This window comes from Melanotaenia boesemani, chromosome 4 (assembly GCF_017639745.1).
Source record: "Melanotaenia boesemani isolate fMelBoe1 chromosome 4, fMelBoe1.pri, whole genome shotgun sequence".
In the NCBI taxonomy this organism is placed as follows: domain Eukaryota; kingdom Metazoa; phylum Chordata; class Actinopteri; order Atheriniformes; family Melanotaeniidae; genus Melanotaenia; species Melanotaenia boesemani.
The window spans coordinates 38,714,008-38,856,707 of record NC_055685.1 but is presented as its reverse complement, the minus strand read 5'-3'; the positions used below and the strand labels follow the sequence as shown (position 1 = coordinate 38,856,707).

The window sequence follows — 142,700 nt, the reverse complement described above, 5'->3', positions numbered from 1 at the left end:
GGGGCTCCAAAACAAATCCCCATAGACTCCCCTGTTAAAAAGACCAACTTCACAGCAGAAATAACATGTTTAAAGCCTGGTACAAAAATCCATTTTAGGATTAAAAGGTCAAGTTTACCTTCATGACGACTGTGAGGGGGGTGAATTTTTCTCTAACTCATCCATTTGGATGTTATTTAATCTTGAAATTCGGCATAATTAGGGGCATGTCCGTTGGACTGACAGGTATCTAATATCCGCGGCAAGAAGGGAGAGTGTAGCACAAACATGGTTTTTAGACGGTTAACAGCGCGCCTTAGCTTTAGTCCACCTACCTCCGTTAGCTTGTTAGCTACCGTTGCTCGGGTTAGCTCAGTTAGCTCTTAGCTACAGGCAGCTCGGAGTTTGATAAGCTTCAGTTAAACATCTTCACGAGACATATTTTTCCTGTCTGAAATTATATACCAAAAATAAATCTATCTGAATATTTCCTGGACTACATTTTCACAACTACAAGGGCTGTATGTATAATCTCAGTCCCTACAGAGATTATTACAGAAGAGTCTGAATCAAGAAACATGTTACTGTGTCAGAGTAAATTCATCTGGAGCACAGTAGGAAATGTAAATGTTATCTCTGCCTGAAAGAAAACCACATAACTTTCAGTGGAAACCAGAGAACAGCAGCCCAGTTCACCTAGGATCTGCTGAGGAACTGTGCTGCAGTAGAAGGTAAAAGTGAACCTGAGCAGGTTTCCAGGTATTTAATGGAGGTGTTATGCAGGTAAATATCTCATAGGAAGAGTGAATCCCTCACTATAAACCTCCTTCATCTCCATGGAAACCAGCAGGACCTTCATGGTTCATGTCAATCAAAGGCAGAGTCATTAGTCGGCACTAAATGAACCAGGACCAGTTTGGTTGAGTTCTAGTTTCTCTAAGACCAGCTTATATAAACTTGTGCAGGTTAGTAGCTTCTGGATTTTTCCACCACGGTTCGTCTCTGGCTGGGATGTGGACGTTTGTTGAGCGGCCTGAACCTGATGCAAACATCTGTGCTGAGCGTTTGTGTCCTGTGGAAGATCTGATGCATGGATCCGAACGTCTCTCATGTTGCTGTTTAGGTTTTTTATTAACGGATCTCAACCTCTGACAGTCTGTCATTTAATTCTAAGTCTGGTTGTTGGTTGAAATGACTTGATTGACTTTATCCATATTAAATGTTCTATTTTCTATTAAATCTGTTCTGTTACCTGAATCTGCTGAATCCGATTTTACGTGTTTGCAAAAGTTTTTTTTTTTTTTTTTTTTATAGATTTTTTTAACTGATTTTTAATATACCTAATCTGCTGCAACATGGGTCAAATATTAAATTATTAAAGTGGAATTTTTCCCCTTACAAAGTCAACATTCATTTGATAAATTGGATAAAACTGCTGGGGACTCTTGTCTGGACGAGGTGAAAGTAGCGCTGCGTAGTTTTACAACTTTAAACTGCATTTCTGACTTGTGCTGGCTCACTGACATTTATGTGTGTTCTTGAAGATGTAGTTTCCCAGCGGCATCCCAAAGCGGAAAATATCCACTTCACAACTTTTTTCTGTCCTGGTTCATCGCTTTACGGCACTGTATCACACGCTAGCAACTGGATATCAACATGCTAGCTGATTTTAATGCACATCACGGCTTATTTGTCAAAAAAAACCCAAAGAAAACATCATTTGAGAAGGTGAGGAAAAAAATAATAAAGGAATGGAGTAAGAGATGAGTAGATTAAGACTGACCTTTACTGTCTGGAGAGATCTCAGAGAGGAGACGAGATGAAGATGACGCTGGATTAGCCGTCGTTGGGGGGGGGGGGGGGGGGGGGGGGGGTCAGTAAGGAAATCTGCCAGAGTTCAGCAGTGGAGCAGATAAAACGTGAATCAAACTGTCGGCATCGTGTTGATGATGAGTCTGCAGGAGGAAAGACAAACTCCAGAGAGAAGTTGTTTGGTTTCAGATGTCAGTTTGGTTTGTTGTTTTGGTCAGTAAGAAGTAAAATCTAACGATTACAGAGGAATGAAGTCATTGAAGCTGAAGTCAGTGTGTACGGGTGGATGTGTGTGTGTGTGTGTGTGTGTGTGTGTTGCCAACAGAGCACGAGGCAGATGTTCAGCTCTGTTAACTCTGATTTCTGAGGTAACGCAATCCAGCTGCTTTCCTCCATCTTCCTCTGAACTGAAACCAAACGAAGCCAGATGTTTCCTGCCCAGCTTCAAGCACACTGCTCTGTGTGTGTGTGTGTGTGTGTGTGTGTGTGTGTGCGGTAACTGCAGTAAGCACACACTGACCTTTTTTATTACAAGCTTTGTTTTGTTCTTTGTGTGTTCATCTTTTCCAGCGAGAACTTGCGTTGTTCAGAGAAAGTTTTATGAAGAAGCTACGGTGGCCCTCAGGTCCAAAACTTTGGTCCAAAATAAAGATATTAATAAAAAATATGCTAGTTTTTATTTTATGTGTTTGTTGTTGGTTTTTTGTTTATGTCATGTTTTTATCTTCAAGGCCACCGTAGATCGAAGTATAGACAGAAACAGGAAGTAAACTGTTGGCTGTTAAGCTGTAAAACAAGCTGAATGCAGAAGATGATTCATGTGTTGGAGAGTCTGAAATGTGTGTTAACAGCATCTTCCAGTGTTCTTTGTCAGGGGTTGTCAGCCTTCATGTAGATACTTACAAGCCGTGGACCTCCCCGCTGAAACCATGCTGTTTTTATACTTTCAAAAGTGACATTTTCAACATGAATAACGTAATCTGGTCCCGTCCTTCCATAAAGCCAAAGTTAAATTATCAACATGTAGCCTTAAGTTTTGTCTTAAAGTGTGTGTGGACATTAATCACAATGGCTCTGAATGTTCAAAGTCTGGGGGGGCCCCCTGTGCTCTTTGGGGGGTTTCGGACCTTAGATTAGGAACCACTGATCTATGCTCGCTTTTATTCTCACCGTCCTCTTCATCAGGACCACCTTCTGGTACCCTGTTTTTCATCCTTGGTGTGATAGATTGTTGGAACCTTCCTCAGAGGTTTTGCTCCGTATTGACATGCCGGCGTCACACAGTCGCTGCAGGTTCGTCACACCTGCCTCACAGATGTTTGTTTCTGCGTAAACTCACGTCGCAGGAGGTCGTAAATGATTTCAGGGAGTTTTTTGTTCATTTATTTGTGTTTTCAATCTGAAAATGAGAAGCAGGAGTTTGGGAGCAGAGGACAAACTCTTGTTCACCTGCTTCCTGAGGGGAGTGTGGTGGAAATGGACGAACAGAACGAGGACGTTTCCTTTTACTGATGCTGTGCTCGTTCTTCCAGCCCTTTACCTCCTGCTCTGGATTTTAATTATATAACAAGTGGGTGAAAATCTCACACATTTACATTTTATTTAGCAGGTTTCCTGAAAACATTTTATACATTCTTTTGAAAATGCATTTAGTCTGAATTATTACGATTATTCAGGTATTTATTTATAGAACTGTTTTCTGTGTAGCATCTTTTTATTTCTGATTTACAGCACAAACCTGCTGCTGTTGGGTTTTATGTTTCCATGGATGCGGTTCTGCATCTTCACCACCTTTTTATCTCAGGAACAGAAAGGAAGCAGCTGATGAATAAACCAGAAGAAAGGGAGGAAGCTGCCGGCTCGTGGACACGATGGAGCTCGTTTTCTAAACATACTAAAAAACATGTTTGTAGAGAAAAATCATCAGAAATGGCTTCCAGGTTTGAGGATGGAGAGCTGAAGGAGGGAACACTGCTGAAGTGAAACAGGAATATTTCTGGCTGACAGGTGGTGAAGAATTTGGATGTTTCAGCATCTATGGACGTTGGGAAATTTCAGGGACAGGAACCACGAGCCACATCTGCAGACCTGGAACCTGGACTGGATCACACCAGGCGGAGGCCATACACGTTCCTCAGATGATGCCCTGGAATATTTTACAAAAGAATTCTTATTATGCATTTAAACCAGGAGTGTCAAACATACGGCCCAGGGGCCAAAACCGGCCCACCAGAAGGTCCAATCTGGCCCAAAGGATGAATCTGTAAATGCTAAAAAGAGATTTACTATCATTTTTAACGTGTAATGCCTAATTTTCTACACGAGAGCTTTGATTTTGTTTTCCTGTTTAAATGTAAACCATGTCCAAGAACTTGTTCCATCTTTTCTTTCTGTCTTGTTAAAAATCCATTGATCTTTCTCCAGAAATTTCCTTTTTTTTCCCAAGTTGTTGTCCATGGAGCAGCAGCGTTTAGCTGCCAGTGGAGTAGGGGTGTAGAGTTTAACCGTTTCTACGATGCATCGTGATGCGGACGTGGACGATTGCGGCTGATCAAGCTGCTGCAACAGCTCAGCTGATCCAAGGCTGAATCTGTTATTAAACCTTCCTTTTAAAAACTGTAAAACTAAAACGGAAAATACGTCAGTACCTCACTGGAAATACGTTCACAGCCTCGGGGAAATCACGTAAGATTACACATGAAAATGCATTAAGATGAAGTTAGCTTAAGGCTAACGTCTATTGAGGATATAATTGTCAAGCTAGCAGTTAGCATGCACGAGCAGACTAAAGGGATTTAAACAACTTTGTCCAACAAATGTTTACCTCAAAATATTCTGTGTTCAATTACAAATTTGCTAGAATACTTACAGGCAAATGTTTTCTGACCATGAATGAGAACATGAAAAACGTCATCTTAACTTTGTTTGAACTGACTACGGAAAGACTGAAGGGACAAAACACTGCAGGAAACAACGTCACATTATCACAATGTTTGTTGATTTTCCAGCAACGTAACAGTAAAGTTCAATAATGAAGTCGAAAATAACAATTGGTGTTTTAATTATGTGTTAATATGATTTTTTTCTTCATATTTATGTACTTTTAAATACTTCTACACCCCGCCGTAAGGCTTTGTGGTATGTAAAGCAACTTGAGTTGTCTTGTACATGAAATGTGGCGTACGAAGAAACTTACCTTGTCTCTCTTCTCTGAAATGAGTTTATTAAATATAAATATCTTGATAATTTCCTTGAACTTCTTTGCAGTAAAATAAGGAGAAAAAGGGAAGTGTTTGTTATGTAAAGGCTGTTATGGTGGCATTTTACTGGTCTGGAGTGAGGCTCTCTGGTGGGTTTTAAACTGTCAGAACAAAATGTTTTTTCCACGTTGGTGAAAACGTTTCATCACAGCGTCCATTAACATCCGATGGTCAGTTTTATTCTTTCATATCCAGTCTGGCATCCTGAGCACCTCAGCGTATCATGACCTGGTCTGGTGTGAGGAAGAGGAGGAGGGTGGAGGTGTGGTTCTCAGGGATTTTTCTGATTTGGTCTTTTTGGAAAGAATGTGTGATTCAAGCCACAAAAATGATGAGTGACGCACTGCTTTGCATTTCTGACTGTAGAACATGACTTTCCTCGTGGATCTTTTCCGCCTTCTGTTACAGGAACATTCTGGTTTCCTTTTTCTCAACTTTAAACACAAACCAGTCCCTATTTTATCACCGAGATCCTGACCTATATGTGATAAACACATTATGTACGTTACGTTTTAGCTGCTGAGGTCAAATATTCTGTACATCTGTGGTTCTGCTGCAGCTTGAAAAGAGGCCGAACGAGCAGATGCTTCAGATGTTTGAGATTTTTGTTGCTGTTAGTGTGAACAGATGTTTCAGGAGTGTTGGCTTCTTGTTACAGCGGAAGTTGAAGACTTGTTTAAAGATGATGTGAAGCAAGGTTCTGTTAGAAATGGGTTTAAAGCAGCAGAAGCAGCAGCTTCCTGGTAAATCTTTTAACTGTTTATTTAAACCAGAATTAACAGGACAAACCTGGAAAAGTTCCGTGTTGCTCATGTTTCCCTCCAAGCTGCCGTTTTCATGTGTTCTACTTATTTCAATCTTCAGGAACGCTCATAGACTGTTCTGTGTCCCAGGTATCCCCAAACTTTGCACCCCTGCAGAGCGATCTTCCACGCTCTGTGCTCAGAGTCCTGCAGCATCCGTGGTCAAACCAGCAGCCAATCAGCAGTCAGGAGCGGGGTCAGCTGGGCGACCTGCTGCCTCCACCACCTCCAAACTTCCTGTGAAAGGTTTAAACTCGAGTCTGAGCTCCTCATCACTGGGAAGCAACGAGAACGATGCAGCAACGAGCAAAGGTGAGACACGCACACACAGCATGCAGCGAGGTGTGTTTCCTTCCCGTGTGTGTGTTTCTGCTTCAGCTTGAACGCAACCAGCTGCTGAGGGTTTGTGTTCTTTTAATGGACTTCGTGTGTTTGCTCTGATCAGGTTTGAGAAGTTTGTTGTTGCAACGTGACGGCGGCTCAGAGTTTTCTTTCATTTCCTCAGATATTTCTACAGAATCTGTTGGCAGGTTCACAACAGGGACGAATGACGCTGGAGCCAAATGAAATCTAAAACTCTGAAATAGCAACCGGGGGAAATGCCGGATCAGCTGACAGTTTGCTGCCATTTGACAGACGTGCATCAGTCTCTGAATAAAACTACATTTAGTGGCTGGATTGTAAACCTCCTGGACGGGATAGAAATGCCTGGAAAACTTTATAGATCAGCTAAAGGGTAAAATATCCATCACATTTACCCCACAGAGATACACACCACCGCTCCTGATGGTGGAGGAGGTGGAGCTTGGGGGCATCCAGGTTTAAGGGTTAAAGTTGTACAAAAAGGTGTTAATCAGGACTGAATGTCCGATCGTTCCAGCCAGAATGAAATAAAATAGAAATAAAATTAAATTTAAGTGGCTGATTCTTAATTAAACTTTGGCAGCAGGAACAAGGATCTCTGTTTCTGGTTTCTCTTCAACCAGCCAGACTTTATGACCGACAGCTCCGAGGAAAACATGCAGGAAGTCCGTCACCGGTCTGAGAGTGGGAAGGAAATATTCCACAGCTCTGCAGCCGTTCCGGGAAGACGGAGGGAAGAGCCTAAATCTGGGACTAGTGGAGGAGAGGAAGGCTAATGAAACAGATCCAGAGTCTTCTCAATGTCCTGCTCTGTTTTACGTCCTCAGTATCAGAACATTTCTGGATCTTTCCAGAATATTTCCGGGTATTTGTGTGTAAAAAAAAAAAAAAAAGGGATTTATTTTGTTATCAGACATCCTCAAACTCTGAATGTGTGACTTCAGTCGACTTTCACACTCACACAGCAACACGACATGTTATAAGATAACTGGGTTGTTATGGCAACCAGATTATGTTTGAGACGACCGGTTCCCATGGCAACACCTGTCAGAAAGCAGCGTAGGTTTTGTCAAACCTCCTCTGAGATTTCTGTTGATGATTCACACCTGATTCAACATCAAAGCTGAGGAAGGAAGAGGGGTCCTTCCTCCTCCTCATCACCTCCATGCAGCAAAGCCTCATTATGGACGCCCTGCAGGTCGTATGTTGGATCAGCTTCCCAACAGACGCGCGACTGGACCACCGTCCCATCAGACCAACATCCAGTGTGTCCGCCATGTTTTTTCTCCTGCTTCTTCCTGTCTGACCACTTCTGTCACCAGACAGACGCTTTTAAACCCGTTCAAAACTTCTTTTCTCATGCGCCTTTGCATGAGATCTGATCTGTAACTTTTAACTTATAGACTATTTGCTTTAGGCATTTTTTAATTTGGTTATCTTACATGATTTTATTATGATTTAAATACTTTTGGACACCTTTTTAGTTACATCTTAATATTATTTTGTTTCTTTTACTTTTAACGTAGTTTTAAATATTTCTGCGCCCCGCTGTAAAGTTTTAAAGTTTTATTTAAAGCACAAATAAACCTGCCTTGCATTTTTATGAATGCAGTTGTACCTGCGGACAGATCAGTTTCTTTAACTTTCCTTGATCACCAGTTACACAGAAATGCATATTTGATAAAGTATACTAAAGTAAAATACTTATTTTGTGTGGTAGAATGTCTGATTTAATGATGTATATATAAAGCATCATTTTACATAATTTTACAGAGTTTTTAGTGAAAATCTATTTTTTAAGCTGATGAATTATGTTTATAATGATTGAGCATTTCCACAGTCCATGCATCCTTATGTCCATCCACTCAAAGACCCTGCTCTCCACCTGCTACCGTAGCCTCTACAGGACATTTATGATGTTTATCTCCCACATGGTCCGTCCTGCAGCCTCTTCATCAGCTCCAGCGGGGACCAAGCCAGATGAGCGGCCCAGCAGAAGCACGCCTTTTTCAGGCAGCCAGAATGCAGCGAAGCCTCAAAGCTCTGGGACAGGAGCTCCCGGCACCAGCGCTCCCAGCGATGCTGCTCCGAAGCCGCCCGCCATGAGGAGCCGACCGCCGTCTCTGCAGGCCCGGACGTCGGCTACAGGTCAGCAGCCTGAAATGTTTTCAAACTGCAGCATGTTAAACCTGAACTGCTCTGGACTTCAGCTGTAGAATGAGGGTAGGAGGTGGTGCGTTCAAAGACCGTTAGTCTTTTAAGTTTGTTTGATTAGCAGCACAATAATCACCTCGGCTGGTTTGAGATGGTTTCACATGACAGGACTCAGGATGCTGCAGAGGCAACACAGGGATGAAAAACGTAACCGAACCCAAAGAAACTTCTTAAATGTGAGAATTTTCAAGATGGAGTTGCAGGACATAGAAATAAAGGTTTTATTAGACTCATGTCTAGTTTCCACCATCAGCAACTGCTTTGTCGGGAGTTTTAATGGTTTTTATCTGGATGTTACAGATAAATTTAAAGTGAAATAACAGCTATTCTGTGAAGATGCAGCACTGTGATGGTGTTTTTACTGGAGACTGCAGTTACTGGCCTCCTGTGTGTGTGTGTGTGTGTGTGTGTGTGTGTGTGTGTGTGTGTGTGTGTGTGTGTGTGTGTGTGTGTGTGTGTGTGTGTGTGTGTGTTGTAATCAGAGTTGCTCTGTCCTGCATTGATTCAGCTGGTTCGACTAAACATACATTTTAGTGCATGAGTTCCTGCTCTACTTCCTGGGTTTTCTTTAGCTAAAAAGTCCATCAAAGACCAGAATCCATGCTAATTTTCCAAAGAGAAAAGGCCTTAAAGTCTCCATCAGGCCGAGCAGGAAAAGTGTTTGCAGAGGAAGTGATGGTCTTCACCTGTCCTGCATCCTGCCCACAGCTCTGAAGACCCCGACTGTCACAAGCCACAGTGTGACCAAGATGGCCGCCGGTCAAGGGCTGATGAAGCCGCCGCCACTGCTGCAGCGAGGCGGCTCAGCCAGACTCAGCCGAATGAGCAGCGCAGGTAGGCTGTTTGCCTGTTATCTGACTGTTACATGTCTGCTGCCTCACTGCTTCCTGACTGTTACATGTCTGCTGCCTCACTGCTTCCTGACTGTTACATGTCTGCTGCCTCACTGCTTCTTGACTGTTACCTGGCTGCTTCCTGACTGCTTCCTGACTGTTACCTGGCTGCTACTTGACTGCTACCTGAGTGTTACCTGAGTGTTACCTGACTGTTATATGGCTGCTACCTGACTGTTATCCGACTGTTACCTGGCTGCTGCCTCACTGCTTCCTGACTGGTGCCTCACTGCTACCTGACTGCTACCTGGCTGCTTCCTGACTGCTACCTGGCTGCTGCCTCACTGTTACCTGGCTGCTACCTGATTGCTACCTGGCTGCTACCTGACTGTTACCTGACTGTTACCTGACTGTTACCTGACTGCTACCTGACTGCTACCTGGCTGCTACCTGACTGTTACCTGACTGCTACCTGACTGCTACCTGACTGCTGCCTCACTGCTTCCTGACTGTTACCTGGCTGCTTCTTGACTGTTACCTGGCTGCTACTTGACTGCTACCTGAGTGTTACCTGACTGTTATATGGCTGCTACCTGACTGTTATCCGACTGTTACCTGGCTGCTGCCTCACTGCTTCCTGACTGGTGCCTCACTGCTACCTGACTGTTACCTGACTGCTACCTGGCTGCTTCCTGATTGCTACCTGACTGCTTCCTGATTGCTACCTGGCTGCTACCTGACTGCTACCTGGCTGCTTCCTGATTGCTACCTGGCTGCTACCTGACTGTTACCTGGCTGCTACCTGACTGTTACCTGGCTGCTACCTGGCTGCTACCTGGCTGCTACCTGACTGTTACCTGACTGCTACCTGGCTGCTACCTGACTGTTACCTGACTGCTACCTGACTGCTTCCTGATTGCTACCTGGCTGCTACCTGACTGTTACCTGGCTGCTACTTGACTGTTACCTGACTGCTACCTGGCTGCTACCTGACTGTTACCTGATTGCTACCTGGCTGCTTCCTGACTGTTACCTGGCTGCTACTTGACTGCTACCTGAGTGTTACCTGACTGTTATATGGCTGCTACCTGACTGTTATCCGACTGTTACCTGACTGCTACCTGACTGCTACCTGACTGCTGCCTCACTGCTTCCTGACTGTTACCTGGCTGCTTCTTGACTGTTACCTGGCTGCTACTTGACTGCTACCTGAGTGTTACCTGACTGTTATATGGCTGCTACCTGACTGTTATCCGACTGTTACCTGGCTGCTGCCTCACTGCTTCCTGACTGGTGCCTCACTGCTACCTGGCTGCTACCTGACTGTTACCTGACTGCTACCTGGCTGCTTCCTGATTGCTACCTGGCTGCTACCTGACTGTTACCTGACTGTTACCTGACTGCTACCTGACTGCTACCTGGCTGCTACCTGACTGTTACCTGACTGCTACCTGACTGCTACCTGACTGCTGCCTCACTGCTTCCTGACTGTTACCTGGCTGCTTCTTGACTGTTACCTGGCTGCTACTTGACTGCTACCTGAGTGTTACCTGACTGTTATATGGCTGCTACCTGACTGTTATCCGACTGTTACCTGGCTGCTGCCTCACTGCTTCCTGACTGGTGCCTCACTGCTACCTGGCTGCTACCTGACTGTTACCTGACTGCTAACTGGCTGCTTCCTGATTGCTACCTGGCTGCTACCTGACTGTTACCTGGCTGCTACCTGACTGTTACCTGGCTGCTACCTGGCTGCTTCCTGATTGCTACCTGGCTGCTACCTGACTGTTACCTGGCTGCTACCTGGCTGCTACCTGACTGTTACCTGGCTGCTACCTGGCTGCTACCTGACTGTTACCTGACTGCTACCTGGCTGCTACCTGACTGTTACCTGACTGCTACCTGACTGCTTCCTGATTGCTACCTGGCTGCTACCTGACTGTTACCTGGCTGCTACTTGACTGTTACCTGACTGCTACCTGGCTGCTACCTGACTGTTACCTGACTGCTACCTGACTGCTTCCTGATTGCTACCTGGCTGCTTCCTGACTGTTACCTGGCTGCTACTTGACTGCTACCTGAGTGTTACCTGACTGTTATATGGCTGCTACCTGACTGTTATCCGACTGTTACCTGACTGTTACGTGGCTGCTTGCTGGTGTTTGTGTGAAATGCAGCAGGTGTGTTGGCATCTTAAACCTCATTAATCCAAAGATTGTTGGCTCAGATCCAGCATCATCACAGCTACTGTGTGTGTGTGTGTGTGTGTGTGTGTGTGTGTGTGTGTGTGTGTGTGTGTGTGTGTGTGTGTGAGATGTGTGGGCTTGACTATATTTTTTAGTTTAACTCTTTGGTGCCTGGACAGTTAACATTTTTACTCTGTGTGGGCCCATTTTCTCTGATGGAAATGGAACAAGCAGAACTAGAACCAAACATTAAAGAACCTGGAACGTAATGGTACATTTTTTACCATGAAGACTTTGTCAGTGTGTGAAACATTTCTGGTCAAAACTGTCCTGCTGTGGCCTTTGAGTTTTGTTGTTTACTTTTCCACATCTGGATTTGAAGCCACAGGGATGCAGGTGTGTATGACAGGTATCTGTTCGAAGGATGACGGTATAATGGAGAAGTGGTCTGAAAGAGGATGGAAATGGATTCTGAGTCATTTTCATATATAAATAAGTGAATATGTTTCTATTATGTGCGTCTGGATCACCTTCTTGAATATTCTCAGTAGCAGAGTCACCTGCGTTCCATTTGTCTTCCGAGTTAGTTTTTTGAAGGAATTTTTGCCAGACATGATGAAGTTAACATATTTTTCCAAGCAGAGAACTCATAATTGTAGAGAACCCCGAGATTTCAGATTTAACCCTTTTAATGGCAAAAGTCACACGGGGTGACATGGCTCAGTAGGTAGAGTGGTCGTCCTGTAGCCCAAGGGTTGCCGGTTCGATCCCGGCCTGGAGAGCTCATGTTGGGGTGTCCCTGAGCAAGACACCGAACCCCTACCTGCTCCTGATGGGTCGTGGTTAGCGCCTTGCATGGCAGCTTCCGCCATCAGTGTGTGAATGTGACGTACATGTAAAGCGCTCTGGATATTTTGCACTACAATAATTTTGACGTCACATGGTGCTAAACGATAAATATACAAAAATTCAAAAGTTATTTTTGATAAATATTTGTTTAAATTTTGTTAAATGTCCAAATAAATACTTCAGATTAAAAATAGAATTTTCTCTCTTTTTTTTTTTTTTTCCTTGGGTCGGGCTTTGAGGGGTTAAAGATGGCTGCATCCAGTACCAGCTGTTATTATGAGCTAAATGCATGCTAGGTGCATGTTTTTACAATAGCTTTGTGATTTCTTTTAGATGCTCGTAAACTGGCTGTTTTGGAGGCATCCATTTTTCCGAGTAGGTGAGGCGGAAACGCCGACTTCCTGGTAGTGACATCACCTACTCTTGGGTGCTCAGAATTACGAGAGAACTGGAACTCGCTATCAGATAGGGAACATTATCTATAAATATTATCATACAGTATAATAATACTAACGAAATTCACTGGTGATGTTTGATCCGCTTTAAATAAACCCTGGTCAACTTCCACGGATGCTGCGGTCCACTTGAAGCAGTGTAAAAAAACACTGGAACTGCGGGGGTCTCGGTTCACGTGCAAGTGAACCCCGGTGCAGTTCGCTTGCAGTGTGAAAGCAAACAGAGCATCAGTGAAGTGACAAGAGGAAGTGATGTCGGACATGCTGGCTGTCTCTGCCTCTCCTGATGCTCATACTGGACAGATTCTGGTGGAAACTGGATAAAGTTTGTGTATTAATGGAGAAATGTGTGGCAGTAGAACAGAATTCCATTGCAGAGCTTCACTTGGAAAACTGGTTTTGATTGAACTTTATTAGTGCTTAATTCTGAGCCAGACACACGTGTGGGCTTCCTGCCTACAGCTCATACCCTGCGAGCTGAAGCAAACCGAATTATCGTCCCTCTGCAGCCTCTCTGTAATTATTCCTCTGCTCATGTGACACGCTGAGTGGAAACACATTTGTGTTGCAGCAGCACTTAAAGTTGTTTTGAATCTTGAAATGTTTGCTGTCCTGAAACCAGTAAAGCCCGTTTTTAAACTGGTTTAATTACACGTGATGAGGAGTCAGCTGCTGCAGTCACAGATGTCGTCTTCCTGCTGGAGGACGAGACGTTCTGTTTCTTCCTCCTCTGAGCGGCTGCTTTCCTCCACGCGGGCCCTCTGAAGCCGGGGCCTGTGGTTGGAGCCTCCTCCATCGTGCGGTGGCTCTCGTCTGGGCCGGGGCGCCTGCCTGCCTCCTCTCTGCGGCTGGACCTGGAAGCCTCTCTGGGCCTGTGGGAAGACGTGCTGTCACCATCGTGATTGCTTAAATGCTCACACACAGTGAGGCCGGCAGCACACGTTTGCCTCCCACGCCAGCAGCCTTCAGGCGACACTGGTTTGATATGTGAGCTTTTAAAGCTCTCTGAGGTTTTTGTCTCGATTAAAGATGGACTTTATGGATTCTGACACACTATGGTTTTATTGTTCCTGTCCTGTCTTCTGCTGTCTGGGGATTAATTATATTTAACAGCTGTCTGAAGTCTGACTTCACATTTGTGTTTCTCTCAGATCTTTTTTCTTGCAAAGTGCAAATTAAACAGGTCATTTTTCTTTGTGCAGAAATGTTCTCAGACTCATCGCGCTGCATTTAAAGTGCATGTTTTCCACCAGCTCAGTCAAACGGAGCTCTGAAACTGAGTTTCCTCCTGCGGCCATGTGGGGATGTCAGTGTGCAGATTTAAACTTTCTCTCATCTGTTTGAGGCTCATTTTACTGGAGCAGAACTGCGGTCTGTCAGAGTAACATGTACAGTAGATTTAGTCAAATTACTCAAAAGACAGTAATAAATAAAACTTAACCCTTAAAACTCTGTTAGATCTCCCTGAGCGCCATCACTTCTATCATCTGTTTCTCAGGAACGGCAGTATGTAACTCTGTGGGGTAATATGTGATGGATAGCTTTCACTTACTTTTTTAGGCCCAGGAGCTTAGATTGACGGTAACGTCCAATCAGGAGCAGCCAAAGATCAACCAGTAAGCAGAAAGTTCTATGTGTGTGTGAAAAGAAGAAAAATAATGCTCCTCTATGGCTGGAATAAAGCCAAGAAGACGTTTCTGATGCACGGTGGCGCCACAAAGCAGCTGCAGACTGGTTTATACTGGGATTAAAAGCTGTTACAGACTGGTTAATACTGGGATTAAAAGCTGTTACAGACTGCTTTATACTGGGATTAAAAGCTGTTACAGACTGGTTAATACTGGGATTAAAAGCTGTTACAGACTGGTTTATACTGGGATTAAAAGCTGTTACAGACTGGTTTATACTGGGATTAAAAGCTGTTACAGACTGGTTTATACTGGGATTAAAAGCTGCTACAGACTGGTTTATACTGGGATTAAAAGCTGCTACAGACTGGTTTATACTGGGATTAAAAGCTGTTACAGACTGGTTTATACTGGGATTAAAAGCTGCTACAGACTGGTTTATACTGGGATTAAAAGCTGCTACAGACTGGTTTATACTGGGATTAAAAGCTGCTACAGACTGGTTTATACTGGGATTAAAAGCTGCTACAGACTGGTTTATACTGGGATTAAAAGCTGCTACAGACTTGTTTATACTGGGATTAAAAGCTGCTACAGACTTGTTTATACTGGGATTAAAAGATGCTACAGGCTGGTTTATACTGGGATTAAAAGCTGCTACAGACTGGTTTATACTGGGATTAAAAGCTGCTACAGACTGGTTTATACTGGGATTAAAAGCTGCTACAGACTGGTTTATACTGGGATTAAAAGCTGCTACAGACTGGTTTATACTGGGATTAAAAGCTGCTACAGACTGGTTTATACTGGGATTAAAAGATGCTACAGACTGGTTTATACTGGGATTAAAAGCTGTTACAGACTGGTTTATACTGGGATTAAAAGATGCTACAGACTGGTTTATACTGGGATTAAAAACTGTTACAGACTGGTTTATACTGGGATTAAAAGCTGTTACAGGCTGGTTTATACTGGGATTAAAAGCTGTTACAGACTGGTTTATACTGGGATTAAAAGCTGTTACAGACTGGTTTATGCTGGGATTAAAAGCTGTTACAGACTGGTTTATACTGGGATTAAAAGCTGTTACAGACTGGTTTATACTGGGATTAAAAGCCGTTACAGACTGGTTTATACTGGGATTAAAAGATGCTACAGACTGGTTTATACTGGGATTAAAAGCTGTTACAGACTGGTTTATACTGGGATTAAAAGCTGTTACAGGCTGGTTTATACTGGGATTAAAAGCTGCTACAGACTGGTTTATACTGGGATTAAAAGCTGCTACAGACTGGTTTATACTGGGATTAAAAGCTGTTACAGACTGGTTTATACTGGGATTAAAAGCTGTTACAGACTGGTTTATACTGGGATTAAAAGCTGTTACAGACTGGTTTATACTGGGATTAAAAGCTGCTACAGACTGGTTTATACTGGGATTAAAAGATGCTACAGACTGGTTTATACTGGGATTAAAAGCTGTTACAGACTGGTTTATACTGGGATTAAAAGATGCTACAGACTGGTTTATACTGGGATTAAAAGCTGTTACAGACTGGTTTATACTGGGATTAAAAGCTGTTACAGGCTGGTTTATACTGGGATTAAAAGCTGCTACAGACTGGTTTATACTGGGATTAAAAGCTGCTACAGACTGGTTTATACTGGGATTAAAAGCTGTTACAGACTGGTTTATACTGGGATTAAAAGCTGTTACAGACTGGTTTATACTGGGATTAAAAGCTGTTACAGACTGGTTTATACTGGGATTAAAAGCTGCTACAGACTGTTTATACTGGGATTAAAAGCTGCTACAGACTGGTTTATACTGGGATTAAAAGCTGCTACAGACTGGTTTATACTGGGATTAAAAGATGCTACAGGCTGGTTTATACTGGGATTAAAAGCTGCTACACACTGGTTTATACTGGGATTAAAAGCTGCTACAGACTGGTTTATACTGGGATTAAAAGCTGTTACAGGCTGGTTTATACTGGGATTAAAAGATGTTACAGACTGGTTTATACTGGGATTAAAAGATGCTACAGACTGGTTTATACTGGGATTAAAAGCTGTTACAGACTGGTTTATACTGGGATTAAAAGCTGTTACAGGCTGGTTTATACTGGGATTAAAAGCTGCTACAGACTGGTTTATACTGGGATTAAAAGCTGCTACAGACTGGTTTATACTGGGATTAAAAGCTGTTACAGACTGGTTTATACTGGGATTAAAAGCTGTTACAGACTGGTTTATACTGGGATTAAAAGCTGTTACAGACTGGTTTATACTGGGATTAAAAGCTGCTACAGACTGTTTATACTGGGATTAAAAGCTGCTACAGACTGGTTTATACTGGGATTAAAAGCTGCTACAGACTGGTTTATACTGGGATTAAAAGATGCTACAGGCTGGTTTATACTGGGATTAAAAGCTGCTACACACTGGTTTATACTGGGATTAAAAGCTGCTACAGACTGGTTTATACTGGGATTAAAAGCTGTTACAGGCTGGTTTATACTGGGATTAAAAGATGCTACAGACTGGTTTATACTGGGATTAAAAGCTGTTACAGACTGGTTTATACTGGGATTAAAAGCTGTTACAGACTGGTTTATACTGGGATTAAAAGCTGTTACAGACTGGTTTATACTGGGATTAAAAGCTGTTACAGACTGGTTTATACTGGGATTAAAAGATGCTACAGGCTGGTTTATACTGGGATTAAAAGCTGTTAAAGACTGGTTTATACTGGGATTAAAAGCTGTTACAGGCTGGTTTATACTGGGATTAAAAGCTGCTACAGACTGGTTTATACTGGGATTAAAAGATGCTACAGGCTGGTTTATACTGAGATCAAAAGATGCTACAGACTGGTTTATACTGGGATTAAAAGCTGTTACAGACTGGTTTATACTGGGATTAAAAGATGCTACAGACTGGTTTATACTGGGATTAAAAGCTGTTACAGACTGGTTTATACTGGGATTAAAAGATGCTACAGACTGGTTTATACTGGGATTAAAAGCTGTTACAGACTGGTTTATACTGGGATTAAAAGATGCTACAGGCTGGTTTATACTGAGATTAAAAGATGCTACAGGCTGGTTTATACTGAGATTAAAAGCTGCTACACGCTGGTTCATACTGGGATTAAAAGCTGCTACAGACTGGTTTATACTGGGATTAAAAGCTGCTACAGACTGGTTAATACTGGGATTAAAAGCTGTTACAGACTGGTTTATACTGGGATTAAAAGCTGTTACAGACTGGTTAATACTGGGATTAAAAGCTGTTACAGACTGGTTTATACTGGGATTAAAAGCTGTTACAGACTGGTTTATACTGGGATTAAAAGCTGTTACAGACTGGTTTATACTGGGATTAAAAGCTGTTACAGACTGGTTAATACTGGGATTAAAAGCTGTTACAGACTGGTTTATACTGGGATGAAAAGCTGTTACAGACTGGTTTATACTGGGATTAAAAGCTGTTACAGACTGGTTTATACTGGGATTAAAAGCTGTTACAGACTGGTTTATACTGGGATTAAAAGCTGCTACAGACTGGTTTATACTGGGATTAAAAGCTGCTACAGACTGGTTTATACTGGGATTAAAAGCTGTTACAGACTGGTTTATACTGGGATTAAAAGCTGCTACAGACTGGTTTATACTGGGATTAAAAGCTGCTACAGACTGGTTTATACTGGGATTAAAAGCTGCTACAGACTGGTTTATACTGGGATTAAAAGCTGCTACAGACTGGTTTATACTGGGATTAAAAGCTGCTACAGACTGGTTTATACTGGGATTAAAAGCTGCTACAGACTTGTTTATACTGGGATTAAAAGCTGCTACAGACTTGTTTATACTGGGATTAAAAGATGCTACAGGCTGGTTTATACTGGGATTAAAAGCTGCTACACACTGGTTTATACTGGGATTAAAAGCTGTTACAGACTGGTTTATACAGGGATTAAAAGCTGTTACAGGCTGGTTTATACTGGGATTGAAAGATGCTACAGACTTGTTTATACTGGGATTAAAAGCTGTTACAGACTGGTTTATACTGGGATTAAAAGCTGTTACAGACTGGTTTATACTGGGATTAAAAGCTGTTACAGGCTGGTTTATACTGGGATTAAAAGATGCTACAGGCTGGTTTATACTGGGATTAAAAGCTGTTACAGACTGGTTTATACTGAGATTAAAAGATGCTACAGGCTGGTTTATACTGAGATTAAAAGCTGCTACACGCTGGTTTATACTGGGATTAAAAGCTGCTACAGACTGGTTTATACTGGGATTAAAAGCTGTTACAGACTGGTTTATACTGGGATTAAAAGATGCTACAGACTGGTTTATACTGGGATTAAAAACTGTTACAGACTGGTTTATACTGGGATTAAAAGCTGTTACAGGCTGGTTTATACTGGGATTAAAAGCTGTTACAGACTGGTTTATACTGGGATTAAAAGCTGTTACAGACTGGTTTATACTGGGATTAAAAGCTGTTACAGACTGGTTTATACTGGGATTAAAAGATGCTACAGGCTGGTTTATACTGAGATCAAAAGATGCTACAGGCTGGTTTATACTGAGATTAAAAGCTGCTACACGCTGGTTTATACTGGGATTAAAAGATGCTACAGACTGGTTTATACTGGGATTAAAAGCTGTTACAGACTGGTTTATACTGGGATTAAAAGATGCTACAGACTGGTTTATACTGGGATTAAAAGCTGTTACAGACTGGTTTATACTGGGATTAAAAGATGCTACAGGCTGGTTTATACTGAGATTAAAAGATGCTACAGACTGGTTTATACTGGGATTAAAAGCTGTTAAAGACTGGTTTATACTGGGATTAAAAGCTGTTACAGGCTGGTTTATATTGGGATTAAAAGATGCTACAGACTGGTTTATACTGGGATTAAAAGCTGTTACAGACTGGTTTATACTGGGATTAAAAGCTGCTACAGACTGGTTTATACTGAGATTAAAAGCTGCTACATGCTGGTTCATACTGGGATTAAAAGATGCTACAGACTGGTTTATACTGGGATTAAAAGATGCTACAGGCTGGTTTATACTGGGATTAAAAGCTGTTAAAGACTGGTTTATACTGGGATTAAAAGCTGTTACAGGCTGGTTTATATTGGGATTAAAAGCTGTTACAGGCTGGTTTATACTGGGATTAAAAGATGCTACAGGCTGGTTTATACTGAGATTAAAAGATGCTACAGGCTGGTTTATACTGGGATTAAAAGCTGTTACAGGCTGGTTTATATTGGGATTAAAAGCTGTTACAGGCTGGTTTATACTGGGATTAAAAGTTGCTACAGACTGGTTTATACTGAGATTAAAAACTGCTACACGCTGGTTTATACTGGGATTAAAAGCTGCTACAGACTGGTTTATACTGGGATTAAAAGCTGTTACAGACTGGTTTATACTGGGATTAAAAGATGCTACAGACTGGTTTATACTGGGATTAAAAGCTGTTACAGACTGGTTTATACTGGGATTAAAAGATGCTACAGGCTGGTTTATACTGGGATTAAAAGCTGTTAAAGAATGGTTTATACTGGGATTAAAAGCTGTTACAGGCTGGTTTATACTGGGATTAAAAGCTGCTACAGACTGGTTTATACTGGGATTAAAAGCTGCTACAGACTGGTTTATACTGGGATTAAAAGATGCTACAGGCTGGTTCATACTGGGATTAAAAGCTGCTACAGACTGGTTTATACTGGGATTAAAAGCTGTTACAGACTGGTTTATACTGGGATTAAAGGCTGCTACAGACTGGTTTATACTGGGATTAAAAGCTGCTACAGACTGGTTTATACTGGGATCAAAGCTGTTACAGACTGGTTTATACTGGGATTAAAAGCTGCTACAGACTTGTTTATACTGGGATTAAAAGCTGCTACAGACTGGTTTATACTGGGATTAAAAGCTGCTACAGACTGGTTCATACTGGGATTAAAAGCTGCTACAGACTGGTTTATACTGGGATTAAAAGCTGTTACAGACTGGTTTATACTGGGATTAAAAGCTGTTACAGGCTGGTTTATACTGGGATTAAAAGCTTCTACAGACTGGTTTATACTGGGATTAAAAGCTGCTATAGACTGGTTTATACTGGGATTAAAAGCTGCTACAGACTGGTTTATACTGGGATTAAAAGCTGTTACAGGCTGGTTTATACTGGGATTAAAAGCTGCTACACACTGGTTTATACTGGGATTAAAAGCTGTTACAGACTGGTTTATACTGGGATTAAAAGATGCTACAGGCTGGTTCATACTGGGATTAAAAGCTGCTACAGACTGGTTTATACTGGGATTAAAAGCTGTTACAGACTGGTTTTTACTGGGATTAAAGGCTGCTACAGACTGGTTTATACTGGGATTAAAAGCTGCTACAGGCTGGTTTATACTGGGATTAAATCTGCTACAGACTGGTTTATACTGGGATTAAAAGCTGCTACAGACTGGTTTATACTGGGATTAAAAGCTGCTACAGACTGGTTTATACTAGGATTAAAAGCTGCTACAGACTGGTTCATACTGGGATTAAAAGCTGCTACAGACTGGTTTATACTGGGATTAAAAGCTGTTACAGACTGGTTTATACTGGGATTAAAGGCTGCTACAGACTGGTTTATACTGGGATTAAAGCTGCTACAGACTGGTTTATACTGGGATTAAAAGCTGCTACACACTGGTTTATACTGGGATTAAAAGCTGCTACAGACTGGTTTATACTGGGATTAAAAACTGCTACAGACTGGTTTATACTGGGATTAAAAGCTGCTACAGACTGGTTTATACTGGGATTAAAAGCTGCTACAGACTGGTTTATACTGGGATTAAAAGCTGCTACAGACTGGTTTATACTGGGATTAAAGCTGCTACAGACTGGTTTATACTGGGATTAAAAGCTGCTACACACTGGTTTATACTGGGATTAAAAGCTGCTACAGACTGGTTTATACTGGGATTAAAAGCTGCTACAGACTGGTTTATACTGGGATTAAAAGCTGTTACAGACTGGTTTATACTGGGATTAAAAGCTGCTACAGACTGGTTTATACTGGGATTAAAGCTGCTACAGACTGGTTTATACTGGGATTAAAAGCTGCTACACACTGGTTTATACTGGGATTAAAAGCTGCTACAGACTGGTTTATACTGGGATTAAAAACTGCTACAGACTGGTTTATACTGGGATTAAAAGCTGCTACAGACTGGTTTATACTGGGATTAAAGCTGCTACAGACTGGTTTATACTGGGATTAAAAGCTGCTACACACTGGTTTATACTGGGATTAAAAGCTGCTACAGACTGGTTTATACTGGGATTAAAAGCTGCTACAGACTGGTTTATACTGGGATTAAAAGCTGTTACAGACTGGTTTATACTGGGATTAAAAGCTGCTACAGACTGGTTTATACTGGGATTAAAAGCTGCTACAGACTGGTTTATACTGGGATTAAAAGCTGCTACAGACTGGTTTATACTGGGATTAAAAGCTGCTACAGACTGGTTTATACTGGGATTAAAAGCTGCTACACACTGGTTTATACTGGGATTAAAACCTGCTACAGACTGGTTTATACTGGGATTAAAAGCTGTTACAGACTGGTTTATGTTAGATAAAACTAGGTATGACGAATAAATAACAGAAATGTCCTGGAGTTTTAAGGGTTAAAAGACCTTTTAAACGAGTGTTTTATGTGATTTTTCGACATTTGTAGTGTTAAATTAATTAATGTTGTGATTATGTTAAACAATAATCGCACCAAGAAACTCTTATTGATGAGTTCAGGTTGTGTTAATGACAAAGTGTGAGAAAGTCTTTGAGGAAGCTTCTGTTCAAAAAGTTAATTCCTCCACTTGTTTTAAAATTTCCTCCAAACAGTCTGGACTTTGAATGGATGGGTTTAAAACAAAGGCGTCTTTTCAATGTGACACCTGCCTCGGGCAGATGAGGAGCCAGAGTGTGTGTGTGTGTGTGTGTGTGTGTTAACATGATTTATCTGCAGCTCTTTCTCTGGTTTAAATGGAGGGAAGAGGAGAGCTCAGAGAATCAGGAAGGAGGGAGGGAGCGAGGGAACAGCAGAGGGAGATTATTCAGACCCCGCCTCCTCCCCTCCCCCCTGCAGCATCCCTCCCCCTGCATGTGTGTGTGAGCTCTGTGGGACACATCATGGTGTGTTTGTTCATGCAGCAGCTCAGACGGACGACTGCTCGTCAGTGGCGATGAGGACTTTGTCTCCTCCCTCCCTCCTCACACTCACTCCTCATCTTTCGCCACCTCCATCGCTTTCTCACCTTCTGCTGTTGGCTGTTTCTCCACCTGGACGACAGTGAAGCACGCGGCTATTTTTGGCGCCATTTTCTCCTCTTCTTCTATTGGTGTCACCGCGGCAACGAGCTGCTCTTCGGTTTGGATGTTTTCAGCTTCGATTCGATGAAGGATTAACGGATTCCCTTTTTTCTCTCGGCCTTTTCAGCCCTTTGTGGACACAGCGAAGGTTTTGCTTTTAAAAATTTTAAATTTTAAATTAAAAATTTGACTTTAATTAAATTAAAGCTGAATCTTCTACTTTTTGTGGAATCAGAGAAGAAAAGAGTGTGTTTCCTTCATCTGTAGATCCAGTTTTTATGAGGACAGTAAAAACTGGAAACTTGGACCAGAAGAACTAAAACTGGGTCAGCTCAGGACTCGCTGAGGCCTTGACAGAGCAGGAAAAACAGCGATCTGTTGATCTGAAAGCAAGTCTCAGAGACGATGTTATGGTCTCCCAGACTATCGCTGTCCAACTTCCACGTGAAGCTGACAGCTAAAGGACTTTTCCGAAACCTTCAGCTCCTGTCGGGATGCAGGAAGAACACGGTGGTCTTCCACGCAGGTCTGGATCTGTCCTTCATGTCACATCACCCTCCATCCTTCCACCCATCACATCCTCAGTAGCTGCTGTTAGATGCCTCAGAGAAACGGGTGACCTTGTCTGTCCCAGCATCCTCCTCTTCCTCCTCATGCTCTGAGAGTGAAGGCCTGAAACGGAGGCGAAGCACCTTCGTACGTGCACGCATGGCTGGGTGGGGCTGACGTGAGCAGCTGCCACACCCAAAGCAGCTACTCCAGTCATTTTGGTTTAGCGTTGGACACGCTACCTTCAAAATTATATCTGAAAGATAAAATGGCGTCACGTGGTTTGTTTAAAAGAAAAAAAAAACTTTATTTAATGAAATTCTTCTGTTTCCTCCGTCTGATGGCTGAAGTTGCCTTTTAATGGTCTGTCAGCCTTTTCTTCTTAGCTCAGTCACAGGATGCCAAACCTGACTCTAAATCAGCCTCAGAGGCCTTTCACTCTTCCTCACCTCCTCCTCTTCCTCCTCCCTCTGCTCCTCTGCATCAGCAGCCATTGTTGCCTCTGCCTCTCCTCCTCTGTGGAAGCTTTTCATGGATGTGCAGGGTTACAATAGGAGCTGTTGGTGTGTATGTGTGTGTGTGGACTTTTCATGCACGAGTGCTTGAGCGGTGGCGTGATGAATATCCACGGCTGCTGGCTGCTGTTGGCTCTGATGCCCACGCCTGGAGGGGCGCCGACCACGTGACTCGCACACAGACCAGAAATAGCCGAGGACGAGTCTGGTTTTACCGATTCAGGCTCGCATCTTTGAGGTCAGGGTTCTGGTGTGCTCAGAGCATCTTTCTGATCCTACATGAGGAGAAAAAACAAGAACTGAGAGGTTGTTGGTGGAAATAAAGCCTCATTCAGAGGTTGTTGTCTGTACACAGAACCATCAGTTTCTCTTCATGGCTTGAATCTGGCAGGATAAATCTAAAAACATAACATAGCCATGGTTATCGCCCCTACTTTCTTCCTGGTTTATTTGGCTCTGATTGGCTGTTAGTCATTGATGACCCTAAACAAGCAGAGGATCATTCAAGCTTTCACTCTGCCCCAGATCTGCATCATTTTTCTGTTTGGCTATTTAGTGGAAAAATGGGGTTAAAATCTTAATGGGCTTTAGGCTCAGCAGCCATGTCAGGCAGACTGTTTTTCAAGGAATCTGACAGGTTGTGTTAAACAAATAACGGCAAATTCTAAGCTAAAGGAGATGGAGCCTCTTGTCTCTGTGACAGAAAAACTACACTTACACTACACACTACACAGCTGGACGACCTCATCACAGCAACTGTTCAGTAGACTTCAACATGTGGAAGTGATGTTCCTGCAAGCAAAGTCTACCTTATAAAAACTTTATGTAGAAGCTTTTAATCCCAGTCGGCATCATGATGTTTCTCATCTGTCAGATTGGGAGGTAAAATGATGTTCTTGGCTTTATTCCAGCCATAGAGGAGCATTATTTTTCTTCTTTTCACACACACACAGAACTTTCTGCTCACTGGTTGATCTTTGGCTGCTCCTGATTGGACGTTACCGTCAATCTAAGCTCTCTGATTGGTGGAAAGTCTGACAGGAAGTGTCTTCATCGTCATGTCCAGGTCTAAATAGAGGTCTCTTAGCAACATAGTAGTGATGGTGATGTTTTTATGGTGAAATGTGATAAATAAAGCTGTTATCATGGATCATTGTGGATTTACCAGATAGAGTCTCTGAATAAAACTACATTTAGTGGCTGGATTGTAAACCTCCTGGACGGGATAGAAATATCGGAAAAACTTCCGTAGATCAGCTAAAGGGTAAAATATCCATCACATTTACCCCTCAGAGCTACACACCACCGCTCCTGGTGGAGGAGGAGGTGGAGCTCAGGGAGACCTGATGGAGGTTTAAAGTTTAACTACAATTTGCAGTTTAAATGACTAGATGCTTCTACAACACACTGGTCCTTTAACTCCTACAGCGATTAACCTGCCTCTTGGTTGGATTTTTAATGTTTGCACTAGAAAACAGCGTCAGCAACCCTGACCTCAACATCCATCAAGGTCAAGGTCAAATTGGTTTATATATCCTCTTTCCCACCACTCATGCTGCCCAAAGTGCTTCACCAACTAAAATAAACACAATGTTTGACAGTCTTGTAAGAAACAATGAAAATACTTCAAGATCTTTGTCATTATGTAATCATAACGACATCATGAGGAATCAATACAATAGAATAATTTAAAATGACTAAAAACAATTAAATGTTTAGAAGTGAGTCTTCAGTAGAGATCTAAAAAGATCTTTGAGCGGTTCACACTGGCGCTGCTTGGTCCGCTTTAAGCAAACCCTGGTCCACTTCCACAGAAAGTCTGGTTCATTTGAAGCAGTATGAACGCGCGTTCGGACTCTGGTGTGATTGAGAACCGCGGGTCTGCCTGCAGGTGATGGTTGGAAAGCAAACGGAGCAACAAGAGGAAGACGATGGCTTGCTGGACGGGCAATGGACCGATTAATGTAGACGCCGATCTTTGGAATATGGTTTTTCAGAAGTGCTTGTAGAGATCTGATGTCGGATCATTACAGTAATCTGATTACTCCCAGATGATTTGATGCTCATGTAAACTGGCTCAGTGTTTTATAAAAAAAAAGTTATGAGAATGTTTAAATATGCAAGAAAAACTAGTGTTACATAAATATCAGTAAATGAAGCCATACTGAATCAGATTTAATCGAACTGATTGAGGAAATGATGGATCCCCAACCCGATGTGAGCTCTGACTGCAGACTGAAGTTTAAATGTGTGCGTGTCATTTATCAGAGTCTAAACAAAAAAAAAGACGATTCACTTCCAGGTTTTTGGATGATTGCTGTATTTTTCTGTAGTTTGGATGAACGTGTTTATCTGGGATGCACCTCAGGTTGATAAAACAAGAGAAGCTGAAGCGTTTTACTCCAGTTTGGCTCAAACGTCTCCAGCCTCATCAGGCCGCCCAGCTGACTCTGGAGCTGAAAACGTTTCCATGTGGATTTACCTGAACCAGAGATGGGGACTCGAGTTTGCGACTCGGACTCGAGTCGCACTTAAGTCGCACCTAAATTGACTTCAGACTCGACTCGGACTCGCGGCTTGGGACTCGTGAACAATCTTTATTTTCTGGGCGTATTTTCATTGGCAAAATTGAAATGTCAGAGAAGCTTAATATCATTTCCTCCTTTTGCCACATGGTAACCATGGTAACCAGATGATACAACCCCAGGTGCGCGGCTTGCAGCCCCGCGCATTGATACTTTGTTCAAATGACACTATGGCGACCGACAGAGCAGATGCTGGCGCTGCCGCAGCAGTACCGTTCATTATTACGTTTGGCTTTAAAAACTTCAAACAAGAGAACAATAAAAGAAGCGCCGACTGCAAAGTCTGCAATACAAAGATTAAAGATGCAGGGTCAACCACATCTAATTTCATCAGGCACCTAAAAACTCACCCGGACAGGTGGGTCACGTTAGCCTATATGCACGGTTAGCAAACATGTTTAGTACAGCTGCAGCTATGTTTAGCTTACCAGTTTCGTAACTGAACATTTGAATGCATCAGTGAATGTCAGTTTGCTTGTCACACTAATTTGAACGGAGCAACGTTAACGTGGCGTTTATTATCATTAGTTTATCGTTACTGGAATATTAATTGTTTTCTGGTACTTTAGTCTGTCATTTTTAGCATTCCTCTTAATATTAAGAAATAGAATACATTTTCCTTTTAAAGGAAATCATTCATTGTGTGTTTTCATTTATATTGCACTGCAGTACTCTTTTAAAGTGATCATATAACAACTAATCAGTACTGATATTTTATGAAAGTAGATGAAGGAGGGATAATAATACAGTTGATGCTTTAAATATATAAAATATAGCTGGACAGCGTTCTTATTTCTTAGTTGACCGAATAGCAGCAGATAAGAAGGTTCATTAAAAAAGAAAAGACATGGGAAATTATTTTATCGAGACTTGAGACTTGACTTGGACTCGTGACCAAAGACTTGAGACTTGATCAAGTCTTACCCCCCAAAGACTTCAGACTTGACTTGGACTTGCAAAAAATGACTTGTGAACATCTCTGACCTGAACCTCTTCCAAATTTCAGCCTGGACATGGATCTGGATCTATGAACCAACGTTTCTCGTCAGCTCATCCAGAAATCGGCTCGCGCTCTGAACTGGCCTCCCTGCTGCTCCATCTGAGCTCTGCAGCACGTGCTTGGCTACTGTGTTTCTGGGTCTCAGCGCCACAGACCCACTTCCCTGCTGCCGCCTGCCATCACCCTGAAATGTAGGTTAGAGCAGGCTTTAGTCGCCACGCGTACGGCTCGTGCACGCTGCAGAGGTTCAGCTGAGGCTGGCCACTCACGCGGACGTTAATCTGATGTGGAGCAGATGCGCGCGCTAGCTGCATGAATAGCATCCAGCAGAAGATTCCAGCTGCAGGATTTTTGACTGATTATAAAACTAGGCAGAGATGTTCTCTGTGGAGACGAGGTCAGGTTATCTTTTGGACACGATGCATCAGTAACAGCTGTTTAAGAGGTTTGCATCAGCTGAAGCTCGCGAGGATTTTCCAACTTAGTTTGTGTTTCTAAAGCTGTGCATCTTCATTGGTCTCACGATTTGATTCCATGATGCATGACTGTGTTGCACAATTTTCTTTATTGCTGCACATCGTCACTTTCTTCTTCAATAAATTCAAGCACTGAGATGCTTTGAACTCCCTGAATGTCAGATACTGACAAACATCATTAACATGTAAACAATGATTTATTTTTGTCTTCTTTACTGAACGTATTTGTTCCATTGCCGGAAAATCCAGAAACATCATACTGTGACGTTCTGTTACCAAAAGTAGAGATTTCTTTCAGTAAAACAGTGTTTTGTCCCTTCAGATTTTCCGTAGTCGGTCCAGACAGAATATGGAAGTTAAGAAGAAGCTTTATATCTCTCCTTTATGGCCAGAAAACATTAGCCTGTAAGTATTCTAGTTGTAGTTGAACACAGAAATTTTTGTTGAGGTAAACATTTGCTGATAAACTTGTTTTAGTCCATGCTAACGGCTAGCTTGCCAATTGTATTTTCCATAGATGTTAGCTTTAAGCTAACTTATCGGTTTTTATAACTTTTTGTGGGATTTCACGGAGACAATTAATGTATTTCCAAAGAGATACTGATTTACTGTATGTTTACTTAAGAAAAATGGAGAACTAAGCAAAGGTTTCGAAACGGATTCAGACTCGGATCTTTCTTGGGAGACTGTTATCCATCTTCCCATCCAGTTGCTTTCATCTCTCATCAGCCAGGAGTAAAAATGTGGTTGCTAGGAAACCACATGATCTGGCTGAAAGCAAGCAGGTCAGAAACAGGACACGTTTACCTCCTGCTCTGCATGCTTGTTTCCACGGTAACGGGCGTGTGTAGGAGGTGTTTTCTGCTCCTGTGGTCTGTTTCTGCTTCATCATGTGAGACGGACCCTTTCCAACATGTAGAACCTCCATCTGCTTCTCGTGTTTATAAAATCCTAGTTTCACCGTTCGAGTCCCAGAATCCAGCAGGTGGAGGTTTGGACCGCCTGCGGTGACGTGGCCTCTCGTGCCCCCGCTCTGCTGGTACACTTTCCCTCCTGTAAACACAGATCCAGAGTAATCCAGCAGTAATCGTCCTCAGGGTTGGTGTTTAAACCTGACATGGCTGCACCGTAATCTGCCAGTTTTTTCTGTTTGCGGAGGATTTGAGTCTCTGAGTGTTAATGTGGCAGCTTATTAAAGACAAACCCACAACAAGCTGTGATCTGCTTAAGGCCCGATGCTGCAGGGTGATGGTAGCAACCAGGTTTCAGCCTGTTGGAGAGCTTGGGGGGAAGTCTGACACGAGCAGGAATGTCGGGTTAATCTCTGCACGTACATTTAATTACGTTTTATATAAAGTTTTGTTTATTGTGGAAGCAGAAAATGGAGTTATCCAGGCTTTTTGTCTTTTTTTTCATCTGATTTTACATCAAGTACAGCAAAGAAATGGAAATAGCACATGACATGAAGCCTTCATCCCTCCTCTTCCTCCTCATCCCCAGCTTCCTCCTCTGCACTGGTTTCCCCTGAAATACATAAAACACACAGCGGACCTTCCCACCGGTCAGGAAGCAGCTTAATTCGTTTTCAGAATAAATGGATTAAATTAAATGAAAATGTGCTGGTCCGCCTTCAGCTGGGTCACATGGTTCCTCGTGATGTCATGCAGGTGATCTGACCCGAGCAGATCCTCCTGACGCAGCAGGAAGTGTCCTCTGTGTGTTTCCTCTGTACAGCGAATAGCATGCTAACCGTCTGGTTTCTCTCTCAGTCTGGGCTCAGCAGCTCTGCATGCCAGCCTGGCAGCCTCCAGGTACACACCGCCGTCACACACACACACACACACACCGAACGGCTCCTTAAAGCAGGACACACTCCTCACACACACTCACCCCTCACACACACTCATCTCACATACACTTATCTCACACACAGAACGGCATGTTATAGCAGGTCACACTCTTCTCACACACACACTCATCAGGCAGAAACTTTCTCCGTTAAACTGATTTGCATCATGTAAACGTCTTAGTCTGATTACTGAGAACATCACTGCTGCTCTTCATGTTTACCGTGTAACCAGCGTTCCTTGCTGAGCCGGTTTCACAGAAAAGGAAATAATCCTGTCGGGTCTGAATATTTTCCACTTGCTGGTGTTCAGAATGAAAGTTTTCAGTTTTTTTAATTTATTTTTTCATGTGCTGATGGATTCATTGTTTAAAAAAAAGGAAGTGAAGTATCCTTCTTACATCTTCCCACCAGTACGTTTACTACAACATAAAACAGAAAATTAATCAAGAATCAGGTTTTAATTAAAACACAGAAACGGGGCTGAAATCTCTGAACTCGACCTTGGTCTTCTGTACAGGCTCCTTGTGTTCCACTGATGTGTTTTTATTGTTGTTATGAAGCCGAGCTGCACACAGGAAGTGATTTCTGTTGGTTTTTGTTGGTTTCTGTTAGTTTTTGTTGGTTTGGTGCCTCTTCCAGATGATTTTCTCCTCCTGCTGCCACTAAAGTGTTGTTGTTCTGCTCGGTGTTTGCCACCAGGGGGCGGTGTCTCCCAGCCTCTGGGCCAAGCACCAGCACAGATTTACACAACACACACCTCGCTGAGTTCGCAAAATATACACTCGATAGTTATTTATTTATTTTGGGTTTGAGTGGAGTTTTAAATGTTAATATTTAGTCTCACCCCACAGAAAGAATCACAAACCACACGAGTACCGGTCCTGCAGAGTTGGAGGTTTTTACACCTCACATGTGATTCTCCAGGAATCCTGAGTGTGTGCGCCTCATCAAACATCTTTCAGGTCATAACATTATTCATACGTGCAGATATCAGCAGTTTCGTGTTTCCAGTCAGGGAGAATCTGGACGACGAGGAGCTGACTGGAGGAGGAGGAGGAGGAGAGCTGATGTGTCTCTAATTGCTTTGCTCTAGTAATGCACTCCTTAATGTACACTCAGGACACACACACACACACACACACCAAGTGGCCATCATTACCTCACATTCCCATGATGCATCTGTCTCATCCTGGAGCAGTGGGTAGGGCGTATTCTCCTGGACCAGATGCGTGTTTTTCTGTGTTTGATGTGGAGGATGAAGGAGCGTTTGTAGGTTGGGAGTGCACGTTGTGCTGCAGTGTGTGTGCGTGGACATCATGTTGAATGTTGCACCTGCCGGCCACACACTCAGAGGTCGCCGCTGTCTTGCAGTGGAGAAAAGCAAACCCCGGGAGGCGGCGGTGAGACCGGGGACCACCAGCGGCGGCTCCCAGATCGCAGCGTCTGCAGCAGGAAACCAGCAGCTTCCTCCACCAGAACCAGTACGTCCTCCTCTTTACGTTCCTCAGCTCAGACATGGAGGAAACTTCTGTAGACTCTTACTGAACAGCATCTGATGATGTAAAGGATTTAAAAATGAAGGAGTTTCCTTTTTACTGAGCTGGGTCAGTCTAAAGAAATTTACTCACTAAATTAACTTTTGTTAAAGTGAAATGAAATTTTATCCCCCAAACGTAGGATTTTTTTCTGTTTGTGGTCCAACGTGGGGTTTTTCTGTTCGTATGATCAGGTTCCAGATGAGGTGAATGCAAACACGCCGGCGACGCCAGCTCTCCCAGCTCCTCCCACTGAAGCTGCCTCCACCACATCAGGCTCTGCTGGACCTGCTGGGCATGGGTTCAAAGCAAGAACTGGGTCACGGTCCAGCCCTAAAACTGGACCCCGCCTTCAGAACTCATCCAGACCCGGAGCAGGCGGGGCTACAGTGGCGGAGGGGTCGACCACAGCCAAACAGAACCTGAACAAAGAGCAGGCAGAGAGGAAGAAGCAGGCCATCAGTCAGCTGAAGAAGCTGCTCCTGCAGGGCAATCGGAGGGTGGAGGCCCTGGCTACAGTCATCCAGCATCTCTTCTCTGAGGTACTCTCCTCTCGTTTCTCTGTATGTGAGCTAAAGACCTAAATCCAAAAAAGTTGGGACTTTGTGCAAAATGTAAATAAAAGCAGAATCCCTTAAACCCATCTTTTCTTCCCAGTAGAAGATAAACAACATCTCAGATGTTGAAACTGAGACGTCTTAGCATCTGATGGAAAATACGAGTTTATAGTGAATCTGATTTATTTTATTTTATTTAGGACAATTCACATTAACAAACACTTTGTACATTTTTATCACATTGTGTAAATATGCCAGATTTAGCTGGAAGCTGCTTTCCATCCGTAGTCCTCAAATATGACAAACAAGAACAAACAGCTTTTACAATATATACACAACAATGGACATACAACACAAACCTCACCTGTGTGACACGACTAGTTGCTTTTGAGTCGTTTTTATTGGAAGATGTTCCAACTTCATGGATGTTCAGCACGGTGTAAAAAGTAGTTCCAGGGTGATGTTCAGCACGGTGTAAAAAGTAGTTCCAGGGTGATGTTCAGCACGGTGTAAAAAGTAGTTCCAGGGTGATGTTCAGCACGGTGTAAAAAGTAGTTCCAGGGTGATGTTCAGCACGGTGTAAAAAGTAGTTCCAGGGTGATGTTTAGCATGGTGTAAAAAGTAGTTCCAGGGTGATGTTAGGCATGGTGTAAAAAGTAGTTCCAGGGTGATGTTTAGCACGGTGTAAAAAGTAGTTCCAGGGTGATGTTCGGCACGGTGTAAAAAGTAGTTCCAGGGTGATGTTCAGCACGGTGTAAAAAGTAGTTCCAGGGTGATGTTAGGCATGGTGTAAAAAGTAGTTCCAGGGTGATGTTTAGCACGGTGTAAAAAGTAGTTCCAGGGTGATGTTCGGCACGGTGTAAAAAGTAGTTCCAGGGTGATGTTCAGCACGGTGTAAAAAGTAGTTCCAGGGTGATGTTCGTATGGTGTAAAAAGTAGTTCCAGGGTGATGTTCGTATGGTGTAAAAAGTAGTTCCAGGGTGATGTTCGTATGGTGTAAAAAGTAGTTCCAGGGTGATGGTCAGCACTGTGTAAAAAGTAGTTCCAGGGTGATGTTCGGCACGGTGTAAAAAGTAGTTCCAGGGTGATGTTCGGCATGGTGTAAAAAGTAGTTCCAGGGTGATGTTCGGCACGGTGTAAAAAGTAGTTCCAGGGTGATGTTCGTATGGTGTAAAAAGTAGTTCCAGGGTGATGGTCAGCACGGTGTAAAAAGTAGTTCCAGGGTGATGTTCGGCACGGTGTAAAAAGTAGTTCCAGGGTGATGTTCAGCACGGTGTAAAAAGTAGTTCCAGGGTGATGTTCAGCACGGTGTAAAAAGTAGTTCCAGGGTGATGTTCAGCACGGTGTAAAAAGTAGTTCCAGGGTGATGTTCAGCACGGTGTAAAAAGTAGTTCCAGGGTGATGTTTAGCATGGTGTAAAAAGTAGTTCCAGGGTGATGTTCGGCATGGTGTAAAAAGTAGTTCCAGGGTGATGTTTAGCACGGTGTAAAAAGTAGTTCCAGGGTGATGTTCGGCATGGTGTAAAAAGTAGTTCCAGGGTGATGTTCAGCACGGTGTAAAAAGTAGTTCCAGGGTGATGTTAGGCATGGTGTAAAAAGTAGTTCCAGGGTGATGTTTAGCACGGTGTAAAAAGTAGTTCCAGGGTGATGTTCGGCACGGTGTAAAAAGTAGTTCCAGGGTGATGTTCAGCACGGTGTAAAAAGTAGTTCCAGGGTGATGTTCGTATGGTGTAAAAAGTAGTTCCAGGGTGATGTTCGTATGGTGTAAAAAGTAGTTCCAGGGTGATGGTCAGCACTGTGTAAAAAGTAGTTCCAGGGTGATGTTCGGCACGGTGTAAAAAGTAGTTCCAGGGTGATGTTCGGCATGGTGTAAAAAGTAGTTCCAGGGTGATGTTCGGCACGGTGTAAAAAGTAGTTCCAGGGTGATGTTCGTATGGTGTAAAAAGTAGTTCCAGGGTGATGGTCGGCACGGTGTAAAAAGTAGTTCCAGGGTGATGTTCGGCACGGTGTAAAAAGTAGTTCCAGGGTGATGTTCGGCACGGTGTAAAAAGTAGTTCCAGGGTGATGTTCGGCACGGGGTAAAAAGTAGTTCCAGGGTGATGGTCGGCACGGTGTAAAAAGTAGTTCCAGGGTGACGTTCGGCACGGTGTAAAAAGTAGTTCCAGGGTGATGTTCGGCACGGTGTAAAAAGTAGTTCCAGGGTGGTGTTCGACTTGGTGTAAAAAGTAGTTCCAGGCTGATGTTCAGCACGGTGTAAAAAGTAGTTCCAGGGTGATGTTCGGCACGGTGTAAAAAGTAGTTCCAGGGTGATGTTCGGCTTGGTGTAAAAAGTAGTTCCAGGGTGATGTTCGGCTTGGTGTAAAAAGTAGTTCCAGGATGACGTTCGGCACGGTGTAAAAAGTAGTTCCAGGATGACGTTCGGCACGGTGTAAAAAGTAGTTCCAGGGTGGCGTTCGGCTTGGTGTAAAAAGTAGTTCCAGGGTGATGTTCGGCACGGTGTAAAAAGTAGTTCCAGGGTGATGTTCGGCACGGTGTAAAAAGTAGTTCCAGGGTGATGTTCGGCACGGTGTAAAAAGTAGTTCCAGGGTGATGTTCGGCACGGTGGAAAAAGTAGTTCCAGGGTGATGTTCGGTACGGTGTAAAAAGTAGTTCCAGGGTGATGTTCGGCACGGTGTAAAAAGTAGTTCCAGGGTGGTGTTCGGCTTGGTGTAAAAAGTAGTTCCAGGGTGATGTTTAGCACGGTGTAAAAAGTAGTTCCAGGGTGATGTTCGGCACGGTGTAAAAAGTAGTTCCAGGGTGATGTTCGGCACGGTGTAAAAAGTAGTTCCAGGGTGATGTTCGGCATGGTGTAAAAAGTAGTTCCAGGGTGATGTTTAGCACGGTGTAAAAAGTAGTTCCAGGGTGATGTTCGGCATGGTGTAAAAAGTAGTTCCAGGGTGGTGTTCAGCATGGTGTAGCATCTCTTCTTCTAACATGTCTGGAAACGTCTGGGAAGTGAGGAGACCAGTTGCTGGAGTTTTAGGAGAGGATTGTTGTCCCATTCTGGTCTGATGCAGGATTCTAGTTGCTCTACAGTCCTGGACGTTGGTTGCTGGATTTCTGCTTCCATGACTGGACTGCAGGCAGGCCAGTTCAGCAGCTGGACTCTTCTCCTGTGAAGCCATGCTGCTGTGCTGGATGCAGGATGTGGTTCAGCATCGTCTTGCTGAAATCTGCAAGACCTTCCCTGAAAGAGATGTTGTCTGGATGGGAGCAGATGTTGCTCTAAAACCTCCATGTGCTTTTCAGCATTGATGGAGCTTCACAGATGTGGAAGCTGCCCACGCCATAGGCACTAATGCAGCCCCATCCCATCAGAGATGCAGCTTTTCACCTGTCCACTGATAACAAGCTGGATGCTCCCTCTCCTCTTTAGTCTGCAGGACACGCCGTCCATGCTTTACACAAACTAGTTCACATCTTCATCCAGGTTTCCACTTTGCCTCAGACCATTTTAAATGAGCTTTGGTCCAGAGAAGATGGAAGAAGCTGGTTCTGGATCTTGTTCACATCTGGCTTCTTCTCTGCATGATGGAGCTTGAACCTGCATTAGTGGGCTTCCCAGTGAACAGACAGGCTTCTTCATAGTCGATGTTTAGATCCAGTTTGTCTCAGATTGGTGAAGCTCTGTCCATCTTTCCCTCTGAGAGACTCTGCCTCTCTGAAATGCTCCTTTTATACCAAGTCATGTTACTGACCTGTTGCCAGGTAACCTGATTAGTTGTCTAATGCTCCTCCAGGTGTTTCTGGTTTGTACCAGGTACTTTTCCAGCCTTTTGTTGCTCCTTTTTCAACTTTTTCCAGACGTGTTGCTGCATCAGATTCACTGTCAGCTGTTGGGAATGAAATATGTGTTGATGAGGCTTGGAAATGAATTTTCATTTTTTTTTTTTTATTTTTTTTTTATTTATTTTTATTTATTTTTATTTTTTTTCATTTATTTGCATACACAGCATCACAAATCTTTTGAAACAGGGTTTGGGCATCCTCTCCGCCTCTTATGTCTAAGATCTGTGAGTGGTGGAGGAAACAAATAGAGGCGTCCTTCTCTCTGAGCAATATTTTAGACTGACTTCATTTTAATCTGCGGCTGCATCTTTAAATTTAAAACGGGAATGAGCACAGTGCTGGGCTTTGATGAAGTTAAACGTCTTGTTACGTCAGGCCAGAATGTTTGGAGCCTGAAAACAGCAGGAAACCTTTAAAGACCCCAACATTATGTTAACAAATTGATAAAAATGTTCTTCCTCTGAGGACTGACGTGAATCCCAAACCTCAGAGAAGTCATGTCAACATTAGCTGGAATTTAAATCTGTTTTTAGCACACAAAGCAGCTTTTTAAGCACATTGTCGCTTTTTATTAGACTGTTTAAATAATAATAATAGAAATAATTCTAGTAGATATGGAGGCTTCACCGTCTCCTTCTGCTGCAGCTCCCCGTCTCTGAAGGCAGCTAGATGGATGTTCATGTACGTGCAGGTTGGTCTCGCTGCACTTCAGGAGGATGGATGAGGGGAAACGTTCATCTTCCTCCCAGCCTGTAATTACAGCATCAGCTAGAGATAAGATGTGTTTCTGTTTGCAGCTGCAGGAGGAGGAGTGGAGCAAAATGTTGTGGCTGTTTTTAGCAGGAAGCATTGACGAGAGGCCCGACCACACCCAGCTGCCATTAGCGCGCGCACACACACACACACACACACACACACACACAGACATGCTGCTGATAGACGTGAATGTGTGTATAAACGCTGTGTGGAAGATGTGTAACTGGAGGTTCTGCAAGCTGCTGAACAAACTCCTTCCTGTTGTTTGTCCCGATCCCACAGTTGTGTTAAAACCAGGGACGTCTCTAGGAATTAAAGACGGGGGGGCTTAGCCCTCAGGAAATGGCATGCAAAGATGATGAGTTCACCCAGTTGTGAAATCATTGATGTCGAATGTTGAGGAGCAGCTATTGTAATGATCTCCAGTTACTGTGGTGTTATTTTACATGCATGCACAGGGAGAACCAACCATCAGGAATCTAACCAGCGATCAGCCTGAGCAGCTCTGAGGAAAGTTCGTTCCTCCATCGCTGCTCTGATTCAGCTCTCATATACAACACAGTAGAATAAGCCACGAGAGTTTTACAATTTAAACAAATAATTGAAATAAAGAAAAAAATCTAATCTAAAAACAAAGACAAAATAAAATATGAGATAAATTAACAATAAATACATTAATAAATAATAAATAATATATACAGAAATAAGAGTGAATAAAAGCAAATAAATAAAACTCAATAATTTTCAAATAAGCGTAATTATAACTAAATGAATATAAATATATAATAAAATAATTATACATATAAATGAATAATAATAAATATAAAATAGTGTTTTGGATCATTTGTTTGCTATAAGCTGTTTTTTTGTGTATAAAATTAAATGAGGTTCAGAGTTATTTAAAACATTCTTGTTGCTTTTTATTTCTTTTTCGAGACATTTCATAAGGTTTCAGTTCAGAAAGGGAATTTAGAAGCTTTTAGAACATTTAGGTTCGTCTGCATGAAATCTTCCAAGATGATGGAAAGCTGGATTCTGTGAGGACACCATCCGATACGGACTTCATGTCTGAGCAGAACACGAACGGAAACTAGTTTCTCTGTCAGACTGGCAGCAGAAAACAAACAGAAAACGTTTGTTTAGAATCTTTTAGCTTTTAGAAGATCTGTGGTAGAAACCTCCATCACTTTGTTGGGAAGGATTTTATCCGCCTTTATTCTGCCACAGATCGGCTGCAGGTAGCAGCAGGTCTTTGTTTCTGGTCTCTGATTGGTCCAGAGCAGCAGGATGTCCTGCAGCATCCTGGATGTGGGTGTAAATATTTGCTCTGCTTAGTGGATCATGCAGCATTAAAGTTCCTGCAGCTTCCTCTGTTAAAACTGGCTCTGCTCAGATTTGTCAGCAGCCTGAAGAAAGACCTGCTCGCTGCGCCGGCTGGTTTTCTGGCTAACTCGCTCTCAGACCTGCAGGTTTCATAATTTGACCTGTGATGTGAACTAATCTGCATTAGCAGCTTGTAAAAAGCGTCTGTAGGACACACACATCAACTCTGCACCACAGCTGCAAATCTGAGGTTAAAGCAGAAATAAATCGGCTGTTATCTTCGTGTCTGAGTGAAAGTCGATGATTATCTGTCCTGTAAACTGTTATCAGCTGTTTACGAGTGTCGGGCTGTTGTGTAACTCCCAGCACCGGCTGCTGGTTGGAACACCTTCACGTATTAGCAGAAAAAAACAGAAAACAGCAGAAACGTCCCACTTCTGCAGCTGTTTACAGCAGCTCCCCCCCACCTGACTCGTATTGATCGGAGCTGCAGCGGGTGGATGGAGAGGAATGAGACCGTGTGTGTCTTATCTGCCCTGCATTCTTAAACTGAAGACTCCATGTGGAGCTGCTCCGCCCCGAGGGGTGGGGGGGCTAACCCTGCCCGGCTCCAGGGAAGGAGGAGGAGGGTGTAGTTTTTGTGGGACTGGTGTGACTCCTGCTGTAAAACTGGACTCGATTCACGACCTGGATTCAGTTTGGAAGCTGAACTCCTGCTGGGAATAAAAAAGTGCTTTTGAAGCGGGAAGCGGGGGGTTTAGGGGTTTAGGGAGGAGTAAAAGTAAAGCGGTGAAGGTTGGAATGATTTCAGTGGTTGTAAAGAGGAGATAAGAGAAATAACCAGTAGAAGGTGGTGCAGAAATAACTGGCATTCCTTCGCTGTGCTGCGGGGGAGGGGCGGGGGAGGTGAACAGGTACGGAGGGGGAGGAGTGGAAACTGAGCGACTCATTCAGGGCCAGTTTGTGTCAGACGAGGAGAAGCAGCTGTCTGGTGTGTGTGTTCGGTGAAACATGGGCTCCGCGGAGAGTAAAGCCCCCCCGAAGCCCAGGAACCCCCCCCATCATCGGCGCAGGAAGAAGCGAAAGGTGGGTTTTCTTTCTGCTGCTCTTTTCACCCCAAGCTGAACTCTCTGGAGTTGGGAAGAATTTTCCAGAGTTGTCGCACTGCCGACTGTTTCTCTCTAACTGACCCCGGACCAGACGTACGCCGGGGCACCAGACGTACGCCGGGGCACCAGACGTACGCCGGGGCACCAGACACACGCCGGGGCACCAGACACACGCCGGGGCAGGCCGTGGGTCTGATTCCTGCCTCTGTGGGATCATAACGTTCTGCTCTGGACAGCAGCTGTGCTCTTTGGACGCCCGTCACCGTGTGTGAGGAAGTCCACGTGTTTATGAGTGTGTGCTGCTTTCATAGCGTCACCCTCTCCGTGTGTGTGTTGTGAAATGATAAACGATAACAGAGAGGAGGTCTGAGGCTGACGAAGCTCCCGTCCTGGTTCCAGGTGATATTTCAGGTTCCTTCGTAATTACAGGTCTTTGTTTTCTGTCTCAGCTGTTGCTGAACTGGATCTTTTATTTTGTCTTTTTGTTTTTCTTCATCTTTAAAAGAAAAAAGAAACTGGCTCCAGGGAAGCTGACATTTATTAACTTGAATTTCTCTGAAGAATGAAGCCCTTCAGCTAGAATAAATCCTGCAGCATGCTGGTGTGGAGATGTTGTGTAAACAGTCTTCCCTGCAGAGGTGGAAGAAACCATTCGACCATTTTCTCTGCAGAGAGGAAGAACTGGAGAAGGTCTCAGATAGTTTGACCTCTCAGTAACCAGAGACCAGTCCTCCACACTGTCCTTATCTGAGTTTCTGAAGAAAATCAGCTCTGCACACTTCATATCATTAGTGATTTATAAGTGTTTTTAACCCTTGTGGCGTTTTAAGGGTTAATGAAGCAGCTGTGGTCAGAGTTTAATCAGAAATGAAAGTAAGCAGCTGCTTACATTCAGCCCAGAATCCACAAACCAGGTTTTACAGGAAGGAAGAAAAACACCTGGAGCTGGAACCCAGAGTGTGCCTCGGTGGGCCAGGACCTCCAGGGACACCGCGGAGATTCAGGACTGAAGCCTGGCCTGAAACTCCTCATACAGGCCGCGTGTCTCATCCTAACCCTCCTCTGATCAGCTGTTACCGACTGAACCGGTTTTTCAGACAGAAATCAAAACAAATCAGAAAACAACAAACTACTGAGTTATTTATTGATTGAAAGCTTAATGAGTGATGGATGAAAACATCTTCCTGTAAAAGGATGAAAAGGAATTCTCTGTGAATGATTTCCATTTCTGCAGATGTTTTTATTAAAACCATCAGGAGCTGTTTTGCTTTTGGACATTTTTAGACAGAAATTAGTGAAAATCAGGTTGTTTCATATAAACATGAAGAAGGAACTAATCCTGTTTAGGTCCATTTAACACCTGAAATGTTTAAAGTCTGTTCGTCATAAACTGAAAGAAAAGTTCAGTCTGAGGCGTCGAGTTTAACCTCCTCTTCATCTTCTTCTTCGTCACTCTGCAGCGCGAAGAAACACTGAAGCAGAAGAAGGAGCTGTCGCTGGAGCTGTCCAGACTCCGGGATGAGATGGGTAAGAAGATCTGTCTGTCTGTCTGTCTGTCTGTCTGTCTGTCTGTCTGTCTGTCTGTCTGTCTGTCTGTCTGTCTGTCTGTCCGTCAATCTGTCTGTCAGTCTGTCTGTCTGTCCGTTAATCTGTCTGTCCGTCCGTCCGTCTGAAAACAAGAATAGGACGGAGCAGAAAGAAGAAAATCTTTTATAAACGTCCTTTTTTACATGACTATTTCATCTGAAAACATTTAGAAAATTTCAAATTAAACACAAAGATCCAAACAAGCCTAAAGTAATTATTCTTTTTTTATTCCATAAACACAGTTTAAGTTCAGGAGAAACTTTTTAATTTCTTTGTACTTAATTTTAAAGATTTATTTGAAGCTAAAAAGAGAATTATGCAGCTTCGGCTTCTGGAGGATCCACAGCGTCTGAGAGGATTGATGAGGAAGAGGAAGATCTGTAAGATGAACGCAGCGTCTGATTGGTCGTCCAGAACACCAGCATGAAGATGATGAAACCAGAAAAAAATTTTATTCTTAAACCAAACAAAACAGTTGATACAAACATGAATCTCAATCAAGAAGAAAAACCCTAAAATATATAATCTGCCCTCAAACAAACATATAATCATATGAAACTGAAAACAGATATTTTATTTCCATCATTACAGAGTAAAACTGGTGGAGATTTAATGTGTTATTAGAGCTCAGAGTGAATGTTTAAAGATCAGGACTAAAACGGTTCAGCTCTCTGTGTTTTAAACTTTTCATGGAGTTAAAGAAGCTTCATCTTCATCAGAAGTCGCCTCCATTAGTACCTGCATGTCGGGGTGTGTCGTAGCTCCGCGGGGGTTGGCACGTCTCCACCAGATTAAACCTGGTGGTTAAAAACAAGCATCCGCCTCACGGAAGGAGATCTGCACGCACACACACACACACAGATCCTCATGTGTCCTCATGTTTCTTCTCGCCTCACTTCAACCCCTTTCTCTGCTGCTCTGACCTCCATCTCCTCGCACGCTGAGCCGAGGAATGTCAGCAATGCGTGGACCCGCTGTTGCTGCCGTCTCCCGGTGGAGGCCAACCTGGCCGTCCGCCGGTGGAGGCTAACCCGGCCGTCTGATGGTGGAGGCCAACCCGGCCGTCCGCCGGTGGAGGCTAACCCGGCCGTCTGATGGTGGAGGCCAACCCGGCCGTCCGCCGGTGGAGGCTAACCCGGCCGTCTGATGGTGGAGGCCAACCCGGCCGTCCGCCGGTGGAGGCCAACCCGGCCGTCTGATGGTGGAGGCCAACCCGGTCACGCCCACTTGTTTTTTGGTGCCGGCAACTTTTAACGTCCCACTGAGAAGTAAATAAGGAACCTGGAGAGTCCTGGAAAACCTGAATTCTGATCCAAACCTAAGTTCTTTTGAATCGGGTCTTAACATTTTTTATTTGCAACTGCTTTTAATTAAGATAGTTTTTCTTTTTTAATTAATTTTCTTGCATCTGTGCAATGATGATGATGATGATGGTGGTGATGATGATGACGATGATGATGGTGGTGATGATGATGACGATGATGATGGTGGTGATGATGATGACGATGATGATGGTGGTGATGATGATGACGATGACGATGGTGGTGATGATGATGACGATGATGATGGTGCTGATGATGATGACGATGATGATGGTGCTGATGATGATGATGGTGGTGATGATGATGATGACGATGATTAGGTGCTGATGATGATGACGATGATGATGATGGTGGTGATGATGATGACGATGATGATGGTGGTGATGATGATGACGGTGATGATGGTGGTGGTGATGATGATGACGATGGTGGTGATGATGATGACGATGACGATGGTGGTGATGATGATGGTGCTGATGATGATGATGATGACGATGATGATGGTGCTGATGATGATGACGATGATGATGGTGGTGATGATGATGATGATGGTGGTGATGATGATGATGATGATGATGATGGTGGTTGTATCATATATAACTCACTCGTCTGTTGTATGTACAGCACATTGGGTTGAATATGTATGATATATGATGTATAGATAAATGTGGTTCACCTTGGATCAGCCAGGTCACCTGACTCCACCTGGTCTGACCCAGAAGCCGAGCTCTGATCTGTGGTTTTCCTCCATAATCTGGTTAAAATGAAGGATTTTTCTGCTTCTGGTTGTTTTATGCTCTTAAACTGAGTGTTTTATTCTGAGCTTCTTTCTTGTTTTCTTTTTTTCTCTTTTTCATTTGAATTTCTTTCATTCCTTGTTTTTGTTTCCAGGTCTGCTTACAGTTTGTTCATTTAGTCTAATTCCCATTAATCCTCCATCTCCTGGTTGGTGGTGTGTGGTGGTGTCTATGAACCGTCTACAGTACAAACTGTAACTATTCCTGGTGCCTGCAAACATCCTCTGGACTGTAGGAACTTCTCTACTTGCTAGTTAAGAGCATAACCGAGTTTTGTGTTATTTCGCTGCAGATTTTCTGAGCTCTGGTTGGCTCTTAGTTTGTTTCTGGTCATTTTGTTGAAATTCGTTTTCATTACTTTTTAAAACAAATCTTTTATTTGTGTTGTTTTAAAAGGCTGTCATATTATAAAAAATTTTATCAGATTAATCACCATTCGCGACTATGCCTGAAATCTGCCCGTTTCTACTGCATCGTATCAACAGAACGAGCCGATGCTACGACCGATCAGCTGATCACCGACAGCCGCCATGATTCACGGAGGAGGAAGCAGCTGCTGCACAAACAGAGAGGACAGAGATCCTCTAGATCAGCCATGTTGCTGCAGAACGCAGGAGGAGTTTATAAAAACCAAATACGGGATCTTTTCCATCTCTACGTCCCGCCGTCATAACAGAGAAATGACGGATTTATGGGGCTCGTCATGCCTCAAACATATTAACACAGTTAGTTACATAAATGAGTTACCGCCGTTAACGGCGTACTTCTAACAGCCCGCGTCTTTTCACTGTTTGTCTACTTACCATTAATCTCCGTGTTAGTGTGTGTTAAACACAGATTTAGCTCTGAGTGATGTTTTGGTGTTTATTTCTGATAGAATTAAGAATGAAAGCAGAGTAGAAGCAGGATTAGCTTCTGGCTGACAGAAAGAATGCAGATCAGCCGGAGTTTGCAGGTGTTTGCAGCCAACGTTCCGACTTCAAGACGCTTCAGGTGTTTTTTCTTGATCACAGTCGTTCACACTGAGACGGACATGACGTCTCTGTTTGCACCTGCTGCACACACACGCCATGCACGTGTGTGTGTTGTCCGGTCTGTGATAAAGACTTGTTTGAGCTGCCGTCAGCTGCTGCTGGCTCTGTGTCTCCATCGCCACGGCGACAGGCGCACACAGAGCTCCATTCAGAGCAGAGGGCAACTGTCCCGGCTGCAGACGGCTGTCGGCGTGGCAATGGCGAGCGGCCTGCTCTGCCTGATGTGTGAAGCAGCGTGAAGCGGTCCAGGTGTTCCGCTCCGTTTCTGGAACTTGTCCCAGAAATTTCAGATCAGAAACAGGCGGTAAATGGAAGCGGTGCGGTGGGTGGAGAAGAGGGGGAGGCGTGCATGTGCTTGTAGCTGAGGGGAAAGAGGGGGGCTGCATGCCTCTGCGCTGACTTGCAGATGTTTCTGGCTTGATTTGCTGGGACTAATGAAGCTGGAATGTGACTGAGGAACAGAAACGGCTCTTCGGTACCTGCGAGTGCTGCTGCAGGCACATCCTCGTCTGAAGTAACGATGGAAGCTGGAGCAGGTTTATTCATTCAGCTTTTTCTCATCTAGTGGCATCGTCTCAGTGCTGCGAGCGCCTGCAGAGGGAGAAGGAGGAGGCTCGCGTCAGTCTGGAGGAGGCCCTGAAGAGGCTGGAGGAGCAGCACCAGGAGGAGCTGGTGCAGCTGGAGGACAGGTGAGGACTACACCTTTGCTGCACCCAGAGCACCAGCGCCTCTGTTTCTATCGGCCTCATTTTAAATGTTTGTCTCAGGTTGAGAAGTTTTTACCAGACGGAGTGGGACAAAGTCCACCTGGTGTACCAGGAGGAGGCTGATAAATACCGCATGCTGATGACGCAACAGGTTAGCACACATGCACACACACCCCAACACGCGTACACACAGCCTTGTTTGTCAAAATTTTTTTTTTGGATGCTCATTAGCTTGCAGCAGCCAGCTGCAGCTGTTCTCCCTGGAGGTCTTTTATAAATACAAAATCTATAAAGATGTTCATGCAATAAGCTTACAGAAACACGGAAACACGGAAACATGGAAACATGGAAACACAGAAACATGGAAACACGGAAACACAGAAACACGGAAACACGGAAACATGGAAACACAGAAACACGGAAACACCAAAACACGGAAACACGGAAACACAGAAACACGGAAACACGGAAACACAGAAACACGGAAACACGGAAACGCGGAAACGTGGAAACATGGAAACACGGAAACGTGGAAACACCAAAACACGGAAACGCGGAAACGCGGAAACACGGAAACGTGGAAACACGGAAACGTGGAAACACCGAAACACAGAAACACGGAAACACGGAAACACAGAAACGCGTCCCTACGTGCAAAGTCCACAAACCGTCAACAAGCAGGTGCATCTTCGTCTTGTAAGATCTTAATGAGATGATTTAAAGCAACATCCATCTGGGATGTGATGCGTTGCCATGGCGTCAGCATGATGCACAACAGTCGGTTAGTGGATGGAGCAGTGTCTGGACCCCATCTGTAGACCAGAATAAGAGGACCCCATCTGTAGACCACAATGAGAGGACCCCCATCTGTAGACCAGAATGAGAGGACCCCCATCTGTAGACCAGAATGAGAGGACCCCCATCTGTAGACCAGAATGAGAGGACCCCCATCTGTAGACTACAATGAGAGGACCCCATCTGTAGACCACAATGAGAGGACCCCCATCTGTAGACCAGAATGAGAGGACCCCATCTGTAGACCACAATGAGAGGACCCCATCTGTAGACCACAATGAGAGGACCAGCATCTGTAGACCAGAATGAGAGGCCCCCCATCTGTAGACCAGAATGAGAGCGGGAAAGTCCAGCCACATGGAAGTTCAGCAGAATAGTTGATGTAACTTTACAACTTTACTTTGTGGACGCAGGTCACATTTAAGAACATTTCTAAGTAGAACGTACAGTAGACGTTCTACACTTCGCACGAAAATGTTCTCACACTCAAAATATGCAAAAAATGTGTATAAACGGTTGATAAATGAGGAACCTGGAGAGTCCTGGAGAGTCCTGGAGAGTCCTGGAAAACCTGAATTCTGATCCAAACCTAAGTTCTTTTGAATCGAGTCCTAACATTTTTTATTTGCAACTGCTTTTAATTAAGATAGTTTTTCTTTTTTAAATAATTTTCTTGCATCTGTGCAATGATGATGATGGTGGTGGTGGTGATGATGATGATGATGGTGATGATGATGATGGTGGTTGTATCATATATAACTCACTCGTCTGTTGTATGTACAGCACATTGGGTTGAATATGTATGATATGTGATGTATAGATAAATGTGGTTCACCTTGGATCAGCCAGGTCACCTGACTCCACCTGGTCTGACCCAGAAGCCGAGCTCTGATCTGTGGTTGCATTCCTCAGGTGGAGGAGCTGAGGAGCCGTCAGGAAGCAGAGCGGAAGAACCAGGAAGTGAGTCACAGCCAGAAGATGGAGTCTCTCAAACAGGAGTACGAGGCGTCCATACAAGGTGTGTGCGGTTCTCACCTGTCTCAGGTAAACCGGTAAAGATGTTCAGAGTCATGAAAGGCTTGTTGTTTCAGAGCTGAAGAGGATCCAGCAGACGGAGCTGGAGGATCTGCAGAAAACCCTGAAGGAGACGGAAACTTCTCTCTCTGTAAGAACAACATCACAGACTACTGCTGTTTGCTTGGTTTCCATGGTGACCACATTATGTTTTATTACTTAAACTTCAGAGTTGTTTTCATGGAGATATTTCCAGAAACCGTTCCGTAGGAGTGCAGAGGAAAGAGTGCATGTCTGTTTGCTGCAGCTTTAAACGTTCAGCTTCGTCTCTGTTGCAGGAGAAGATATCCGAGCTGTCGGCAGAGAAGGACGATCTGAGTGAGAAGCTGCAAGCTGAAGAGGAGAGGAGGCGGATACTCAGCGACAAAACCCTGGTAAACGCCACCGACGCTGCGCTGCACGCAGGCCACCTCTTCATCCGGTCAGAGGAGTTTAGAACAGCTCTGGAAAGTAATGAGAGACCACTGCAGTTATTCTTAGATCAGCATCTCTGGGTTTTACCACCAAAACATCATCACCCAAGAACCATCTGCTGAGATCAAGTGACCGAACTGAGACTGGGGTGAAGTCCAGGAACAGGACCCTGCAGCCAGGACTGCAGTCATGCACAACCCACCTTCATCGGTGAGAAGCAAAGACCTCGGGCCGAGGTTTGAAGGAGAACTGGAGTAAGGTCATCTCTGAGTCCAACACCTGGTGCTTTTATGGTTACATGGAGACCTGGAGAGGCCAACAAGCCACAGTGTTTCGCACTGACTGTTAAATATGGAGGAGGACCGGTGACGATCAGGGGGTTCAGCTGGAATCAGGCAGATGTTTCTTTGTGAAGGATGCATTAAAAAAGCCACATACAAGATTATCCTAGAAGAACATTTACTTATGCTGAGCCTCTCCACCTCAGAGGATTCCAGCAGGACACACAGCCAGGGGAGCCCACTCTGGATTGAGGACCACCACATCAAGATCCTGTCATGGCCAGCTCCACCTCCAGGTCTGAACCCTGTTTGGACCCTCTGGGTCCTCTGGAAGGACCTCAAAAGGAAGATGAATGGTCACAAACCATCAAGCAAAGCTGAGCAGACGGATTTTTCCCAGAAAGAGGCAGAACGTTTAAGCAGTGGTCTCTTATTATTTTCTAATCTTCCAGCGAAATGTTCAGCAGGTGGCGCTGTTGGTTAGTTATCCCATAAATCTGTTGTATCAAAGCTTCTCCTCTGGCTTTCTGTCCTTGCAGACATGCAGGTTCTTGTTAGCAGTTTTCATTCAAATATGATAAAATAGCCAAACGTCTGTTTCTGTCCGAGCTTCATTTTCTTCGTCTGAAGTTGATTTAATGTAAAATGTGGTGACTTTTTAAGGATAAATCGTTTGCTGATGGATTGTTCTCCCATCTCTCACCCTCTGCGTCTCTGCTGCACGTAGACCAGAAAGTGGAAATTAATCATCAGGTTTATTAATTACAGGATTAGTTCACTGTGGTGTTTCTTTCCTAAATGGTCCAAACTGTTTTCATCCCAACAGAAAAGTTTCTAAAACATCATCTTGACTTTATATTCTTTAAACTTTGTGTGTGTGTGTGTGTGTGTGTGTGTGTGCAGAAGGATTCACACACCGTGTACCTGGAGCAGGAGCTGGAGAGTCTGAAGGTGGTGCTGGAGATCAAGAACAACCAGCTGCACCAGAAGGAGAAGAAGCTGATGGAGATGGACAAACTGGTTGGTGTCTCTGTGGGTGTAGCTTGTTTGTGTGGGTGATGATGGGTGTGGTCATGTCTGAATGTCTGAGGCTCACCTTGTTGTTAATGTGAGCTCATCATGTGACGGCGTGCTGCAGGTGGAGACCAACGTGAAGCTGGAGGAGTTACTGAAGAAGGTCCAGCAGGAGAACGAGGACTACAAGGCCAGGATGGACAAACATGCAGCCCTCTCTAAGTATGTACCCCCCACCCTGTTCCCCACCCCGTTCTCCACCCCGTTCTCCACCCCCGCTGTGTGAATGTGAGACAGATGTGAGTCATTTCTCTGCACAACCATCTTTATAACTTTATTTAAAACTAGCTGAAGATGCAGGAACAATAAACAGACACAAGAGCAGCTGGGTTTCACTTCCTGTCTATCTGCTTCCTGTCTGTCTGTTTGCTTCCCGTCTGTCTGCTTCCTGTCTATCTGTCTGCTTCCTGTCTGTCTGCTTCCCGTCTGTCTGCTTCTGCTTCCTGTCTGTCTGCTTCCTGTCTATCTGTTTGCTTCCCGTCTGTCTGCTTCTGCTTCCTGTCTGTCTGCTTCCTGTCTGTCAGCTTCCTGTCTATCTGCTTCCCGTCTGTCTACTTCCTGTCTGTCTGCTTCCCATCTATCTGCTTCCTGTCTGTCAGCTTCCTGTCTATCTGCTTCCTGTCTGTCTGTTTCCCATCTATCTGCCTCCTGTCTGCTTCCCGCCTGTCTGCTTCCAGTCTATCTGTTTTCTGTCTGTCTGCTTCCCGTCTGTCTGCTTCCAGTCTATCTGTTTTCTGTCTGTCTGCTTCCCGTCTGTCTGCTTCCAGTCTATCTGTTTTCTGTCTGTCTGCTTCCCGTCTGTCTGCTTCCTGTCTATCTGTTTGCTTCCTGTCTGTCTGCTTCCCGTCTGTCTGCTTCTGCTTCCTGTCTGTCTGCTTCCTGTCTATCTGTTTGCTTCCCGTCTGTCTGCTTCTGCTTCCTGTCTGTCTGCTTCCTGTCTGTCAGCTTCCTGTCTATCTGCTTCCCGTCTGTCTACTTCCTGTCTGTCTGCTTCCCATCTATCTGCTTCCTGTCTGTCAGCTTCCTGTCTATCTGCTTCCTGTCTGTCTGTTTCCCATCTATCTGCCTCCTGTCTGCTTCCCGCCTGTCTGCTTCCAGTCTATCTGTTTTCTGTCTGTCTGCTTCCCGTCTGTCTGCTTCCAGTCTATCTGTTTTCTGTCTGTCTGCTTCCCGTCTGTCTGCTTCCAGTCTATCTGTTTTCTGTCTGTCTGCTTCCCGCCTGTCTGCTTCCCGCCTGTCTGCTTCCCGTCTATCTGCTTCCTGTCTGTCTGCTTCCCGTCTGTCTGCTTCGGGTCTCCCTGACAGCTCTCTGCCTCCCCCTGCAGGCAGCTGTCCAGCGAGCAGGCCATCCTCCAGCAGACGCTGCAGAAGGAGTCCAAGGTCAACAAGCGTCTGTCCATGGAGAACGAGGAGCTGCTGTGGAAGCTGCACAACGGCGACCTGCTGGCGAGCCCCCGCCGCCTCTCGCCCACCTCACCGTTCAGCTCGCCGCAGAACTCCGCCTCCTTCCCCACAGCTGCGCCGTTATCACCCAGATAACCCGACCACACACCTGCCCAGCAGAATAAGGGCCTTTACGTTCTGAGGGCAGCACATGGAAGTTGGAAGCGAGGACGCTGTGGCGGCACCGTGCACTTAAACCAGAGCGTGGGACTGTCCTCGCTCCCGTCTCTACCAAATGCCTGCTCAGACAAACTTGTCCTTGTTTCTTTGAAGGAAACTGAACAGCGGGCACACCTCAGGGTCTGTACAGAACCTCCACGTCGGCGCCACGCTCCTGTTGTTTTCTGTACAGCTGAAGTTCCTCTCGTCCTGTGTGCCCTCTTCAGAAGATGCAGATGAGGAAGAAACTGTGTGCTGGATGGAGATTTGTGGAGGCGATAAAATGACGGGTATTTGATGGATTCTGAGATTATTTTGCCTTTTTTTTAAGAGGTTGATGTTTTCCCAAAGAGCGAAGCTCAATCACTGATCCGTTGCGGACGTCTGGAAGAATGGATGAACTTGATGTGTGTTTGTGGACAAACTGGAACAATCTGACCTGAATCATTCACACCAACCTCTGAAGTGGTGGATGTGTGTGTTCCTCTGTGTAAACTCCTCACTTCTACCTTAATCTACTTTGTGGAATGTAATCACCCTTGGATGTAAAACATGGACGAATATGCAGTTTCTTTACATAAAACAAGTCCCTGAAATCACCTCGTGCCCTAAACGATCCCAAACGATGGCTCACTTTTCCACACTGGCCTGTTTTCCTGATTGAAAACGTGTCACTTTGTTTGTCCTGAACCTCAGATTTTACCCAGAATGCCTCAGTGTGCAGTGTTCTGTTGTATTTTGGACACAGAATAAAATCATGCGATATTAAATGGAGCAACTCTTTTATTTGAGGTGAAGCAGATGCACACAGACAGCAGGTGTGTGTACCTGAGCCTCTTCAGGCTTCCAGCCTACTGATGGTAATTACGATTCTTTTTTCCATCGTACTCTACAAACTGCTCCGGCCACCGCGCGATGATGGGCGGCGGCTGTTTGAGGTCGGCGGCCCGCAGCATCATCACCACGGACTTGATGGCGTACGACCAGCCGTGCCATATGTACCACACCACGCCGTCGTCCGTCATAGCTTTGAAGGGTCCGTTGTAGTAATGATCATTCAGGTTACCGGAGTCACACCTGTGGTGATGAAGAAAAGGAAACTTGGTGATGTGTTCGTCCTCGCTGAGCTACCACAACCTAAAGTGTGTGTGTGTGTGTGTGTGTGTGTTACCGGCAGAACCACCAGCCTGACTTGCTGAGTCTGACGCAGCGGCCGTTGTCTCTGTCGGCGTTGACGTAGTTGGGGTGGTCGTAGGTGCTGAACTTGATTCCGTCCTCACACGGACTGTTCATGTTCATCATCCGGGCGTCGGCCAGAGAGTCGCCTGCATCGCCGGTGTACTCCCCCACATGCAGCTGGTACTGGTCCTTCACACCACAGAGCAGAGTTGAAGCATTTCTGCAGACATTTTCTTTCCTCTTTAGGATGATTTCATGTGATTCTCGTCACATTTACTGTCTGACATCTGTGGACATGAAGAACTGGCCCAGTTCTGGCCCAGTTCTGAACATGGTCTGTTCAGGTCAGGCTGCATCAGTTTGGTGCCTTCTGGCTACTTAAGTCATGTGTTTTCTTCCAGCTGCATTAGAAAAGGCCGTGTGGACATAACCTGACTAGATCTATTTTTTCAGCCCAAAATAACTCAAGTTTATCTTCACAACTACCAGGGCCGTACGTCTGATCCTGGTCTCTACAGAAAACTGAGACAGGTGAGGTTACTGCAGAAGAGTCAGAATCAAGATGTGTGTTAGCGTGTCAGTAAATTCACGTGGAACACAGTAGAAAATGTTAATGTTATCTCCTAAAATAAAACCACATTTCTTTCAGTGGAAACCAGAGAATAGCAGCCCAGGAACGAGCAGAGTAGTCGACCCTGCTCCTCAACCCCTCCTTCTCTACATAGTGACTCATTCTCTTGGCGATTCGGACACGAAGCTGCTTATTTTTTCCTCGCCGCAAACCACGTGACTACCAGCCGTCACCACGGCAACCACAACACGTCAAGATGTCGCTAACGTTTTAAGCAAAATTTTTAGCTTCTTTTAGTTCGAGCTGCAGCAATATTCTTAAAAAGTTAAAATAAAAGTTGCAGCTGTAAAGTTAGATGTCGGGTGCACATTCGGATGCGGCCTCAGACCCGGTTTCTGGTTCTGGCTGCTAGCTCCAGAGTTTCTGTCCCACCGTGATGAGACGGACGTCTCTGGAACCAGCAGAGTCTCTGCTGTCATGGGACCCCTGGTTTGTGTGGAGAAACTAGAAGAAGCTCTAAAGTGGACAGAGCTGTTCTCATGGTTTCTACATTCACATAGAACTGTTTGGTTTGGAGTTTCTCTCGTCATGTTGCTATGCTACATGTTAGCATCGCTGCTTCCTGCATCTGCTGGACTCGAGGAGGCTCTGGTGAAGAAGGTGTAGAAATAAAAATCAAAACTCAAATACACACAACCCGAGGAGAGGAAAGATGGAAGAATCAGCAGAAAAGATGAAGTGGAACAGAGAGAAATTATTTTTCTGATCAGACTTTTCCGGCCACTGACAGTTCATCAGAACTACTTCTGCTTCTGTTAAAAATAAATTAAAAGGGGGGAAATTGCAAAATTCCTTTTGGAATTAAAAAAAATAAAAGGTTGGCTTCATATCATAAATATTTTTATTTTTATTCACTTAAATCTGCAAAATAAGTAGACTAAACTCAGAGGTGAATATAAAGAAGCTCATACGACACTTTAACCCAAAATACAAAGAAAATCCTGCCAACACACGTTTAAATTTGGATTTAATTTATTTTTTGAAAATCTTAAATTTGATTAAGTCAGTATTATCAAAGCTAATCCTGTTTGTAAAGACCGGATGGAGAGTTTATAAAATGCTGGGACAGCATGGAAAATGTAAATAAATGTACATAAAGTTTTTTCTTTACTCCATTAGTTCATTAACAAAGATCCATTTTTCCATTTCAGGTCTGCAACACATTAAAAAATCATCTTTCACCACTTTTTAATGTTTTCATTCCTTCTTACATGTGTGAAATTTCTCCGTCTGCAGTTCAGAAAATCATAAACGCATCCAAGGAAACTGGAGGAATTTCAGTAAAGAGAAGACTAAACATCCCGCTGAAAGCCGGGCTGGGTGATTAGGACGTGTCTGCAGGCAAGGCCGCGGCCGCCACTGAGGACACCGAGGTCTGTGTTTCTGCTGTGTTTGTAATAAAATAGACAGAAGAAATGCTTTTCAGCTGCGTGGTTTTCTAAGAGGACTAATTATTGGTGATGTGCGGATTGATACTGAAATATCGATTCATCCCATATTTCCATTCTCAAACTTATTGTCAAACTAAATCTCATCCTCATATTAATAATTATCATTAACATCAACACAGTGGAAAGTAACTAAACCATCAGGATCAGTAGGAACAACTACTTCTGCCTGCCATTGTCGTGCAGAATAAGGCGCAGTGTGTGTGTATAAATATTAGTGCTGGGCAACAATTAAAATTTTTAATCACGATTAATCGCATGGAATGTTGTGATTAATCACATTGTTGCACACAAAATGTCCTTTTCCGTTAGAAGAAGGCTTACTGGCTCTCTGGACCTTCCACAATGGCTCTTAATACACAGCTAAACATCCTAAAGAGCTAACTCATGTTGTTAAATACAGATATAATAACTGCAGGTTTTAGCAATTTTTCAGGTTTTTTCATGGAATAATTGCATTGAATTTCCACAACATAATGACACTGAAAGTACCAGTAATATTTTTTCATCTATTTTTCTTGTCATTAGGTTGGAAACCAGGCTTTTTTTTTTTTTTTTTTTTACATTATTTTCTATAATCATCTACATCCCATAGAAGAACGTCTGTCTATACTTTTTGTTACAAAAGGACACGCCCCTAATTATGCCGAATTTTAAATAACATCCAAATAGATGAGTTAGAAAAAAAATTCACCCCCCTCACAGATGTCATGAAGGTAAACTTAATCCTAAAATGTTTTTTTTTTTACCAGGCTTTAAACATGTTTATTTCTGCTGTGAAGTTGGTCTTTTTAACATGGGAGTCTATGGGGATTTACTCTGTGTTGGAGCCCCTAGTGGATGAGGGGGGAACTGCAATTTCTTGCACTTCCACACAGGCTTCACATTTCACCGCCGGAGGTTGCTGCTTGGTTCAGAGCCAAGGAGTAAAAATGTGTTTTAAGATGCAGTTTAAACATTTTCAGAGCCCAGCCTAGTCCAAGCCAGATGTAATAAAATCATGACATACTTCTTTTATAAAGTTGTAAATGAATCAGATGTTGAGGTTAATCTCAGGGTCTATATTTTATATTTTGGTAGCAGCTGGAATCAGAGTTGTGAACAAAGATGTGTTAAATGAATATCATAGATAACTGTTATGTAATTATTGTAAAACGGGCAGGAAAAACTCAGATTCTTTACTTATACTCCTTTTCAGATGCTTTGTCTTGTTCATGTATGTCTGTTTTAAGTTGTGTTCAAAACAAAAACCAAACATAAGTTACCAAACTGGACCACTGATGCAGGAGCATGTTAGGATGATGAAGGAAACCTTCATCATCTTCTGGAGCTGCTCGTAACTGGATGTTATTTAGATTCTTTATAAATCAACCTTCTTCTTTTTATTTTCCTGTTTTTTTTGTTTTATTTTTGCCTTGTAAGCTTCATAAACCAGGACATGTTTGTATCACGCTTATCATGACGTGCACATCTTCCAGGCTAAAGGATGATGTCACTGCAGGAGCTTCATCATAGTGGAAGCCCAAATAATCACCATGCTTCATAAACATCTCCCCCGTCTACAACTGCAGCCAGAAAGAAAATGAGAGAAAAGAACAGCCAGATGACCTTGCTTCTGTTTCCATAGCAACGCAAAAAGTGGCATAGTCTAAATAATAAAATGTTATGGGAACTGGAGGGGGCAAGGTTAGGATGGAGGGGGAGGGTTAGGAGAACCAGGGCAGCGAGTTTACAGTTAGATCCATTTATTTAATCCTAAATAACGATTTCCAGAAGTTTCCTAAAAGCGTGATGAACTCAAGGAAACACTGACCCTGTACCTTCACCGGGGATGTTTTTACTTTGCAGCTGTGTGTTTTTCACCTTTTCGTCGTCCACTCTGAAGTTCTTGTACTCTGCAAAGCGTCTGTTCCCCTTAAAGTCCTCCATGTCGATGCGCAGGTCGTATTTCCCTACGAGACAGCCCCGTTAGACGGATCACGGCATCTGAGGTGTCTCAGGATGACACACAGGTATACACACCTTGTGAGGTGAGGTGGTGCAGAGGCTCGTTTCCCAGCCAGAACTCTCCTTTTGGAGAGTAAAGGTCTCCAAACCCGTGCTTGTACTCCACCCAGGCTCTGCATAAACACACAAACACAGAGCTGATGTGTGTGTGTTCACATGTACGAGTAAAGTCTTGTTTTATGTGTGTGTGCCACACACCTGTCGAAATTCTCTTTTCCATCTGTCCTCCTCTGGAAGACCGTCCATCCTCCTCCGTTGGTCATGTCGCAGTAGACACTGAATGCCGTGGGAGAGCCGTCGGGTCGGACCACGTACAGCCCGCTGGCCACGTTCCCGTCTTCAAACACCTCCGAGCAGTCTGACACACAAGCAGAAACCAGGGACATTCACACGAGATGGAACATATGTCAGTCAAGAACGCGTCATGTATGTTCTTCAGCCAACACTCAGAAGCACCAGGAGCCTCCGGAGAAACCTGCATCATTACACCGAATATGGAAGTCCTTCTGGAGTTACAGCCTTCATTTTGCCTTGAGATTCTTTTAAAATAAAAACAAACGTGGAGAATTGTGTTAAAATGGTGGTGGTTCAAACACTTAACTGATCAGATTTCTCTGAACTCAACTTTATGAGCAGATAATATTTTTAGATACTTTAATTATTTCAATATCAGTTCTTTGAATTTGGCCTAAAATAGCTAAGCTACACAAAAACTTACACATTTCATCCTAAAGACAAAAGTGTTCCTTCGAAAACCATCATAAATGCCATTTTTGATGACACATTTATCTGAATGTAAACAAACGTATATCTTTAAATTACAATTTTAATTTCGACTACTAGCCTTGGACTTCCTTTGTAAATTTATCCATCAGATAAAATCAATGTTTTGAAATTCAAAGCATGCAAAGCATTTTACGGGAATTTGTTAGGTTATTTTAGTTTTTTGTTCCTTAAAAAATGTCTATTGTAAACAAACTGACCTTGAATGGGTTAAAAACTACAAATTATCATTATTTTTTATATTTATATTTCAGGCTTCAGTTGTTTTAAAAGATGGACTCAAACTGGAAAAAATATTCACATTTATTTTACAGACTTCATTTTTGTGAATATGACATTTCTTTTGTCCTTAGGTTCAAATGTGTACGTTTTTTAAGTCTCTCAAGGATTAAATATGATTAAAAATAATTCACACATTCAGCTGCCACCAGATTTATGGAGAGAAATGAATGAATGCGAAATAATCTTTACTACTGATGGAAAAATGTTAAACTGGAGTCATTTTCATTGGAAGTTATCTGCTGCATTTTGAGCAAAACTGGACTTAAAGTTTCAGTAAGAGCTGTTTTGACTCAGAAACCTGACACATGGAGTCATGTTTCACTCTGCATGAATTTAACTTTACAGCTGCAACTTTTATTTTAACTTTTTGTTTAAGAATATTGCTGCAGCTCGAACTAAAAGAAGCTAAAAATTTTGCTTAAAACATTAACGACCATTTAAACTAGTCACTGCTGATAAGGACAAACATGTATATCAACACCTGCACAAAGGACTCTGCCAGGACAGAAAGTTTTATTGGTGTAAATGATATCCAACAAGTTAAAAATTGATAATTCACCCATATTTACATGTTAAATACAAAAGAAATACAAACTCCTCCTGAACCCCTGGCATGAAATGTGGACATTATCTAACTTCCATACCATTTCTGTTTTATTTCAGCTCAGTATTCCTCATCCGCCCGTCTAAAACTGTCCGTTAAAGCAGTAAAACACTGTTAATAAAATGGTTACTTGGATGATTTTGATCAGGTTGCTTTTGGTTTAAAACCTGGGTAAATAAATGATCTTCCATGTGGGAGGAGCTGTGATTAGGACCGATCTGCATCATGATGCGTTTCATGGGAACCAACCTCTGTACATGTTCTCGGGGCCCAGGTGTGCGTTGGGCAGGTGCTGCAGCTGCAGCGACTGGGTGTTGTGGAGCTCCAGGATGTAGCGGTGCTGGTCGTTGATCACGTTCATCAGACCTCTGATCTCTGCTTCCAGACGGATAACCCTCTCCTCACACGGGATAGGAGCCTGGACACGAACAGAAATTCATGCTGGACCTTATAAACAACAAAAATCCTCCATAAAGCTGCAGCTGCTCCCTGTTTATTGTTCATAGAAGAGAACAGAGCATTCCTGCTCAGTACTGATGATATTTACAGCTATCAGGAAAAGAAAGTGAGGATTTGGTAATGAGGTTCTGCAGGGCTCCATCCTTGGACTGATTGTTTTTACTTTTATTAAACAGCTTAACTTTTGTTTTACTTTGCCAGTAATACCAGAGCAGATTAAAAAGTCAGTTAATTAGAAAACAAAAACCTAGACTTTTCTGCTTCTAAATTAAAAAACAATTTTAATTCTTTTTAGGATCTGTAAAATTAAGGCTTTATTATAAAAAAACATCCTGAAAAATATTTTTATAATAAAAACCACAACAATCTCCTGGAGAATGTTGAAGAATTGATCCATAAATCCATATCATGACCGGTTTCAGTTACCAGCTGAGATGCACGGTGGTGGAGTTTTATGGTTTGGAGGCTCGGCTGACTTGCAGCCTGTAGTTGCTGATTCAAGTATGAATTCTGCATCTTTATTAACTGTAACAGCAGATAATGTGAATTTTTACCTCAGTTACACATTTATTTAAATGATTTACTTGTTTTATTTATGTTTATTTTATTTTATATATTTCATTTATATATAATTATTTTAAATGTATTTTTAGATTTCTATAAAAAATGTATATTTTTTTATTTTAAATATATTTATATATTTATATTAATACATTTTTTTAAATAAATTTTATTAACTTCATATTTATTAAATTTATTTTATATTTTATTATTATATACATTGTATTATATGTATTTTTTAGCTATAGTAATTTTATGTCCTGTTGTATTTACATATTGAGTTTATTTAACATATTTACACATTCATTACAAACTGCAGATCACAGTGGGTCTATAAAGTCACCAAAGGTTTAATCCCAGGTATCTGGAAGTGAAAAATCTCGTATTTAACATGATTTCCAGAAGTTGTCTAGAAGTATTTTTAAATGTGCACATTTCCACAAGTGTGTAGAAATCCTGATCCCCTGAACTGAGTCACGTCTGTTTAGTGAGAACAATATGAAAGACTTAACAAGCTGTTGCTTTTTTATTGTGTCATACACCAGCCGAAGTATCTCCAGCTACCCCGACGGTTACGTGCCCCCCATCTGAGACACGTTTATTTAACCAAAGCTGCAAACCAAAATGAACCGAAGCAACGTTTTGAAAGACGAGAAAATTGCTCCACAACCACGAGAGAGACTGAGATCATCACCCAGAAAACTGCTGCTGTTGTCCAAATGTTTCAGAAATGAACACGTTATTTACTTACTTATACTTTTACATGACTGTATGAGGATGTGATGTCATAAACCTGCTTTACTGCATTAAGTCCCACAGTAGCTTTGTTCTAAAGCTTTATCTGAAAAGTGGAACAAGTACAAATAAAAAAGTTTTCAGTATAACTGAAAACAGCTCGTCTGGTTCAGATAAAAGACTAAAGTTGTTTTGTAAAAAAGATACTCTAATCATGCTTTCGTTTCATTATCATAAATATTATGACATTCATAATCACTCCATATTCCATGCAGATAGTTTTGGTTTTACAGTAGCTCACCGTCAGAGAGGAAGCCAGATGAAGGAGAAAGGCCAGGAAAGCCGTCAGCACTGCCATGATGGATGATCTGATGGGACTGAATCTACCTGCAGCTCCGACGTGCTCGGTGTGTTGAGTCCCGGCAGCCTCTCTTCTCTCCTTATGTCTGCTGCTGCAGCATCGCTGATCTCAGAACAGCTGGAGGCTGCACACACTCTGCAGCCTCCACCTAGTGGCTGAAACAGCCAGAACGCAGGCCTCAGAAGATGTCTGAGCTTTCATCTACCAGCACAAACTCTGGTTACTGGGCTGTATGAAAAATCAATGAAGACACAAATAAGTCTGAATGAAAATTTAAAAGAACCACAAACATAAAACAATGCAGAAATACAAGAGCTAGAAAAATGAGGTTAAACTAATATATTATCTAGTTTTAGACCTTGAATAGACCTAGATTCAGACTGGTTTTAGACCTAGATTCAGACTGGTTTTAGACCTTGTTTAGATCTAGATTCAGACTGGTTTTAGACCTAGATTCAGACTGGTTTTAGACCTTGAATAGACCTAGATTCAGACTGGTTTTAGACCTAGATTCAGACTGGTTTTAGACCTTGTTTAGATCTAGATTCAGACTGGTTTTAGACCTAGATTCAGACTGGTTTTAGACCTAGATTCAGACTGGTTTTAGACCTTGTTTAGATCTAGATTCAGACTGGTTTTAGACCTTGTTTAGATCTAGTTTTGGACTGGTTTTAGACCTTGTCTAGATCTAGTTTTGGACTGGTTTTAGACCTTGTTTAGATCTAGTTTTGGACTGGTTTTAGACCTTGTCTAGATCTAGTTTTGGACTGGTTTTAGACCTTGTTTAGATCTAGTTTTGGACTGGTTTTAGACCTTGTTTAGACCTAGATTCAGACTGGTTTTAGACCTTGTCTAGATCTAGTTTTGGACTGGTTTTAGACCTTGTTTAGATCTAGTTTTGGACTGGTTTTAGACCTTGTTTAGATCCAGTTTTGGACTGGTTTTAGACCTTGTTTAGACCTAGATTCAGACTGGTTTTAGACCTTGTTTAGATCTAGTTTTGGACTGGTTTTAGACCTTGTTTAGATCTAGCTTTGGACTGGTTTTAGACCTTGTTTAGATCTAGCTTTGGACTGGTTTTAGACCTTGTTTAGATCTAGTTTTGGACTGGTTTTAGACCTTGTTTAGATCTAGCTTTGGACTGGTTTTAGACCTTGTTTAGATCTAGTTTTGGAGTTGCTTATTTCATCTTGTTTTAGAATCTTTTTGGAGCTAATTGTAGACTGGTTGTACACATATTAAAACAAGTTTTAGATTGGTTTGTTACCTTGTTTAGACCTAGTTTAAAATAGTTTTAGACCTTGTACTAGATCTAGTTTAAGTCTGTTTTAGACCTTGTTTTGGGCTGATCTTGTACTAGTTTTAGATAGGTTGTAGACCTCATATTAGGCCTAATATTAGAACATATTTAGATCCAATTTTAGACAATGATTAAGCCTAGTTTTAAACCTTGTTTAGATCTAGTTTTACAACATATTTAGTGACAGTTCTGGACTAAAGGACTTAGTTTTAAATGTTGATTAGATTGAGTTTTAGACTGGTTTTCAACCTTGTTCAGATCTAGTTTAAAACTGTTTTAATACATTTAGACATAGTTTTAGACAATGATTATACCTACTTTTGATTAGACCTAACTTTAAACTGCTTTTATACCTTGATTAAACAGAGTTTTAGACTAGTTTTAGACCTATTTAAACCAAGTTTTAGACCATGATTAGACTAGATCTAGCTTTAATTTGGTTTAAGACCTTGTTTAGAGAAATTTTTAGACTGCTGTAGACCTTGTTTTGGACTTCAATTAAATTACTTTCAGACTGGTTTCACTCTTATATTAGGACTACATGGCACTCTTGATAAATACATATAAATATGTTATACAAGAAGTGAAATTATATTAAAATGACGAGTATCTTGTGAGAAAAATGCGACTCCGGTGGGACTCGAACCCACAACCTTTGAATCACTCCTCAAGTGTTTGACTAGAAGTCCAATGCGCTATCCATTGCGCCACGGAGCCACCTGTTGCTAGTTCATACACATGACATCATAACCTTTGTATGACGACATGCAGGTCATATAAAAATGCACAACTAAAATTAAAAATTGCGCTATTTCAACGTTGCAAACCGTTACTGTAATAGGGCAGATGCTAGGCTAACGTTAGCATCCGTGCCGTTGACCGCAGCAGGCCACATCCTTCCTCCTCTCTACCGTCAATTTTAAGATCGGTTCTAAGGGAAAAACCCAAACTGTGCTCTTCTCCCAGGTTTACAACTGAAGCTACCTGTTTGGGGGGTTCTAAGAACAGCAGGCGCACATAGGCAACATAACGCAGCCCGGTTATTAAGTGTGGTTCTGAACGACATTCTTTCACGTCCGTCTCCAAAACACCAGAAAAAGTCGCTGGATTTGTCGCTAGAGGGGTGTGAAAACTCGGTAATATAGCGACAAAGTCGTTACTCGGCAACACCGAAGCTGATTGAAAAATCCGTACAGACCAGGAACCGTGCCGTCCTGGAATGTATCTACCAAATATGGTGGCGTCGACGTCATCATTCAGAGCCCGGATAGCTCAGTCGGTAGAGCATCAGACTTTTAATCTGAGGGTCCAGGGTTCAAGTCCCTGTTCGGGCGACTCTTTTATTCTTAATTCCACACAGGTTCAGTTACTTTTTTTGACAAGTATACACATTATTTACAAAACTGACCAATAAACACAGTACCTGAGGGGTATTGCACGAAACCAAGATAAGCGATTAAGCCGGGATATGTTGGTTATCCTGGCTGAATTTAGCCCTAAGTCGGTTGCATGAAAGCAGCTCAAACTAAACCTGGCCAAGTTACTGTGGTGATTTACCAGGCTAACTGCTCAGGCTAAGATTAATCCTAGCGAGTCACCTGCATGTCCAACGTCAATTCTATGAGGAATTAATGTGTTTTACAGCATGTCCATGGTCTTCCTAAGTATGGCGCGTCATTTTAATCATCCAGTATTAAAATAGTACATATACAGTCACTGTACATTTAATCCAAATCTGTTCGTAATCGCAGCAGCCTTTTTATATGGATTCCAGTTGCAGTATTATTACTCAGGCCAAGTGTTATATTGCTATGCTAATGAAGACTGCTCGTCAAATTGCTGTCAGAGGTTTTATAAATATGTGTTTTATTGCATTAATTGAGATTACAAAACACAGCGGATGAGGTTACAAAGGTGTATTCAAAGAAATCTGTGACGAGGGCAATGTAGAATATTCAGGTCCAACTCCCCTCCACCTGTTCCCTCTTCATAATGGCTTGCCCTTTTTCGGAGGATGTGCTGGACGAGGAAGCCCGCATCCTCAGAAGAGCATTCAGACGTGAACGAGTCTTCAGGGACAGCTCACATCCCCTGGCCTTTGGAGATGACTATGTCATTGAGAGATACAGATTTTCGGTTACTGGATTTCCAGGTCCAGTTTTCTGAGTGTCTGGTGTTTAATCTCAAGATCCAGCTCCATTCCTTGGAGCTTTCTCTTTTTGAGTCTGATTTTAACATCTGCCAGCTCTCTCTCTCTCTCCAGGTGCCCTGAATAAAGCGTTCTGACAGTTTGTGAGGTCTGTAAAGGAAATGTCAGTTAGCACAGCAGGATTTGTGCATAACGTAGATTTACTTTAGCCAATACTCACAATGTTACCAGGCCGCTTAGGAGACTGTGCAGCATCCGGGTCCTGCTACACATTTTCTATTAGCACCACATCACTGACTTCATATCCTTCATGGAATAAATAAGCAGGCCAATCCCATAAAACTGACATGCCTCAAGCCTTCTGGACTCCACCGACACAGTCTCCTCATCTGCAGACGTGCATTCTGCAGCTGCAGATGTGCCTTCCCCCTGCCGTATACATGCAGCGAGAGGACTCGGATTAAGATTTCACAGAACATACCAAGCCTGTGATTTGGAGACACTGTACTAACCGGATCATCTTCTGGTGGCTCCAAAAGCGTAATTGTGTTCCCAGACACTGCAAGGTTATCCAAAGTCAGACACTATATTATATTTGATTGTGTTCCATGTGCAGTAGAATTGCAGTACTTTGTGTACCTTGTATGAAGCGGACAGTTTCTGTGGCTGGGACAGAGTCAGTTATTGTCCCTCCCTGGATCCCCTCCATCACTGGCCTCCCTTTATTTAAATGGAGGCCAGTTCCTCTGCTGGAGTCACATCCTGGCTTGGTGGGCCGCCCCCTGTGCCAGTTTATAGGCCTTTTTTTAACTGCTACAATCATACAGACATTGAACATGTCAGCAGACACCTCATCTATTCACCTCATTTGTTCACGGTTTTCTACTTTGGAGTCACTTACCAGACAGCAAAATGTTCTTATATTTAATTTTTTCTTGCTGCAGGTCCTTTTATGGCCAGACAGGTTTGTCCTTTATGAAGGACAGAAAGATAAAATAGATAAAAACGTTACATGAGGAAAATAGATTAAATGACACATTGTGGATAATTGTTTGAACCTAATCATACTCTACATTTCCTGAGTAACATGCACCTGCTTGTCACTCTTAAAGTATACAACAGTTAGTGGATTTGAAAAGTAATCCTTTAATTGTAGCCTAATTATGACAGTTCCAGTGGAGCACTGTTTATTAATTGTACAGTTTTTGACTACTTACGCATTGAGCCGGTCGGCTATTGTTTGCCAGGCTCTCTCGCGTTCTTTACTTATGGCATTGGTTTTGCCTTTTTTCCTTATAATATCCTTAACTTCGTCAGAGAACTCCGTCAGGAGCTGTTGTTCAGCGGCCGTGACGTAGGACGCGCGACTTTTATCCATTTCCCCATCGGTGATTCTGTGAGCGATCGCGAGGTCTGCTTCAGTATGCCGTGCACACGCACTTATCCCAACTATCTTCACCTGGCTTAACCTAGCCGCACCTTCTCATCCTGGCTCAGCAAACGTGCAACCAGTTAAGCCAGGATAGGCCGCGCAAGCTAGGTCAAGCTGGGCTTTAATTATCCTGGATTTCTTTATTCTGGTTTCGTGCAATACCCCTCAGTACTGAAGCAGCCAATCATCATCATCATCATTATTATTATTATTATTATTATTATTATTATTATTATTATTATTATTATTATTATTATTTTATTGTTATTATTATTATTATTATTATGATTATTATATTATTATTTATTATTATTATTATTATTATTATTATTATTATTATTATTATTTTATTGTTATTATTATTATTATGATTATGATTATTATATTATTATTTATTATTATTATTATTATTATTATTATTATGATTATTATATTATTATTTTATTATTATTATTATTATTATTATTATTATTATTATTATTATTATTATTATCATTATTCATTTATTCATTCTTAATCTACCGCTCTGTTCATCACAGGTTGCAGGTAGACACAGATAGAGACAAACAACCATTCACACACACACACACACACACACACACACACACACACACACACACACACACACACACACACACACACACACACACACACACACACACACACACTCCTAGGGTGAATGTAGAGTGACCTAACATGCATGTCTTTGGGCAAGTATCAAAGAATTCAACATAAAAACCTTTTCCAAATAAAACCTCATATGATGCAGAAAGAAAAGAAATGATAAAATCAGAAGCAGTTTTATCAAATATAAATATAATAAGTAAGGGATAATGCTTCCGAGGTGGCCATTAGGTTCACGCCTCCGCTTCGTCCATTAATTTATGATTACTGCCACCTCGGAGGACATTATCCCGCTTATACCATGGTCCATTAAGAAAGAAAAAAATATTAAATAACTGATTAATGCGTTAATGTTGTTTTTAGCTGTAAAATCGTAACATTTTCACAAGAAGCGGCTGAGTGGACTAGTTTGTTATGACGCGTTGCCAAGGTAACCGGCTCTGACACAGAACCTGCAGCTCGGTCGGCTGCAGACGTGACAAACATTTCAGAGGGCGGGTGCAGCTCTTACAGCTGGTGTGTGTCCAGAGGATGATGAGACATTTAGTTTCAGTCAAAGTCCACAGACAGTTTCCTACATGTTAAATAAGCCTGCAGGCGTCTCTGATCTGGCATGTCTGCAGTCCGGCGTCTGAGTTTCTGTTGCCACGGTTACCAACTACTGTTTAGTCAGCGCAATAATTTACAGCAATAAGGCTATTTGGCCGGAACTTCTTTTATAGGTGTCCATTAACACTTTTTAATGGACACCCTCCAGCCAATCAGAAACGAGTCTTCACCCAGACCATAGTATAAATAAAAATAATTAGTGTGTAAAGACAAGTAAGTGCTGAATGTGTATGAATTTGTGGTACTCAAGTCATCTTGTAGCGTAAACAAGGCAACAAGAACAGCAAAGCAAACAGGAAAAAGTGCTGCAAATATAAAAGAAATAGTTAAAAAAATTAGGATCTTATAAAATAAAATTGACTTTTTTTTTTTTATATAAATGTATATTTAGGAGAAAACATCCTTATGGTAAAGTGTAATTCACCATGTTGTTGACTGGCCTCTATCTATCAACATCTTGAAAGAAGAGATTGCAGAGAAAGTAACCTGTTTGTACAAATAATAATAATAGTAGTAATATTATTATTATGGATCTTGTTCTGTGTATTGTTTTTTAATATTTTAACTGGAAGTACTACCTCTTTGTGTAATGTTAAGCTTGACGTTGAAGTTGTAATTACAATTCTGACCGCTAGAGGGCAATAAAAAGCAAAATCATCTAAAATGACCATACATTTATCAGAATATAAGGTGCGTTAAACTATCATATCGATCTATTTTCGGTCATTATTTGAAAATAAAATGTAATAAAAAAATAAATAATTTGTATTTTTTTAGGTTTTGGGCCATACAAAGTGTATCAGCACATATTACTAAAACAGAAGTATTTGTGTAAATAAAATTAACTTACTTTGAAGAAAATTTATTAGCTATAACACAGAATAACATAATTTATACTCTTTTCATTATACTCTATTAATCTTTATTAATACTTTATTATTATAGGATAGGATAAGGATAATTTCTGAATTATCCTTTGTTGGGGATCCAGTCAGAAGTTCAGTAGTGTGGCTTTAACAGAACTGACTGCAGGTGGATAAATACCCTCATTTCATCCCTTAGATTTCCCCAACACACGTTTTCTTTTTACTTCATGCTGCTTGTGTTAAAACTGGACAGTGGGAAATTCAACTTGAGCCATTTACACACAAACACCACACTGTTCAAAACAGAATAAAAGTTTCACAAACCAGAAACTGTTTTCATGAGTCTAGGTGCTGTCAACCCACATCTGAAGAGTCTAGTTTAGTTTTTGTTTAGGATCTGGTCTAATGTGGACCAGGTTCCCAAAGGATTCAGTGGAATCACCCTTTTCATACGGGAGGCTGGAGGTGTGTTGCTGGTGGGACTAAACGGGTTAATCCTCCTCGACGTGTCGGTCCCCCTCCATCCCAGACGCCTCAGAGTCCAGAGAAGTCGACTCTGGTCCAGGTTAACATGCAGCTTCTTCTCTGAGTGAAGTCTGAAGTCACATTTGAACAGAAGGAACCCTGTTCTCCCTGGAACCTGGTCCTAACCCACCAGGAGGAAATCTCTGGATTTTCCTGAATATTTGAAGTTTTTTTTCCATGTAAAATCAGAAAAGGTTCAACAGGAAACGTCTGACACGAAACATGTTAAACCAGCTGAGACCTGAAGTTATCAGGAATCAATAAGAAAACTTTCTTTTATATTTATTGATCGATAACGATCAGAAAGTCCGACGAGACACGAGCAGAAACAGCCACATTATATTAGAAATACTTTTAATTTTCATCACAGGCATAATCGTAAACAAGATATTTAAAAATGCAGATTCCATTTTTATTGTCATTCAGACACCTCTCACACACTCACTCACACACACACACACACACACACACACACACACCCACACACTCACACACACACACACACACACACACACACACCCAGACGAGGACAAAGAGAAATGACTGGAGGTTTTGATGCATTAAAACGATCCACCGTCGACTCTGTTGACACACTGAAGTTCTGCATGGGGGGGCGGGGCTTCTACCTGGACAGAGCAGAGATCCTGGAAGAGAAAACAGATTCATCTCAACACGACAGCAACACCTTCAACCTTAAGTCAGGATGCAGCTCTGGCCATTTCCTTCCTGGTCTTGATTCTGATGGAGGTTTTCGTTCCTAACCAAACTATAACCAGACTTTAACTGGATTATAACCGGACTATAACTGGACTATAACTGGATTATAACCGGTCTATAAATGGACTATGACCGGACTATAACTGGATTATAACCGGTCTATAATCGGACTATAACTGGATTATAACCGGACTATAACTGGACTATAACCAGATTATAACCGGACTATAACTGGACTATAACCAGATTATAACCGGACTATAACTGTATTATAACTGGATTATAACCGGTCTATAACCGGACTATAACTGGACTATAACCAGATTATAACCGGACTATAACTGGATTATAACTGTATTATAACCGGTCTATAACTGGACTATAACTGGATTATAACTGGACTATAACCAGACTATAACTGGATTATAACCGGACTATAACTGGATTATAACCGGTCTATAAATGGACTATAACCGGTCTATAAATGGACTATGACCGGACTATAACTGGACTATGACCGGACTATAACTGGACTTTAACCGGATTATAACTGGATTATAAACGGACTATAACTGGATTATAACCGGACTATAACTGGACTATAACCAGACTATAACTGGATTATAACCGGACTATAACTGGATTATAACCGGACTATAACTGGATTATAACCGGACTATAACTGGACTATAACTGGATTATAACCGGACTATAACTGGATTATAACCGGTCTATAAATGGACTATGACCGGACTATAACTGGACTATAACCGGACTATAACTGGATTATAACCGGACTATAACTGGATTATAACCGGTCTATAACCGGACTATAACTGGATTATAACTGGACTATAACCGGTCTATAACTGGACTATAACCAGACTATAACCGGTCTATAACTGGATTATAACCGGTCTATAAATGGACTATGACCGGACTATAACCGGACTATAACTGGATTATAACCGGACTATAACTGGATTATAACCGGTCTATAAATGGACTATGACCGGACTATAACTGGATTATAACCGGACTATAACTGGACTATAACCAGATTATAACCGGACTATAACTGTATTATAACTGTATTATAACCGGTCTATAACTGGACTATAACTGGATTATAACTGGACTATGACCGGACTATAACTGGATTACACTATGTGTCTATAGAAATAAATGTAGACTGACTCACTGTAGCTTGTCCTGTAACAGCTCCAGCCTCTGTCGGTCTACGTAGCGAGAGAAGAGGGAGAGGAGGTTTGGAGGGGTGAAGAGGGGAGGAGACAGTGACGAAGAGGGGACGCTGAGCAGCTCCCTCGTCACCGAAAACACCAACTCAGTCCTGGGTGGAGACAGATGGGGGGCGGGGTTGAAGAGAGGTAACAGGAAGTAGAAAACCACGGTGAAGACTAGCGTCAGAGACAGCTCACCATCGATTGTCATCCATGAGTTGACAGTTTGGGTCGGAGCTCTGCATCCTCTCTCCTTCACTCAGGATCAGGTACAGCAGTGTCACGCCAAACTGCAACATACACACACACACACACACACACGAGCACACACACACACACACGTTAGATTAAAGACGTTTTCAACCTGAAACGAGTCAAACTGACTCTCCAGCTCTGCTGCAGAGGTTCAGGAAACAGGAAGTTGAATAAATAACATGAATCCCTGTGATTCTGACCAATCAACGAACAGAGACAGGTCAGATGGAGGGAGGGAGGTGGTCCACGGGAGTCTGGGAGAGGGAAACACGCCAGGACCGAGTACATCAGGACTTCTGCGGAGCTCAGGTATCAGACTTGTGAGCTCTGTACGTCTGTTCAGATTCTGTCCATCCGACATTGAACAGCATCTTTCCAAACACAAAACCGTTTGCTGGAGTTCTGCTTCTTGGTGAAGAAGTTTCAGCTCGTCAGGTCTAACCAGGCAGGGCTGAGTTTCTGCTGGTACGAAAGTCAGAGATGGTTTAACTTCCTTCACACCCTTCCAGATGTCCAGAGGTCTACCTGTCCAGATTCAGAGGGACCTCTGAATCTGGACCTGCAGAGCTGGTTTTCTTGGGTTGTCATGTTTGCCTTTGGGTGAAGCAGCCTCTGTCTGAGGGTCTGAAACGTACCAGGATGTTGTGTTTGTTCAGACACTCCTGCCATCTATGGACTGATGACATTCCTGTGCTTGTTCTTCCAGATTTCTCAGCTGATTTGGTTTGTTTTTCTTCAGTTTGCTCCCTCTGTGTTCCGGTGGGGGGTAAAAGTACAGACCGGAACACAGATACTGTGTTAGTAAATGGAGGTTTCCAGTGAACAATCTGCATCACAGTGTCTAACAGAGGCAACATGTTGTCTTTAGCGTCCTCCTGAGTGAAGCTGATGTGGCTTCTCCACAGAGATTCATCCACATATCTGAAGCATTAACTTGGTGCTCCCTTGCTGGAGCTCAGGGCTCTGCTGGAGATCCCAAAGCTGGATGCCTGAGAATCTGCACCGACACACATGTACTCAGCTCAGGAAGGTTCCAGCTTAAAGAATCGTCCACTGATTAATCACCATCTGATATGGAAAGCAGTGGATTTAACAGCTTGCTGGGAAACTGGGACATATTTGGCTTTTTTTTTTTATTCTGCTGCTTGCAAAGAGATGACCTGACGTTCGAGTCCTGATCAGCACACACGAGCAATCATCCCGCTGATCAGTACTTACCTTGTTCTGCAGCACTTTGACCAGCTGGCCCTCGCTTCCTTGCAGCTCCTGGAGCAGATCCGTGAGGGCGGAGCTGGACAACGACTGGACGACTGCAGAGACCGGCTCCACTAACCAGCACAGCACCTGGACAGGTGGCAGACGTCAGAGGTCAACACGCAGCTTGGATGCGTTTCATTTGGCTGAAGGCTTCTTCATCTCACCTGGTCCTGCTTGTCCTTCTTGGCTAAGGCAGGAAGGTTGCGGGCGATCGCCATGACGACAGCACCAGCCTGGGTTGAGGGCAGGAATGGGAGGAGCCTGGCGATGAGCCGCTTGCCCTTCCTCACCGACATGATCATCACACACTGCTCATCGCTTACTCTGAAGGAGAGAAAAGAAAGGCTTTATGCTGGCGTCCAGCAGGAAGACGGAGCTGCAGGTCGTCTCTTTCCCGCCACCGTCTCACCGGTCGTCCCACTCCTTCTCCCGCAGAGAGCCGCACAGCTGCTCCGTGTTGGTTTTATGCTGCTCCAGCAGAGCCTCCCGGTCCTCCTCCGGGGTCTGGACAAAACGCTTCTCGAAGTCCTGAACCTCCAGGAGCAAGCTGTACATCTGCAGGAGGAAGAGGAGGGACGCGTTACTGAGGTGTGCTCAGGTGTGTCCTGCAGCTGGATTCAGCTCGTACTACCTTCTCCACTGTGTACAGGATCTGTCGCCTCTTGTTCCAAACCTGCTTCTCTCTCTTCTCCTGCAGGGAAACACAACACCAGCTTTTAAACTCTTGAGACAACAACTCTAAACTCAACGTAAACCATCTTGGAGGTTCATCAGAGGTGGAAGCTTCAGCGCTGATGTCACCTATACTTTCTTTTTGCATATTATGCCATGGATCCATCCGGTTGTGGTAAAATCTTGACACGCCCGCCAGCTGACAGGCAGAGAGTGTGTGTGGGAAGATACGAGGCGTAAATAACAGATAATAACCAGGCTTCACTGATCTACCCCCAGATAAAACTGACGTAGCGTAGGCTGGCTGAACGTGTACAGCTATGCATCATCGTCTCTGCTCTGCGTACCAGTCTGTGGTCTACGTGGATTAAACTGCAGCTGGGTCTCAACCATGTTTTCCAAGGTCCAGCTCAGCCTCTGATTGGCTGCGGCGGTCTCCCATCATTGGTAGATAAACGCAATGTGACAACAGGCCACATTAACACGGTGCAGACTCAAACCCTGGAATTAGACATCCTTTAGAAAAGCTGCTGGATAAAACTATCTTGGTAAAACACATCACATGGTCCCGAGCTTCATCTTCATCTTCATCTGCGCAGGTTTTACACGCAGACGTCGGCTGAGGTGGTGAAAGAGTTCCTGATGGCTGATCCCTTCGCTGGCTCCTCTCTTCCGTGTGGCGCGTCGTTAGCGGATGACGTCACTCACAGCATAGAATTACACAAAATAGATCTGCACCTACGGATCGGGCCCATCGTCATGGTGCCCGATCTAGAATTTTCTTCAATATGGGTCCGATAACTATATCTGGTCGGTGCATCCCTACAAATAATATGTCCAGTCCAGTATCTGGTCTGCAGGGTGAGTATGTAGAGGATATAAACATGTACATGAACATGTATGTAAACATGTAAACATGTATGTAAACATGTACATGAACATGTATGTAAACATGTATATGAACATGTACGTAAACATGTACATGAACATGTACGTAAACATGTACATAAACACGTACGTAAACATGTACATAAACACATGAACACGTACGTAAACATGTACATGAACACGTACGTAAACATGTACATGAACACGTACGTAAACATGTACATAAACACGTACGTAAACATGTACATAAACACGTACGTAAAAATGTACATGAACACGTACGTAAACATGTACATAAACATGTACGTAAACATGTACATGAACACGTATGTAAACATGTACATAAACATGTACGTAAACATGTACATGAACATGTATGTAAACATGTACATGAACATGTATGTAAACATGTACATAAACATGTAAACATGTAAAGACAGTTCCACGTGTTCATTGTAAAGTGAGACGGCAGCAGGAGGAAAGACCTGCGGTATCTCCTTCACACAGCAAACATGGATCAGTCTGTCCCTGAAGCTGCTCTCCAGACCTGACAGGGGTCCTGCAGGGGGTCAGGTCAGGTTTACCAAGATCCTTTAGTCACCTACCTCCTGCACTGAGTCCAGAGACCAGCCCAGGACAGAGCTGGACCTACTGAGGACTTAGTCCAACTTCTTCCTCTCTGTGATGCCTGCTGCTCCAGCAGACCTCAGCGTACAGGATGGCTGATCCACCACAGAGTCAGAGAAGGTCCTCAGGAGACCCCCTTCACTCCAAAAGACTGTAGTCTCCTCAGAAGATAGACCAGCTCTGACCCTTCCTGTACAGTGGTCTGTGTTGAGTCCAGTCCAGCTTATTGTTTGGTACTTAGAAGAGTTCTCTCTTAATATCGTTCCCTGGATGTTCACCGGTGAGGGGACAGCAGACCGGCGTCTGAAAGTCCACCACCATCTCCTTGGTTTTCCCTGCATTGATTAGGAGGTGGTTTTGCTGAGACCAGTCCACAAAGTTCTGTGTCAGTCCTCTGTAGTCCACGTCATGGTCCTCAGTGACAGTCGCTGTAGTTTAATGACACTTTACATCAGGTCTGTTCAGTTTAGGACAGGAATATGAGTTTATGATATTAATGTCTGTGTCTGTTATTTATTCAGTTTTCCACTAAAATCAATCTCAATTAAAACATGTTGCTTTTTGGTGCAAATATCACGTGATTAAAATACGATTGAGATTAATTCCTTACAAAGCCTCCAGTTAATTAGATAAACCTTTTAAATGAAGTCCCACCCCTACTATATTTACACAACAGGCTGTGAAGCGAACATTACCTCCATGGACCCTGGTTTGGGCTTTTCCAGACCGTAGTGAAAACAGCAAGTGTGTAAGTGAAATATGAACAGACCTCATCGTCTGAGCGAGTCGTCACCACGGCATCGATCATCTTGCGGGGGTTGTTGACGCTGGAGACCGTTAGCTTCCCCAGAGAGCCCGCAAACTGAACTGTGGACAAACATTTGAACACATTCAGAGATCTGGAGTGACAGGTGGTGAGCTGCTGTTCGGCTGGTTCTCACCTGGTCTGTAGGTGTGTTCAACCTTGGCGACCTGTGGGGTGATGAGCTTGGTGGTGTGCTCCTTCTTACTGCTGCTGTCTCGTTCTCTCTCCTGACGCTTCTCCATCTTCTCATAATAGTTCTACAAGAGAAAAACATAATACATAAACCAAGCAGCCAATCACACGGCAGCATGTAGTCATGGAGACGTGGTGAAGACGACTTCCTGAAGGTCAAACTGAGGATCAGAATGACGGAGAAAGGGGATTTAAGAGACTTTAATGTGGCATGGTTGTTGGTCTGAGTATTTACTGGGATTTTGACCCACAACCATCTCCAGGGTTTCCAGGGAACGATCTGAGGAAGAGAAAATATCCAGCGAACAGCAGCTGAGCACCAACAAAGAGTTTCAAGTCGTTTTGTTAGATCACTTTAAAATGATTTCAGTAAATAACCAGTTTATTGGCTCAGTTTGGGGTTTTTGCTACCGATGGTCCACAGGGAGCCGGACCAACGCAGTCAGCCCGTGCAGGCTGAGCCTCCAGCGAGCAGGCAGACTACATGTGTGCCTGGATCATGCTGCAATATTCAAAGTCTGACCAACACACACGTCAGACTAAAGGTCCATTTCTGCTCCTTACGTGTGTAAATATCGTTTCAGACGCTGTCATGCGTCGCCGTCCTCATACTTCCATGCATGTTGCGTGTTGCCATGGTTGTTAAGTCAGTTCCTCCACTAGGGGGCAGTGCTGAGTTCAGAGTTCACTCCCGCGAGCCGAAGTTTCAGACACCATTCAGCAGCGGTAACAAGTCGCTTTAAAGTTGTTTCCAACCACCCAACACGCCCTAAACACTCGCATACAGTCTTTATTCTAAAGCTCGCATATTTAGTACAGTTACTGTCCTCGTCTTCATTCTTCTTCTGCTTTTTTTTCCCTTTCTTGATCCTCCTCTTCTTCTCTGGTTTGTTTCTTTGGCTGGTTGCATGTCAGCTATTCTTCTCTGCAATTTCTTGTGGTATAACTTTGTCTTCTGTGTCATTCGATAGCTTAGCTCCCTGAAAACAGACCAAATTACGCGTAACCGGCAGAAGACGGATGAAACTGTCTGACTGTCTGAGTCCACTGGTGACCATTAAATAAGATGTTGCTTCATTGGCCCTGAGCGGACAGACACAAAGGAAAGCAGCTGTTTGCGTGACAGATTCTTATTCACATGCTGGGACACTGGGACAAAATCCACAAAAATCCAGTTTGAACATAAGCAGGTCTTATAAAATTAGATCACATGCATTCAAATGAGATTTGAATAACCAGGTCTTCGCATCCCACAGTCTGAAGAACCAGATCCAGAGCAGAACGAACATTTATTGATCCAACTCCTCAGAGCTTTACGTCAGGGTCCGATGCAACATTACGGAGGCCGTTAAAAAACGATGACGGCTGTTTGCAACAGTTTTAAACCATACTGGTGATATTAAGACATGAAACAGTAAAAAACAACCAATGACGGATCCGTGGTGAATATCAGCACCTGGTTTAGGTTCATTAAAAAAAGGTTTGTTTATTCTGGGCCCAGCGGACATTTTAAACTTTGGACATGTTTGTGTGGTTTCTTTGTTTGGAGGAGAAAACTAAAGTTTTAACCCTGAAGAGGAACAAGTACAGTTTTAATGTGGAAATACAGCAAGAGCCTGAATCCAGCATCATTTCTGGTTTTCAGGTAATGCGTGTTGTCACGTTACCTTTCCAACACAGCTGAGTCCAGTCTGAACGCTTCAGAACAACAAAAGCAGCCAGTAAAACCGTGTAAAACACGACAGACACGAAGCGCGAACCTGGTAGTAGTAGTCGTCCAGATACGGGTCGGTGCTCTGCAGCTGCATCATCTGGATCTTGGTGACCCACTCCTTCTCCTTCTGGGTCATCAGGTTACTGTAGGGGTCTCTGCTGCGCCGGTCCCCTCCAGTCCTGCCACGGTCCCTGTAAAGACACAACAAGGTGGTGTAAACTATGGCCGTTTCCATGGAGATCACCGGTCACTGATGCAGGACCAGCGTTCACACACACACTAGCACACACACACACACGTCCGTACCCTCCTCGGCTTTGCATGCGCTGGGTGAGCATGCGCCGGTGCTGCGGGTGGAGATGCGTGGTGTTGTGTCGGATGAGGGGGGCGTGGTTGGGGGGTCCGTGAGGCGGTGGCGGGCCCATCCTGTGGCCGTGTGATGGAGGAGGCGGGCCTCCGAAGAACGGTCTAAAGCCTCCACCTGGTAACAAAGGTGGGGCGGGACCGCCGCGAGGAAAACCTGCCACCTGCAGACAAACCGGGGGAAAGTTCAGAGATGATGGACTCCTTCTGGAGGCCATTTCTGTCCTCACGGTGGGATCGCTAATCATGCTAAATGACCAGACTTCCTCCCCCGTAAAGCAGCAGGAAAGACTCACATCCATGATCTAAATATGATTTACTTACAAAGTAATGCCAACTCAGGGAAAGTGGTACTTTGGCTCTTTTAAAGTTTTTGTCAGCTGTATAAATATGAGTGAGGAGTCATTAACTAACGAGACGACTGTGGTGAAGAAAAAACGCCGCCCACTGAATCAAAATGTTAACAACAAGCTGCATTTTCCTCTGGTATAAAAGTCCAGGTCCCATTTTTCATTGTTTGTTGTGGTTCTGCGTTCAGTTTTCATTGATAGGTTTGATTGAAAGGTTAAATAGTAACTGTATTCTCTTAAAACGGTCACACAGTCTCACACACACACACACACTGTATGTAGAGCTATATTCAGGGCTTAAAGTAAAAACATCCAGAGCCTGAACGTTTTTCTGGGGAGCGGCAGTGCAGGGATCTGATGCAAACACACTACAGGTAAACAACTTGTGGCGTTGTGCTTGGCAGGGCTTAAGATGAGCTACAGTTTAAATGTGAATTTTACAAAGTAAAGGGAATAATAATATAAGGACATGTTAAACTCAGTCAGGCTAAATAATTTAAATTATTCATTTAGCAATAATTTAATTTAGTAAAAAAAAAAAAAAACAGTTACAGAGCAACGGTGGACTTTAATAACATTTTAATTTTAAATTACAACATTTCCATCGTTTTTGTTCAAAACAATATGAAATTAGGTTATAAAAAATACAAAATAAATGCAATTTAATGCACTAAACTACAAGTCATGTGACAGTATGTGTAAATTAACAGAGAAATGCTTTAACGGATTTATTAACTGCAGATGAAGACGTGCTGTAACCAGAAACGATGTCCAGGCTTGTTGCTGCTTCACTGTTTAGGTTTCATGTTTGTCTCATGCTTGTTTATTGAAAGTGTGTAAAGTCCAGTAAAGACATGGTGTGTGTGTTGATTTACAAAGTTTAATTTCCACTGATGTTCATGACTTATTTTATTTAGTAGAGGACAGTTCTCGTTAATAAAATGCAGAATCTACATTAAAGTGGTCTGATATCAATCAAGAGTTATACTGTGCACATTACTGGCTGAGTAGCACCTTACACACACACACACACACACACACACACACACACACACACACCTCTTATTCTTTTAAGGTGGAATTTGGTCTCAGAATAATCGTTTCAATAGCTGATCATGGGCCTGTAATTGTCAATAAAAGAAAGAAATGTTGCTTGAAATGGCTCCAGTTTGTTCAGGTGGGACATATTTTACAGATGGACGGCATCTGCTTCCCTGCATCCACTCAACCCTTTAAGTGGAATTAGGCTTCAGAATAGTAGCTTTTGTCAACTTAAACTTTATTGTATTTTACTTTGAAAAGCTCTGTAATGTGATGCAGTTGAAACGGATGGAGAAAGGATCCTGGAAAAGGTTTTAGAGGTGGGGACGTCTCCTTACGGATCAAATGATATACCAACCTGAGAGCTGAGCAGCTGGGCTCGTTGGATCTGAGACAGAACTGGACCAACTCTGGGAGGGAACGGACCGCGACACAGCGGAGAGTTCTGAACAGACGACATAAAATGTTAGGAGATCAGCACCAGAGTCATGTGGGTACAAACTGGAGCAGAAATGTCCAGGAACAGCAAGTCTGCTGGACAGAGGGAGGATGGAGAGAAACTCACAGCTATGTTGAGGAGGGTGTTGGGTGACAGGCGCTCAGGGAAGGGAGTGGGGTACCGGTGCTGGACCGGGGCTCTCACATGAACCGCTGTGGGATGGTGGATCTACACACAAAGATGTACACACACCCAGAGGACAGGTGGTCACTACTGCTTCAGTTTGGACTGCTGAACACACCACAACACAGCTAAAACACCAAAAAGATCCCATCATTACATCATCATCCTTTCAGTAAGATGGCCGGACTTCAGGTCATCCCTGAGACAACCGAAGACCTCCGGACCCTCATTTATTAACCCTTCTACACACAGGTTTGTGCGTAATCGGTGAGTGAGAACACACAAAGTGTAAAATTGACCATCTTGTACTTAGAAATGTTCTTGGATCTTGAAGCAGAGCTTTTTAAAACAATTCTCAAACGGAGACGAATCGTCTTGTTTTATCATCTTTTCCTCAAAGTGAGACAGAAATAAGGCCGAAAAGAAGCATGGACAGGACTTGTTTTAAGAAGTCACTTCTCTAAAGTCTATATATTTATTCTTAATTCAGGAAATCCACCGATTCCAATACCAGTATTGGCTCGATACCATGGTGTGTACTCGTTGTCTTATTCATAAAAGTGCTGATACTACAAAACCGATACGGATGTGAAACAACTCGTTCACCTCACAGCGGTGAACAGAATCCACCAAAAACACTAACTTATGAAGACTGGGACAGTTTCTCAGCCTCCGTTTGGAGGATGCTGCAGGAAGACTCGTACTCAGTCGTCTTACCGGTGAACTGTAACGGGATTTATTAGAACTCGTATCGGTTATTGGTGAGTACTAAAATTTAGGTGTCATGGGTGCATCCCTACTTCCCGTGTTCTCATCGTTTCATGTGATTATAGACGGGATCGTCTGGATTTAAGCGTTTTACTCGTATGAAGGTGGCTCATTTCTGCAGGTCGGGGTTTTGGTCAGTGACATAAGACAGGAGACGGGTTTCCTACATTTCTATTCTTTGCTGGTTTAACTTTCTTACGCAGCGTATTGTTTCAGAGGATTGTTAAATAATATTCATCTCCTGCACTTCAACTTCTGCAACTGAGCTTTAAATATCATTTTAAAAATAAATATTAACTGAAGCTGAATGAGTGAATAAACACGTTTTGGCTTCAAACTCAGTAAAAATGAATTTTTTCTTGCTGTCCATCAGTCCGAGGAGGGACAAGTGATTACTAAAGGGACATGTCTCTATCTCTGGTTAAATGAGGACGTTTCTGTGAACGACTGATAAACGAGGGTCCTGCTTTCTACAAAACACTTCACACTGCCAGAGGTTGTTCTGCTCATTCAAACAGTGAAGGCAGCAGAGAAGAAGAGCTGTTTACCTGGTGATTCAGGGTGTGGCTCATCGGCTGCTTTGGTGGAGTCCCAATAGGCACCGCCCTCACCGGAGGGGAGCCAATCACAGGAGAGGAAGAGCGTGGAGGTGGAACCCTCTCCGACAGATCCCGTCCTTCATCGTTCCTGCCCTGAGGAGGCCGTTTAGGAAGACCCACCTCTTTGATTATCGACATTAGTGGACTATCCTGAACAGGAAGGAGGAGATAAACTACACAGATGTTTCCCAAAGTCAGCATGGTGAGCACACAGGTGGACCAGAGTTTTCCTCACCTCCATGTGTGTGGCCAGTCCAGGTGTAAGACTGACCGGCCCGAACCCCATACTGTTCTCCCAGATGCTGTGGGAGTTCATCTAAGAGGCAAAAAGAAAACGTTTTCATCGGTAAAAAACCCACAAACATCTGGTCCTGTGTCAGAGTCTGTAGCAGAAGCAGGATTCAGTCGAGAACACAAAGAACCAACACCTGGGTGTACAGGCTCGTTTCATCCAAGAACGATGCAGAAGCAGCAACAGATGGAGCAACAGATGGAGGTTTAAAACCTCCACAACTCCAGAGACAAAAAGAGATGAGACTCGAGACAACTGGGAGCCTTTTGCAGCCAAAAGTAGTAAACTAGTCTGATTCAGTCATGGTTACCATGATGGGGGTGAACAGTTCGCTGCAGGCCACAGAACCGTGATGACGAACCTGCTTCTACAGACTTCTAAAGAACGGGACCTCTGAATCATGAGGCCTAGCTTTTCTCCCTCCTGTCCAAAATAAATGAGTATATCTTCACAGCCAGAGGGCTGTATGGATTAGCTGAGACGTGTACCACAGATACTGTACCATATCCCATACCTTGCATGTCCTGCAGCCATGGACCAGTTTCTTCTGGTTTTTACTTCACTGTGACATTTGAAGACTACTCTGTGTGCCAGAAACTGTCCCCAATGACTAATAAAGTGTTTTTAATTGTTGTACAAGGGGTGTGTGTGAGGAGGTTAATCTGCTGCTACTTTGTGTAAAATGGTAGAAAAAGGTTTTGGAGCAGACCAACCGGAAGGTTCGTGCAGTTTGTGTTTTTAACAATAATAAAAATCCTACAAATCGCAGCTCCACCTGCTCATTTTTCACTAAACCGATTAAAACCCTGAACATCATTCAAGGTTCAGTCTGACAGTGAGTGTTTGGATTCATAGTTCATCAGGAAGACATAAAAAATAAACAACTCATGTTTTTATTAATATTTTACTCTTAAATGTTTATAGTACAAAAACGTATGTGTGTTATTAGTGAGGAAACATTTAGAATAAGAGAAAGCTTTTCTAACATTACACCCCACATAATCTGACACAAACATGACGTGAAGTCTCACCTGGCCCATGGGAGGCGCTCCTCTACGCAGCAGGTGCTGCTGCTGCTGGTAGCTGAGCATGGACGAGGAGGGAAGGCCTGAAACGAAGCAGTGTGTGTGTCAGCTTTCAGTAAAAACTGCTCCACAGAAACCATCCAGCCATGAACTGGATGCCATGTTTAGGTGTGTCAGCACCCACCGAGCAAGCATGCTTAGGATGCTGCAACCGTCACCATCAGTTCTACATAATTCAGTCTGACGCCAGTAATGATGAATAATATTTTGTCTCGTTATTACACTATAAATCAGTTCCAGAACACCCAAAGATAATTTCATGGGTTAAAAATGCAGAAACTTGCGTAAAAATAAGAAATTTGATTTCAGTTTTTTGGGGGATTTAGAAATCATAGCTTACTTACAGCAGAAGGAAAACTCTGTTCCCAGTAGTCCTGGTTCTAATAATCCCAAACCAGTTTGGGGATATTGGCATAGAGTCAGCCAATGATCTGATGCTCACCTGAGGCGGGGGGCCCAGCAGGCAGCTGGCTCTGGGGGTGACGGGGATGTGGGATGGAGGTGGGCTGTGGCAGGATTCTGGGTTGGTCCAACCCATGCAGGGCAGACAAGCTGGACCCTGCAGGGCCGGAGGATGGACCGGGCCTCTCAGCAGCTCCGACCCCGGCGATGGCTGGGTCAGCCTCCAGGATGAGACGGGCCAGAGACTCAGCCAGGTCACCCTCACCTGCTCGGTCGTCCACATCTGAAATGATGGTTTACTGAGTTTAAAACATTTTTTTAAAGAAGTGAATCTGTCGATCAGCTTACCTGATTCTGATTTAAAAGTTGTAGTTTAACCCTTAAAACCCTTAAACTTCCTGCCAGACTTTCCACCAATCAGAGAGCTTAGATTGACGGTAACGTCCAATCAGGAGCAGCCAAAGATCAACCAGTGAGCAGAAAGTTCTATGTGTGTGTGAAAAGAAGAAAAATAATGCTCCTCTATGGCTGGAATAAAGCCAAGAAGACGTTTCTGATGCACGGTGGCGCCACAAAGCAGCTGAGCTGGAGTTGGTTTAGTGAGGATAGCAGGTAAATAGTAGCAGGAATAACTGGAAATGAGGAAAAAGTGGAAACATGGAAATAGTTTCTGTTGTGTGTTTGTTTCAATAACAATATTTTTTCTCCTGAAAGCCAAGACTTGAGAGAACGATGAGATGAGAAAAGGTTTGGTCACTGTTGATCTGTGTGTTATTTCTACAAAGTTCTGTTAGTAATAAATTCTGCTTTCTTCTTCTGCTCGACCTTTATGCTGCTAAATCTATTCATACATTCATTTTACATCATTTTACCTCCCAATCTGACAGCTGAGGCTGGAAACATCATGGCTGATGCTGACTGGGATTGAAAGCTGGGAGTTTAAGGGTTAATCACTTACAGCAGACGGCTGAATATTGAGATCTCAGGCAGAAACAAACAGGAGTCTCTGGTGATGTTACTGACCTCGCGAAGGCAGTCCAGAGGAAGACGAGGAGAAGTTGAGCGAAGGGAGGGAAGATTGGAGGGAGAGACTGCCTGCAGAGGAAGGGAGACGCTTGGAGGACGAGTGCTCAGCTCCTCCTAAATCCAGTTCTCCTCCCATCCCCCCTCCTCCCAACCCCAGCTCTGCTCCTAAACCATCGCGCTCATCAAGCTCAGCGAGGCGTTTGTGCTCCTCCTGCCAGTCGTCATCTGGAAGAACAGAAGAGTCCAGAGGGGGGAGTTAGAAACATCAAGTCATCTACGCTGCCGTCACAACCACAGATTATTCTGGTTTGTAACGCAGACACACCGGTTGGCTCTACAAACACAGCAGTCAGGTAGCCTTTACATCAGGTTAACAACACCAGACAGAACCTACAGGGCCAACATAAAAACTCCATCCAGGCCTCTGGACCACCAACTCATCAAAATATGAAAAAGATAGATAGAAGTACTTTAGATAGAAGTACTTTAGATAGAAGTACTTTATTCATCAAATAAATTCATCAAATTTAGGAAAAATACTATTAACCGACAGAAACACACAAAAGATGTCAAGACTAATATATGTGTGTGTGTGTGGGTGGGTGGGTGGATGGATGGATGGATGGATGGATGGAAGGATGATGGATGGATGGATGGATGTATGTATGGATGGATAGACGGATGGATCTTGGTGTACAATGAAACTTAGTTCTAGTGATGCGTTTACAGCTGTATAAAAGGCTGTTATTGTTGAAGGACGTTGTCCCGTTTCCTTCCTGCCGCGGGTAGGAAGTGACGTAATGTTCAGCAGCTTACTACTTGATTAGAGCGTGCAGCAAGAGCGTGCAGCAAGAACATGCAGCGCCGCTGACAGACAGTGCTCACATTCCTGCTGACGACCCTCCTTATAGTTAATTAAACGTTGGGTCTTTTTTTCGTTCAAGTGTGCCTTTGTTTGCCTCTCCGAGTGTTCAGTGAGTGACGAGAGTGAGTACTTCTTGTTTATACATGTGTTACAGTTGTTTATACCACCACTATAGGTTTATTTCCTGAGTAAATTATTTCTGTTTGTGTTCACGTGAACGGGGTGTGACAGAGATGCCGTTAATTGCTCCGCAAGGGGAGGGGGGAGGTGAGTGCGCTGCGGGAGAGCGTTATGCTGGGAGAGACAACCAGAGTTAACCAGTAGAGGGTGTTGCACTGTGTAATTTGTTTTACTGCCAAATGGCTAGATGTTGACTGCTGGGTGATTATTATTGATGTGCTGTATGCCAAATTAGTATATATGTTCATGTGAGTCCATTCCAAACACTAATGGAGCAATATTTGTTTATAATTGTTCACAGAAAACTGTTACAACACTGAGTTGGCATAATAAAGTGCCTGGCCACTGAAGCCTGTGAAAGACCATCCCTGCCCTCTTTGTCTTTCGTCCATATGTCCTGACCGACATAGCATCTGGGTGCCTGCTATTCATACATCTGACTTAGCGCCTAGTCCTCCCCTCCTAAACATTGGTCCTTCGAGCCGGATAGCAGCATTCATGATGCAGTCTGATGAAGAGGCTTACCCTGATGCAAGACCAAAGCGTCAAAGACGTCGTCCCACCCGACTACAGGATTTTGAAGTGGACTATGTTAGTGATCCATTAGTATGGAGATCCTTACCTCCATCTCCACCGCAGAACGCATTACTTCCCCAGGAGGGTCCAGCATACACGTTTCCCTTCCATCCCTCTCAGCCTCCATTTGGTGGCTTCCATGGGAATGCTGCTCATCATGAGACACCTCAGCTAGCCCCAGGTTGCCTCCCAAGGGGCTATCCAGCCACAGACATCCCCCCTAGATCCCATGCCCCCTTCCAGTGGGACTATCACCAAAACCCTCCTCCTTATCCTAACATCAGAGCCCTTCAGGAAGAGAATGCTAGGCTGCTACAATCCCAACAAGCCTTTCAGTCCACCCTAAAGGAACTCAGTGAGGCCCGGAACGAGATGAAAGAGCTCATTGCTGTTGCTTGCTCTTTGAGAGAGGACATGGATCTCCATTCCTGTTCAGCTTCCAGTTCCAGCAGCTATAAGCCTCTTGGAGCCACTGCTGCGTCCGCTCAACACTATCAAACTCCAGGCCAGACAAATGAGGAAGATGAGGAGGCCTGGCCTGACCCTCCGCCATGGCCTGAACCAGAGGAAGACCTGCTTAGAGGTGTAAGCAGTCTCAGCTTGGTGGGACAAGACCCGAGTGCTCCACCCCATCAGAAGCCCCAGAACGAAGTCAAGGTATCCTGCGAACCTTCCAGGTCTGCTTTGCAATCTCATCAGCTCTCGTACTCTGCCCCTTACCACCAGACCCCGCCTCATCTCCCAGCTCGGCCCTATCCACCACTCTCTCATGCTCAGCCTGCCCATTCAGACTCACGGCCTCTACCAAGATCCAACAGGGTTGCATCCAGCTTGCCCCCTCCAAACCTTCCTGCCCAAGCCTCTGTGTCAGAACAAGTGTATAGAGGCCCCAAACCTACTATACCTAAGCTAAGCCATCCAGACCCAAGTGAGTTTGCCAGACTTCGCATCGCCCTGGAGAATTTGCTCCCCGTTGATTCTACAGAACTCTTTAAGTATCAGATCCTTGTGGATCATTTGAAGTTGGAGGAAGCCCGTTTAATAGCTGATGCTTATCTGAATTCCCTCACTCCCTACACAGACACCATGAGAGCCCTGTACGACAAATTCGGCCAGCCTCATCAACTAGCTCTGAGAAAGATAGCCAGTGTGTTAGAGGCCCCTGAAATAAGGCGTGGTGACTCTGCAGCATTCCAGAGGTTTTCCCTCCAGATTCAGTCCTTGGTTGGTTTGCTGCAGACCTTGGGCCCCGAGGGACAGATCGAACTTAACTGTGGCTCGCACGTAGCTCGTCTCCTGAGCAAGCTTCCTGCAGAACAGAGAGCTGATTTCCGTCGACACCGGTTTAAGCAGCCGGGGACCTCACATACACTGCACGATTTGTCAGAGTGGCTCAACCATGAGTCATGGTGCCTGAGCTTTGACAGCCATGTCAGTGGCAAGAACAGTAAGAATATACAGCCTATTAGGACGGATGGTCGACCGGCAAAACACGTGACTGTCCTGCACGGACTTAGGGAACCGCCCACAAACACCATCACACCAAACCTAAGTTCTGGGAAAAGGAAACCTGTGGGGAAAGCCTATTGTGCTTTCTGCCAGAGCACTGAACATTACTTCGGTCAATGCGAGGACGTCATCAAGCTTTCCAAGGAGCAGCTCAAAGAGTGGATTCAGGTAAACCAACGATGCTGGCGCTGTGCACGTAACCATCAAGCAGCCCAGTGCACTCTAAAGAAGCCCTGCAGTATCTGTCAACGGAAGCACCTTTTGGCTCTTCATGAGATAAATCAGCGGCCAGAGAAACCCAACAAAGAGGTGGCTGTAAAGGAAGAAAGCTGCCTAACCAACTCGGCCACTGATGCTCTTTACCTAGACCGACCTGCCACCGGTAATCGCGTCCTGCTGAAAGTCGTCCCAGTGCTAATCCACTATAGGGGACGTAGCCTGAGCACCTTTGCTCTCCTGGATGACGGGTCAGAGAGATCTATGTTGCTACCAGTGGCAGCCAAGTTGCTGGGACTACAGGGCGACCCGGAGGACCTTCCCCTGAGAACAGTCCGACAGGATATTCAGGTGCTCCATGGACACAAAGTATCCTTCCATGTTTCTCCTGCTGCTGATCCTCAGGTTAAGTACAAGATAGATGGTGCCTTCACTGCTAGTCGCCTTAGCCTAGCTCAGCACTCTTACCCCATAGAGTACCTACAGAGAAAGTACACCAACCTCCGTGGTCTTCCCATACCTGCCCTAAAGGAGGCTAGACCATGGCTCCTTCTCGGCTCAGATCAGGCACATCTCATCACACCTGTGGAGCCCGTCAGGCTTGGTCCACCGGGAGGACCTGCTGCTGTTCACACCCGGCTGGGATGGACCCTCCAAGGCCCCATCCGTGTTATGGGGCGGCCAGCTCACCCAGTGCAGTGCCTGTTCACCTCCTTCCCACCACAGATAGATGAGCTGTACCGTCATGTTGAGAGGCTCTGGCAGATCGACTCTGTACCTCACCGACCAGAGAGAGAAGTGACTCGATCAAAACAGGATCAACAGGCAGTTTCACTGCTGGAGGCCAAGACGGTGCACGTTGAGGTTGACAACGTGAAACGGTTTGCCACCCCCCTGCTACGTCATGCCGCCATGCCCCTACTACACGCGCCAAAGGAGTCAGTGATGGGTTTACTTCGAAGCACGGAGCGGCGGCTGCTCAAGGACCCTGAACGGGCCGACATCTACCGAGCCGAAATGCAAAAGCTCATTGGAGCAGGAGTGGTGAAAGAGGTCACCCCAGAAGAACCAGCAAAAGAATGTTGGTATATTCCCCATCACCTAGTCTCCCACAATGGGAAGAACAGGCTGGTCTTTAACTGCTCTCACCAATATCAGGGACAGACATTGAACCAATACCTATTGCCTGGTCCTACCCTGGGAGCCTCCCTAGTCGGGGTCCTACTGAGATTCCGAGAGCACGCCATTGCAGTCAGTGGAGACATCAAAGGGATGTTTCATCAGGTCCGCCTCCTGCCTGAAGATCGGCCCTTACTCAGATTCCTGTGGCGCGACCTGAGGGTGGATGAACCCCCAAGGGTGTTTGAATGGCAGGTTCTGCCTTTCGGCACCACTTGCAGTCCCTGCTGTGCCACCTATGCGCTTCAGCGCCATGTTACTGAGCACTGCCAGCCTGATGACATCTTGAGGTTCTCTGTTGGACATTGTTTTTATGTGGACAACTGTCTCCAGAGTGTACCCACGTCTAGGGAGGCTAAGCAGCTGGTGGATCGTCTCCGAGACCTCCTGTCCGCTGCAGGGTTTGAGTTACGGCAGTGGGCCTGCAATGAACCCAGTGTCCTGGACCACCTGCCTCAAGAGGCCAGATCTCAGAGCCTTGACCTTTGGTTAGCACAGGACCAGGTCAACCCTCAGGAACCGACACTGGGCCTAGGTTGGAACTGGGGGGAAGATTCCCTTAGTTACAAACAGAGACCTGTATCCTATGAGGCCCCAACCCTAAGAAACATTTATAGGGTCCTCGCTTCCCAGTATGACCCTTTGGGTTTCCTGTTGCCTTTCACTACTAGGGCTAAGCTCATTGTTCGACAACTGTGGGACAAACAACAAAGTTGGGATGATCCAAATTTACCTGCTGCCCTGCTCCAAGCCTGGTCCAGTTGGGAGAATGAACTACGGTTCTTACCTCTCCTTACCTTGCCCCGAGCATATGTTCCCCCCAACTTCGACCTTGAGACTGTTACCTATGAAGTGCACATCTTTGCAGATGCTTCAGAGCAAGCCTACGGAGCTGTGGCCTATTTAAGGGCGGAGAATAAGAGGGGCCAGAGACATGTCTCCTTCCTCCTAGCTCGTTCCAGAGTAGCTCCTAAACGGGTGCACTCCATTCCTCGCCTGGAACTGTGTGCAGCTCTCGTAGCTGCACAACTCGCCAGTCTCCTAAAAAGAGAACTCACCCTGGAGATAGCATGCCTTGTCCTGTGGTCAGACTCCACCACAGTGCTCACCTGGCTCCAATCCCAGTCCTGCCGCTACAAAGTCTTTGTTGGCACGAGAGTGGCAGAGATACAGGAGCTGACAGAGGATTACAGCTGGCGCTATGTGGATTCAGATCAGAATCCCGCAGACGACTTAACAAGAGGTAAAACCCTGAAAGACCTTGAGGAGCCAAACCGGTGGTCCCAGGGACCCTCCTTCCTCCTGGGAAGCCCAGACAGCTGGCCTGAGCGGCCCAGCACTGAACAGCAAGAGAACCAGGCTGAGCTCCGTAAAACCACCTTTTGTGGAGCAACAGCCACCTCCCCCATAAATGATGGCCCAGGTGCTAAGAAGTACAGTTCATGGCAGGAGCTTGTGGAAAACATGGCAAAAGAGATGAAAGGAGCTCCCTCACCTGCCCAACCACTCACAGCGGAGGACTGTAGGCAAGCTGAGCTCAAAGTCCTGCAACAGGCTCAACAGCAGTCCTTTCCTGAGGACTACAAGCTACTCGCTGCAGGGAAACCAGTGTCACCATCAAGCCGTCTGCGCACTTTAGCCCCTGTTCTTGACCAGATCTCCGGTCTAATAAGGGTTGGTGGCCGGCTCAGACGGTTGGAGGGTTTAGACCTACCCCTTCATCCTGTTGTCCTTGACTCATCCAATCCAGTTACCCATCTTCTGATCCAAAAGTATGACGGTGATCTATGTCATCCTGGCCCTGAGCGGGTATTTGCAGAGTTACGACGATCGTACTGGATCCTTCGTGGACGAGAGGCAGTCCGCAAGCATCAACGAGCCTGTGCGGCATGTCAGCGTTGGAGAGGTCAGCCTTCTATTCCCAGGATGGCAGATCTTCCTGCTGCTCGTCTTAGGTTACACAAACCAGCTTTCTACTCCACTGGCGTAGATTGTTTCGGGCCCATAATGGTGAAGGCTGGTAGGCGTCAGGAGAAACGCTGGGGTATCATTTTTAAATGTCTGACCACCAGAGCAGTTCATTTGGATCTCCTTAAGAGCATGGATTCAGACGCCTACTTGATGGCCCTGAGACGGTTCGTCGCCAGGAGAGGCTCTCCAGCAGAGCTGTGGTCAGATCAGGGCACTAACTTTAAGGGTGCTGAACGAGAACTGAAGGAGGCCTTTGAGGAAATGGTACCAGCCCTACAGCAACAGCTGGCCCGCCAGAAGATCAAGTTCAACTTCAACCCTCCAGCTGCTCCTCATTTCGGCGGTGTATGGGAGCGAGAAATCTGATCCGTCAAGTCTGCACTCTACACATGCGTTGGGGCTCAACCTGTCCCTGAGGAAGTGCTACTCACGGTGCTTGTAGAAGTGGAGGCCATCCTCAATTCAAAGCCGTTAGGCTATGTATCTTCTGACATAGCAGATCCTGACCCGGTGACCCCAAACAGTTTGCTCATGGGGCGGCCTGATGGCTCACTGCCCCCAGTGGTGTACCCAGAGACCGAGATGTTGAGTCGCCGGCGCTGGAGACACTCCCAAATCCTGGCGGATCAGTTCTGGTCCAGGTTTATTAGAGAATACCTGCCTGGATTACAGACAAGACAGAAATGGCAGTCCTCTCCTCCTAACCTACCAGATCAAGCAGTCGTTGTGTTGGTGGAACCACATCTGCCTCGAGCCCAGTGGCCAGTAGGCCGCGTCGTCAACGTTCATCGCAGCGACGATGGATGCATCCGATCAGCTGACATCAACATCAACGGCCACATCTTGACCCGACCAGTGACACGGCTGGTGATGTTACCTGCTCTTCCTTCTGGGGAGGATGTTCCCAATCCTGGACACTCTTAAGACTGATTAAGCCTTTTATTTAGTACAAACGTGCTATGCACATTTGGGGGCGGCTGTATAAAAGGCTGTTATTGTTGAAGGACGTTGTCCGTTTCCTTCCTGCCGCGGGTAGGAAGTGACGTAATGTTCAGCAGCTTACTACTTGATTAGAGCGTGCAGCAAGAACATGCAGCGCCGCTGACAGACAGTGCTCACATTCCTGCTGACGACCCTCCTTATAGTTAATTAAACGTTGGGTCTTTTTTTCGTTCAAGTGTGCCTTTGTTTGCCTCTCCGAGTGTTCAGTGAGTGACGAGAGTGAGTACTTCTTGTTTATACATGTGTTACAGTTGTTTATACCACCACTATAGGTTTATTTCCTGAGTAAATTATTTCTGTTTGTGTTCACGTGAACGGGGTGTGACAGAGATGCCGTTAATTGCTCCGCAAGGGGAGGGGGGAGGTGAGTGCGCTGCGGGAGAGCGTTATGCTGGGAGAGACAACCAGAGTTAACCAGTAGAGGGTGTTGCACTGTGTAATTTGTTTTACTGCCAAATGGCTAGATGTTGACTGCTGGGTGATTATTATTGATGTGCTGTATGCCAAATTAGTATATATGTTCATGTGAGTCCATTCCAAACACTAATGGAGCAATATTTGTTTATAATTGTTCACAGAAAACTGTTACAACACTGAGTTGGCATAATAAAGTGCCTGGCCACTGAAGCCTGTGAAAGACCATCCCTGCCCTCTTTGTCTTTCGTCCATATGTCCTGACCGACATAGCATCTGGGTGCCTGCTATTCATACATCTGACTTAGCGCCTAGTCCTCCCCTCCTAAACAACAGCTCATAGAAACAGATTTACCTCTGATAGAGTTTAATAACAGCAGTAGAAAACTGGAAAACTGTACTTAGTGGTACAAAGTGAAAGCAAAGATCACATTTACGTCATGAAGATTGCTTCTGTCTGCATCCTTCTGTCGCCCCCTTTAAACCGAGCTGGTTCCAGTCTTGGTTCAGAGGCAGAACCTGCCTAAGCACTGGTTCTTTGACTTTCCATCACCCAGGCACCAGCTCCTGGCTCTCTAAACTGGTTCTAAGCTGGCACCAACTCTTTGCTGGGCCGGAGCTTATAGGTTGCGTCAGCGGTTGTGGGCGGGGTTAGCTGGCCAACAGAAAAGCGTTGAAACACTGAACCGCCATCTTCAAACCAGAAAGGCATGGAGTGCAAAAACAAAGTTGGTCCAAAGGAGACCCAGTGTTTCCTGGCATTGTGGTCACCCTCTGAAATTCAACATAACTGGAGGGGGCCAATGAGACAAAGGTTGCTTTGGGACATCTACAGAAAGAGATGCTGTAGCAGGCTACGACAGGACCGGCGACCAGCTGGTGAATGACTTAATAAGCCTGAAAAAAGATTTCAGGAATCATAATATGGAACTGGAATGCAGCAGCTATGGACCTCCTCCTCCTCCTCCTCAAAAAAATGTCCGGGAAACCAATCAACCGAGGTTTGATGTCCCCCACAGCCACGTCCATCCTCCTTCACCTGGTGGACGAGTCACTGAATCTGGTAAGTGTAAGGGCTTTCTAGGTAGATATGTTATGGATATCTCATCTGTTAGCCATGCTAACCCGCTAACAGCTGTTAACAATAGCCAAAGCAACGTATCACGTGAGTTTTGACCTTTTAGCCATGTAAGCGCAGCTCTTCTGTTATCTACTGTGGGGTGAACACAAACTGAGGTTCTTCTTGTTTTTAACAGAGTTAAAGTAGTTATAACCAAATATGACTGAATAGAAATTAACAGCTTTGTCAAAATTTTGAAAAATTTTTAAACCCACTTTTTATCATTATAACCAGATTAGTGTTTTATATTCGAGTCAGGTATTAAAATCAGTTTATCAGATGAGTCAGAGTTTACATTGATGCTCTGACATCTGACTGATATGAAAAACATAATAACTTGTCAATAACTTATCAATAACTGTCGACCTCTGTCTAACGTTGTCAGTGCAAATTTTCCCACCCTCTGAAGGAACAACCAAGTAAAAAGCTTTTAGCCGTTTTAGCTCCTTAAACGCAGACAACCACGGTTGGTTAAGGATAACGTGGAACTGGGGTGGGGTTGTCTGGTGTATGTGCTGGATGATATGTTAATAAAAATGGTGTGTAGACTCCGCCCACTCGGCGTGCTGTTTGCATGCACCAGTGTGGGTGGTCAAAATGTCAGAGGTGTTCACTTTATAAAATGAACCAATGAGCAAACTAGACAGCTTGTGATGTCATTAAGGTAAAAAGCCTGAACCGCACAGCTGTGATGTTTGCAGCTTACAGGTCTCTGCAGCTGATCAACAAACCTCTCAGCAGGACTCACCGATGGCTCCAGCTCCAAAGGTGTCATCATTAAACTGATCGATTTCATCCTCCTCCTCTATCAGTCCATCGTCTTCCTCCTCCAACGTACAGTCATCATCCAGGGACTGAAAGGAGAGCAGACACGGTGTTAAAGTTCACGTGTAGTCTTAGTTCAACAAGCCGAAAAGGATTTAACCAGAAATGATAGGGAGGGTGTAACACCAGGTTTTTAAACCTGCCAACTTCCATCTCTCCATCCACTTCCTGTATGTTCATGTCAGTGATATTTTTCTCCACAGATTTCCCCAGTGGGACAAAGGGGGTATTTCCCAAACCAGCAGATGGATATAATCTCTCCAGGTTTTAGGTTTTTCTTGAAGCCCCCTCAGGCTGGTTCCAGACACCATGACCACAGATAAGTCCAGGAATCATCTTAAATCAGATGCCTGACGCATCTCATTTGACTTCTTTAAATGCAGAGAAGCATTTCCAAACATTTATGGTTCCACATTCAGACTTCATACAACTCTTTTAATCCCTTTGGGAGGCTCCCCCAGGGAAACTGAAGTTCCAATACACCCTGCACTGTTATACTTTCAGGAAAAAAACATTTCTACAAGCTTAAGTCCTTAAAATGACAGATATCTCAGGTCCAACTGCAGACACAAAGATTGAAATGAGTTATTTTATTAAGAAATATTTGTCCTAAATTCTTGACAAAACCAGACGGCGCACAGAAACTTCCAGATGTATGAAAGTGCATGCACGTCCTTCTCCTGTTTCCGCTTATAAATCAGAACCAACTCTAAAGTTGGTGCACGTGAGGGAGCGCCTTGCTCCGCCTACATGGCAGCTTTAAAATGTCAGGTGAACGCCTTAATAAATATTCATCATATCATTTCCATGATGGCTCAGGAGGGAAAAAGAGGGAAGAAACTGATTTCTTTCAGGATGCAAGACTGAGATCCTGATGGACCACGTTGGAAAACTAGAACAGTTTTATCTGGTGGGGACGGCGTGGTCATCACCAGGGTCAGAAAGGTGGAGGAGGGCAGCAGGTGGAGATGCTGTCAACGCCGTGTCAGAGGGAAGACACGCCAGAGGCATCGCATGCCGGTAATTTAGTCCTTTGTTTTCATTTATAAAATAAATATGTACAGATACATCTGAGACTGGTAGCAGTTTATTTAGTGTTAAATAATATTTCTTTATAGTTCCCGGGGGCTCCAGCTGGGTGGGAAGTGCTGCAGCTGTGGTTGGAGAGGGTGAGGCCAGAGACTCCACCCAGTACCGTGTCCTCAGAGGAAGTCCTGCAGGTGCAGAGGGACACAGGTGGACAAGGAGCTGCAGGAGATGAAGACCGTCTGGATGGAACCTGGGACAACACTAAAAAAAAAATTTTTTTAAATAAATAAATATCAACTCCACCTCTTACATGTTTTCTAAGTGTAGCATCACTTCTAGACCTCCAGCCTCCTGCACTGCTGGGTCTTAGAATGAATGACTGAAACTACTTTCCACCTGTTCTTTTACTGGCTGCTCCGTGTTCGGGACGACTTCTTCAGGAAGACGTCTGCAGACACCGGAACGTAGAGCGGTTCCTTACTTTCATTACCCATTCCATTTCATTCTCACCTGGTTCTTCTTTAGTGCATCACCAGCAGCGATTCCATCAGGAAACCGGACCTTGCTGTAAACTACATCGTTGTGTTTCCTGTTCTCCCCAGTGTAGGAAAGTTAATGTAACATTGGGACAAACCAGTGATGCTGTCTAACACGTCTGGCATCACACGGCTGAAGGTTGGCTGCGATGTCCCCGACCTGTCAGCCGGTTCCCTCTGGAAGGTGTCGGTTCCTAAAAACCCAGTGTTGGGAGCACTTGCAGAGGGGCTGGCATGGCGTGGTTCCTCCTGGTGCGTCTCTGTAACGCTACACCATCACAGAGGTCCTAGATGTATCGCAGAGGTCCAAGTCCATCGTAGAGGTCCAACAGCACAGCATACGGCAGTCGGAACTGGCTCATGAGCCATGCAGTAAGTCCTGCTGGTCTCTGGAAAACCCACTAACTCCGGAGTCTGGCGCCACATCATCCAGCAGAGCCAGAAAAGCCCCTGTGCGTCTACGCACTGGGGAGCCGTTTTCTATCCAACCATCAATGTTCTGAACAGCTACAGGTGGAAACACTCCGATTGTAGTCTGACTGATGAGCACATTTCCATGGCGAACATGTTATTTTAATAATAACTATCATTAATCTGTCTGGAACATGCTGGCAGCAGAGTGTCGCCTTTTTTAGCCTGAATGGATTTTATAACATGAAAGTTTTGTTTCTCAATGACAGAACACGTTTTAGTGGTTGAGGTCCTTATTAATAACATAACATATTCCTTTCCCTTGTAAATCCTGCCCTCCTAGGAGTATTAATATCAAATGTGTCTCTTCAGTCATTGTTGCAAACAGCCTTAACATTTAACGTGGTGTGAAAGGTAATATTTGATTATGCACAAATGTCTCACACTCCACATCATCTCTTCGGTTTTATTCTGTACGGCTGGTGTCGCAGTTTCCTGTTTCTCCAGATTTTGTGCGTACGACAGGGTCAGAGTTGTCGTGGAGGTAGGAACATTCTCCCACCAAGTTTGGCTTTTATAAATCCCAAAAGTTGACTGTAATTGATGTTTCCAGTTTTTGTTACAAATGAGGCCCCTGGTGTCAAAGACAGCAGATGCAGCTGTAAAATGTCTTAATTCTCTTCATTAATGCTGCAGAACCCTAACCCATCCCCGTACCATCACAGCTCCCCGATCTGACCCGGTACCATCCCAGCTCCCCGATCTGGCCCCGTACCATCACAGCTCCCCGATCTGATCCGGTACCATCACAGCTCCCCGATCCGACCCCATACCATCACAGCTCCCCAATCCGGCCCCGTACCATCACAGCTCCCCGATCTGACCCGGTACCATCACAGCTCCCCGATCTGGCCCCGTACCATCACAGCTCCCCGATCTGGCCCCGTACCATCACAGCTCCCCGATCCGACCCCATACCATCACAGCTCCCCAATCCGGCCCCGTACCGTCACAGCTCACCGATCTGACCCGGTACCATCACAGCTTCCCGATCTGACCCCGTGCCATCACAGGACCCCAATACGGCCCCGTGCCATCACAGCTCACCGATCTGACCCTGTACCATCACAGGACCACAATACGGCCCCGTACATCACAGCTCCCCGATCTGACCCCGTACCATCACAGGACCCCGTACCATCACAGGACCCCAATCTGACCCCGTACCATCACAGGACCCCAATCTGACCCGTACCATCACAGCTCCCCGATCTGACCCCGTACCGTCACAGGACCACAATCTGACCCCGTACTACCACAGGACCACAATCCGACACCGTACCATCACAGGACCCCGTACCATCACAGGACCCCGATCCAGCCCTGTACCATCACAGGACCCCAATCCGACCCCGTACCATCACAGCTCCCTGATCTGACCCCGTACCATCACAGCTCACCGATCTGACCCCATACCATCACAGGACCACAATTTGACCCCGTACCATCACAGGACCCCAATCCGCCCCAGTACCATCACAGCTCACCGATCTGACCCCGTACCATCACAGGACCCCAATCCGCCCCAGTACCATCACAGCTCACCGATCTGACCCCGTACCATCACAGGACCCCGATCCAACCTCGTACCATCACAGGATCTCGATCCGACCCCGTACCATCACAGGACCCCAATCCGACCCCGTACCATCACAGCTCACCGATCTGACCCCGTACCATCACAGGACCCAGATCCAACCTCGTACCATCACAGGATCTCGATCCGACCTCGTACCATCACAGGACCACCATCTGACCCTGTACCATCACAGGACCCCGATCCGGCCCTGTGCCATTACAGGACCCCGTACCATCACAGGACCTTGATCCGGCCCCGTACCATCACAGGACCCCGATCTGGCCCCGTACCATCACAGGACCACGATCCGACCCCGTACTATCACAGAACTTTTGGACTTGTTTCTGACAACAGTCTGGAAGCTTTTTTGCTCTTTGCGCCATTCCCTCCAACAAAGATCTGGAATACTGGTTGGTCTGACCGCAATCCAGGTTTCCACATTGTGATGGTCCATCCCAGACGCCTCAGAGTCCAGAGAATTCTGGAACTCTGGTCCAGGTTAACATGCAGCTTCTTTTCTGCTCAGTAAAAGTCTGAATGTAACTCTGTACTGTAGAGCTGATGAAGGTTTGAACAGTAATCCTTGTTCATGTGGTTCTATCAGCTGGTGATGGTTCCGGATGCAGGTCCATCTACGGGATCAGAGATCGTGTCCAGCTTGGACCTGCTCCCTTGTCCTTCACACACTGAAATCCCTCCGGATTGATTGAATGGGTTAACAACATTCTGACTGTAGAGGAGAAATATGGAAACCCTTCGATCTTTCTTTGAGAAACGTGGTTTTTAAGCGCTTTTAAACTGAATTTTTAAAATTTGGTGACAAACTGAAGATCCTCAGTCTATTTTTGTTCCTTCAGAAACTCAGAATGTCATTGATGCCCCGTACAAAATCATGTCTTAATACTTGATTTATTACCTTAATTATCTATATGTCATTACTATCCCTCAAACCCTTTTGGAATGTTTTGCAGGCTGGAATAAAAAAGATTAACAAAATATTTAGATTTCATATGATCCGCACAGACATAGAGGTCAAAGCAAATGTTAAACACTTTAATTCCCACAATGTCTCAATTTATTCGCTCAGCGTGCGGCTTACATAGCAATGTACCGTTTATATATGAGAAATATACTTTAATCTTAACACTGATTATCTGTGAGGAATAAAAGGCAAGCTGACATTTGTAGGGGTGTAAATACATTTTCTACACAAGCATTTTGATTAAAATGACCAAATTAGTTTGCTAAAACAGCCATGACGGAATATCAATTCTTACTGAAAAGCATCACAAAGTAGGGCAGATTAACAAGAGACATCAATATTTAACCAGTAGCTTCCAATTATAAACATACAGTCATAAATAAAATAAAAACAACAGATACATTCTCCACGACCCTCAGACACCCTGCAGGTAGCCAGTTAGCCAAGATGCTAACACTGACGTTACATCACGTAAGACCCACGTCGATGGGAAACTGCGTCTCTAAATTTACTCTATACGACGGTGTCGGGATACCCACCGCACTCCGACCTTTTTAAACGGAGTGTGATTTATTAAGCAACCAGTTTATTCCAGTCACCAGTGGCGGGGAGGGCTCAGCGTCCCTCCGGCTCATGTCACCGAGCAAGCGGGCTGCCTCACAGGCCGCCGACCGCATTGAAATCTGGCAGTCGCGTAAACAAAAGGTAACACCGCTCATATAACCCTCGCGCGGGCTGCCGTCACCACGACGTCTCTGTGAAACATCAGATTTTATCTTCAGGAGCAGCAACGGTTCGTTCCTAGAGGACATTACTCACCTGAAATCGAAACATCTATCTTCAGACTGTTGGGAAAAGAAGTGCATCGGGAGCGAGGCGGCGCGCAAATGACGCAGCAGAGACGTCGTCTTCTTGAACGTGCGTACTGGGCGACGGGCACGTGCACGCATTTGGGCGAAGACGGGAGCGGCGCTTGTGTTGCTGTTGTTTCCTCCGTCTGCTGCAGAAAGTGAGGAAGAGGGGTATCTGCAGAATACCAGCAACAGGAACGACACGACTAAAGGTAAACAAACATCAGACAGCAGCATGTTTATTATATGATCCAGCTTCCATTTTATATGCGTGTTGATGCTGTTTTCACATGATTTCTTATTAATTTATTACATTTGACGGAAGTGCGACGTCGTGTTATAAACGTAGAAATGTAAAACATCTTAAGTGTGGGTCTGGGATTTGATGACACATTTAGATATTTTTAATGCTCTGTCGTATTTCTTCAGAAAAGGGGAACCACGTGATTTTAGTTTTTTTTTAACTGAACTTGTGAAACTTAATAATTTAATAACCTAAATTTAAAGGTTCTGCTTGACAAACAAGACAAGCAACTGAATTAATTCACTGATGTGTTTAAAAATAATATACTTTTAAAATTTTCTGTAACTTCCAGGCAAACCAGGTCAAGCATTCTGCATGGAGCAGTGATAAAAGGCCTTGGCCAGTAGACTTTATAACAAACAAATTTGAACAAATACTTTTGGATCATTTTCAATAACAACTTTGGTTTTATTTTTAAACATAGTACAAATCTTTGCATGTATGTGCTGAAGGAAATTATTAGTAATAACACCAGAATATCCACGTTTTTTAGATGCTTCTAAAGCTTTTGACTGAATTAATAATTGTAAATTGTTTATCACTTAATCTTGCTGCTTAAAATATGTGTAAGTTACGTTGTGCAGGATAACATGTTTAATTCTTGTGTCATGGCTGCTAGAACCAGATCTGAAGCTGAACGTTCCCAGATTTTATTTAGCCTACCAAGTGTTAAATGTCAGATATTTGGGTCACATAATCAGAAATTATTTATGTGACGATGATGATGATATAAATGTCCTCTGTCAGCTGTAAACTTTATACACAAGTAAACATGCTGGGACGTAAGTTTTTATGTGTGTAGATGATGTTGGAACAGTTCTTTTAAAACTCCTTTCTATAAAACACACGTCTGGTGCAGTTTTATGGCATTTATTATCTCAGTATTGTAACCTTTTAAAAGCAGCTAAAGACCCTTTTATTTGTGAAAAGTGCTATATAAATTAAATTTACTTACTTATTTCGAAGGTAGGCAAGTAGCAGCCACATGTTTGTATAAAATAATAATCCCATCTTTAATGCTGCATTAAGAAAATCTTTGTGTGAATTCATTATAGAATTAAAGTGATTCCAGATGTTCCTCTCACATCTGGAATCACTGGAACAAAATACTTACAAATACTTAAAATAAAAAAGTAATTATTTGAGTTTTATGATGTTTTGATGTGTTTTATTGCGGATGTGGACCTGGATGAGTCTAAATTAAAGATAAATATAAAATATAACGAAGAGCAGCAAACAGAAAAATAAATTTAAAATAAAAAAAATGAAATAATAAAATAATTTTCTGTTAGCACCATTTTCTTACTGTGGTCTGTACAGCTTATTGCATGACCAATATTATGCTTCATATACATTATAATCACACCTGTAATCATTTCCTTTTATTATTCATTCCTTTAGTTGTATTCACACTGATTGTTCCTGTATTACATTTTCTACATTCTTACTCCTCATGCTTTAATTCACCTTTAAGGTTTATTCTCTTTAAATACATGCTCTGTTTCCCAGCTCACTGCGAGGGTAAGGAGACCTTTATCTGGTCCTTCCTGGGTGCTTCGGTGAGACTGGTTCTTAGACATGACTGTGAGGTTGTTTGTGGCACCAGCCTGCAGGGTTACGCATCCTGAGCAGATGAGGCTCCACTCTGTCTGGGCCTTATCTGCTTAGGATGGCCTTCAATGATAAACAGAAAGGTATAAAACTTTAGTCTGACTTTGGTCCAGCGGAGGCTCTTCTGACTTCACGCGAGTCAGAACGATCACTCTCATTATTTGCAAGTAATTCTTTTCATTTCCCTTTAATAAACTTTTTTTTACACCTTTACTCCCTCCAGACTCTTCGTAATTCATTTTTCTACAACATCATAAAACATTGCAGCATCAGTGCAGGCATGTTTTTCAGCTTGTTTTAGTCCTGGTTTGTGTGACCAAACTTCCTGATAATTACTGAGGAAAGCAGCTGACTGTTGATTCACGGTTTCTGTTTCTGCATGTGGTGAGCAGTGTGTGTGTGAACTGAACCACCATGGTTCGGTGGCAGCTCTGCACTCTGGAGCACCTGATAACGTCCGGGTTTGGTCATCCTTTTCCACGCCACGGCCTGCAGCTGCTGTTCTGGTTTGCCAACCACTGTGTGACCTGTGAGCTCGAAAACTCCGTGGAAGTCATGAAGGTAACGCGGTGATTCGTTCACATACGTGTGCTATAAGAATGGAAAAGTAACACGCAGTAACTGGATGTGTTCGCTCAGCTGGTGTCAGACTGTCAGCCAGAGACCGGCGTCTACGGCTTCCACCTGTTTGGAAACATGGAGGAACTGTTACCTGTGCTGCACAAACCAAAGAAGCGCAAGAGGAAGAAACAGGTCAGTGATGCAAACACAACAAGAAATCTCAGCATGTTTCCAGAAAAAAAAAGCTTTGTTATCTATGATTTCATTCAGCTCTTAACAAAATGTGACATTTGTCTTTTATATCATTTAACGAGTCTCTATAGAGCAGTGGTTCTCAAACTGGGGGGTGGGCCCCCCTGGGGACTGGCAGCAGCATGACAGGGGCGGCACATGGGATTGGGAAAATGTAGCCGATAATCTAATGATTTGACAACTTGGGTTCTTGGAAACGTTCTGGTCCACACTCCAGACCACGTGGTAACAGTAAAGCACCAATTCGGTTTGCCAACCACCAAAAAATATAAAGAAGAAGAAGAAAAAGAACCATAAAAAGAAGACGAAGACGAAGACGAAGAAGAAGAAGAAGAAGAACAAGAAGAAGAAGAAGAAGAAGAAGAACATCTGCAGCCCAGACATCAGGGTTTACTGAACGCATCGAAGGGAGAAAAGAAAGAGAGAGAGGGCCGGTGTTGGGAACGTTCGTTTTCTACATGAACTAGTTCAAAGTTCAGTTCACACATTTTAAAATGAACTAGTTCAAAGTTCAGTTCACACATTTTAAAATGAACTAGTTCAAAGTTCAGTTCACACATTTTAAAATGAACTAGTTTAGTTAATAATTCAAGTTTTTGAACTAAGTTCACAGTTCTAAAAATGAAGTAGTTCATAGTTCTTTTCCCCTGGTATGTTGCTGCGAGCTGTTACCCTCAGAAAACGGCATTTTCCACCCATTCAGCCCACGCTCGTCGCAGCTGCAGCTTTCACTCCTACAGGATAAAAACATGAGGAAAACTTGCTTGAATCGTCTTTTTTTTATGAGTAATTATTAAACTGTCTGATGTAGGAACCAGGCTGAGGTGGGAAAACAAAGGATGGACCTCAAAGTGCAAAACATTTAAACATTATTTATCTTTCCATCAAGTGACTTTTCAGTTTTTTGTGAATGTATTTTTCTGACTTGTTTGTCCAAAGAAAAGTTCTAGAACTTGGTTCATAAAAGTGCAGAAGTCAGGCCAAAAGAAGAAGTAAAAAACAAAACAAAGAGGACATGCAGACCATATGTGAGCTGAGGGTTCCTCTTTCCCCAAAGGCTGCAGGTCTCCAGCAACATCCTGCAGAAGGTTTTCCATCTGCAGCTGGAGATGAAGCCACCGGAGCTGCGGTATTTAGTTCTGGCTGGTAGAGGATCTGTTTTAGCCGTTTTCAGTGACATGTAGTTCACATACCTTGGAAGGTGAGCCGGGTGCTTTATTTCAATCTGCAGTTTCAGGTTTCTGTTGACGTTGTTCTTGACACCCGGCAGGCAAAGTTTACACAAAAAGGCCAGATTTCTCCCTCCTGGATCATCACTGACCTTTTCAGAAAATGATTTTAAGTGCTCATATGAAGATGCTCTAGGGATCAAGGAGGCAGAGGTGGGGGCTGGAAATGTTAATTCCTCCAAAGGGGGCACAGTACAAAAAGTTTGAGAACCACTGCTATAGAGCAAGCAGAAATGATGTCATGTGATCAGTCATGTGATTAACACAGTCACTACGTCACAGCATTACCATGAAAGTCTCCTTATGTGTGCATCAGCGAGTTAAACGTTTAAAATGTAAATTAAAACACGGATTACTCTTGTTAATAAACTTTAACACAACCTTCCTCTGTCACACTGCAAAGTCTAAACTTTATTCAAAAATAAACTTCTGTCCAACAGAGTTGTACGACTGTTATGATTAAAATACACACATAAAACACACGTATCAAGGACGACAAATTCAGTAAAAACGTCAGACATGAAAAACATAATTTTTCTATCTGGAGGGACTCAAACCACAAATTAAAGTTAAGTTAAGCCAAAGAGGCTGTGGTTTTGTCATCCATCCTACTGGAGATTTTCCAGTTGTTTTCGGTCTGCTGTTCGATCTGAGGTCCACAAAGTGGATTTGATGCTGATTTATTAACACATCTGAACATTAATTTCACAAATTATAGGTCCATAAAGCTTCAGAACTACACGTAGCAGCTGGAGCTTTTAATCCCAGTATAAACCAGTCTGTAGCAGCTTTTAATCCCAGTATAAACCAGTCTGTAGCATCTTTTAATCCCAGTATAAACCAGTCTGTAGCAGCTTTTAATCCCAGTTTAAACCAGTCTGTAGCAGCTTTTAATCCCAGTATAAACCAGTCTGTAGCATCTTTTAATCCCAGTATAAACCAGTCTGTAGCAGCTTTTAATCCCAGTATAAACCAGTCTGTAGCAGCTTTTAATCCCAGTATAAACCAGTCTGTAACAGCTTTTAATCCCAGTATAAACCAGTCTGTAGCAGCTTTTAATCCAAGTATAAACCAGTCTGTAGCAGCTTTTAATCCCAGTATAAACCAGTCTGTAGCATCTTTTAATCCCAGTATAAACCAGTCTGTAGCAGCTTTAAATCCCAGTATAAACCAGTCTGTAGCAGCTTTTAATCCCAGTATAAACCAGTGTGTAGCAGTTTTTAATCCCAGTATAAACCAGTCTGTAACAGCTTTTAATCCCAGTAAAAACCAGTCTGTAGCAGCTTTAAATCTCAGTATAAACCAGTCTGTAGCAGCTTTTAATCCCAGTATAAACCAGTGTGTAACAGCTTTTAATCCTAGTATAAACCAGTCTGTAGCAGCTTTTAATCCCAGTATAAACCAGTCTGTAGCAGCTTTTAATCCCAGTATAAACCAGTCTGTAACAGCTTTTAATCCCAGTATAAACCAGTCTGTAGCAGCTTTTAATCCCAGTATAAACCAGTCTGTAGCAGCTTTTAATCCCAGTATAAACCAGTGTGTAGCAGCTTTTAATCCCAGTATAAACCAGTCTGTAGCAGCTTTTAATCCCAGTATAAACCAGTCTGTAGCAGCTTTTAATCCCAGTATAAACCAGTCTGTAGCAGCTTTTATTCCCAGTATAAACCAGTGTGTAGCAGCTTTTAATCCCAGTATAAACCAGTCTGTAGCAGCTTTTAATCCCAGTATAAACCAGTCTGTAACAGCTTTTAATCCCAGTATAAACCAGTCTGTAGCAGCTTTTAATCCCAGTATAAATCAGTCTGTAGCAGCTTTTAATCCCAGTATAAACCAGTGTGTAACAGCTTTTGATCCCAGTATAAACCAGTCTGTAGCAGTTTTTAATCCCAGTATAAACCAGTCTGTAGCAGCTTTTAATCCCAGTATAAACCAGTCTGTAACAGCTTTTAATCCCAGTATAAACCAGTCTGTAACAGCTTTTAATCCCAGTATAAACCAGTCTGTAGCAGCTTTTAATCCCAGTATAAACCAGTTTGTAGCAGCTTTTAATCCCAGTATAAACCAGTCTGTAGCAGCTTTTAATCTCAGTATAAACCAGTCTGTAACAGCTTTTAATCCCAGTTTAAACCAGTCTGTAACAGCTTTTAATCCCAGTATAAACCAGTCTGTAACAGCTTTTAATCCCAGTATAAACCAGTCTGTAACAGCTTTTGATCCCAGTATAAACCAGTCTGTAACAGCTTTTTATCCCAGTATAAACCAGTCTGTAGCAGCTTTTAATCCCAGTATAAATCAGTCTGTAGCAGCTTTTAATCCCAGTATAAACCAGTGTGTAACAGCTTTTGATCCCAGTATAAACCAGTCTGTAGCAGCTTTTAATCCCAGTATAAACCAGTGTGTAGCAGCTTTTAATCCCAGTATAAACCAGTCTGTAGCAGCTTTTAATCCCAGTATAAACCAGTCTGTAGCAGCTTTTAATCCCAGTATAAACCAGTTTGTAGCAGCTTTTAATCCCAGTATAAACCAGTCTGTAGCAGCTTTTAATCCCAGTATAAACCAGTCTGTAACAGCTTTTAATCCCAGTATAAACCATTCTGTAACAGCTTTTAATCCCAGTATAAGCCAGTCTGTAACAGCTTTTGATCCCAGTATAAACCAGTCTGTAACAGCTTTTAATCCCAGTATAAACCAGTCTGTAGCAGCTTTTAATCCCAGTATAAATCAGTCTGTAGCAGCTTTTAATCCCAGTATAAACCAGTGTGTAACAGCTTTTAATCCCAGTATAAACCAGTCTGTAGCAGCTTTTAATCCCGGTATAAACCAGTCTGTAGCAGCTTTTAATCCCAGTATAAACCAGTCTGTAGCAGCTTTTACTCCCAGTATAAACCAGTGTGTAACAGCTTTTAATCCCAGTATAAACCAGTCTGTAGCAGCTTTTAATCCCAGTATAAACCAGTTTGTAACAGCTTTTAATCCCAGTATAAACCAGTCTGTAGCAGCTTTTAATCCCAGTATAAACCAGTCTGTAGCAGCTTTTAATCCCAGTATAAACCAGTCTGTAGCAGCTTTTAATCCCAGTATAAACCAGTGTGTAGCAGTTTTTAATCCCAGTATAAACCAGTCTGTAGCAGCTTTTAATCCCAGTATAAACCAGTCTGTAGCAGCTTTTAATCCCAGTATAAACCAGTCTGTAGCAGCTTTTAATCCCAGTATAAACCAGTCTGTAGCAGCTTTTAATCCCAGTATAAACCAGTCTGTAACAGCTTTTAATCCCAGTATAAACCAGTTTGTAGCATCTTTTAATCCCAGTATAAACCAGTCTGTAGCAGCTTTTAATCCCAGTATAAACCAGTCTGTAGCATCTTTTAATCCCAGTATAAACCAGTCTGTAGCAGCTTTTACTCCCAGTATAAACCAGTGTGTAACAGCTTTTAATCCCAGTATAAACCAGTCTGTAGCAGCTTTTAATCCCAGTATAAACCAGTGTGTAACAGCTTTTAATCCCAGTATAAACCAGTCTTTAGCAGCTTTTAATCCCAGTATAAACCAGTTTGTAACAGCTTTTAATCCCAGTATAAACCAGTCTGTAGCAGCTTTTAATCCCAGTATAAACCAGTCTGTAGCAGCTTTTAATCCCAGTATAAACCAGTCTGTAGCAGCTTTTAATCCCAGTATAAACCAGTGTGTAGCAGTTTTTAATCCCAGTATAAACCAGTCTGTAGCAGCTTTTAATCCCAGTATAAACCAGTCTGTAGCAGCTTTTAATCCCAGTATAAACCAGTCTGTAGCAGCTTTTAATCCCAGTATAAACCAGTCTGTAGCTGCTTTTAATCCCAGTATAAACCAGTGTGTAACAGCTTTTGATCCCAGTATAAACCAGTCTGTAGCAGCTTTTAATCCCAGTATAAACCAGTCTGTAGCAGCTTTTAATCCCAGTATAAACCAGTCTGTAGCAGCTTTTAATCCCAGTATAAACCAGCCTGTAACAGCTTTTAATCCCAGTATAAACCAGTCTGTAACAGCTTTTAATCCCAGTATAAACCAGTGTGTAGCAGCTTTTAATCCCAGTATAAACCAGTGTGTAACAGCTTTTAATCCCAGTATAAACCAGTCTGTAGCAGCTTTTAATCCCAGTATAAACCAGTCTGTAACAGCTTTTAATCCCAGTTTAAACCAGTCTGTAGCAGCTTTTAATCCCAGTATAAACCAGTCTGTAGCAGCTTTTAATCCCAGTATAAACCAGTCTGTAGCAGCTTTTAATCCCAGTATAAACCAGTCTGTAACAGCTTTTAATCCCAGTATAAACCAGTCTGTAGCAGCTTTTAATCCCAGTATTAACCAGTCTGTAGCAGCTTTTAATCCCATAAACCAGTCTGTAACAGCTTTTAATCCCAGTATAAACCAGTCTGTAACAGCTTTTAATCCCAGTATAAACCAGTCTGTAACAGCTTTTAATCCCAGTATTAACCAGTCTGTAGCAGCTTTTAATCCCAGTATAAACCAGTCTGTAGCAGCTTTTAATCCCAGTATTAACCAGTCTGTAGCAGCTTTTAATCCCAGTATAAACCAGTCTGTAACAGCTTTTAATCCCAGTATAAACCAGTCTGTAACAACTTTTAATCCCAGTATAAACCAGTCTGTAGCAGCTTTTAATCCCAGTATAAACTAGTCTGTAGCAGCTTTTAATCCCAGTATAAACCAGTCTGTAACAGCTTTTAATCCCAGTATAAACCAGTCTGTAGCAGCTTTTAATCCCAGTATAAACCAGGCTGTAACAGCTTTTAATCCCAGTATAAAGCAGTTTGTAGCAGCTTTAATTCCCAGTATAAACCAGCCTGTAGCAGCTTTTAATCCCAGTATAAACCAGTCTGTAGCAGCTTTTAATCCCAGTATAAACCAGTCTGTAGCAGCTTTTAATCCCAGTATAAACCAGTCTGTAGCAGCTTTTAATCCCAGTATAAACCAGTGTGTAGCAACTTTTAATCCCAGTATAAACCAGTCTGTAGCAGCTTTTAATCCCAGTATAAACCAGTCTGTAGCAGCTTTTAATCCCAGTATAAACCAGTCTGTAACAGCTTTTAATCCCAGTATAAACCAGTCTGTAACAGCTTTTAATCCCAGTATAAACCAGTCTGTAGCAGCTTTTAATCCCAGAATAAACCAGTCTGCAGCAGCTTTTAATCCCAGTATAAACCAGCCTGTAGCAGCTTTTAATCCCAGTATAAACCAGTCTGTAGCAGCTTTTAATCCCAGTATAAACCAGTCTGTAACAGCTTTTAATCCCAGTATAAACCAGTCTGTAGCAGCTTTTAATCCCAGAATAAACCAGTCTGCAGCAGTTTTTAATCCCAGTATAAACCAGCCTGTAGCAGCTTTTAATCCCAGTATAAACCAGCCTGTAGCAGCTTTTTAATCCCAGTATAAACCAGTCTGTAACAGCTTTTAATCCCAGTATAACCAGTCTGTAGCAGCTTTTAATCCCAGTATAAACCAGTCTGTAACAGCTTTTAATCCCAGTATTAACGCAGTCTGTAGCAGCTTTAATCCCAGTATAAACCAGTCTGTAGCAGCTTTTAATCCCAGTATAAACCAGTCTGTAAGCAGCTTTTAATCCCAGTATAAACCAGTCTGTAGCAGCTTTTAATTCCCAGTATAAACTAGTCTGTAAGCAGCTTTTAATCCCAGTATAAACCAGTCTGTAGCAGCTTTTAATCCCAGTATAAACCAGTCTGTAGCAGCTTTTAATCCCAGTATAAACCAGTCTGTAGCATCTTTTAATCCCAGTATAAACCAGTCTGTAGCAGCTTTTAATCCCAGTATAAACCAGTCTGTAGCAGCTTTTAATCCCAGTATAAACCAGTCTGTAGCATCTTTTAATCCCAGTATAAATCAGTCTGTAGCAGCTTTTAATCCCAGTATAAACCAGTCTGTAGCAGCTTTTAATCCCAGTATAAACCAGTGTGTAACAGCTTTTAATCCCAGTATAAACCAGTCTGTAGCAGCTTTTAATCCAAGTATAAACCAGTCTGTAGCAGCTTTTAATCCCAGTATAAACCAGTCTGTAGCAGCTTTAATCCCAGTATAAACCAGTCTGTAGCAGCTTTTAATCCCAGTATAAACCAGTGTGTAGCAGTTTTTAATCCCAGTATAAACCAGTCTGTAACAGCTTTTAATCCCAGTATAAACCAGTCTGTAGCAGCTTTTAATCCCAGTATAAACCAGTCTGTAGCAGCTTTTAATCCCAGTATAAACCAGTATGTAGCAGCTTTTAATCCCAGTATACACCAGTCTGTAGCAGCTTTTAATCCCAGTATAAACCAGTCTGTAACAGCTTTTAATCCCAGTATAAACCATTCTGTAACAGCTTTTAATCCCAGTATAAACCAGTCTGTAACAGCTTTTGATCCCAGTATAAACCAGTCTGTAACAGCTTTTAATCCCAGTATAAACCAGTCTGTAACAGCTTTTAATCCCAGTATAAACCAGTCTGTAGCAGCTTTTAATCCAAGTATAAACCAGTCTGTAGCAGCTTTTAATCCCAGTATAAACCAGTCTGTAGCATCTTTTAATCCCAGTATAAACCAGTCTGTAGCAGCTTTAAATCCCAGTATAAACCAGTCTGTAGCAGCTTTTAATCCCAGTATAAACCAGTGTGTAGCAGCTTTTAATCCCAGTATAAACCAGTCTGTAACAGCTTTTAATCCCAGTAAAAACCAGTCTGTAGCAGCTTTAAATCTCAGTATAAACCAGTCTGTAGCAGCTTTTAATCCCAGTATAAACCAGTGTGTAACAGCTTTTAATCCTAGTATAAACCAGTCTGTAGCAGCTTTTAATCCCAGTATAAACCAGTCTGTAGCAGCTTTTAATCCCAGTATAAACCAGTCTGTAACAGCTTTTAATCCCAGTATAAACCAGTCTGTAGCAGCTTTTAATCCCAGTATAAACCAGTCTGTAGCAGCTTTTAATCCCAGTATAAACCAGTGTGTAGCAGCTTTTAATCCCAGTATAAACCAGTCTGTAGCAGCTTTTAATCCCAGTATAAACCAGTCTGTAGCAGCTTTTAATCCCAGTATAAACCAGTCTGTAGCAGCTTTTATTCCCAGTATAAACCAGTGTGTAGCAGCTTTTAATCCCAGTATAAACCAGTCTGTAGCAGCTTTTAATCCCAGTATAAACCAGTCTGTAACAGCTTTTAATCCCAGTATAAACCAGTCTGTAGCAGCTTTTAATCCCAGTATAAATCAGTCTGTAGCAGCTTTTAATCCCAGTATAAACCAGTGTGTAACAGCTTTTGATCCCAGTATAAACCAGTCTGTAGCAGTTTTTAATCCCAGTATAAACCAGTCTGTAGCAGCTTTTAATCCCAGTATAAACCAGTCTGTAACAGCTTTTAATCCCAGTATAAACCAGTCTGTAACAGCTTTTAATCCCAGTATAAACCAGTCTGTAGCAGCTTTTAATCCCAGTATAAACCAGTTTGTAGCAGCTTTTAATCCCAGTATAAACCAGTCTGTAGCAGCTTTTAATCTCAGTATAAACCAGTCTGTAACAGCTTTTAATCCCAGTTTAAACCAGTCTGTAACAGCTTTTAATCCCAGTATAAACCAGTCTGTAACAGCTTTTAATCCCAGTATAAACCAGTCTGTAACAGCTTTTGATCCCAGTATAAACCAGTCTGTAACAGCTTTTTATCCCAGTATAAACCAGTCTGTAGCAGCTTTTAATCCCAGTATAAATCAGTCTGTAGCAGCTTTTAATCCCAGTATAAACCAGTGTGTAACAGCTTTTGATCCCAGTATAAACCAGTCTGTAGCAGCTTTTAATCCCAGTATAAACCAGTGTGTAGCAGCTTTTAATCCCAGTATAAACCAGTCTGTAGCAGCTTTTAATCCCAGTATAAACCAGTCTGTAGCAGCTTTTAATCCCAGTATAAACCAGTTTGTAGCAGCTTTTAATCCCAGTATAAACCAGTTTGTAGCAGCTTTTAATCCCAGTATAAACCAGTCTGTAACAGCTTTTAATCCCAGTATAAACCATTCTGTAACAGCTTTTAATCCCAGTATAAGCCAGTCTGTAACAGCTTTTGATCCCAGTATAAACCAGTCTGTAACAGCTTTTAATCCCAGTATAAACCAGTCTGTAGCAGCTTTTAATCCCAGTATAAATCAGTCTGTAGCAGCTTTTAATCCCAGTATAAACCAGTCGTGTAACAGCTTTTAATCCCAGTATAAACCAGTCTGTAGCAGCTTTTAATCCCGGTATAAACCAGTCTGTAGCAGCTTTTAATCCCAGTATAAACCAGTCTGTAGCAGCTTTTACTCCCAGTATAAACCAGTGTGTAACAGCTTTTAATCCCAGTATAAACCAGTCTGTAGCAGCTTTTAATCCCAGTATAAACCAGTTTGTAACAGCTTTTAATCCCAGTATAAACCAGTCTGTAGCAGCTTTTAATCCCAGTATAAACCAGTCTGTAGCAGCTTTTAATCCCAGTATAAACCAGTCTGTAGCAGCTTTTAATCCCAGTATAAACCAGTGTGTAGCAGTTTTTAATCCCAGTATAAACCAGTCTGTAGCAGCTTTTAATCCCAGTATAAACCAGTCTGTAGCAGCTTTTAATCCCAGTATAAACCAGTCTGTAGCAGCTTTTAATCCCAGTATAAACCAGTCTGTAGCAGCTTTTAATCCCAGTATAAACCAGTCTGTAACAGCTTTTAATCCCAGTATAAACCAGTTTGTAGCATCTTTTAATCCCAGTATAAACCAGTCTGTAGCAGCTTTTAATCCCAGTATAAACCAGTCTGTAGCATCTTTTAATCCCAGTATAAACCAGTCTGTAGCAGCTTTTACTCCCAGTATAAACCAGTGTGTAACAGCTTTTAATCCCAGTATAAACCAGTCTGTAGCAGCTTTTAATCCCAGTATAAACCAGTGTGTAACAGCTTTTAATCCCAGTATAAACCAGTCTTTAGCAGCTTTTAATCCCAGTATAAACCAGTTTGTAACAGCTTTTAATCCCAGTATAAACCAGTCTGTAGCAGCTTTTAATCCCAGTATAAACCAGTCTGTAGCAGCTTTTAATCCCAGTATAAACCAGTCTGTAGCAGCTTTTAATCCCAGTATAAACCAGTGTGTAGCAGTTTTTAATCCCAGTATAAACCAGTCTGTAGCAGCTTTTAATCCCAGTATAAACCAGTCTGTAGCAGCTTTTAATCCCAGTATAAACCAGTCTGTAGCAGCTTTTAATCCCAGTATAAACCAGTCTGTAGCTGCTTTTAATCCCAGTATAAACCAGTGTGTAACAGCTTTTGATCCCAGTATAAACCAGTCTGTAGCAGCTTTTAATCCCAGTATAAACCAGTCTGTAGCAGCTTTTAATCCCAGTATAAACCAGTCTGTAGCAGCTTTTAATCCCAGTATAAACCAGCCTGTAACAGCTTTTAATCCCAGTATAAACCAGTCTGTAACAGCTTTTAATCCCAGTATAAACCAGTGTGTAGCAGCTTTTAATCCCAGTATAAACCAGTGTGTAACAGCTTTTAATCCCAGTATAAACCAGTCTGTAGCAGCTTTTAATCCCAGTATAAACCAGTCTGTAACAGCTTTTAATCCCAGTTTAAACCAGTCTGTAGCAGCTTTTAATCCCAGTATAAACCAGTCTGTAGCAGCTTTTAATCCCAGTATAAACCAGTCTGTAGCAGCTTTTAATCCCAGTATAAACCAGTCTGTAACAGCTTTTAATCCCAGTATAAACCAGTCTGTAGCAGCTTTTAATCCCAGTATTAACCAGTCTGTAGCAGCTTTTAATCCCATAAACCAGTCTGTAACAGCTTTTAATCCCAGTATAAACCAGTCTGTAACAGCTTTTAATCCCAGTATAAACCAGTCTGTAACAGCTTTTAATCCCAGTATAAACCAGTCTGTAGCAGCTTTTAATCCCAGTATAAACCAGTCTGTAGCAGCTTTTAATCCCAGTATTAACCAGTCTGTAGCAGCTTTTAATCCCAGTATAAACCAGTCTGTAACAGCTTTTAATCCCAGTATAAACCAGTCTGTAACAACTTTTAATCCCAGTATAAACCAGTCTGTAGCAGCTTTTAATCCCAGTATAAACTAGTCTGTAGCAGCTTTTAATCCCAGTATAAACCAGTCTGTAACAGCTTTTAATCCCAGTATAAACCAGTCTGTAGCAGCTTTTAATCCCAGTATAAACCAGGCTGTAACAGCTTTTAATCCCAGTATAAAGCAGTTTGTAGCAGCTTTAATTCCCAGTATAAACCAGTCTGTAGCAGCTTTTAATCCCAGTATAAACCAGTCTGTAGCAGCTTTTAATCCCAGTATAAACCAGTCTGTAGCAGCTTTTAATCCCAGTATAAACCAGTCTGTAGCAGCTTTTAATCCCAGTATAAACCAGTGTGTAGCAACTTTTAATCCCAGTATAAACCAGTCTGTAGCAGCTTTTAATCCCAGTATAAACCAGTCTGTAGCAGCTTTTAATCCCAGTATAAACCAGTCTGTAACAGCTTTTAATCCCAGTATAAACCAGTCTGTAACAGCTTTTAATCCCAGTATAAACCAGTCTGTAGCAGCTTTTAATCCCAGAATAAACCAGTCTGCAGCAGCTTTTAATCCCAGTATAAACCAGCCTGTAGCAGCTTTTAATCCCAGTATAAACCAGTCTGTAACAGCTTTTAATCCCAGTATAAACCAGTCTGTAACAGCTTTTAATCCCAGTATAAACCAGTCTGTAGCAGCTTTTAATCCCAGAATAAACCAGTCTGCAGCAGTTTTTAATCCCAGTATAAACCAGCCTGTAGCAGCTTTTAATCCCAGTATAAACCAGCCTGTAGCAGCTTTTAATCCCAGTATAAACCAGTCTGTAACAGCTTTTAATCCCAGTATAAACCAGTCTGTAGCAGCTTTTAATCCCAGTATAAACCAGTCTGTAACAGCTTTTAATCCCAGTATAAAGCAGTTTGTAGCAGCTTTAATTCCCAGTATAAACCAGCCTGTAGCAGCTTTTAATCCCAGTATAAACCAGTCTGTAGCAGCTTTTAATCCCAGTATAAACCAGTCTGTAGCAGCTTTTAATCCCAGTATAAACCAGTCTGTAACAGCTTTTAATCCCAGTATAAACCAGTGTGTAGCAGCTTTTAATCCCAGTATAAACCAGTCTGTAGCAGCTTTTAATCCCAGTATAAACCAGTCTGTAGCATCTTTTAATCCCAGTATAAACCAGTCTGTAGCAGCTTTTAATCCCAGTATAAACCAGTCTGTAGCAGCTTTTAATCCCAGTATAAACCAGTCTGTAGCATCTTTTAATCCCAGTATAAATCAGTCTGTAGCAGCTTTTAATCCCAGTATAAACCAGTCTGTAGCAGCTTTTAATCCCAGTATAAACCAGTGTGTAACAGCTTTTAATCCCAGTATAAACCAGTCTGTAGCAGCTTTTAATCCAAGTATAAACCAGTCTGTAGCAGCTTTTAATCCCAGTATAAACCAGTCTGTAGCAGCTTTAAATCCCAGTATAAACCAGTCTGTAGCAGCTTTTAATCCCAGTATAAACCAGTGTGTAGCAGTTTTTAATCCCAGTATAAACCAGTCTGTAACAGCTTTTAATCCCAGTATTAACCAGTCTGTAGCAGCTTTTAATCCCAGTATAAACCAGTCTGTAGCAGCTTTTAATCCCAGTATAAACCAGTTTGTAGCAGCTTTTAATCCCAGTATACACCAGTCTGTAGCAGCTTTTAATCCCAGTATAAACCAGTCTGTAACAGCTTTTAATCCCAGTATAAACCATTCTGTAACAGCTTTTAATCCCAGTATAAACCAGTCTGTAACAGCTTTTGATCCCAGTATAAACCAGTCTGTAACAGCTTTTAATCCCAGTATAAACCAGTCTGTAGCAGCTTTTAATCCCAGTATAAATCAGTCTGTAGCAGCTTTTAATCCCAGTATAAACCAGTGTGTAACAGCTTTTGATCCCAGTATAAACCAGTCTGTAGCAGCTTTTAATCCCGGTATAAACCAGTCTGTAGCAGCTTTTAATCCCAGTATAAACCAGTCTGTAGCAGCTTTTACTCCCAGTATAAACCAGTGTGTAACAGCTTTTAATCCCAGTATAAACCAGTCTGTAGTAGCTTTTAATCCCAGTATAAACCAGTTTGTAACAGCTTTTAATCCCAGTATAAACCAGTCTGTAGCAGCTTTTAATCCCAGTATAAACCAGTCTGTAGCAGCTTTTAATCCCAGTATAAACCAGTCTGTAGCAGCTTTTAATCCCAGTATAAACCAGTGTGTAGCAGTTTTTAATCCCAGTATAAACCAGTCTGTAGCAGCTTTTAATCCCAGTATAAACCAGTCTGTAGCAGCTTTTAATCCCAGTATAAACCAGTCTGTAACAGCTTTTAATCCCAGTATAAACCAGTCTGTAGCAGCTTTTAATTCCAGTATAAACCAGTCTGTAGCAGCTTTTAATCCCAGTATAAACCAGTCTGTAACAGCTTTTAATCCCAGTATAAACCAGTTTGTAGCATCTTTTAATCCCAGTATAAACCAGTCTGTAGCAGCTTTTAATCCCAGTATAAACCAGTCTGTAGCATCTTTTAATCCCAGTATAAACCAGTCTGTAGCAGCTTTTACTCCCAGTATAAACCAGTGTGTAACAGCTTTTAATCCCAGTATAAACCAGTCTGTAGCAGCTTTTAATCCCAGTATAAACCAGTGTGTAACAGCTTTTAATCCCAGTATAAACCAGTCTTTAGCAGCTTTTAATCCCAGTATAAACCAGTTTGTAACACCTTTTAATCCCAGTATAAACCAGTCTGTAGCAGCTTTTAATCCCAGTATAAACCAGTCTGTAGCAGCTTTTAATCCCAGTATAAACCAGTCTGTAGCAGCTTTTAATCCCAGTATAAACCAGTGTGTAGCAGTTTTTAATCCCAGTATAAACCAGTCTGTAGCAGCTTTTAATCCCAGTATAAACCAGTCTGTAGCAGCTTTTAATCCCAGTATAAACCAGTCTGTAGCAGCTTTTAATCCCAGTATAAACCAGTCTGTAGCAGCTTTTAATCCCAGTATAAACCAGTGTGTAACAGCTTTTGATCCCAGTATAAACCAGTCTGTAGCAGCTTTTAATCCCAGTATAAACCAGTCTGTAGCAGCTTTTAATCCCAGTATAAACCAGTCTGTAGCAGCTTTTAATCCCAGTATAAACCAGTCTGTAACAGCTTTTAATCCCAGTATAAACCAGTCTGTAACAGCTTTTAATCCCAGTATAAACCAGTGTGTAACAGCTTTTAATCCCAGTATAAACCAGTGTGTAACAGCTTTTAATCCCAGTATAAACCAGTCTGTAGCAGCTTTTAATCCCAGTATAAACCAGTCTGTAACAGCTTTTAATCCCAGTTTAAACCAGTCTGTAGCAGCTTTTAATCCCAGTATAAACCAGTCTGTAGCAGCTTTTAATCCCAGTATAAACCAGTCTGTAGCAGCTTTTAATCCCAGTATAAACCAGTCTGTAACAGCTTTTAATCCCAGTATAAACCAGTCTGTAGCAGCTTTTAATCCCAGTATTAACCAGTCTGTAGCAGCTTTTAATCCCATAAACCAGTCTGTAACAGCTTTTAATCCCAGTATAAACCAGTCTGTAACAGCTTTTAATCCCAGTATAAACCAGTCTGTAACAGCTTTTAATCCCAGTATTAACCAGTCTGTAGCAGCTTTTAATCCCAGTATAAACCAGTCTGTAGCAGCTTTTAATCCCAGTATTAACTAGTCTGTAGCAGCTTTTAATCCCAGTATAAACCAGTCTGTAACAGCTTTTAATCCCAGTATAAACCAGTCTGTAACAACTTTTAATCCCAGTATAAACCAGTCTGTAGCAGCTTTTAATCCCAGTATAAACTAGTCTGTAGCAGCTTTTAATCCCAGTATAAACCAGTCTGTAACAGCTTTTAATCCCAGTATAAACCAGTCTGTAGCAGCTTTTAATCCCAGTATAAACCAGGCTGTAACAGCTTTTAATCCCAGTATAAAGCAGTTTGTAGCAGCTTTAATTCCCAGTATAAACCAGCCTGTAGCAGCTTTTAATCCCAGTATAAACCAGTCTGTAGCAGCTTTTAATCCCAGTATAAACCAGTCTGTAGCAGCTTTTAATCCCAGTATAAACCAGTCTGTAACAGCTTTTAATCCCAGTATAAACCAGTGTGTAGCAGCTTTTAATCCCAGTATAAACCAGTCTGTAGCAGCTTTTAATCCCAGTATAAACCAGTCTGTAGCAGCTTTTAATCCCAGTATAAACCAGTCTGTAACAGCTTTTAATCCCAGTATAAACCAGTCTGTAACAGGTTTTAATCCCAGTATAAACCAGTCTGTAGCAGCTTTTAATCCCAGAATAAACCAGTCTGCAGCAGCTTTTAATCCCAGTATAAACCAGCCTGTAGCAGCTTTTAATCCCAGTATAAACCAGTCTGTAACAGCTTTTAATCCCAGTATAAACCAGTCTGTAACAGCTTTTAATCCCAGTATAAACCAGTCTGTAGCAGCTTTTAATCCCAGAATAAACCAGTCTGCAGCAGTTTTTAATCCCAGTATAAACCAGCCTGTAGCAGCTTTTAATCCCAGTATAAACCAGCCTGTAGCAGCTTTTAATCCCAGTATAAACCAGTCTGTAACAGCTTTTAATCCCAGTATAAACCAGTCTGTAGCAGCTTTTAATCCCAGTATAAACCAGTCTGTAACAGCTTTTAATCCCAGTATAAAGCAGTTTGTAGCAGCTTTAATTCCCAGTATAAACCAGCCTGTAGCAGCTTTTAATCCCAGTATAAACCAGTCTGTAGCAGCTTTTAATCCCAGTATAAACCAGTCTGTAGCAGCTTTTAATCCCAGTATAAACCAGTCTGTAACAGCTTTTAATCCCAGTATAAACCAGTGTGTAGCAGCTTTTAATCCCAGTATAAACCAGTCTGTAGCAGCTTTTAATCCCAGTATAAACCAGTCTGTAGCATCTTTTAATCCCAGTATAAACCAGTCTGTAGCAGCTTTTAATCCCAGTATAAACCAGTCTGTAGCAGCTTTTAATCCCAGTATAAATCAGTCTGTAGCAGCTTTTAATCCCAGTATAAACCAGTCTGTAGCAGCTTTTAATCCCAGTATAAACCAGTGTGTAACAGCTTTTAATCCCAGTATAAACCAGTCTGTAGCAGCTTTTAATCCAAGTATAAACCAGTCTGTAGCAGCTTTTAATCCCAGTATAAACCAGTGTGTAGCAGCTTTAAATCCCAGTATAAACCAGTCTGTAGCAGCTTTTAATCCCAGTATAAACCAGTGTGTAGCAGTTTTTAATCCCAGTATAAACCAGTCTGTAACAGCTTTTAATCCCAGTATTAACCAGTCTGTAGAAGCTTTTAATCCCAGTATAAACCAGTCTGTAGCAGCTTTTAATCCCAGTATTAACCAGTCTGTAGCAGCTTTTAATCCCAGTATAAACCAGTCTGTAACAGCTTTTAATCCCAGTATAAACCAGTCTGTAACAACTTTTAATCCCAGTATAAACCAGTCTGTAGCAGCTTTTATTCCCAGTATAAACTAGTCTGTAGCAGCTTTTAATCCCAGTATAAACCAGTCTGTAACAGCTTTTAATCCCAGTATAAACCAGTCTGTAGCAGCTTTTAATCCCAGTATAAACCAGGCTGTAACAGCTTTTAATCCCAGTATAAAGCAGTTTGTAGCAGCTTTAATTCCCAGTATAAACCAGCCTGTAGCAGCTTTTAATCCCAGTATAAACAAGTCTGTAGCAGCTTTTAATCCCAGTATAAACCAGTCTGTAGCAGCTTTTAATCCCAGTATAAACCAGTCTGTAACAGCTTTTAATCCCAGTATAAACCAGTCTGTAGCAGCTTTTAATCCCAGTATAAACCAGTCTGTAGCAGCTTTTAATCCCAGTATAAACCAGTCTGTAACAGCTTTTAATCCCAGTATAAACCAGTCTGTAACAGCTTTTAATCCCAGTATAAACCAGTCTGTAGCAGCTTTTAATCCCAGAATAAACCAGTCTGCAGCAGCTTTTAATCCCAGTATAAACCAGCCTGTAGCAGCTTTTAATCCCAGTATAAACCAGTCTGTAACAGCTTTTAATCCCAGTATAAACCAGTCTGTAACAGCTTTTAATCCCAGTATAAACCAGTCTGTAGCAGTTTTTAATCCCAGAATAAACCAGTCTGCAGCAGTTTTTAATCCCAGTATAAACCAGCCTGTAGCAGCTTTTAATCCCAGTATAAACCAGCCTGTAGCAGCTTTTAATCCCAGTATAAACCAGTCTGTAACAGCTTTTAATCCCAGTATAAACCACTCTGTAGCAGCTTTTAATCCCAGTATAAACCAGTCTGTAACAGCTTTTAATCCCAGTATAAAGCAGTTTGTAGCAGCTTTAATTCCCAGTATAAACCAGCCTGTAGCAGCTTTTAATCCCAGTATAAACCAGTCTGTAGCAGCTTTTAATGCCAGTATAAACCAGTCTGTAACAGCTTTTAATCCCAGTATAAACCAGTGTGTAGCAGCTTTTAATCCCAGTATAAACCAGTCTGTAGCAGCTTTTAATCCCAGTATAAACCAGTCTGTAGCATCTTTTAATCCCAGTATAAACCAGTCTGTAACAGCTTTTAATCCCAGTATAAACCAGTCTGTAACAGCTTTTAATCCCAGTATAAACCAGTCTGTAGCAGCTTTTAATCCCAGAATAAACCAGTCTGCAGCAGTTTTTAATCCCAGTATAAACCAGCCTGTAGCAGCTTTTAATCCCAGTATAAACCAGCCTGTAGCAGCTTTTAATCCCAGTATAAACCAGTCTGTAACAGCTTTTAATCCCAGTATAAACCAGTCTGTAGCAGCTTTTAATCCCAGTATAAACCAGTCTGTAACAGCTTTTAATCCCAGTATAAAGCAGTTTGTAGCAGCTTTAATTCCCAGTATAAACCAGCCTGTAGCAGCTTTTAATCCCAGTATAAACCAGTCTGTAGCAGCTTTTAATGCCAGTATAAACCAGTCTGTAACAGCTTTTAATCCCAGTATAAACCAGTGTGTAGCAGCTTTTAATCCCAGTATAAACCAGTCTGTAGCAGCTTTTAATCCCAGTATAAACCAGTCTGTAGCATCTTTTAATCCCAGTATAAACCAGTCTGTAGCAGCTTTTAATCCCAGTATAAACCAGTCTGTAGCAGCTTTTAATCCCAGTATAAACCAGTCTGTAGCATCTTTTAATCCCAGTATAAACCAGTCTGTAGCAGCTTTTAATCCCAGTATAAACCAGTGTGTAACAGCTTTTAATCCCAGTATAAACCAGTCTGTAGCAGCTTTTAATCCAAGTATAAACCAGTCTGTAGCAGCTTTTAATCCCAGTATAAACCAGTCTGTAGCAGCTTTTAATCCCAGTATAAACCAGTCTGTAGCAGCTTTTAATCCCAGTATAAACCAGCTTGTAGCAGCTTTTAATCCCAGTATAAACCAGTCTGTAGCAGCTTTAAATCCCAGTATAAACCAGTCTGTAGCAGCTTTTAATCCCAGTATAAACCAGTGTGTAGCAGTTTTTAATCCCAGTATAAACCAGTCTGTAACAGCTTTTAATCCCAGTAAAAACCAGTCTGTAGCAGCTTTAAATCCCAGTATAAACCAGTCTGTAGCAGCTTTTAATCCCAGTATAAACCAGTGTGTAACAGCTTTTAATCCTAGTATAAACCAGTCTGTAGCAGCTTTTAATCCCAGTATAAACCAGTCTGTAGCAGCTTTTAATCCCAGTATAAACCAGTCTGTAACAGCTTTTAATCCCAGTATAAACCAGTCTGTAGCAGCTTTTAATCCCAGTATAAACCAGTCTGTAGCAGCTTTTAATCCCAGTATAAACCAGTCTGTAGCAGCTTTTAATCCCAGTATAAACCAGTCTGTAGCAGCTTTTAATCCCAGTATAAACCAGTCTGTAGCAGCTTTTATTCCCAGTATAAACCAGTGTGTAGCAGCTTTTAATCCCAGTATAAACCAGTCTGTAGCAGCTTTTAATCCCAGTATAAACCAGTCTGTAACAGCTTTTAATCCCAGTATAAACCAGTCTGTAGCAGCTTTTAATCCCAGTATAAATCAGTCTGTAGCAGCTTTTAATCCCAGTATAAACCAGTGTGTAACAGCTTTTGATCCCAGTATAAACCAGTCTGTAGCAGCTTTTAATCCCAGTATAAACCAGTCTGTAGCAGCTTTTAATCCCAGTATAAACCAGTCTGTAACAGGTTTTAATCCCAGTATAAACCAGTCTGTAACAGCTTTTAATCCCAGTATAAACCAGTCTGTAGCAGCTTTTAATCCCAGTATAAACCAGTTTGTAGCAGCTTTTAATCCCAGTATAAACCAGTCTGTAGCAGCTTTTAATCCCAGTATAAACCAGTCTGTAACAGCTTTTAATCCCAGTATAAACCAGTCTGTAACAGCTTTTAATCCCAGTATAAACCAGTCTGTAACAGCTTTTAATCCCAGTATAAACCAGTCTGTAACAGCTTTTGATCCCAGTATAAACCAGTCTGTAACAGCTTTTAATCCCAGTATAAACCAGTCTGTAGCAGCTTTTAATCCCAGTATAAATCAGTCTGTAGCAGCTTTTAATCCCAGTATAAACCAGTGTGTAATAGCTTTTAATCCCAGTATAAACCAGTCTGTAGCAGCTTTTAATCCCAGTATAAACCAGTCTGTAGCAGCTTTTAATCCCAGTATAAACCAGTCTGTAGCAGCTTTTAATCCCAGTATAAACCAGTCTGTAGCAGCTTTTAATCCCAGTATAAACCAGTTTGTAGCAGCTTTTAATCCCAGTATAAACCAGTCTGTAGCAGCTTTTAATCCCAGTATAAACCAGTCTGTAACAGCTTTTAATCCCAGTATAAACTATTCTGTAACAGCTTTTAATCCCAGTATAAACCAGTCTGTAGCAGCTTTTAATCCCAGTATAAATCAGTCTGTAGCAGCTTTTAATCCCAGTATAAACCAGTGTGTAACAGCTTTTGATCCCAGTATAAACCAGTCTGTAGCAGCTTTTAATCCCGGTATAAACCAGTCTGTAGCAGCTTTTAATCCCAGTATAAACCAGTCTGTAGCAGCTTTTACTCCCAGTATAAACCAGTGTGTAACAGCTTTTAATCCCAGTATAAACCAGTCTGTAGCAGCTTTTAATCCCAGTATAAACCAGTTTGTAACAGCTTTTAATCCCAGTATAAACCAGTCTGTAGCAGCTTTTAATCCCAGTATAAACCAGTCTGTAGCAGCTTTTAATCCCAGTATAAACCAGTCTGTAGCAGCTTTTAATCCCAGTATAAACCAGTGTGTAGCAGTTTTTAATCCCAGTATAAACCAGTCTGTAGCAGCTTTTAATCCCAGTATAAACCAGTCTGTAGCAGCTTTTAATCCCAGTATAAACCAGTCTGTAACAGCTTTTAATCCCAGTATAAACCAGTCTGTAGCAGCTTTTAATCCCAGTATAAACCAGTCTGTAACAGCTTTTAATCCCAGTATAAACCAGTTTGTAGCATCTTTTAATCCCAGTATAAACCAGTCTGTAGCAGCTTTTAATCCCAGTATAAACCAGTCTGTAGCATCTTTTAATCCCAGTATAAACCAGTCTGTAGCAGCTTTTACCCCCAGTATAAACCAGTGTGTAACAGCTTTTAATCCCAGTATAAACCAGTCTGTAGCAGCTTTTAATCCCAGTATAAACCAGTGTGTAACAGCTTTTAATCCCAGTATAAACCAGTCTGTAGCAGCTTTTAATCCCAGTATAAACCAGTTTGTAACAGCTTTTAATCCCAGTATAAACCAGTCTGTAGCAGCTTTTAATCCCAGTATAAACCAGTCTGTAGCAGCTTTTAATCCCAGTATAAACCAGTGTGTAGCAGTTTTTAATCCCAGTATAAACCAGTCTGTAGCAGCTTTTAATCCCAGTATAAACCAGTCTGTAGCAGCTTTTAATCCCAGTATAAACCAGTCTGTAGCAGCTTTTAATCCCAGTATAAACCAGTGTGTAACAGCTTTTGATCCCAGTATAAACCAGTCTGTAGCAGCTTTTAATCCCAGTATAAACCAGTCTGTAGCAGCTTTTAATCCCAGTATAAACCAGTCTGTAGCAGCTTTTAATCCCAGTATAAACCAGTCTGTAACAGCTTTTAATCCCAGTATAAACCAGTCTGTAACAGCTTTTAATCCCAGTATAAACCAGTGTGTAACAGCTTTTAATCCCAGTATAAACCAGTGTGTAACAGCTTTTAATCCCAGTATAAACCAGTCTGTAGCAGCTTTTGATCCCAGTATAAACCAGTGTGTAACAGCTTTTGATCCCAGTATAAACCAGTCTGTAGCAGCTTTTAATCCCAGTATAAACCAGTCTGTAGCAGCTTTTAATCCCAGTATAAACCAGTCTGTAACAGCTTTTAATCCCAGTATAAACCAGTCTGTAACAGCTTTTAATCCCAGTATAAACCAGTGTGTAACAGCTTTTAATCCCAGTATAAACCAGTGTGTAACAGCTTTTAATCCCAGTATAAACCAGTCTGTAGCAGCTTTTAATCCCAGTATAAACCAGTCTGTAACAGCTTTTAATCCCAGTTTAAACCAGTCTGTAGCAGCTTTTAATCCCAGTATAAACCAGTCTGTAGCAGCTTTTAATCCCAGTATAAACCAGTCTGTAGCAGCTTTTAATCCCAGTATAAACCAGTCTGTAACAGCTTTTAATCCCAGTATAAACCAGTCTGTAGCAGCTTTTAATCCCAGTATTAACCAGTCTGTAGCAGCTTTTAATCCCAGTATAAACCAGTCTGTAACAGCTTTTAATCCCAGTATAAACCAGTCTGTAACAGCTTTTAATCCCAGTATAAACCAGTCTGTAACAGCTTTTAATCCCAGTATTAACCAGTCTGTAGCAGCTTTTAATCCCAGTATAAACCAGTCTGTAGCAGCTTTTAATCCCAGTATTAACCAGTGTGTAGCAGCTTTTAATCCCAGTATTAACCAGTCTGTAGCAGCTTTTAATCCCAGTATAAACCAGTCTGTAACAGCTTTTCATCCCAGTATAAACCAGTCTGTAACAGCTTTTAATCCCAGTATAAACCAGTCTGTAACAGCTTTTAATCCCAGTATCAACCAGTCTGTAGCAGCTTTTAATCCCAGTATAAACCAGTCTGTAACAGCTTTTAATCCCAGTATAAACCAGTGTGTAGCAGCTTTTAATCCCAGTATAAACCAGTCTGTAGCAGCTTTTAATCCCAGTATAAACCAGTCTGTAGCAGCTTTTAATCCCAGTATAAACCAGTCTGTAACAGCTTTTAAACCCAGTATAAACCAGTCTGTAACAGCTTTTAATCCCAGTATAAACCAGTCTGTAGCAGCTTTTAATCCCAGAATAAACCAGTCTGCAGCAGCTTTTAATCCCAGTATAAACCAGCCTGTAGCAGCTTTTAATCCCAGTATAAACCAGTCTGTAACAGCTTTTAATCCCAGTATAAACCAGTCTGTAACAGCTTTTAATCCCAGTATAAACCAGTCTGTAGCAGCTTTTAATCCCAGAATAAACCAGTCTGCAGCAGTTTTTAATCCCAGTATAAACCAGCCTGTAGCAGCTTTTAATCCCAGTATAAACCAGCCTGTAGCAGCTTTTAATCCCAGTATAAACCAGTCTGTAACAGCTTTTAATCCCAGTATAAACCAGTCTGTAACAGTTTTTAATCCCAGTATAAACCAGTCTGTAACAGCTTTTAATCCCAGTATAAACCAGTGTGTAGCAGCTTTTAACCCCAGTATAAACCAGTCTGTAGCAGCTTTAATCGCAGTATAAACCAGTCTGTAGCAGCTTTTAATCCCAGTATAAACCAGTCTGTAGCAGCTTTTAATCCCAGTATAAACCAGTGTGTAGCAGCTTTTAACCCCAGTATAAACCAGTCTGTAGCAGCTTTTAATCCCAGTATAAACCAGTGTGTAGCAGCTTTTAACCCCAGTATAAACCAGTCTGTAACAGCTTTTAATCCCAGTATAAACCAGTGTGTAGCAGCTTTTAACCCCAGTATAAACCAGTCTGTAACAGCTTTTAATCCCAGTATAAACCAGTGTGTAGCAGCTTTTAACCCCAGTATAAACCAGTCTGTAGCAGCTTTAATCCCAGTATAAACCAGTCTGTAACAGCTTTTAATCCCAGTATAAACCAGTCTGTAGCAGCTTTAATCCCAGTATAAACCAGTGTGTAGCAGCTGTCAGACTGGGAGGTAAAATGATGTAAAATGAATGTATGAATAGATGTAGCAGCATAAAGGTCGACCAGAAGAAGAAAGCAGAATTTATTTCTAACAGAACTTTGTAGAAATAACACACAGATGACCAGCTGGCGTGTCATCAGCTAACCACGTTGGTAAAGGTCCCTGTTTCAAATTTCTACTGACAGTGAACGCATCATGATGTGAAGTCATGGTGGAGGATGAGGAAGCTGTGTCTTTCTACTCTGAAGACTGGCGTTGTGAAAAGACCGTTTTATTTTATTTGAGTATATGAGTAGATAATTACTAAAACATGCTCCCCTCAAGCACAGAAAAGCTTCTGCTGCTTCTCTAGCCTTCCAGGAGTTATCATCTTTTAATCAAAATGCCTGTTTATCATGATGTGCCCTTCATGAATCACAGCTATCTAATGTGAATTTTATACCAAATTCTTACTTCTCCTTCCATGAGCCTGTTTTTGATGCTTCTCATTCAGAAATCATTTCCCTCTTTCTTTCTCTCCAGTTTACATACTTTGAGGTTGGTAACCTGAACACAGAGACGTACCCGTCTTCTGCAAACCTGCCGGCGTTTGTGAGAGAAAATTATGGCTTTGATGGTGACTACAGTATCTCCAACATGGACCGCATCATCATCAGCTACCAGGCGGGGAGCGGGGTGGTGGAGACGGTGTACGTCACCGAGCACGATGATGCCGCCTTCGGCAGGTTTCGACCCGACCGGACTCACAAGGTCAGCTCTGAGCTGGTCCGAGCTCTGCAGAACCCTCAGCTGGACATCAGCAGCTTCCTCATTCAGATGGGTTACTATGGAAACGCAGAGGTTTTTGAGGATGCAGCGGAGATGTATGACTCAGACCCTGCCACACAGCTAATATGTAGCATGATGCAAAATGATCACCTGGGATTCTTCTCAGAGGCCTTCAGCCAACATCTGGGCATGAACTTTGACCCCTTCGGCTCTGACCAGCATGCACAGCACGGCTTTAACACAAACTCACACAGTAGTGGGCCGGTGGTCAGCTACGGGAACGTGAAACGGAAAAACAAGAAGCCTAAAGCCGTTAAGAAACCACGAGCCCCGCGGGAATTTTACTGGGATTACAGCTGGAGGCCGTACAAAGGTAAACATCCACTTATTTACGCTTCACAGATAGTTCATATTAATCTGTAAAAATATATGTTCATGAGCTGAGTTCCACATGTTTTTTTATTAGCACAAGATGTGATGATGGGGTTTAAATTAACTTAATGACACAATGCAGATAAACCAGTAAAAGTAAAAAAATTATAGCATTTGTTCTTTTGGAAAGAAGAATTGTGTTTATTATAAATAATCCAGAGGACACGATGTTCTGAGAACAACATAAATCACAGGGAGGATCCCACATCGTGTTTTTATGGTGGTTAGAGTCCAAAATCCAAAGTTTTCTTCCAGGTCAGAGTCAGCACGGTGAGAGCTGCAAAATCCATGAAGAATCAGACAAAAATGTCAAAAACAGAATGTAACTGACTGGTAGTTATACGTGAAGGTGGCAGCAGTTCAGATTTAAACTCTTGTCGACCTTTTCATGTCTTTCTATCTCCAGCTTATGATGAGGAGGAGGACAAGAAGAGGCGTGGAGGTGGAGGATTCAGCTTTCTGAAGCTCCTCCTTGGTGCTGGAGCTCTGTACGTGGCAGCCAAATGCATCAGCTGGTGGTTCAGGAATCTCTGGAACCAGGACTGGAACCAGGACTGGAACCAAACCATCCTGCATCTGATGCCACGGAGGACTCCGAGTTATCCACGTACACACATCATGCTGGATTATGTGTACTAGACGCCATGCTGAAATCAGCGGATTCTGCTCGGAGATGAAGATCCTACAATGAACTTTTCATACTGGAAGAAAAAAAAGAATTATGATTTTAATCTAGATTTTTATTTTTATATTTTAACTGAACTGAATGGAATCATTTTAACGTCTAACAGTGGCTGCTGACTTGTTTTCTGACTGAAACTTTAGTTATAAAATATTCTGATATTAGATCAATTTCAATGATAACAAAAGCAGTAAAGTCGATGTGTCTGGTGTAATTCAAGGCCACAATGTCACATAAGTCACATGTTCTACAGTTTTACAGACTCAAAGTCCAGAATAAAAGCAGGACATTTAATACATGCACTAAAGTTGCTTCTTTGTCCCCCACAAAGAAGCACCTATACCAGTGTCTCTAAGTCAGGACTGTACTGGTCCCTGTACTGGTCCCTGTACTGTACCGGTCTCTGTACTGTACTGGTACTTGTACTGTACCGGTCCCAAAATAATTACATTTTATGAGACATTCATGAAAACATAAATCTGCATTCATCTTCCTAAAAGAGCCTGGAAAGAACGACTCCTGCAGCCATGAACTCGTCCATCTCTCATGATGTCCTCATGTGCTTCCCTGTCTGTAGAAAGCTTCATGTTCCCTCTAAATAAAGACGTCTTCAGTTCGTCTGCACATGCACTAAGCCTGCCACGGAGAACGTTGGCTCCTGTGGTTCATTCAGCACTTAACTGTAACACTGTTATTCTATAATGAAATGTAATAAATTTAACCTGGTTTCTATCATTTATATTGTTGTCAGACAGTTTAAAGTCTGGGAATTTCAGGTCGGTGTCCAGTATAAACCATTATGTCGCTCCCTGTTCAGACCAAGTAACGGAGGAACTGAAACATGTTCAAACATAAATAGAAATGCAGAAGATGAGGTCATTCTAATTTTATTCTTCAACACAGTCTCAATCCTCTTTGACAAGTGTTTTTTCTTTCTTCAGGGAGAGTTTTCCAGGATCCTTGAAGGACTTTCCAAAGTTCTTTGTATGTTTCTGCATTTTGTTCTGTTCTCTGTCCAGATGATCCCACACTGCTTCAGTAATGTAATCCATCAGACCCGTCGAGGCTCGGGTTCTGGGGAGGATCCGCCCCTCCATCAGATCCGTCGAGGCTCGGGTTCTGAGGAGGATCCGCCCCTACATCAGACCCGTCGAGGCTCGGGTTCTGGGGAGGATCCGCCCCTCCATCAGACCCGTCGAGGCTCGGGTTCTGGGGAGGATCCGCCCCTCCATCAGACCCGTTGAGGCCCGGGTTCTGGGGAGGATCCGCCCCTCCATCAGACCCACTGAGGCCCGGGTTCTGATCTGGGTTGGAAAATCGGCCACTTATTTCTAGTTAGACTAGGAAAACCATAAATAATGTTGGCTTTCTCATTTCCAGCCAACAAACCTCCAGGCTGCCCTCCAGGACCAAGTCTGCTGTCTGCGCGGCCTTCGGGCCACCCTCCAGGACCAAGTCTGCTGTCTGCGCGGCCTTCGGGCCACCCTCCAGGACCATGTCTGCTGTCTGCGCGGCCTTCGTGCCACCCTCCAGGACCAAGTCTGCTGTCTGTACAGCCTTCGGGCCACCCTCCAGGACCAAGTCTGCTGTCTGTACGGCCTTCGGGCCGCCCTCCAGGACCAAGTCTGCTGTCTGCTCGGCCTTAGGGCCGCCCTCCAGGACCACGTCTGCACGGCCTTCGGGCCGCCCTCCAGGACCACGTCTGCTGTCTGCGCGGCCTTCGGGCCGCCCTCCAGGACCAAGTCTGCTGTCTGTACAGCCTTCGGGCCACCCTCCAGGACCAAGTCTGCTGTCTGCTCGGCCTTAGGGCCGCCCTCCAGGACCACGTCTGCTGTCTGCGCGGCCTTAGGGCCGCCCTCCAGGACCACGTCTGCTGTCTGCGCGGCCTTAGGGCCGCCCTCCAGGACCAAGTCTGCTGTCTGCTCGGCCTTAGGGCCGCCCTCCAGGACCACGTCTGCTGTCTGCTTGGCCTTTGGGCCGCCCTCCAGGACCAAGTCTGCTGTCTGCGCGGCCTTTGGGCCGCCCTCCAGGACCAAGTCTGCTGTCTGCGTGGCCTTCGGGCCGCCTTCCTGAACTGTCACCTGAACCATTTGCTTGTGCCAATGAGAATGCAAATGTTCCTGGGACATTCACATTAAGGTTGACCAGATTATAGGGAACAGAAACTTCCACGTGACTCCCTGAACATCCCTTTAACCACCTCTGATTTTCTAAGACTCGCACAGACGTTCAGACCGACACATTCAACACTTCTGAGACTGAAGGAAGCTGCTGAGATGGAGCCAGAAGGAGAGATTTATGTCAACCTGGAAGAGCTGAGACGCACTCTGGACAGGACTGAGAAGACCGGTAGGTCCATAAAAAAACGGTGAAAACTGTTGTCCAGCGTCATGGCAGCAGAAGGGTGGTCTGGCTGCCGCGTTGTGCTGAAATGTGAATAATTAGAACAATAATTAAATGCAGCCTTTCGCTACATCTTTGTGACTGATAAACTTTCCAAACACGTTTACAGACCTGACGTTATTAAAAATGACTGAACATAAAAAAATATGAAGAACTGAGAGCAAACCTGCAGCTTTGGTTTTCTTTCAAGTTTCATGTTAATGTAAAAATTGAGTCATCATGTGGAAATTAAACCACAACAGGACACGTTCAGCCCGACCCTTAAATCAGCCTGATCAGTAACTGACTTCAAGACTTCGTTGTGTTTTTTTTTTTACTTTTTAAAACATGTTTGACACAAAAACAGGATTTTTTTTTTTTTATCTTCTGGGATGCCAAACGTTAACGTTTTAATATTTCACCACAGCTGACGTGCTTGCTGGCTGCAGATTGATTATAGAAATACTTTATTAATCCCTTCAGAGAGCCCTCAGGGAAATTTGGGTTAACTTAAAATTAATAGAATTAAAATTAAAAATTAAAAATAATAGATTAAAAGATGGACATCATTAAAATTTTTATTTAGATACAAACGTTTGAATTAGAGCGGTCGTCTCAGCTGTATTTGTTCATATGCTGGAAAAGAATTGATCAAATTTAGTTGAAATATGTTGGTTTTTCCCTCCTTGCTCTCATTCTGATTAAAATGCTGTTTAAATAAAGTTGAGAAGAGTTTTATGCTTTTATTTATGTGTTTCGTGACACTTTTATCATCGCAGTCAACACATTGAGGAGTTTCATATTTAGTTTTACATCTTTACAGGATGATTTTTTTGGTGAAACCGCGTCAGTAAAGTCACATGACAGCTGTTTAACTGCACCTGCAGGATCCAAACCGGTGTGGTCGGACTCTGTGGCTGAGGAGGAAACTGAAACCTGGTCCCCGTTTAAAGTGGCCGCGGTTTGTCTGGGACTGCTGTGTTTGGTCCTGCTGACCTCCGTCGTGGGCGTCGCTGTGACCTGTGAGTACTCAAACGATGAGCTGTGCAGCCTACCCAGCATGCCCACATCACACACATAAAGTGGAAAACATCACAGTCGTGGATAAAATCAAGCAGGTCCTGGATTATAAATCACTTTCTTTAATTTAGTGTTCTTTAGTACTTTTTTAGTTCACATGCTGCATAGAGGCCAAAGCAGCAACTATTAAAAACACTAAACTCACTATTCATAGTGCAGAAGTGTGGACTCCCTTTAACACATAAAGTTTGGTATCTTCTGTTTTTACACTCAAACCTGCTGAAACTTCAGGACCTGGTTAACAGTCACAGTACAGACCATGTTTAAAGCCAGAGGAACTTACTACCACACCATACACACTCGGTGGTGATGGGGAAGACCGAATTTAAAATGTATTGGTGGGGCTGGACTGGGAGAAAAAGTCCCCCTTATATGAAGAGGGGTTCCTAAACTTTTGCATGCAACAGCCCACCTGTAGAGACATGTTTCCTTCAGCAGGACCCACCAAATGTTTTATGCAGTAAAATAATCAGTGTTATTATGTAAATAGAAAGACAAGCATGAACTCTCACTGCACACGGAGTTGTAGACAAACACTAGATTTAAGCAAGTATTTAAAAATCGTTTAAAACCAGATAAACACACGGATTTAGTCACAAAGGTTCCTCATCAGCTTCAACCTGATAGATGGTAATGGTCTGTGTTTATATAGCGCTTTACATTATACGTCACATTCACCCATTCACACACACATTCACACACACATTCACACACACGTTCACACACTGCTGCCTTGCAAGGTGCTAACCACGACCCATCAGGAGCAAGTAGGGGTTCGGTGTCTTGCTCAGGGACACCTCGACATGAGCTCGACAAGCTGAGGATCGAACCGGCAACCCAAGATGACCACTCTACCCACTGAGCCACGCCGCCCCTAATAATTAAATGTTCCTCACTGGCACAGTTCTGTAACTGTTTCCACAGCTGGACAAGGACAGATGTGGACAGATGTGGACAGATGTGGACAGTATATCTGTACAAACCAGTACAGCCAAGCCAGTGTTAGAATATCCACACGGCACATTAAGTTATACCAGGAGATTCAGCATCAGATTCCTGTCAGTCCAAGGTTGGATTATTCTGTGGTGTTTCTGCTGATGAGATTTATCAGAACCGTAACACACCACAGAAATATTTACAATAGAAGGAGGAACTTTTTACTGCAGGTAGCACCAGGGTCGCCTCCGCAGGTAAACATTAACATCTCAGCTAGTAATCAACATTTTATCCTCAGATAAGAATCCACCTGTTTTACCTCTCCTTCCTTTCTCTGCACAAACACAGACGTCAACGTCAAATAAGATCAATGTGTTGAAGCAGCTAACCGTTAATAAACAGATAAAAACACACAAATTAAATAAAAGATGTTTAAAATAAATTAAAATAAAATTACAAGCATGGATAGTTCTTTAAGGAGATATTGTCGAGTATAATTATTAATATAATTGTTGTTGTTGAAGTTGTTTAATATTAATATGATATTATTGCCTGGTGTTTATTATTAAGTGACATTGGTATGTTTATGTCTATGATAAGATTCAAACAACTTTATTTATCCATTCAGTTTAACAGCGATGATTATTATTACTTATTGGTATAAAGGACTGGAGGTTTCTTCCCACTCCCTTCAAACGAGGTTTTTTTTCATTGCCTTATGTTCAAATAAAATATCAAGTAAAATAAAAATTCCAATCGACTCCTATTTCCTGTGTTCTGGTCACTCAGATGACCAAGACTTCATTCAGTGGTCCAAAGACCTGGCCAATCACACCGCAGAGAGAGACCAGCTCCTGGCCAGAAACCGGAACCTGACGGAGGAGCGGGACCAGTTAGAGACCAGTTTAAGGGGAGCAGAACTGGAGCTGAACAGAATGAAGAAGGATTCTGGTGAAGATCAGCCTCATGCAGATGAACCAAAATTTACATGTTTGACAACAGAAAATAAAGATTTCAGAGAGAAATTAGAGCTCATGTTTCTTTATGGAATGAATTCCTTCATGAGAATGAGATGGATGATGTCTCCGCAGTGACGTGTCCTGATGGGTGGAGGACGTTTGGCTGCAGCTGTTACCTGTTAGCAGCAGAGAGGAACACCTGGTACAGCAGCAAACAGCTGTGTAAGGCCCACACAGCAGAGCTGGTGAGCATCAACAGCCGGGAGGAAATGGTGAGGCTCTGTGTGAAAAACGCAGCATGCATCCATCTGCTCTAATGTGATGAAGATATTTCCCTCCATCAGGTGTTTCTCAATGAGCTGGGAGACAATCTAAAGTTCTGGATTGGTTTAAGTCAAACACCCATCAACAGTATGTGGACGTGGACCGATGGAAGACCAGCAGGAGTCATGTAGGTGTTTAACAGGTGAACGTGCAGATATGAAGATACCACTTCAACCTGTAAAACTGGACTCTCTGTGCAGGTACTGGCAGCGTGGACGACCAGTCTGGAGCACCGTGAGGACCCAGAGATGTGCAGCTTTTAACAGCTTTTATACTGGGACCTATTCTATGGAGTCATGGAGCAGCGAGGAGTGTGCTTTGTACCTGCAGTACGTCTGTGAGAAAGAAGCCGTTCCCTCCAGGACGGAAAACTAGTGACAGTTATTCACCTTTACTTCAATCTAAATACAAAAACCCCATCTCACCTCCTTAATGATGAATATTTATCCCTATGAGCTTTAGAACCAGAAGAATACACACTCACCTCCTACTTTACCAGGTTCAGCTTCTAGTACCGGGTCGTCCTCTTCATCGGGTCCGCCTTCTAGTACCGGGTTGTCCTCTTCATCGGGTCCGCCTTCTAGTACCGGGTCGTCCTCTTCATCGGGTCCGCCTTCTAGTACCGGGTCGTCCTCTTCATCGGGTCCGCCTTCTAGTACCGGGTCGTCCTCTTCATCGGGTCCGCCTTCTAGTACCGGGTAGTCCTCTTCATCGGGTCCGCCTTCTAGTACCGGGTCGTCCTCTTCATCAGGACCGCCTTCTAGTACCGGGTCATCCTCTTCGTCAGGTCCGCCTTCTAGTACCGGGTCGTCCTCTTCGTCAGGTCCGCCTTCTAGTACCGGGTCGTCCTCTTCGTCAGGACCGCCTTCTAGTACCGGGTCGTCCTCTTCATCAGGACCGCCTTCTAGTACCGGGTCCTCCTCTTCATCAGGTCCACCTTCTAGTACCGGGTCGTCCTCTTCATCAGGTCCAGCTTCTAGTACCGGGTCGTCCTCTTCATCAGGTCCAGCTTCTAGTACCGGGTCGTCCTCTTCGTCAGGTTCAGCTTCTAGTACCGGGTCGTCCTCTTCATCAGGACCGCCTTCTAGTACCGGGTCCTCCTCTTCATCAGGTCCACCTTCTAGTACCGGGTTGTCCTCTTCATCAGGTCCAGCTTCTAGTACCGGGTCGTCCTCTTCATCAGGTCCAGCTTCTAGTACCGGGTCCTCCTCTTCATCAGGTCCACCTTCTAGTACCGGGTTGTCCTCTTCATCAGGTCCAGCTTCTAGTACCGGGTCGTCCTCTTCGTCAGGTCCAGCTTCTAGTACCGGGTCGTCCTCTTCATCAGGACCGCCTTCTAGTACCGGGTCCTCCTCTTCATCAGGTCCGCCTTCTAGAACCGGGTCCTCCTCTTCGTCAGGACCGCCTTCTAGTACCGGGTCGTCCAAGGCAGGATGGATCCATGTTTTCATGATGTTTCCAGCAGATTCTGAGCCGAGCATCTGAATGTGGAGCAGAAATGGAGACTCATCAGACCAGCAACGTTTCTCCATCTTCTATTGTCCAGTGTTGGTGAGTGTGTGTGAATTGTAGCCTCAGTTTCCTGTTCTTAGCTGGCAGGAGGCACCCGGTGTGTCTTCTGCTGCATCCTGGTCCAGACAACTGCTGCTCTGGATGTTTTCTCTTCTTCAGACCATCTCTGGAAACCCTGGAGAAGGTTGTGGGTGAAAATCCCAGTAAATACTCAGTCCAACAACCACATTCAAAGTCTCTTAAATCCTCTTTCTTCCTCATTCTGATGCTCAGTTTGAACTCCAGCAGGTCGTCTTCACCACGTCTCCATGACTACATGCTGCCGTGTGATTGGCTGATGTGAACAGGAAGTAGTTAACAGGTGGATCTGATAAAGTGGATGGTGAGTGTATACAGAGTGTCTGCTCTGATTAAAATAATTCATTTTCCTGTTTCTCCATCAACTTGTCATATTTAAAGTTTCTTGAAATTTGTCCCTTGAATTCCATAAAAGGGGTTGAGATGGGTATGAAATGTGTTATAAACATAAAACAGCTCACAAGTAGAGACCAAAATATCTGGACATCCATAGTTTTGGGAGCTAAAATGGAAAACCTGAGGACTCTTCTCTCTTTTACTTCACTGTCTTTATTTTTTTCATTTTCCCTGATTCTTTTAGTTGAATCACTTCTTCTGCTCTCATCTACATTTTTTAAAAAACATACTTTTACTTGAGTTGTACTTTCGGACATCTGTATGACTTTGATTAAGAGGCATTTTCTTCTGCAGTTCTCCAGTTGGACCAGAAGGTGGCAGTAAAAGCGAGCAGGACTTTCTCCTTCATCTTTTTCTCTTAGATTAAATTTACCAGGCATATAAAGAAAAAGAGGGAATAAAAACAGAAAATATAGGAAACTATTAGTATGTTTGTTTGTTTTCCTGAGGCTTTGAATGAACTGATAATTTTGTGTTTCTGTTTGTCGTCGATGATTTCTAACCACAGAAAAGCTGCACAGCTGTTCTAAAGTCCAGCAAGTTGCTCATTTCTGACCACAGGTTTAACATCCTGACATCTCCTGCTGCTCACCGTCCCTCCTCTGGTCTATCAGGACGTTTTATCAGCTGCGGTTCTGCCTTCTTATCAGTGCAGAAGTTACTTTAGGCCACTGCTGTTTCATTTATTATCTATGCTGCACTGCAGCGTGGCTCAGATTAAATATACATTTAAATTAAAGTAGCTGTATGAGCATCGTCTACAACAGTGTTTGTTTCAACACTTTCCCCCTGAAGAATAATTCAGGTTCAGGTTCCACGAGCAGCAATCTGGTCTCTAGTGGGTCAAAGCAGTAAAATAACAGCATAATAAATAAAGAAAAGTCCACATTTTTCCTTTTAGTTATGATCTTATTATCAAGATGTTTATCTAATTAATATCCTATTAGAAAATAAATGATAAATGATTGAAAATATTAAGAACAACCAGAAATTTCTGGACAAAAATATTACACAAACAATATTTTGTTTCAGTTACACATTTACACACACACACACACATACATATTTATATTTGAATATATATACTATAAATTGATTAATTTAATATATTCAGTATATTCTATTCTTTACATTTCTATTTGAATTTTTTTTATCTATGTGAACTTTGTTAAACTTTTTACTTACTTTTATTTTGTAGATATTTGATAAATTTTGTATATTTACATGTTAATTACAACTTCCAGATCATCGTGAATCTATAAAATAACCAAATGTTTAATTCCAGGATTCTTGAGCTGAAGATCATATTTCACATGATCAGATGAACTTTTCCAGACCTAGAAGTTATTTTATATGCACATACATGTACATTTCCACATGTGTGTAGTAATCCTGACCACCCGAACTCACGTCACATCTATTAAGTTAGAAAGATAGAAAATATAATTGTCCTCCTTTCCTATGTTCTCCTGGACCAGAGGGATCCGTGTACCTGGAGAAAAACTGGTTTCCAGCAACCTGTTGATGAGGACTCGGTAAACGAACTCATGCTGGAAAAAAAGCTGAAAATATGAACTTGTTACAGCTGATTTCCAGGATGAATCTTCCTGCCTTTATTTTCATCGTCAGAAAATAATGAAGGTTGTGGGAGAATCAATCACTGATCTTTCAGCTTTTCTTATTAACTGTTATTATGAAAACGAGACATGTCATCGGGTTTCATCAAGAGGCTGGTTACCATGGACACCATCCTGTCTCAGCTTGTGGAGTAGAGATGGATTTATGGCTCTTTGAAGGGAGCCGGATCTTGAGGAGCCGTTCCTTTCAAAGAACCATTCAAAAGACTGGCTCGTTCTCACAATATATTAGAGAATTTCACAATATATAAGAATGACATCCAATCAAAATATGTACCTTTTTAAAATCTACTACACAAGATTAAATAATTATAGGAAATATATAGATAAAAAAGGATAAACCTGAGCAGTCAGAGCAAATTCTAGTAAATGATTTGAATAGAACCCACAGTATTTGTTTCTGAACAGTTCTCTCTGTCCTTAGATGGGTCATGTAAAGAACATTTTGTTGCCTGTGGCATGAAAAGCGCTTTATAAATAAAGTTTGATTTGATTAGATGAAGGCAGTGTCAAAAATTTGTATATAAAAAGAATCGCTCACAAATGAATGGCTCACAGCTGTGAATCGGTTCCCATCGTTCATTTAAAAGAATCGATTCGTTCATGAACTCTACTGTGGAGTTTTTCTGTCTTCTGTTTGTTCTCCTGGACGTTGCAGATCTCTAGGTGGAGCACTGCTGCCTTCCTCAGCAGCTTGTCGACCAGCACCGTGTCTGGTTGTTAGTTGGGGCAAACATTCCTTCTCTGTCGTCTAACATCAGGATTACAGAAATATTTCAGACTTTTTTTTATCCATCAGCTTAATCATGAGGCAGTACATGCGAGCAAAGCGTGAAGGAAACAGTAATATCAGGAAAACGTGCAGATGTGTGTGTTTTACCTCAGAAAGGAGGACATGATGAGGAAAATTCTAACAGCTGGAAGCTGTTTAAACTTAAATAAAACATCAGTAGCTGCTGCATAAACATGATGTTTGAAGCTTCTGGAAAGCGGCTGCTGACAAGTCAAAGCAGGGGTTACATGTGGTAACCACATACAACGATGCAGCAGAAACGTTGATGTGGACCAACGCAGGGTTGTTTCATGGAGGGAGTCTCTGTATGATGGGGTCTAAACCTGATTCTGTCCGGTCGAGTCTCACATGGCGGCAGCCTGGAGAAGGAGACGCAGACGAGAATCATTTTCTTTTCCGTTGGCAAACTGAAACGTGGCTGGAGGAAGTTTTAATGAGCCGTGTCAGAGCTTTTAAATGGGTTTAATTGGGTTGAAGAGCAGTAGCATAATGTCATGAACTTTAATCTTTTTCTTCAGATTTACTGATTTTCTAAAATGATCAGAGTTTAGAAAAATGATTTTGGTTTTACTTGAAGCACTTTAGTACGAAATTTGTATTTTTACATGAATTTGTATCCAACATTTAACAGACAGTGAGATCATGTGTATTTATGGCATTCGGTGTGGACGGCAAAGTAAGAATTTCTCTGTACAGGGAAACCTGTTTCCTTACTGTGCATGTGACAATAAACGCTTTGAATCTTTGAATCTTTGAATGTGTATGATGACTGAGATAATTTAGGGGGCTTTGGCCACCTTAACTCTTAAATAAGAGATTTTCCTTCAGAAACTCCCCCTGACATGAATCTAAGTGGCATAATGATGGAAATGTTGCTGCAGCTGACATGTTTTACTGGGATGATTTTACCTACAACAACAAACTTCACTGGAACAAAAGAAATTAACCAATAATTTTATTAATTCCTGTCTGAAATGGTTCATAATGAAATAAAAATAACTGCTCAGGTAAAACATAAAAACTGATGTGAGGTTTTCTTCCTGCTGACTTTCATGGGAGGATTCTCCTGCTCCACCTCCTGCAGCGAGGAGACGGATGCTCGCTGGAGTGATGGCTGGATAAAAGACGAGCAGATCCTGAACCAGAGCAGCTCTGGTCTCTCTCTGCTTCTCACTGTGCAGGAACAGGACTTCAGCTCCTCTTATAGATGTGTTGCTGCAAACCCTGCAGAAAGTAAAACTCTTCCAGTCGACATCAGTACATCCTGCAGAGAAGGAAGCAAAGCTGGAAGTCTGGATGATTCCAACCGGAGGCATCATAAGATCCACTCTGTTATTTTGTACAAACAGGAGTTTCATATTTAAACACAGCTGCTCTCATTGGATCAGATTATTTCTCTTTTATTTTCTCTGACTTGCTGGATTGTTGTTATAATTTCCATCATGTTTCTGCTGATTGTTGTGATGGCTGCCTGGAGGATGAAGCGTCAGAGTTTTGGCCAAACGAAGACGTCCAGACTAAAACAAGGTTTTTACTCTTTAAAAGTTTCTCAACAGACTGCAGAACGTTCAGATAGAGCTCATGTTAGATTCATTCTGTACATCCTTATTTTCCATATCAATCACACTTTACTCCATTTTTCTCTGTAAGAGTGTTTTTATAAAGCATCATAAAGTTCAGATGTAGCTTAAACTTTTTATCTTCTAACTTAAGGCTAACGGCGTGAGCATGCGGGATTTAAACAGCTTTGTCCATCAACAGATGTTTAAATCAGCAATATTCTCTGTGTTCAATTACAGATGAACTAGAACACGTGCAGGCAAATGTTTTCTGAAGGAGAAAACCTGTTCTGTTTCTACCTGTCTCCTCCCAGCTGCCACACATGGGTTGTCATAGCAACGGGATTCCAGATGTCAATCAATCAATCAATTAATCGTGTAATGCTTGTGTTTGGCCACTAGGTGTCAGTATAAAGTGGTGAAACTTTATTATTGAAACAATCTCCACATCTTTCAGTTTAAATTAGAGAAGAAAAAGGGCAGTAACGAGAAAATAAAACTGAAAGAGCCTAAAAGAAAATCTGTATCTAACAGGGAAATTCCTTCCTAAGCTTTTGTTAATGACCTTCAGAGTTTATCAGCAGGATGTTCCTCGTGATTCTAAGTTAAGAGGAAATCACTGTAATCAAACTTCTTTGTGAAATCTCTCTACAGCAGGAAGGAGCAGCACGGCCAACCTAACGGATACTAAACTATGTGTTTTCCAGTCATACACAGAAAAGTCTTCATATTTTCCATGTAGGTGTGGTTTGCTTCCAAGTTACCACAAACGCCTACAAAACGCCTACAAATAAACTGTTCTAGGTAAACTTTGCCTGCTTTGATGTGGTTTGGTTAGTTTTCATGATGAAACCAGTCCTCCAGCTTAAACTGACACATTTCCTCTTACCTAGTTTATCCTGTAACAACGGGAAATAAATCTCATCTTCCACATCAGAACAGATTTTATAAAGTCTGTTAATGAAGCCAAGTCCTCGTAAGGAGGCAGGAGGGGTGGATGGAGGAAGCAGTCTGAGATCTAGATCAATGCATAAGCCATCATTATTACAATACCTCTTTAACAAATCAAATCAAATTAAATTAAATTAAATTAAATTAAATTAAATTAAATTAAATTAAATTAAATAAAATTTTATTTTATTTATAGAGCAGCTTTCATGCACATGGAAACACAAATTGCTGTACACGATCAAAACAAATCATGCATATTCAATACAAGATTTAAAAGCCTTCACATCAAAATTATAACAAAAATAAAATAAGCACGCCTCATAATTATACACACACACAGTCGCACACAAACACACACACATACAAACCAAGCTTCATGCACACTCGCTCCCCCACCCACACCCTGTTTTGTAGAAAGATGAACTCCCATCACTAATAACCGTCTCTGAACTTAAAGTATAAAAGTAGTAATAAAATGAAAACATCTGAAAACATCTGGCTCGACGCTGCTGTGAGGAAACGATATCTTGGGGATCCAGTCGCAGCGGAAGCCGGCCCCCCCATGACCACAGTTAATATCTGTCAGCGAGATTTAGCTCCATCAAAAAATACCAAATATGTAATTATTCAAATTATTTTAACCAGTTAAGCGCCGAGTTATTTACACGATGTCACCTTTTAATGACAAATAAACAAATAAACAAAACATATATTTTCCTTAATTGACAGCTTCCAACATCTATTTCCACAAAGCAAATGTTTCTCATTTTTAAAAACACTAAAAATGAGTAAAACCTGAGTTTTATCTTCCTGATCCCCTGACATGAATTAAATGGCAAATGACTCATTTCCTGTTGTTTTTAAGATAAAAGCATGACATCATGTCATCGATAACGGGGTAAAATAATCTGTTGATGCTTAAGAAAATTAAGATTGGAAATCGAGACTTTCTGACTGAGAAATGCTTCGTCTCCAGACGGGAAACAACCAGAAAGAGGAAAAAATGACCTGACAGGACAAAGAAGCCCCAGATGACCTGCACTGGTTTCCTTCTAACTCTGCGTCTAGATACAAACATTAACAGGATTTACACCAGAACCTTACATCCACCTCATCGTTACCCTTCACATGCAGTTCTTCTAACCACGAAAGGTCACATGATCTTCATAATAATATGCTGGATGTGCATGGATGAGGAGGAGGATGTCAGTGTTACGTCTTCATGGATGTTTTAAGGATTTAAACTTGGAAAAAATCTCTTTACATTTGTAAAAATGAAACTTCTAGTTCCAGGATTCACCTGAGCACCAGGTGTTCCTGCAGATTACTCTGGCAATCATCACTTACAGCTTCCCAGAAGATGGACGTGTTACTGCCTGCTGCAGAAATACAAGTCCTTACACGTCGTCTGATCTGCCTGAAAGGAATTTTACAGATCATTGTGAGGACTCTCCTGCTAGTGGAGATATTATGATATTTTCCCAGTGATGTGCCTAGTTTAGGCCATTAAAGTTTGATTCATGCTTCTTACTTTTCTTTTGACTCTATCAGCAAGTTCAGAGTCGTCCATGAAAAACTACTGAAAACACTCAAATCTGAGATTCAGTCAGTTCGCAAAGAATAAAATGTCTAGATGAAGATTTCAGTACAGACGCTGCTGCAGGTACGAGGCTCAAACGCAAAATAACCAACCTGAAAGTACTTTCACCCTCAACCAGGTCCAGCTTCTAGTACCGGGTCCTCCTCTTCATCGGGTCCACCTTCTAGTACCGGGTCCTCCTCTTCATCGGGTCCACCTTCTAGTACCGGGTCCTCCTCTTCATCAGGTCCACCTTCTAGTACCGGGTCCTCCTCTTCATCAGGACCACCTTCTAGTACCGGGTCCTCCCCTTCATCAGGTCCACCTTCTAGTACCGGGTCCTCCCCTTCATCAGGACCACCTTCTAGTACCGGGTCCTCCTCTTCATCAGGTCCGCCTTCTAGTACCGGGTCCTCCTCTTCATCAGGTCCACCTTCTAGTACCGGGTCGTCCTCTTTATCGGGTCCACCTTCTAGTACCGGGTCGTCCTCTTCATCGGGTCCACCGTCTAGTACCGGGTTGTCCTCTTTATCGGGTCCACCTTCTAGTACCGGGTCGTCCTCTTCATCGGGTCCACCTTCTAGTACCGGGTCATCCTCTTCATCAGGTCGACCTTCTAGTACCGGGTCGTCCTCTTCATCAGGTCCACCTTCTAGTACTGGGTCGTCCTCTTTATCGGGTCCACCTTCTAGTACCGGGTCGTCCTCTTTATCGGGTCCACCTTCTAGTACCGGGTCATCCTCTTCATCAGGTCCACCTTCTAGTACCGGGTTGTCCTCTTCATCAGGTCCACCTTCTAGTACCAGGTCCACCTTCTAGTACCGGGTCGTCCTCTTTATCGGGTCCACCTTCTAGTACCAGGTCATCCTCTTCATCAGAACCACCTTCTAGTACCGGGTCCACCTTCTAGTACCGGGTCGTCCTCTTCATCAGGTCCACCTTCTAGTACCAGGTCCACCTTCTAGTACCGGGTCGTCCTCTTTATCGGGTCCACCTTCTAGTACCAGGTCATCCTCTTCATCAGAACCACCTTCTAGTACCGGGTCGGACCTTTTTAATCCTGGTGTGATAGATGAAGCAGGTGGTAGAAACCTTCCTCAGAGGTTTTCTCCATATTAACATGACAGCATCACACAGTTGCTGCAGGTTTGTCGGCTGCATCCATGATGAGAATCTCCCGTTCCACCACATCCCAAAGCTGCTCTACTGGACTGAGATCTGGTGGCTGTGGAGGCCGTTGGAGTCCAGTGAACTCACCGTCATGTTCTAGAAAGCAGGTGGAGATGATCTGAGCTTTGTGACATGGTGCATTATCCTGCTGGAAGTAGCATCAGAAGATGCTCCACTGTGGTCATAAAGGGATGGACATGGTCAGCAACAATACTCAGGTAGGCTGTGCTGGTTAAACCAGGCCACGTTGGTACTAAGGGGCCCAAAGTGGGCCAAGAAAACCTCCCCCCACCATTACACCAGCAGCAGCCTGAAGTCTGAAGTTTGATTCCAGCTCTAAAAACTCTACGAATGTGGGGCTATCTCTGGCCTGAACCAAAACAATGCTGCTATCTAAATCTGACTCCCTGAACTGGCCTTGGATGGCTGGTTATCAAGTTCCCCTGGAATGTTATGCACACTGATGCTCTGTGCCTCTGATTCTGTGTCTCTCTACACATCACATTTACTCATTCCTAAGATTACTTTACACATTCCTAGGATTACTTTATTCATTCCTAGGAGTACTTTACTCATTCCTAGAATTACTTTACTCATTCCTAGGATTACTTTACTCATTCCTAGGATTACTTTACTCATTCCTAGGATTACTTTACACATTCCTAGGATTAGTTTACTCATTCCTAGGATTACTTTACTCATTCCTAGGATTACTTTACACATTCCTAGGATTAGTTTACTCATTCCTAGGATTACTTTACACATTCCTAGGAGAACCAGGCTACTATTCTGTGGATTTTACTGAAATTAATGTGGTTTCCTTTTAGGAGGAGACAATTTACATGTTCCTGGTGAATTTACTCTAACACAGTAACACGTGTGTTGGTTTTGACACATCTGTAGTAATCTCACACGTCTCACCTTCCTGTAGAGACCAGATTAGACATACAGCTGTGGTAGTTGTGAAGATAAACGTTAGTTTTTTTGGGTTTGTTATTTCAGACAGGAGGCAGAAAAAGAAGAACCAGTAAAGAAGAAGTTAGAGTTGCCATAGCAACAATTTCCAAATAATAACAGTTTTGAGACCTTAAATAAGAAAACTGTAATTCTGTTAACAGATTATATTTTATTTAAAAAAAGAAAGCTTTGGATCATTTTGATGTAAATAATCAGGTATCTGACACAAAATTATCTTTAATAAAACAAACATGAATTTTAATGTTTTTAATGAAGATTTCATTAAATGGACTAAAATCCTCATTTTGATAAACAGAAAGTTGGAAGCTGATTCTTATCCACAGCTTCTCTTGCAGACAGTTACTGCATCACCTGGACAGGTAAAGCTGACTAAGCACACAAAGACTATTCTGTCCAACACAAAAGGATGGATGAGTCATCATCGGGTTATTTTTACTAGAAAACATGCTCAGACCTGTGGTTTAATAACATGAACAATGAGTTCTAACATGAATATTGTCTTTCATCTTCCTTGTGTGTTTTTCTTGGCGATGTGTAATTTTTTAATCTGATCAAACGTAACACGGAGACATCACTGTTAGTTCGAAGCTACGACTTAGAGTCTAAAGAATGTGCTGCTTAATAAGGAAGCTCTGTGTACACAGCAGCTCCCACATGAAGCATCGATATTAACCTAAAAGGTTCTAAAAAAGTATCTGTTGAAATGTTTTTAATGAAATGTGATTAAATATTCAGTAACAGAGAAATACATCAGGCTTTTAATAGATAAATATGAAATATTAAAAAGCATCTGGCTCATCGAGCATAGATGAGTTCTGTTGCTCCGTCATGGTGGATACCAGTGGGTTGTGGTTAAACATTAACAGCAGGGTCTGTTGGGAGGATACGATGAGCCTCCACTTTATCATAGACGGTTGTCAGACTGTTCAGAGTTGGTCCTGAAGGATCAGGAAAACTGTCTCTCTAAAGAAATAAAACAGGAATTTAGTGTGGCAGTTTCAGAAACAGGCTGGTAAATACTGTTGGTCAATACTGCAGCTGTAAGGACACACTCAGACTAAAACTGGTTCAGCTAAGGAGTGAATAGATTAAACAAACTCAGCGTTATTTTCTGCTAAACTCAGCTGAACTTTGAGGTGAAGTGTTCATAAATGTCTGACTCAGAGGATTCACCTTCAATTTAAATCCATACTAGACTAAAACAGCCCATAACTCAGTTCAAACCCTGCTCAGTTAACCTGGGAATATTAATCCTTTTACAACATGAGCATCCTGAATCAGTTCATTTCTGTCTGAACATAAAGGATTCAGCGGCTGCATCATTAAGACTTCTGCAAACAGCTGCTGGTCCTTCCTCTCTGGGCTACGTGTGAGATCCGGCCGCATGTTATAACTATAATCAAGCTTAGAAAACCTCCAGCTCTGCAACAGCCTCATGCCGGGTCGTAAACTCTAACTGCAGCCATGTTAGCGATCCCGGTTAAATACTGGCTTCAGTTTTCTGAAGGTTGTAAAGAACCGGTACCCCATGCTGCTCATCCTTCATTCATCATAATAAACAGTAACCCCCCCTCATCGTCCCTGTCGGCTCCAGCTAACAACAGGGTGTTCAGATACGAGTAAAAATAGGAAATTAAAGCCGCAAGCGGCATCCATCGGGTCCGAGCGTCCTGGACCCCGCCACCCGATGTTGAATGACAACAGGTGTTGTAATGTGTTAAGGACCCAACGTGTATAAATCCTGTCGACTTTGGTGCAGTTCCCATGTATTCCTATGGAGATATGAGCAACCGTGTTTCATGGCGAGAAGGCTTTTTTCCGTCGGTTGCCATGGTAACACGGTTTTTCCTATTAGAAAGATTTGAATAGCGTTTGGTCCCCAACTTGTCAGGAAGCTTCCCACCAAGTTTGGAGTCAGTCGCACGAATCCCCT

At 42.9% G+C, this 142,700-nt stretch overlaps 6 protein-coding genes and 2 non-coding genes across 14 annotated transcripts in view; 4 read left to right on the top strand and 4 right to left on the bottom strand.

Moving 5' to 3' along the window:
* LOC121638481 (microtubule-associated tumor suppressor 1 homolog) overlaps positions 1 to 50,316 on the top strand; it is a 79,242-nt gene extending 28,926 nt beyond the window's left edge. For all 3 annotated transcript variants that reach the window (XM_041983310.1, XM_041983308.1, XM_041983309.1), the window contains exons 5-18: positions 5,945 to 6,166; positions 8,165 to 8,365; positions 9,140 to 9,265; positions 31,128 to 31,237; positions 31,486 to 31,833; positions 40,324 to 40,390; positions 44,169 to 44,292; positions 44,371 to 44,461; positions 46,018 to 46,123; positions 46,197 to 46,270; positions 46,458 to 46,553; positions 47,778 to 47,894; positions 48,013 to 48,110; positions 49,274 to 50,316. In XM_041983310.1, the coding sequence (XP_041839244.1) occupies positions 5,945 to 6,166; positions 8,165 to 8,365; positions 9,140 to 9,265; positions 31,128 to 31,237; positions 31,486 to 31,833; positions 40,324 to 40,390; positions 44,169 to 44,292; positions 44,371 to 44,461; positions 46,018 to 46,123; positions 46,197 to 46,270; positions 46,458 to 46,553; positions 47,778 to 47,894; positions 48,013 to 48,110; positions 49,274 to 49,487 (1,994 nt within the window). In that variant the 3' untranslated portion in view covers positions 49,488 to 50,316. The remainder of the gene's footprint in view (positions 1 to 5,944; positions 6,167 to 8,164; positions 8,366 to 9,139; positions 9,266 to 31,127; positions 31,238 to 31,485; positions 31,834 to 40,323; positions 40,391 to 44,168; positions 44,293 to 44,370; positions 44,462 to 46,017; positions 46,124 to 46,196; positions 46,271 to 46,457; positions 46,554 to 47,777; positions 47,895 to 48,012; positions 48,111 to 49,273) is intronic.
* A 1-nt stretch (position 50,317) lies between these two features.
* On the bottom strand, positions 50,318 to 58,988 carry LOC121638500 (fibrinogen-like protein 1). Its single transcript, XM_041983339.1, has 7 exons — positions 58,541 to 58,988; positions 56,734 to 56,902; positions 55,014 to 55,173; positions 54,831 to 54,928; positions 54,672 to 54,760; positions 50,722 to 50,918; positions 50,318 to 50,627 (listed from the first exon to the last, which is right to left on the bottom strand). Exons 1-7 carry the CDS (start codon positions 58,595 to 58,597, stop codon positions 50,402 to 50,404), a joined length of 996 nt encoding a protein of 331 aa, XP_041839273.1. The 5' UTR covers positions 58,598 to 58,988; the 3' UTR covers positions 50,318 to 50,401.
* A 1,537-nt stretch (positions 58,989 to 60,525) lies between these two features.
* trnar-ucu lies at positions 60,526 to 60,617 on the bottom strand. Its single transcript is given in 2 exon segments — positions 60,526 to 60,561; positions 60,581 to 60,617. It is a non-coding gene; the product is annotated as a tRNA-Arg (tRNA).
* A 544-nt stretch (positions 60,618 to 61,161) lies between these two features.
* On the top strand, positions 61,162 to 61,234 carry trnak-uuu. Its single transcript has one exon. It is a non-coding gene; the product is annotated as a tRNA-Lys (tRNA).
* A 5,208-nt stretch (positions 61,235 to 66,442) lies between these two features.
* On the bottom strand, positions 66,443 to 96,406 carry patl1 (PAT1 homolog 1, processing body mRNA decay factor). The gene is made up of 20 exons (XM_041983311.1): positions 96,295 to 96,406; positions 90,802 to 90,907; positions 81,019 to 81,246; positions 80,036 to 80,278; positions 79,540 to 79,616; positions 78,452 to 78,532; positions 78,166 to 78,366; positions 76,793 to 76,894; positions 76,586 to 76,672; positions 74,780 to 75,000; positions 74,520 to 74,664; positions 72,704 to 72,824; positions 72,532 to 72,629; positions 70,207 to 70,266; positions 69,985 to 70,130; positions 69,740 to 69,899; positions 69,537 to 69,662; positions 68,262 to 68,353; positions 68,024 to 68,173; positions 66,443 to 66,749 (listed from the first exon to the last, which is right to left on the bottom strand). The coding sequence occupies exons 1-20, from the start codon at positions 96,307 to 96,309 to the stop codon at positions 66,728 to 66,730; spliced, it is 2,481 nt and encodes an 826-aa protein (XP_041839245.1). The 5' UTR covers positions 96,310 to 96,406; the 3' UTR covers positions 66,443 to 66,727.
* Positions 96,283 to 125,154, top strand: LOC121638498. The gene is made up of 5 exons (XM_041983336.1): positions 96,283 to 96,538; positions 98,634 to 98,802; positions 98,881 to 98,994; positions 123,074 to 123,692; positions 124,158 to 125,154. Exons 2-5 carry the CDS (start codon positions 98,656 to 98,658, stop codon positions 124,388 to 124,390), a joined length of 1,113 nt encoding a protein of 370 aa, XP_041839270.1. The 5' UTR covers positions 96,283 to 96,538; positions 98,634 to 98,655; the 3' UTR covers positions 124,391 to 125,154.
* A 1,094-nt stretch (positions 125,155 to 126,248) lies between these two features.
* LOC121638507 (C-type lectin domain family 6 member A-like) lies at positions 126,249 to 130,633 on the top strand. Of its 2 annotated transcripts, none has more exons than XM_041983353.1 (6): positions 126,249 to 126,782; positions 127,703 to 127,837; positions 129,621 to 129,782; positions 129,923 to 130,035; positions 130,135 to 130,241; positions 130,315 to 130,633. In XM_041983353.1, exons 1-6 carry the CDS (start codon positions 126,710 to 126,712, stop codon positions 130,487 to 130,489), a joined length of 765 nt encoding a protein of 254 aa, XP_041839287.1. In that variant the 5' UTR covers positions 126,249 to 126,709; the 3' UTR covers positions 130,490 to 130,633. The 2 variants fall into 2 exon arrangements, with proteins under 2 accessions (XP_041839287.1, XP_041839286.1); XM_041983352.1 differs by having other exon boundaries at positions 129,923 to 130,062.
* A 10,262-nt stretch (positions 130,634 to 140,895) lies between these two features.
* LOC121638502 (CD48 antigen-like) overlaps positions 140,896 to 142,700 on the bottom strand; it is a 23,214-nt gene continuing 21,409 nt past the window's right edge. For 3 of the 4 annotated variants that reach the window (XM_041983345.1, XM_041983343.1, XM_041983344.1), the window contains exon 6: positions 140,896 to 141,730. Coding sequence is in view for 3 of the 4 variants with exons in the window: in XM_041983343.1 (XP_041839277.1) it covers positions 141,620 to 141,730 (111 nt within the window). In the remaining variant the exon portion in view is untranslated. The remainder of the gene's footprint in view (positions 141,731 to 142,700) is intronic. The other variant, XM_041983346.1, reaches the window with a different exon arrangement.

Excerpts from the sequence above, each read along its gene's own strand:
- LOC121638500 (XM_041983339.1), bottom strand. The coding sequence starts at position 58,597 with ATGGCAGTGCTGACGGCTTTCCTGGCCTTTCTCCTTCATCTGGCTTCC. Across the intron at positions 54,929-55,013 it reads GGAAAAGAGAATTTCGACAG|AGCCTGGGTGGAGTACAAGC; the intron begins GTGTGTGGCACA and ends GTGTTTATGCAG. Across the intron at positions 50,628-50,721 it reads TCAGGCTGGTGGTTCTGCCG|GTGTGACTCCGGTAACCTGA; the intron begins GTAACACACACA and ends TCATCACCACAG.
- patl1 (XM_041983311.1), bottom strand. Across the intron at positions 76,895-78,165 it reads GCCACACCCTGAATCACCAG|ATCCACCATCCCACAGCGGT; the intron begins GTAAACAGCTCT and ends CTTTGTGTGTAG. Across the intron at positions 70,131-70,206 it reads TCCTGTACACAGTGGAGAAG|ATGTACAGCTTGCTCCTGGA; the intron begins GTAGTACGAGCT and ends TTCCTCCTGCAG.
- LOC121638498 (XM_041983336.1), top strand. The coding sequence starts at position 98,656 with ATGGTTCGGTGGCAGCTCTGCACTCTGGAGCACCTGATAACGTCCGGG. Across the intron at positions 98,803-98,880 it reads ACTCCGTGGAAGTCATGAAG|CTGGTGTCAGACTGTCAGCC; the intron begins GTAACGCGGTGA and ends GTGTTCGCTCAG. Across the intron at positions 123,693-124,157 it reads CAGCTGGAGGCCGTACAAAG|CTTATGATGAGGAGGAGGAC; the intron begins GTAAACATCCAC and ends TTCTATCTCCAG.
- LOC121638507 (XM_041983352.1), top strand. The coding sequence starts at position 126,710 with ATGGAGCCAGAAGGAGAGATTTATGTCAACCTGGAAGAGCTGAGACGC. Across the intron at positions 130,063-130,134 it reads TCAACAGCCGGGAGGAAATG|GTGTTTCTCAATGAGCTGGG; the intron begins GTGAGGCTCTGT and ends TCCCTCCATCAG. Across the intron at positions 130,242-130,314 it reads GGAAGACCAGCAGGAGTCAT|GTACTGGCAGCGTGGACGAC; the intron begins GTAGGTGTTTAA and ends CTCTCTGTGCAG.